At 41.3% G+C, this 115,226-nt stretch overlaps 3 protein-coding genes and 3 non-coding genes across 8 annotated transcripts in view; 5 read left to right on the top strand and 1 right to left on the bottom strand.

Annotated features, from left to right (window-relative positions):
- Positions 1-7,232, top strand: part of SPDYA (speedy/RINGO cell cycle regulator family member A) — a 34,088-nt gene extending 26,856 nt beyond the window's left edge. For 2 of the 3 annotated variants that reach the window (XM_077774179.1, XM_077774181.1), the window contains exons 6-7: positions 120-414; positions 7,144-7,232. In XM_077774179.1, the coding sequence (XP_077630305.1) occupies positions 120-414; positions 7,144-7,232 (384 nt within the window). Of the gene's footprint in view, positions 1-119; positions 415-3,179; positions 3,245-7,143 lie in introns of all 3 variants that reach the window. The other variant, XM_077774180.1, reaches the window with a different exon arrangement.
- TRMT61B (tRNA methyltransferase 61B) lies at positions 7,111-23,444 on the bottom strand. Its single transcript, XM_077774178.1, has 7 exons — positions 22,694-23,444; positions 18,026-18,128; positions 14,899-15,089; positions 9,577-9,668; positions 8,658-8,884; positions 7,621-7,698; positions 7,111-7,536 (listed from the first exon to the last, which is right to left on the bottom strand). The coding sequence occupies exons 1-7, from the start codon at positions 23,405-23,407 to the stop codon at positions 7,493-7,495; spliced, it is 1,449 nt and encodes a 482-aa protein (XP_077630304.1). The 5' UTR covers positions 23,408-23,444; the 3' UTR covers positions 7,111-7,492.
- Positions 23,445-33,022: 9,578 nt separating this feature from the next.
- Positions 33,023-78,903, top strand: WDR43 (WD repeat domain 43). The gene is made up of 18 exons (XM_077774133.1): positions 33,023-33,267; positions 40,017-40,154; positions 45,325-45,446; positions 50,308-50,428; positions 51,444-51,583; positions 57,766-57,868; positions 58,619-58,683; positions 61,145-61,316; positions 62,695-62,781; positions 63,621-63,752; positions 65,804-65,935; positions 70,021-70,107; positions 70,704-70,735; positions 71,739-71,802; positions 74,146-74,259; positions 74,739-74,808; positions 77,123-77,172; positions 77,272-78,903. The coding sequence occupies exons 1-18, from the start codon at positions 33,043-33,045 to the stop codon at positions 77,461-77,463; spliced, it is 2,046 nt and encodes a 681-aa protein (XP_077630259.1). The 5' UTR covers positions 33,023-33,042; the 3' UTR covers positions 77,464-78,903.
- LOC144239985 (small nucleolar RNA SNORD53/SNORD92) lies at positions 50,806-50,890 on the top strand. Its single transcript, XR_013337537.1, has one exon. It is a non-coding gene; the product is annotated as a small nucleolar RNA SNORD53/SNORD92 (small nucleolar RNA).
- LOC144239984 (small nucleolar RNA SNORD53/SNORD92) lies at positions 63,221-63,300 on the top strand. Its single transcript, XR_013337536.1, has one exon. It is a non-coding gene; the product is annotated as a small nucleolar RNA SNORD53/SNORD92 (small nucleolar RNA).
- LOC144239983 (small nucleolar RNA SNORD53/SNORD92) lies at positions 64,049-64,124 on the top strand. The gene has a single exon (XR_013337535.1). It is a non-coding gene; the product is annotated as a small nucleolar RNA SNORD53/SNORD92 (small nucleolar RNA).
- Positions 78,904-115,226: the final 36,323 nt, after the last annotated feature.

Below are 115,226 nucleotides of genomic sequence, written 5' to 3'. Positions count from 1 at the left end.
TCAAGTAAATTAGATTTTTAGATCTAGTTATAGAGATAGCTGTGAGTTTTAATTTTTGTACTTAATTTTACCAAATTTTCAAATCTATTAAAATTCTAAAAGGAAACTTTCCACCGTAGGTTATGGCTATTGCCCCAACCCATTATATATGGCAACGGGAACGCTCTGTGCTTCACAGTGGAGCTGTTAGAAACTACAACAGAGATGAAGTTCAACTGCCCCGAGGACCTAGTGCCACCCCAGTAGATTGTTCACTCTGTGGTAAAAAAGGAAGATATGTTAGACTGGGATTGTCTTCATCATCTTCATCCAGTGATACAGTGGAGGTGATGGAGAAACATTCTCAGGAATCACACAACTCATTCTCAATGGACATGGTAGTCAATCTTTCTGAAGCTTATAGCTATTCTCAAGGTATGATTTAGTAATATGTCAGAATTAGATTTATGCAAGTTATTAAGAAATCTCGTTTATTGACCTGTAGTCAATTCTTGTAGGCAGGGTACATAATAACTTATGTACCACATTATGAGTTAAATTAGCATTGAAAGTTTTCTCCTTTTCAGTTACTATTTGTCTTGTGTCAGTATCTATTTTTGTGATAGGTCACCTAAGCTAAAAGATTTTTAATGTGACTTATGTTAAATTGAAACCTAACACGCCACAAGTCTCGAGTATTTTAAAGTATTAAGTATTTGAAGATCGTGAAGCATTTTCTCTGAAATGTTTTATTCAAAAGGAATTTCAAGAAGAAAATAAATTTACCTGTAATCTCACCAGCTTTATCAGTGATTAACTACTGGTTTTCTTCTATACACTTTAAAATTGAGATATAATTGACATAAAATGCTGTATTAACTTTAGGTGTACAATATAATGATTTGATATATTGCAAAATGATTACAATAGGTTAACATTCATCACCACATATAATTTTTTTGTGATGGGAACTTTTTAAGATATACTCTCTTAGCAATTTTCAAACATGCAACACAGTATTGTGAACTACAGTCACCCTGTCGTTCATTGTATTCCAGGATTTATTTATCTTATAACTGGAAGTTTGTTTCTTTTGACCACCTTCACCAGTTTTGCCCACCCTGCATCCCTGCTTCTGGCAAACACCAATCTGTTCTCTGTATCTAGTTCTTTTTTGGTTTAGTTTTCTTTTTAGATTCCACATGTGAGATCACACAGTACTTTATTTTTCTGTATAAAGTATTTCACTTAGCGTAATGCCCTCAAGGTCATCCATGTTGTCACAGAGGGCAGGATTTCCTTATTTTTTATGGCTGAATGATATTCCATTGTGTGTATGTGTGCATGTGTATGTGTATATCACTGTGGTTTTGTTGTGGGTTTTTTTTACATACAACATAAATGCTTGATTAATAACCACAAATCTCATCATGCTTTTGATTTGCATTTCCCTGACAATTGCTGATGTTGAACACCTTTTTGTGTACCTCTTGGCTATTTGTATGTCTTCTTTGGAAAAATGTCAATTCATTTCCTTTGTCCATTTTTTAATTGGATATCTTTCTAGTGAGTTGTAGGAGTTCTTTATATATTTTGGATATGAACCCTTTATTAGATACATAATTTGCAAATATTTCTCCCATTCTGCAAGGTTGCCTTCTCATTTTGTTGGTTTTCTTTGCTGTACGGAAGCTTTCTACTTTTATATAATCCCACTGTTTATATTTGCTTTGTTACCTTTGCTTTTGGTGTCAAATCCAAAAACCATTGGCAAGATGAATATCCTCCCATTGTGTTCTAGTTTTACGGTTTCAGGCATTATATTCAAGTCTTTAACCTATTTTGAGTTGATTTGTGTGTATGGTATAAGATAGTGGTCTTCATTTCTTTTGCACGTGACTGTCCAGCTTTTCCAACACCATTTACTGAAGAGACTTCCCACTTCTTGGCACTTCTTGTCATAAATTAATTGACCATATATTTGTGGGTTTATTTTTGGGTTCTCTATGCCATTCCATTTCTCTATTTGTCAGTTTTATGTGAAAATCATAGTTTTGATTACTATAGCTTTGTAATACTATACACTTTTCTACTATTTAAAAAAAAAATAGAAACATACTCTATCTAGGCCTGCTTTTCTTTACTTACCATAAAGCATTTCCAGATGTCATTAGTCTTTGAAAACCTGATTTTTAATCATGACATGATATAAGTATCATAATCTATTTGCACATTTCATTTTTGTTAGTACTTAAAAGGCTTTGCATGAAGATATCTTAATTAGAAAATAATCATATGAACTGGAAATACTTTCAGTCACCCACACCATAATTTTCATTCAAATTATGTTTATAAAGGTAGAGTATTTCCCAATTTGAACTGAGCCAGAGGGGCGCCTGACCCAGTCGGTTAGGCATCCCACTTCTGCTCAGGTCATGATCTCGGAGTCCGTGAGATCGAGCCCCTCGTCAGGCTCTGTGCTGACAGCTCAGAGCCTGGAGCCCATTTCAGATTCTGTGTCTCCCTTTCTCTCTGCCCACCCCAGGTCGTGCTCTGTCTCTCTCTCAAAAATAAAATAAACATTTAAAAAATTTAAAGAAAAGAAACCGAGCCAGAATAATATTCTACTAGTGGTGATCCTTTTTACTTTTTATAAAGCCTTTCTTCTAGGTATTCATCCATCTAAGATAGGACTGACAGATTTTTTATGGTTCTTCCAAAATTCTATAATGAAACCTCCATTATTTCAGAATATCACATATTTATTTTTGCTTTATCCTTATGAGATTAACAGTGGCTACTGAAGTTTTAGTAACAGAGAAACTAAACTCTTAAGACTCTTCGGGGCAGAGACCACACCTCAATCATTGTTTCATTCCCTGGCCGTAGTAAATCTCTAAACAAATTTGACAGTATAGTCTCTTCCCTTGCAACACCTCCAAGCATAATTTTTATTAGTTCACTCACATCTTAAGGTAAGTTGAACCTACCATAGGCTAAGTTATAAAATAAATTGCCTTTTATTTTATAGAAGCATCCCTTCTATCCCAGCAACTTTTACCTACACTTTTTGATTCTTGTAATAGGTAAGATTTACTAGATGTTTAAAATGTTCCAGGCAATATGTTAAACATTTTACATTGATAATTACAATGTTCACAGCCAACCCTATGATAAATACTATTATCTCTACTTTGCAGATAAGGAAACTGAGACTTAGAGAGGTTAAATCATTTGTCCAAAGTGGAGCGACATTTGAACCCAGGTCTGTCTGACTCTAGACTACAGCCTGAATTCTTAACTAATATGCTCTACTGCCCCCTTTGATGAAATCTTACCTTTGGTGGTGAAAATAAGCTGCCACAGAAGTCTTTTTGCAAACTAAAGACAAAGGAAGTGGTGGAACATTAAGAACCAGTCCCTAATGAAAGGTTGTATGGAGTGAATTGGGAGAGAATTTCAACCACAATTTGAACAGATATTTATAGAAAGCAGAACATAAGCAGTTATGGTTTACTGAGACTAGTCCCTGTAGATATCAAGAGTAGTAACACTCTATGGGGCACCTGGCTGACTCAGTCGGTTGAGGGTCCGACTTTGGCTCAGGTCATGATCTCACAGTTCGTGGGTTGGAGCCCTGTGTTGGGCTGTGTGCTGAGAGCCTGGAGCCTGCTTTGGATTCTGTGTCTTCCTCTCTCTGCCCCTCCCCCACTTATGCTGTGTCTCTCTCTCAAATAAACATTAAAAAAGAGTAGTAACACTCTATATTTTAGGCTTTGATATCTCAACAGGAAATCACAGTGCAACCAGGGAGGATGGGGCTCTGCNATTCCAACAGCTATTGAAATTGAGAGAACCGTTTGTGATTGGTGGAAATGCTAGAACTCATTGTTTTTTTTTAAAAAAAAAAAAAAAAAAAAAAAAAAGCACGACTTTGACAGATGGTGGGTGAAAAGTGGAGCACCTGACTTAAAGGAGATGGAACTATGCTTCCATCCTTTCCCTGAAGGAAAAGTCCTGAAGCCCTGGTTTAGGATATATACAGATCCTATACAGGAAGGAACAAGTATTTACTCCTTACTGTTTTATTCAGAATATTAAAGTTAAATGTAAAAGCTTTTGTTTCAGGATGACAGGGGGGTAGGCAATGCAAAGAAATTATTAATCAGACATACACTTGACCAGGAAACATATACATTCATTTTCCCTCAATAGGTTTAACTGGGAGTAAGCTAAGTAGTGGGTGTGGGGGCATTCAAGGGTAACAATGTTAGCAGTGGGCAGTCTCTTACTGGCTCAGCAGCTGCTGATTTTTAGTGATGAAAAAACAAACTCAGAAAAGTCACAGTTGTAAGGTAAAACAACAGCAACAACAAAAACAGCAACGTGGGACCGAGTTCTATCTGAATATATGACCTATTTTTATACTGACACTGTTTACCTTATGCATTTTTAAGCCTTGTGACACCCAGGTTAATCTCTCTGAAATATGAATATGCAGAGTACTCCTCAGACTTTAGAGTGAAGCCAGAGGAAAAAAGCAATATACCAAACCTTATTCCTGGATCACAGAGACACCCATGGGACACTACAACTGTTATATAATCTAAAACCAAGTGATTTTTCATCCAGAAAAAATCCTTATTTAGTTTAGTCACTACAACTGTTCTAGTCATACTGGTTTAAAATCCTAATACCTAATGAAGGCATAATCAGGGTTTACAAATTAATGATGTAATAGGGCAATGTTAATTATATGATCAACATTTAGGAGTACAAAAGACTATAGGGTGAGAGACTTGTTCAAGGCTTTTGCAAGGAAGTAATTTATGAACTGAGCACCAAGTCCTGTTTTGCCCAGCAAAGTAAGGGAAAGGGCTTCTGAATAGCAGATAAAAGTTTGAAAATATATAGCTTCACTCTCTCTATAGCCAACGATTCACCAGCTTATTAGGTTATTCCTTCACAATATTTTTAAAATCTACCCCTTTTTCTTACCTCATAGTTGTATATTACAACCACTTACCTCAAAACGTATATCATGTGTTACTGTGAAGTTTCTGATTCAATTGCTTTTTCCTTCCTTCAAATACTCATAGGCACTACTAACAGACTAACTTAAAAAAAATCTCCTTTCACGAGACCAGAAAACCCTCAGGAGTTCCCTACTGCCTCTGAAGTACAGAATTCAAACTCACACGTCTCTCACAGTCCAAGAGCTATATGCCTAAATTTTCCACTGAACAACCAAGTCAAGAGATAAAAACAATAGGTGATCAAATGTAGGCTTACATCAGCACATTTTTATTGACCATTAGTGGGTGGAAAAGATGGGATCTCTGGAAGATAGTAGGAAGAAAAATGAGACAGTCACAAATCTGTAGAAGTTTACAGTATGATAGATGACAGCCAGACATGAATTTAAGAAAGGTTAACTTTAGAAGAAGTTAACACATCTGTAGGCACGCCTGGCTGGCTCAATCAATGGAGCATGAAACTCCAGATCTCAGAGTTGTGAGTTCGAGCCCCACAATGGGTAAAGAGCTTACTTTAAAGATAAAAATAAATAAATAAAAAAGAAGAACACATCTGTCCCATAAGATTGTAAACATGCTTAATGTTCAATGGAGACATGGAAAAAGGGCTGAAGCTAGACTTTAGCCACACAAATAAAAGCTTATTTGCTTATGTAGTTTGGTTTTCAATTCAGCTTAATATCAGAATGGACACCGTTAAAGACGTCTTATTCAGTTCAACATCTATATTTGAATTGAGTGCAATGTACTGAACAGAAACGAGTTATTCTACATGAAATAGGAATAGAGGCACAACTTTTCTTTGCTCTTAAGCCAGCCCCTTCTCCAAGTAGTACAATGAGAACTTGCATTTAAAACAATACATGAAGAATTTCACTACTGGTTAAACAGAAGGGCAGAAGAAAAAGTTCTATCTATTCTATGATAGAACTTAATAATGTACTTCAGAGCTCATATATATCTGGAAGTGTTATGAAAACTATAAAGCCATTATTAGTATATGAGTATTTAGGTAGTTACCATAAAGAAATATCACATCAGAAGACTAATCTGCTTATATGATTCAGTCAGTTCCCCAAATGCAACAAGTGATTTTTTTCAAAACACAGATCTAATCATGTTACCCACCCACTAAATCTTTCAATGAGACCCTATTTTTCTTAGGATAGCCAAGCTTCTTAAGAGGTCTATAAGATCCTGCATGGCCTGACCCCTACTTATTTTTCGGGTCTCTTTTCACCCAACTCCAGCATCACGGGCCTTTTTTATTCTCATTTTCCCTGCTATAGTTAACTTGTACTTACCATTCAGATCTCAGCTCAATTGTCACTTGCATAGGTAATTACTTGGCTAGAGCAAAACCTCTATTATAGTACTCTGTACTTCTTTGGAGCATAGAACAATTTTCTATTTGCGTGATTATTTAATGTCTAGTTAAACATAGACATAACTCAGAAAAGTCACAGTTGTAAGGTAAAACAACAGCAACAACAAAAACAGCAACATGGGACCGAGTTCTATCTGAATATATGACCTATTTTCAGGTCTAGACATAACATGTCTAGTTATAGTCTAAAAAGGCAGAAATGTTAAAATCTTCTAAATAATGAAAAATATGTAAGATGCTACTTTATTATTTTAAATAGCTCTAGCCTAAGGGATAAATCCAGGAATAGCAGCATTTATCCTCCCAGGCACTACCCTTTAAAAACTATAAAACATCTATATCTAAACAATAACCTAATGACTCTAAGTTTTTGTTTATCTATAGGATATAGATAAAGATAAGCTACATATATTAAATGAAAAAATATTATAAAGTTCTTAAAACAATGTAGGGTACCAGTAAATGCTAAATAACTGGTGCCTATGACTAATAAACCCCTAATTAATCCTGATGTTCTTTCAACAAGTTAAAATGTTTCTGAGAAGGATAGAAGAGTCAAGAATTGTTACATCTTTTGTTATAATTTTTAAGATGATATATCATTTTTATGTTTTCCTCCTATTATTTACTATAACACAGATTTCCTTGTTACTTTTTAAGATGCAGACAAGCCATTAAAATATGTACTTAAAATACACAAATACATAATTTTATCTTAAAATGCATATTTTATTTTGGTAGCCAATGACCATCAATCAAACAAAGAAAAGAAAACTAATTTTATGAAGAAAGACAAATCTATGGAGTGGTTTACAGGAAGTGAAGAATGAAATGGCTCAACTAAACCAACTTGGAATCATTAACTACACAATGTCAAACTACAAGACAAGTATCAAAATGGGACATTTAAACAGTTTTGAAATGTTACACATCTTCCTTTAGCTTTTGCTATCTTTTGAAATGATATGTAAAAGTTATACAAATCATAGTAATAGCTAAACTTTTCAATCTATGAAAGTAGTGTTTTGCAATATAAAGTTCTATTTTGATACTTTTCCATCTTCAAATCAGTTGCTGTCATCTGAGGAACTCAGTTAAGTTGTCGTTTAAACTTCCTCAACTTGACAAGAAATGCTAATTTAAGGAGAGAAAAAAAGTAAGGTCATTACAATAATTAGAAGAAAACACCATTTAATACGACCTGAAAACATCACTCACCTGTATGACCAGTTTGCCAGTGTATAGGTCTGGCGATATAAGGGAATGATCCATATGGAAAATCTGAATGTGATTCTTCTGTTGTAGAACAAAATATATATTATAAGCTACATAAAATATAATTTGTTCACAAGACTATTAAAATACAAATTAGTGTCCCTTTAAGTTTTTTCTCTCAGACATTTTTTTTCAGCATTTGTTTTGGAGCTACTCTGCCAGTTATCTTACAAAAACAATTTGAAAAGGATTAAATGATAATCTTATATATGGTTTTATAACCAAATGGATAAACCTATATATCATCATCAATCAATGGATATTTGAAAACTTGTTCAAGGCCTAAATAATGGTACATACAACAAGGACCTAAATTTAGTTCTTTAAGGAATTCTAGTAGTGTCCAGAAGTTGCTATTTGGAATATTAGCAATTTGAATATAGCTCCTATTCTTTCCCTTCAATAATAATCACTGATCTAAATTAAAAACATCCTTTAGTATATTTAAAGTATTTCAGGGGCGTCTGCGTGGCTTAGTCGGTTAAGCATCCGACTTTTGCTTAGGTCATGATCTCACTGTTCGTGGGTTGGAGCCCCACGTCGGGCTCTGTGCTGACTGCCAGCTCAAAGCCTGGAGCGAATTTCAGAGTCTGTGACTCCCTCTCTCTCTGACCCTCCCCTGCTCACGCTGTCCCTCTCTCTCTCCTAGAAATAAATAAAAAATATTTAAAAAAAAAACAAAAACAAAAACAAAAACAAAAAAGTATTTTATAAGCCAACCTCCTCGATACAAGTAAAATATGAATATTATAAGAAGTTTAGTTCTCCAAAGTTATCAAGAATTTTATATAAAAGGCAAGAAAAGTCATTATTCTGTCCCTTAGAGATTTAAATTTAACAGAAGAAATATTACATTTCATCTTCTCTAGGGATAAAAAACAAATCCCTGAGAAATAGTTCTATGATTACTGGTCCATACACTCAGGAGCCTATTCTCGATTTATTATTGCAAACACATATGAAATAAAATTGAAGCTTACCTTGATCATCCTCTTGAAACATCTCATCTTCAATGCTAATTTTCTTTTGAGAATGTAATTGTAAATCTGTGTTGATTTTAGGTTCTACTTTTTGAGCTAAAGTTCCATTTTTCTGTTTTGCAAGGCAAACCAACCAATCTCTGACAATAACTTCACTTATTTTTTCACATGAGAGAGCAAGTTCACAGATGCGAATTCCATCTAAAAGTTCAATAACCTGTGTGATGCTTTTAGAAAAGTGGAAAAAAATGTACTTTAAATTTCTACTACAATAATAACTTTATACTTATTTTAAGTTCACTATATCTCTTAACCCAAAATCAAATGCTATAGTTAAATCAAGGGGGAAAAATAGGTATGTAAATTAGAGCACACAATAAGCAATTTCATAGACTACTAAGTAAAAAAATGCAGAGACCATGATTTAACATTATTGTTTACAATACACTTTTAAAACTTTTCTTCTAAATTGTCAGAAGAAATACACATCTTATATTGCCACTTAGGTAAAGGATGATTTAAACAGCAATATAAATTAATTGGGAAATGTGTCATTTTGTAACAGTTTTATGAGATGACCTATATACCTAATCCTAATTCAGTTACAAAATGAACATTTTAACCAAATACTTAAAGACAAAATAAAAGTGTGTTTAAAATCATATTACAGGGGCACCTGGGTGCTTCAGCTGGTTAAGCACCCAACTTCAGCGCAGGTCATGACCTCGTGGTTCACAAGTTTGAGCCCTGCATTGGGCTCTGTGCTGACAACATGGAGCCTGGAGCCTGCGTCAGAGTCTGTGTCTCCCTCTCTCTCTGCCCTCCCCTACTTATGCTCTGTCTCTCTCTCTCTCAAAAATAAATACATATTTAAAAAATTTTTTTAGATCACATTACAAAGAATAGCCACATTACTCACTTTGCTAGATATACAGCACATATACCGCCCTGTTTAAGATTTGGGTATAAAACAGGCAAAGCAACTTGAGGATTCAACATATCCAAAGCAACCTGTTGAGGGGAAAGCAAATCAGACTGAGTTTTGTTTAAACAAAGCACAGCTTTTCTTTCCTTACTGTGGTAAAATGATACACTTTGGAAAGTGATTACCCATTTAAAGTTTTCATTTTTTTAAATATAGTACTATTAACTATCATTTTGCTGCCCCCACCAAAAGCATATTTACTATTACACAATTTGTCATAGTACTTGACTACATGAAAACCATGGCATGTCTTGCACTTGGCAATACTGATAATACAGGAATCTTTCTTGAGCTATATTTCATATACACATACATATACAAATACATACTTTATAAAGTTTCATTCAATACTTTAATTCAGCTTTTGGCAATAGAAATTCACATGATCTCAAATATGTATTTTTATGTTCAACAGGAAAGTTATAAGTATCAATTTTAGAGATTCTAAAATGTAAGAATCATGTCCCTCATATCTTTATTTTTCATTCAATTGAAGAATCCAAGGCTATAACTCACAACAGATGTCAAATGAATACAATGAATAAAAGAAATTTTTTAAAAATTCACTTAAAAATAAATGTGCTCAAAATAGAAAATAAAGTGGCTTTCACTGATGGATAACTCTGGATGCTAAGAGTAGTTGGTACAACAACATATTTACTAAATTAGACATTATTCCATTATTTGTTTTTTTTAATGGTATTAATGGTTCATCATTCATTATTCATTCACCAAATATTTATTGAGTACCTTCCATGTGCCAAGCATTTTGCTAAGTAGTATTAAGGATATAATAGGAGCTTATAGTCTACTTTGTTTCAAGGGAACATATATGCTAATAAAGCAATAGATATTAAACAAAAATCCAATAAATATGTAAATCAGAGGAGGATAAGTGACATGAAGAACTAGAGAATTATAATGCAGAATAAGAGGAAGAGAGAGTACAAGGAAAGGAAATGCTATTTTATACATAGGCTGGTCAGTGAAGAGACCTGAAGAAAATGACTAAGCTTAAAGCTTACCCTGTGGAAATTTAGGGAGGAAGTATGCTCCAGATGGAAAGAACAGCAAATATAAATGCTCTGAGGCTATAGGATACTTGGTGAATCTGAGAAGGGCACTGTCGCTGCAGTGGAGACAAAAGGGAGAAATGGTAAAAGATGAATTCTAAGTGCACAAATCAGTGGCATTAAGTCCATTCTGATTTACTAAATCTATACATAGAAAAGACTGGGAGATGGCAAGGAAGGATGAGGATGACTTGCAATAGTGAACAGCATTATATGTGATGAGAAGTAGTATACATTTTGAAAAGGTAGAGCCAATGAGAATTAGGATTGGTTGTGGGATGTGAGACAAAGAGGAATCAGGATGAATCCAGTGTTTTCAGCCTAAGTCATTGAAAGAACAGAGATATCATTTTCTAATGAGGAAAATGATGAAGACTATGGGAGGAGCAGGCTTGGCAGAAATAAGAATTCAGGTATGGACAGGAGTTTGAAATCCCTATTGGATTCCAAGGAAAGATCCTAATGACTGAATACAAGGGTCAACATGATAACATCAAATGGGCTTCTTTGGCTGTAGTTTGTCTATGTTATTGACAAGGACCAAAAATCGGATAACCAAGAAACCTGCCAATCCTCTTGAATATTCACTTTAATCTCAGTTAACATTTCCAAGCAGTCACGCAAACCAGAAACTTGGTGGAATTACCATTTTCTTTGCCTTGCACTCTCTTTTGAGAATCTGTGGGGTTTGCTGCTTCTGTTTGGATTGAAATTATCAAGCCCCACAAATCTACCTCTGAAGTATTTATCAAAGCCATCCTAGTGCCAATGCCTTAGATCAGGACCTCACTGTGTCTTGCTGAAACATTACAGTAGCTTTCTACATAGACTCACAGCTTCCATCCTTCCACCACAATTACTCTAAAATGGAAGAGAACACTTTTAAAAAAATTTTTAATGTTTTATTTCTAAGAGAGAGAGAGAGAGAGACAGCGCGAGCAGGGGAGGGTCAGAGAGGGAATCACAGAATCTGAAGACAGGCTCCAGGCTCTGAGCTGTCAGCACAAAGCCTGACACGGGGCTCGAACCCACAAACCGTGAGATCATGACCTGAGCCGAAGTCGTAGACGCTTAACTGAGCCACCCAGGTGCCCCTAAAATGGAAGAGAACACTTATCTTGATGAGTACTAATACATGGGATTGCTGAATCACTATATTGTACACCTGAAACAAATCAATGTATGTTAACTGCACTGGAATTTAAAAAAAAAAAAAAAAGAATTACTCTAAAATAGGAATCTCAACATTCTGCTCCCCAACTTAAGAACTCATCAGTAGTGGGGCACCTGGGTGGCTCAGTTAATTAAGTGTCTGATTCAATTTTAGCTCAGGTCATGATCTCATGGTTCCTGAGCCCCACATCAGGCTCTGTGCTGACAGCTCAGAGCCTGCTCGGGATTCTCTCTCCTTTTCCGTCTCTTTCTGGCCCTCCACTCCCCTCCCCCAAGATAAACTTAAAAAAAGAAAAGAACTCATCAGTTGTTCCCATTGTCTATAAGATAATCTCCATATGCCCTAGCTTGATATATATATAGGTGTACTTCATTATCTAGCCCCTGATGACTACATTTGCAGCTTCATCTCATGATACCTAATTTCTACAGTTATGGTGTTCCACATTTTTGAGTCTTTCCAGTAATTCTATGTCTGTCTGCTAGACTGGAAGCTCCTTTAAATGTATACCTTATTTTGTCTTAGCATTGTACATTGCACAAAGCAGGTCTTTAATAAATGTTTGTTGTATCAAGAAACAGTGGTTCAATAATTCAGAGAAAGATGATAATCCCCCAGTTAGATGAGTAAGGTATATTCCAGTGAAGAAGGTGACCTTTGATCTAAACTTTTTTTTTTTTTTTGATCTAAACTTTGAAGGAAAAGTAGAATTTAAACAGGCGAGGAAAAGGAGAAAAATAATAATGATGAAAATAGAAGCTAATATTTCTTTAATGCTTACTATACACAACGCACTGTTCTATGCACTTTCTATGAAGTATCTTATTTAATCCTCAACAATTCTAAGAAATATGAAATACTGTTATCATTCCTGTTTAATATGTGAGGGTACTGAGAGTTAGAAAGATTTAAGTAACTAACCCAAGGTCATCTTGGCTGTTATGGGAGCCCAAGAGTGAACCAGGCTGAGTGGACTCCAAAACTTAGTTCCCTCTTCCCCATTCCCTTTCTCTCCTCAGAGAATATCATTGTCCTGAAGTTGGTAATGTTCCCAAATAATTTTATACTTTTACAACATATGTATATAGCTACAAACAATACATAGTACTGTTTTACGTAGTTTTAAATTTTACATATACACATATATACATGTTTTTTGTAATGCTTTTTTCACTAATCATCACGTCTTTGATATTTACTGATGTAGATATAGTACATTTATTTCACTATGTTAAATAATACTATTTTTAGTGCATTCCTCTTCTGGTGGTTAGTTAGGCTTTTAAAAATTTGTCAAAAATAATTTTATTCGCTATTTTTTCTCCTTTTGTTCTCTTGGTGATTTTACACCTTTTTTGTCCAGTTTAGCATCGTTCTGGATGGCAGGAGTATGGTTTCTCCTATATTCCTCACACTGATAATTTCTGGCACTATGCTCAAGAGTCCGCTGAATAAATCTAGTAAGGAATATTCTTTCTTTTAGATCAAGGATGGTTCAGCAGGTTTCTACAAAGCTTCAATGATATCACTAAAATCCTTTGTTGTGTCTCAATGATCACCAAGCAAACTTCTGATGACCAATTAACCTCCCAGATATCTGTGNTGTGAAACACTTGGAGAAAAAATTTTTTTTTTTTTTTTTTTTTTTTGGTGGGGGGGCTTACTGAGCTGTAATATGCAAACCAAACAAGGATACAGAAAAAAAGCTGTGTGGGGCACCTGGGTGGCTCTGTTGGTTAAGTGTCTGACTACAGCTCAGGTCATGATCTCACAGTTCATGAGTTTGAGCCCCACATTGGGCTCTGTGCTGACAGCTCGGCCTAGAGTCTGTGTCTCCCTCTCTCTCTGCTCCTTCCCCACTTGTGCTCTGTCTCTCTCAAAAACATAAATAAAAAACATTAAAAAAAGCATGTGTCCAGGATCTGTGTCACCAAAACTATAGACCTTAAGAATGTTAGAGATAGGAACCAGTCCTGATAAAAATCTCCTCGTTTTTCACCCAGTTCCCTCATAAATGCCCTAAAGTAATCCCACTTTCCAAAAGCCGATTAAGAAAAGCAAAGAAGACTCCTTACCTAGACCTCAGTCTGTAGTGTCAAGCTACGAAATGATAATGGAATCATCAAGGATAAGCTAACTTATTAGAATTCTGAGGGGCGCCTGGGTGGCTCAGTTGGTTGAGTATCTGACTTCGGCTCAGGTCATGATCTCATAGTTTGTGAGTTTAAGCCCTGAGTTGGGCTCTTTGCTGACAGTTGAAAGCCTGGAGCCTGCCTCAGATTCTAGGTCCCCCTCTCACTCTGCCCCTCCCCCTGCTTTCTCTCTCTCAAAAATAAACATTAAAAAATTTTTAATAAATGAAGAATTCTGAAACTCTGAGGCCAACTAATACCTCCATGTGCCATATCTCTACCATCACTGGTCACAGCCTAAAATACCACTCTGTCATCAACTATCCTTTTATCTTCATAATCTTCTGCTGCTTCTCCTCTAACTGAACCTCCCACTGCTCCTCCTCCTTACAAATCCATCCACTCCACTTCCTGGCACTGTGTTCATAATAAATGCCTCTGTCCTCAACATCTGTATTGAGCACTTGTCTACATCCTGACATTAACTGTCTAAAGATTCCTCTTCGCTGTTCTCTCACAAATGGGGGCTATTTATTCCCCTAAAATCTCACAACATGAAGTCAGGCACTAAGACCAATATGCTTCCAATGCTGCTTCCAAATTATTCCTTTATCCTGGAAGTGAAGTTCATGATATTCATCTACTCCTTTTCGTATTTAGTTTGGTTATTACCCTACATTTATTAACAACCTTGACACCTGATTCAGTATGTCTCTCTGCTCTAAATCCTACCATGATATTAAAGGACAACATTCCTCCTACAGATAGAAATGGGCAAATAATGAAGGAAGAGCCTTCCATCTAAAAGCAGTGTGATGCTGGGTTTCTTTGTAGTCAGTACTAGGTAACATCATAGCACCCACTTGAGAAAACTTACCGCATCAAATGTTAAAGTCTTTATGTCTTCAGTTGCTCCTGAAATATCCTTATGAATAAAATTCACATTGTCTGGCCACTCTTCTACATGACTTATTTTCCATGAATCACACCAGTTTTTATAATTCTTCTTAGCCAATTCATGGTGGTCTTTTCGTATTTCAAAACTTAGGACTCGTCCTTGTGATCCCACTTGATTAAAAAAAATAACTTATGATTTTTCATTGTATTTCTCAGTTCATAAAAGGTTATAAAAATTACTTTGCAGGGGCGCCTGAGTGGCTCAGTCGGTTGAGCGTCCGACTTCGGCTCGGGTCATGATTTCACGGTTTGTGGGTTCGAGCCCCGCATCGGGCTCTGTGCTGACGGCTAGCTCAAAGCCTGGAGCCTGTTTCAGATTCTGTGTCTCCCTCTCTCTCTGACACTCCCCTGCTCACACTGTCTCTCTCTCTCTTTCTCAGAAATAAATAAAAACATTGAAAAATTTTTTTCATTATTTTGCAAAGGTATTACACTGATGTGAAAAAAAATAACACAAACAGTGCATGGTGTAATATGAGTAATACAAAACTCTATCGCACCCCAGGTCCTTAATCAATCTTCCTTTTCAGTTACCAGTTATTTACTCTTTGCAAAATAGTTGGTACCTATACCAGTGTGCAAAGTGTCTCTCCCTGTTTTTAACACACCTTAAAACATACATGTATTATACATACTGTCCCATACTAACCTTCTTACTTACCAATGATATTTCAGTGATTAATGATCTACTACATTCTTTTTAAGTGCTACTATGCTCCACTGTATGGCTATGCCACGGTTTATTTAACTAGTCACCTACTGATGAACATTTCGCTTGTTTCGAGTCCTACACTGTAACAAACAATATTGCAGTGAAAATTATTTTCCCTAAATCTTTGTATCCATGAGATGACAAAGTCCTAAAAATGAAAATGCTAGCTCAAGAGGTATGTGAATTTTTTTATTTTGAAAAATTATTACCAAATTATCCTCCAGAAAAATGATACCAATTTATATTCTACTAACAATGTAGTAGAGTGCTTATTTCTCCATACTTTCTCCAACAGAGAGTTTTCAAACTTTTCATATGTGTCAATCTAAAAACTGAATATAGTTTATCATTGAAGTTGTAATTTACATTTCTTTTGTTATGGATGAAGTTAGGCCTTTTATTTATTTATTTTTTAGTACAAGTTTTTTTTTTAATGTTTATTTTTAAGAGAAAGAGATTTCAAGAGTGAGCAGGGGAGGGGCAGAGAGACAGCGAGACAGAATCCCAAGCAGGCTCCACACTGTCAGCACAGAGCCCAATGCAGGGCTCAAACTCACAAACTTTGAGATCAAGACCTGAACCAAAACTAAGAGTTGGACGCGTAACCCATTGAGCCACCCAGGTGCCCCAACCTTTCATATATTAAAAGATATTTGTATTTTTTGTGTGTGTCTGAAAAACTTTTAAATTGTTTACCATAGTAATAGTGGAGTTTCTGCAGAAGACTAATATGTATTTTAATTAATGGAAATTAATTTTCTACCCACCTCTGTTTAAGGTGATTTGATATCATTTGGAAGCAGCCCCAGATCAGTCTGTAGTTTATGAATGAAAAGTTTAAATTAAAAAAATTATTTTAATGTTTATTTTTGAGAGAGAGAGAGAGAGAAAATGCATGGGGGAGGAGCAGAGAGAGGAAGGGACACACAGGATCTAGTCTCTGAGCTGTCAGCACAGAGCCTAAAGCAAGGCTTGAATCCACAAACTGTGAGATCATGACCTGAGCTGAAGTTGGACACTCAACAGTCTGAGCCACCCAGGCACCCCTCTAATGAAAAGTTTAAATTCAAGGATGTCTTTTGAAATGTAACTCCAGCTGCAATGCATCATGTTCTCAAAGGCTAAAATCTAATGTTATCAATAGCATAAGCTAAACATTTGGGAAAGAAAATTATGGAGAAAAAAATCCATCCCCAAGGTAAATAGCAATAATTTGATCACTCACAATTTGGGATTATTCATGTCATGACACTCTTCTGGTACTATAGATGTTAGAAATATGGGCATTCCTCTCTCACAAATTTTTTATAAATTCACTCTATCAACTGCCTTTAGGAATCAGTCACTGTGAAGAAATTACTGCTTTTAACTATGTACCAAAAAGAATCCAATAAAAGATTTGAGGAGGCCAGAATGAATTTCCTGACCTAGGTTAAACTGGATTATGTTTGTATGTGATGGCATTAGGTCAAAGAACAAAAGGTTTAATTCAGTATATTTCTATCTGGATTTTTTATAAAATCTACCCATATACACCTTCAACAGCTCTAACAAAGTTTATTAGTTAAAAAAGAATGCACTAAGAAAGAATAATGCGAATGTTTTAGAAACATATCTACCTGGGTCACCTGGGTGGCTCAGTCAGTTAAGTGTCTGACTATGTCTCAGGTCATGATTTTGTGGTTTGTGGTTTCAAGCCCCGCACAGGGCTCTGTGCTGACAGCTCAGAGCCTGGAGCCTGGTCTCCCTCTCTTTCTGCCCCTACCCTGCTCGTACTCTGTCTCAATCTCAAAAACAAATAAAACATTTTTAAAATTTAATAAAAAATAAAATCAAAAATCAAAACAGGCAAAACTAATCAATGATGATAAAAGGCAGGTGGTTACTTTCGGGGAGGGGTGATTATGACCAAGAGGAGACATGAGGAAGTTTCTGTGATGCAGCAACATTCCCTGTCTCCATCTAGGTGGTAAGTACTTGATGTGGTCACTATATTAAAAATGGTTTGAGGTCTACACACTTATGATCTGTGTACTATGGCTACCTTATGTCCTAATAAAAAGTTTAGTTTAAAAAAAGAAGTCTTAAAACACATGGAGGGAGCAAGAGAAAGCACAGAAAATGGAGAGAGGGTCAGAGAGAGAGTGACTAGAATAAACATACAAAGTGGAAAGAAAAATAGTTGCTTGCATTTAGTTTCAAGGAGAATGCTCTATATCACAAAGTTATGTGAATATTTTCTAAAACATCTTTATCTATTTAACTTTCTGTTATTAGGAAAGATCGTATGTTTTCTTTGCCCATCTAAACCCAGCTCATTTATCCCAACTCTCACCTGCTTTGGATAAAAATAAGCTCATTCCACCAGAGCCCGAGCCAGCTTCCAAAACAGTATCACCTGGGTGGATATCCATCATCAACAGTATCATATTCATATCCTGTGATTGAAACACAGTATAGGTGACTCAGTGACCAATAAATATGTACTAAGCACGGACTCTTATCAAACACTGTGTTGGACTTGGAGAAGAAAGGTGTGGAAAAAAAGGACTAAACTCTGGTCCAGCCTACCAAGAGCTTATATTTTACTTGATAAAATAAGAGATTCAAGAATCAGTTAGCAAATAAAGCAGCATTTTAGCATAACACCAAAGTTACAGACATTAAGTAACAATAGGAGTTCAAAGAACAGAGAAATCAGCAGAAGGCCCTTGCTTAAAGATGTAGAGAATTTAAGGAAACAATCATGAAGTAGGACCAGAATTAAAACAAAACAGAGGTAGAATAAACAGTTTACCCATCTCAGAAAATGAGCTAAGGAGAGAACCAAATGCCAAGCTAAAGCATTTGAACTTTACCTGGTCAGTCAGTAATTGGGGCATGTAACGGAGGTAATAGAAATGCCATTTTAGGGGCGCCTGGGTGGCTCAGTTGGTTAAGCGTTCGACTTCAGCTCAGGTCATGATCTCACGGTTTGTGGGTTGGAGCCCCGCGTCGGGCTCTGTGCTGACAGACAGGTCAGAGCCTGAGCCTGCTTCAGATTCTGTATCTCCCTCTCTCTCCTCCCCTCCCCTGCTCATACTGTCTCTCTCTCTCTCAGAAATAAAAAAAATATTTTAAAACAAGAAAGAAATGGCATTTTATGAAGATTAATCTGATAGGGGAATTCACGATATACCAAAGAAAAATCAGAAGTGGAAGACCAGTTAGGAATTTATTACATAATCTCTGCATGAAATGAACTTCTCACTGAGCGTTAGGATACCAGTAATAGACAGGTGGACCCATTTCATGAACACTAGAATTGAAGAGTTGTTAACAGGAATATCATGGATGATAGTAATAAGGGCTTTATTGAAACTTTACCGTGTGCCAGGTTTAAAAATGCAAAGTGCTTTTTTTAATCTTGTTTGATCAGGATGATAATATGAGGGAAGTATCATCATCCCCATTACAAATACAAATCAAAGAGGTTAAATAATTTCCCCACAGGTTCATAGCAGCACTCTCAACAATAGCCAAAACATGGAAAGAGCCTAAGTGTCCATCAACGGACGAATGATCAAGATGTGGTTTATCTATACAATGGAATACTCCACGGCAATGAGAAAGAATGAAATCTGGCCACGTGTAGCAACATGGATGGACCTTGAGGGTGTTATGCTGAGCGAAATAAGTCAGGCAGAGAAGGACAAGTGCCTTCTCCCCACAAGTGCCCTCCTCCATGCCCATCACCCCCCTTTCCCTCTCCCCCATACCCATCAGTCCTCAGTTTGTTCTCAGCATTCAAGAGTCTCTCATGGTTTGCCTCCCTCCCTTTCCCCCACTATTTTTCCCCTTCTTCTCCCCTACAGTCCTCCGTTAAGTTCCTCCTAATCCTCCTATACGTGCAAACATATGGTATCTGTCCTTCTCTGCCTGACTTATTTCGCTCAGCATAACACCCTCAAGGTCCATCCATGTTGCTACACATGGCCAGATTTCATTGTTTCTCATTGCCATGGAGTATTCCATCATATAGATAAACCACATCTTCTTGATCCATTCGTCTGTGGATGGACACTTAGGCTCTTTCCATGTTTTGGCTATTGTTGAGAGTGCTGCTATGAACATTGGGGTACATCAAAATGTATTTTCTGAAATGTAGGACTAAAGCTAAGACCAAATGATTCACAGACACATAATTTCTAAGACATTTAGTCCAAAAGTTTCATTCACGAATGCTGAATCTTTCAGACATACATATCCTCTTTACCGCCAGGCACCCGGTGGGGAGGGAGCACAACTTCACACAGAAGTGGCAGGCAGCTCCGGTAGTTTCATGTCCTGCAGAAGGCAGTTCTATTTCCTTGGATCATTCACAAAGATAAAGAACCCACCAGTATAAAATAAAAAACTTGAGCACACTTCAGCTTTTGCTTCTTGCCATTCAGGTTACATGGTCTCAATGAGATGAGTTTTCTAGATTGGATTTCACTACATACATCTAGCAATTTCAGTTCAAAATTTGGGTGGAACATTAGCATTTAGTCATATCCCTGCCTTGTTCCAAAAGTGATTTAAAGCGATTGGGAGAGTCCTCCAAACTTATGAGCTATCATTTACTATCAAGTTTTCTGTACATTTTAGAACTTCAAGTAACGACAACGCTTTCAGACTTTTTTCTCAACATGAATTCCAATCTTTTTCCTGATTAATTCAGTAATATAAATCTAATCCTCAGACTAAAGTTTTAATCAGTGGACTGCACTTTACGGTTCATTAAGTTGCAATGATTTCTACTCCTCATTTTTCTTCTATAAGTGTAACAATCATGCGTATTAGCATAAATGATTAACTTAAAAATCTGGGGAGTGTTTCCATCTATCTTTCTACTGCAAACCTAGTGTTCCATACTGACCAATGTGAAATGCTGACATTTCATAAGTATCCATTAGGAAGCTTATTAAATTTATTCCCACAGACCTACTTTTACTATTAAGGCAAAACTATGTAATTCTAACACGGAGACCAGCTTTCAAGTCAATTGAGGTACTCCCTTAATAAGCATTTCAAAGGTGTAAAGGTTGAGGTCAAATTTCCTGCAGCCCCACTTGGGAAATAAAGAAGTCTACACCTAGCAAATCTAGTATTTAAATTCCTCCTTAGGGGGACGCCTGGGAGGCTTAGTTGGTTAAGCCTCCAACTTCAGCTCAGTCAGCTCAGGTCATGATTTCACAGTTCGTGAGTTCGAGCCCCAATATGGGCTCTGTGCTGACAGCTCAGAGCCTGGAGCCTGCCTCAGATTCTGTGTCTCCCTCTCTTTCTGCCCCTCACCCACTCACACTCTGTGTCTCTCTAAAATAAGTAACATTACATTCCTTCTTAGGATGGAACACTGTAACTTTATCAGTGACAAATAGAAAGGGAAAAAGTACGCTAAAGATTTACCTTTATACCTTTATAAAATAAAAGTACACTCTCACAGTTTTGTCTCATGGGGAGGAAAAAGATGTGGGGAAGCGAGATGAAATTACACAAGTCTTTTTATGGCTAGGTTGGAACAGTCAAAAGGGCAAAGAAAAAGTAAGGAAAAAAAAACAGTTTCCATCAAGAGTTTATGATACCCCACTGGCCTAAAGCTTCTAAAAGGTTTTCTTAGTCCCTAGGTAGACTTTTTAAAACATAAATTGGATTCCTACTTAGAACATTCCAATGGTCCTCAAAACACATAGACTAACCACCTCTCCTACCGCTCTCTCCCGCCCCTAACTCACTCACGGGATCTCTGCATTACTCTTCCCTTTGCCAGAACATGGGGCACCTAGATTTTTGCCTAGCTGGCTTTTCCCTAATTAGGTTTCTTATCAAATGTATCTCCTTTGAAACCTTTTCTAACTATCTGACCTAAAGTATTCTCCTCCCCCAGGGTCACCCAGCATGTCAATGTTATTCTACTTGTCTCTGTTAATCCACTTGTCTTCGTGGCACTTTGCACTCTCTGCAATTCTATTCTTTCATTTACTTGTGAGGTGTCACCCACTCTAGGACTTAAGGTCTAGGTTGAGAGCAAGGACCATGGCTCATCACCATACTTCCTCTACAACAGTGCCCTGAACATACAAGATAGGCATTTGCTGAATAAATGATGAATGACTTGTCACTTGGGGACAGGAGTTGTTACAATTACAAAGGAATCCTCTACTCAAGGACTATGACTGTGATTAAGAACTGAAATAAACCACTAGCAATAGATGATTATTATAAGCCTGTAGCAAGGAACCTGAGGAAGTTAATTTATTTACAAAGAATATCTTTCATGTCTAGTGCTTAATGTTACCTGTTTTAATACAAAACATTTTCCCTAAAGAGAAAAGCATAGTAATGTCTATTATTGATAAAATATACCCCTAGTAGCATGCCTTATTAAATGATTAAAATATCTCCATAATGCTACTAAGAGTTGAACATTCTCTTGAGTCCTGAACTTGCAAACTTAATGGTTATGGGAAACAAGTATAAGCACTTATTAGTGCCTAGTTAGTCCCCATTACTCTGTACAGTAAGTCAATACTCTTTTCACTTTGCAGATGAAGAGAACTGACACTCCCAGTTAAAAGGTGGCTCCTTCCTCCTAAAATTAGCAATCATAAGATATGTAAAATTCATATGCATTTGTTTCATTTTATTATTTTTTGTAAAGTCTGAAAACAATTTAAATGTTCTGAGATGTGTTTCTTAACGTTTATTTTTGAGAGAGAGAGAGAGAGAGAGAGAAGCGGAGACAGAGACAAGGCATGAGCAGGGACGGGACAGAGAGAGAGGAGAGACACACACAGAAGCCGAAGCAGGCTCTAGGCTCCGATGATAGGCTCGAACCCACGAACTGTGAGACCGCGACCTGAGCCGACTGGGCCACCCAGGCGCACCTGAGATGTGCTTTAAGTACATGAATCAGGACTGTAGTTCTGCATCAGTTTTGTTCTTTCTGGAACCAGTACGCACCTAATTCGCACCGCATTACCTTAGGATATGTGATGGCAGGCCCTCTTTTCATCAGTAATACATAGTCTTCCAATGCCGGCCTCCTCAGCATGAAGTGTTTACCGTAAGAACTCCTCAGTATCTGGCCGGGAAACTTCCCCACAATCTCGCTGAACGGGACTGTCCCCCAGGTACTGTTTAAGTGTCCGGCGTTACTCAACCTGAATAATTTTTTAAATTGTGTTTCTCTCTTCCCAGTCTCGGCTAAGATCAGCTCCCCAGCGCGAAAGGGCCCCTCTCTGGAAGCTGACCAGTAAGAGGAGCCAGGAAGCTCTTCTACCTCGGTCACGGACGGGGCCAGGGAGGGCGGCAGGGGACCCCCGGCTCCCCGGTGGGCGGGACCAGGCTGGCCTGGGTCTCCGCTCGAGTCCTCGCGCTCTTGAGGGGGTGACTCCTCTCGTGGCGTCGGCAATCTGAGGCTTTCCAGCGACGAAAGACATCTGGTCCCAGTGCCTCGGACGCGCGGAGGGAGAGATGGAGGCGACTCTGCGCCGGGGGCTTTCCTCCGTGCCGCGTCGCGCCGTCCCTCTCCATCTCGCGCGTCTCTAGGAGAGGATTCGCAACACAGTGACCGGGCTGTTTCCAAGGGCCCTCGCCCAAGGCCGCGCAGGAACGAGAAGGTCGCGAGCCCCGGCCACCTCCGCAGCCGCCGCAGCCATAGAAGGGCTGGACCTCGCCGCCCGGCTGACAGCATGGTGTCCCGCGCAGGCGCCGTCGCACACAGTGACGTAAGGCTGTGCGAGGTCCTGTCGCTGCCGGACGCACTGACGCAGCCGCCTGGAGTGTCCGCAGCTTCTTCGCAGGAAGAGCTCTGCCACTGCGCCCGCGTCCAGAGGGGCGGAGGAGGCCGAGCTGGGGCTGCCGGGTCTACCGGGTGTCGCGGAGTTAACTGTCCCAGGAGCGAGTCACACTCCCGTGCGGGGGGCCCATTTTCCTCCTCGGATGTGGACAGACTAAACAATTGACCGCTTACTAATTCCACCAACCTCACCCCGGGGACGGGAGGCTTAAAAGACGCAAAGCCTGTGAAAGCACTGTGTAAACTGAAGTCCTGCACCAGCGTCGGCTCACTAGTGATCAGGGACACTGACGTCACCTGGTCGCCCCCAAGATGTCGGAGGAAAAAGCCCAGACATGCGTTTGGCTGTCGGCATTCGAATGGGCCATCAGCTGTCCCGCGTTCCTTCCCCACACGACTGCAAAGTTTTCCCCCACCCCCCGCATACCAATCCTAGCAAGTCCCTCGGACTGGGCTCTGACCATGTGCATGCCTGCCTCAGGCCCACGGAGTCCCGAAGGGCCGATTAAAGTGATAGTATTCACTGTGTGCTTATTTAGTAGACTTGTTTTTAATAATTAAAATATAACAGTTAATTATTTGACCACCCCTAAAACTAAGTAGAATCATCTACTTAGGTCTTTAAGGGGGAAAAGGTCATTGCTAAAACAGGGTTGTAGGGTAGAGGGGTATTAGAGGCTGAATTTAATCCCCTCAAGATTCACATAGTGCGGTCCTAATCCCCAGTACCTCAGAATGTGACTATTTGGAGATAAGGTTAAAGAAATAATTAAGTTAAAATGAAGTCATTAGCTTGGCACCTAATTCAAGGTGAGTGGTGTTCTTCTAAGAAAAGGAATTAGAACATAGGCACTTAGGGAAGACCAGCTAAAGACAGGCAGCAGATGTCCATCTACAGGCGGAGGAGAGAGCCCTCAGGAGAAACCAAAGCTGCCCACAACGTGACCTGTGTGTTCCAGAACTGTGAGAAAATACATTTCTGTTGGGTAAGCCAAAAACAAAACAAAACACAAGGAAAGGAAAGAAAAAAAAGCATCGACTGGATTTTTGGATTCTTTTTTATTGGCTCTCTTTAAAAATCATTTATTCCAGGTTTTGGCACCCTACCCCAAAAGAACTAAATAAAAATAAATGTATTTAATCCTAAAACCAATACAAAACCAGGAAAAGGTTATCTTTGGAGTCCAAAGTCTACTTTGACATTAAATGTCACTAATTTGTTTATTAATTCAGCTGGCAAAAGTTTATTGAGGGTTTAACAATACCAAGCATGTTAGATATTTACTTATTTAAGTTTACAACAACACTGTGTGAGAAATAAGCATTCCTGCTTTATGCGTAAGAAAACTGACCCAGGGAGATTAAATTATTTGGGCAAGGTCCCAAAGCTGACAAGCGACATGACAGGGTTTCTGATCTAGGTCAGCCTGCTTCAGCAGTCCATGCTCTTTGTACTGTAACACCCGTTCTCAAAAACTGGTCAACACTACAATTGAATTTAGAGTTCAAGTCAAAATACGCTGAAAGGGCTATGAATTCAGTTTCAATTTGATAAAATAAGTCTTTTTATTACTTTTAAAGACATAAATTAAGACTTTCTAAACTGTGCTTTCTAAATCAGCCACCACAGACTCTATTATCAAGTTTCTCTCTTTCAGTCCTAAAAATGAATAAACTGCTCTCCCTCCAGCCCAACTGTATGTCTCACTTCTGTTCTTGACTTGTTTGTTTGATTTTTTTTTTTGTTTTGATTTGTTTCTTAAGAAAGTTTTTTGGGGGCGCCCGGGTGGCTTAGTCGGTTAAGCGTCCGACTTTCGCTCAGGTCATGATCTCGCGGTTCGTGGGTTCGAGCCCTGCGTCGGGCTCTGTGCTGACTGCCAGCTCGGAGCCTGGAGCCTGTTTCAGAGTCTGTGACTCTCTCGCTGACCCTCCCCTGCTCCTGCTGCCTCTCTCTCTCTCCTAGAAATAAATAAAAAAAAACATTAAAAAAAAAAAAGAAAGTTTTTTGTTTTGTTTGTTGAGGGAGAGAATGGGGGTGGGGGAGAGAGAGAGAGAGAGAGGGGAGAGAATGTTAAGCAGGCTCCACACTCGGTGCAGAGCCAGACACACAGCTCAAGCCCATGACCCCTGGATCATGACCTGAGTGAAAATCAAGAGTTGGACGCTCAAACAACTGACACACCGAGGCACCCACCTAAGTTTTTTTTAGAAACAGATTTTATGACCAATCTTTTTATTATTACTGCCAAGTGAGGACCGGAGTTGGAACTGTCTGAATCCTAAGCCCTACTAATGGATTTAAAATTTATTGTTCCTCCTTTATTATCTCTTAAAGATGATTAAATTATATTTGGCTGTTATTTCAGAAGGGGTAGGACTTGGAAAGAAGATATATTGACAGACTATGGGAAATAAATTTACATACCTTTGATTTCTAAGATAAACTGTAAAAAGCAAATGGCACCCCTTTTTTATTATTTGAATAAGACACTATGTAGGGGCACCTGGGTGGCTCAATCGGGTAAGCCTCTGACTTCGGCTCAGGTCATGATCTCACAGTTCGTAGGTTCGAGCCCCGTGTCAGACTCTGTGCTGACAGCTAGCTCGGAGCCTGGAGCCTGCTTCAGATTCTGAGTCCCCTCTCTCTCTGACCCTCCCCTGCTCGCTCTCTCACTCTCTCTCTCAAACAAAAAAACAAAGACTGATAAATTTTTTGTTCTACACACATCTAATGAAATACATTAACATATGTTGAAAAATACAATTAATCCTTCTTTATTGATGATCTTTCAGAGCATTTAATCTCTCAAAAAGGTCACTATGTGTGCCTTTCTATTTTTGGCTATCCTTTTCCTTTTGTCTTCCCTGGGAAACTGTCAGCCTGCACTCTGAAACTATTCTCTGACAGTATGAGGCATCATCAACTCAAATTTATTAAGGCCACAAAGACACTGTCCTCTAGTGGCATTTAGTCAATTACTTTAAAGCCCAAATACCTTTCAAGAAGTACTGTGGCTGATGGCTGACATTTTAACATCTCAAGTCAAATTAGACCACTAGTTCCAATTCCATGAATGTTCTCCTCTACCTCTTTGCGTGTGCTTCTTTCCTCTCTTTCGTATAATTTTCCCTCATCCTTCAGGTATCAACCTCACCAGAATGGTGGCTTATGATAACTCCAAAACACGGGGGAAATGCCTCTCCTTTGTGCTCCTGGTAAATATCCTGTCTTTAGACCAAACCCCCATGGTGAGCGTCAGATTAAATAAAGTCACTGCTTGTTTACCACTTCCAAAGTTAGAGGATAAGATTGTGGAGAGGGCTGTGTCTAACTCATCATTATAATTCCATTGCCTGTCATAGTGCCTGGAACACAATGTGCCCTCAATAAATATTTGTTGAATAAACAAAAAAAAAAAGTAGGAAATGAGAAAACCAGCAGCCCTGATACCTAGATGCCTATACTAAATAATTCAGCATGTAAATATGGTCCAAATATATTTAATAGTTGTGTGTTTTATTCTGTATCTCTATGTGTACTTCGCGTTTACTAGAGCTGCTGAAGTTCGTGATTTTTTAAACTGATTTTCAGTAAAACATAAACTATCTAAATCTGAGAATATAACTGCTTTTCTGTTGCTTTTTCATTTGTTTCCGAGTTGCTGCTGAACTTGAATCTGGATTCTGTAAAACTCCTCTAGGATTTATTGTTGTGTATTAGAAATGGAAGGAGTCAATTGAAAGAGGTCAAAAGACACAAACTTCTAGATATAAAATAAATAAATCCTGAGGATATAATGTATAACATGGTGACAATAGTTAATAATATTATATTGCATATTTGAAAGTTGCTAAGAGAGTACAAGAGAGCACATCTTAAAAGTTCTTACACTGTCTTGATACTATAGCTTTAATGTAAATTTTGAAATCAGGTAGTAGGAGTATTTTTCTTTTAGATAATTGCTTCACTTTGCGTTTCCATATAAGGATTAATTTATCAATTTCTACAAAAAGTCCTGCTAAGGGGCGCCTGGGCAGCTCAGTCAGTTAAGTGTCCAACTCTTGGGTTCAGCTCAGGTCATGACCTCGTGGTTTGTGAGTTCGAGCCCTGTGTCAAGCTCTGTGCTGGCAGTGTGGAGCCTGCTTGGGTTTCTCTCTGTCTCTCCCTCTCTCTCTGCTCCTTCTGCACATACACTCTCTCTCAAAATAAATAAATAAACACTGAAATATTCCTGCTAAGATTTTTGTAGGGGTTATTGAATTTATGGAGCAAATTGAGTAGAATTACTATCTGGACAATACGGAGTTTATCAATACATGAATATGCAATGTCCTTCCATTTATTTATGTCTCCTTTAAGTTCTCTCAGCAATGTTTTATACTTTTTAGAATACAAGTCTTGAACTTCTTTTGTTAATTTCCCCCCAGATATTTTATTCTTTCTGTTGCTATTGCAAATGGAACCATCCTCAATTTAATTTTGATTGTCCATTGATAGAAATACCATTGATTTTTATATGGATCTTGTATCTTGAGACCTTGCTACATTGATTTATTAGTTTTAGAATCTTTTGAGAATTCCTTGAAATTTTCTATAAGTCATCTGTGAATAAAAATACTTCTACTCCATCCTCTCCAATTTGGATGATATTATTATTATTATTATTATTTACTTTATCACACTGGCTGGAACCTTCAGTAAAATATTGAATAGAATTGATAAGAATAGGCAGCATTAATTTGTTTTCAGTCTTAGGAAGAAAGCATCAGGGGCGCCTGGGTGGCTCAGTCGGTTAAGCGTCTGACTTCGGCTCAGGTCATGATCTCATGGTTTGTGGGTTCCAGCCCCGCGTCGGGCTCTGTGCTGACAGCCAGCTCAGAGCCTGGAGCCTGCTTCAGATTCTGTGTCTCCCTCTCTCTGACCCTCCCCTGCTCACGCTCTCTCTTTCTCTCTCAGAAATAAATAAAACATTAAAAAAAAAGGAAGAAAGCATCAGTCTTTCATAATTAAGTATGATGTGAGCTACGGGTTTTCTGTAGATTCCCTTTATCAGATTGAGGATATTCCCTTCAGTCCCTACTTTGTTAAAAGTTTTTTTTTTTTATTGTAAATGGGTGTTGGATTTTGTTAAAATCTTTTTGTTATCAAAAAATGTTTATCTTTCAAGATTATCATGTATTTTTAAACCTTTATTCTGTTAACATGGTATATTACAGTCATTGGTTTTTGAATGTTAAAGCAACTTTTCATTCCTGGGATAAATCCCATTTGATTATGGTATTTAATCTTTTTTATATATTGCTGACTTGATTTGCAAATATTCTGTTATGGATTACAGACTGATAGGATCTATCACTTTCTAGAATAAAAATAGTTAGTTAAAAGTTGAATTGTTAGTAAGTTCAATGAAGGCCTGGAATTGGGGCAGAGAGAGGATTAGAAGAGCCTAAATTATAGAAAGAGCAAAAGAGCAGGACCTCTAACAAGAATGATAAAGGCAGGAAACCAGAAGCAGGTCAGGGTTTAATGACGTTTGAGATCATCCATAGTAAGTAATGATGTTGGGGAGAGTGACAGGGACCAGATTACAGATTGTCTTGTAATCCATATGTATTAAACGGCATAAAGTTTCTTCTGTAGATGCCAGCAAGTTTGTGGAGGGGTTTATTTATTTATTTTTAATAGTTTATTGTCAAGTTGGTTTCCATATATCACCCGGTGCTCATCCCCACAAGTGCCCTTGTGGAGGGTTTTAAGTAAAGAGGTGGAATGGGCCAGGTTAATAATCTACAAAGGTCATAGTGGACAGGCATGGATAAAGGGAGTCCAATACAAGTAGTGGTGGCAGTTCCAGTGAGAGATATAAAGCTTAGATAAGAACAGAAGTGGTAGAATGGGATAGAGATGAGGAAATTGAATGGAGAATTATTTAAGAGATAAAATAGAATCTAATGATTGATCAGATATGTGTATGTGTTTGGGTAGAAGTGAGATGTGGGACTGGGTAATAAGCAGGGCTGATTTCTAAACTTTCTCCAGTGACTAACTGGATAGTTGATGGTATGGCCAGCTGAGGCAAAGGATATAAAAGAATGAGCACAATTAGGTGCGGCTGCATATGACATAACCCAAAATATAGTAGTTTAAACAGCATGGTAGTTTAATTTTCTCTTGTATAAAAGAGATCCAGAGGAGGTGGTCCAGGGCATTTATCATGCTTCAGGGGCTCTATTCCTTCTATCTTGCTGCTCTGCTATTCTTGGCATGTTGTTTTCTCCTCAAACCCCATCATGGATGCTCTAGCTTTTGGCCATCACATTTGAGTTCCAGGAATTAAGAAGAAAAGAAGCAATAAAAAATAGCATACCCTATCATTTTAAGGACATTTTTGTACTGGCCTATAGTCATATGGCCTCACAGTTTGCAAAGAAAGCTGGAAAATGTACTCTTTATTCTGGAAAGTCACATGCCCAGGTAAGGAAGTGCCCCCACATCCTGATGTTATAGAATGGGAGATAAGGAAGATCCAGGAGAGAAGACAGAGAAGCAAGAGGAAACCAGGAGGGTGTGATGTCATGGAAGATAAGCATGCTAATGATAAGTCATATCAGATGCAGATGTAAAATGGACACATACTTAGCAATGTAGAGAGTGCTGTGGCTTTACTGAGAATCTTGGTGTAGTGATGGGATGGATTGGAATGAAAATCCCATTGGAGGAGAGAAATCAGAGGAGAGAGATTAAGAAAATTAGACTACTTTTTTTTTTTTTTTTAAGGAAAGAAAAGATTGGGACAGTGCCTGTAGAGGGAAGTGAAGTAAAGGGAATTTTAGTTTTTAGGAAGAAAGAAATAACAGCATGTTTATATGTTGACGATAAGGATTAAGTTGAGAAATAAGAGTGAAGCTGGTAGAGAGAGGAAAGCCTTTTTGGAATAATGGGATCTACAATTTATGTGGAGACGTGGCCTTTGCTAGGAGCATGGACAATTTACTTGTAGTGCCAGAAGTAATGGAACACAGGTCAGTTAGAGTTTGTGGTACTGGGAGCTTGTGGAAGTTCTCTTGTGATTGCTTCTCTTTTCCCAAGAAATGGAAGCAAAGTCACTGAGAGCAAGGAGGTAGGAGGAGTTTTGAGATGGTAGGAGAAGATATGAATTAGCTTCTAGGAGAGTGGAAGTATGAATGGATTAGGGAACAATTGATAACCTGGCAGCATTGACTTCCCATATGAAGTTTCTGACCATGAATTTAAAGTGAATAAGAATCGTAATAGGTGGCTGTGACTTTTCTCTAATTACTTTCAGCTGCTTTTGGGTGAAGAGTTAGATTTTGCCAGGTTTGCAGTTTTACCATGGAAGGACTATAATGTGGGAAAGAGGCAAGGGATTTGAGGGTTGTAATGATAGAGTTTAAGATAAATTAAGGGGGTGACTGGGTGGCTAAGCCGGTTAAGCATCTGACTTCTGCTCAGGTCATGATCTCATGGTTTCTGGATTTGAGCCCCATGTTGGGCTTTGTGCTGGAAGCTTGTAGCCTGGATCCTTCTTCAGATTCTGTGTCTCTTTCTCTCTCTACCTTGCTCACACTCTGTCTCTGTCTCTTTCTCTCTCTCAAAAATAAACATTTAAAAGTTTTTTAAAAATTAAAAAAATATAAAAAGATAAATTAAGAGGGATGAGCAGCCATCAAGGAGCTAGAGGGAGCAAGCTGGAAAGATGAGTTAATGGTTAGAGAGTGATGTGGGAAATTTGAGATTATGATAGAGGTGCAGTTATTGTAATGATAAGGTCTGAGACATGACCATGGGAGTACGTAAGGTAGAAGCCAAGATCATTGAAAAGGAGGAGGTCAAGGAATGATATTTTGGGTATTGAAGGGTCATTGACATGAATTCTGTAGTCTCATTGGGTTAAATTGTTTGTACTCAAAGATGGCTTAGTTAGAAATCCAGCTCCTCCTTCGTTGCTCAGCTCTATACTTCAGCTTTCATCTCATTCTCTTGGGCTTTCATCCTATCTGCTTTGCTGGATCTTCCTTCCCTTCCTGATCTCTAAAGGTTGGCACAGTTTGGGGCTGTTTTCTTTTCCATCTGTACTTGTACCCAACATGTTCTGACTAGTCCCACAGTTTCAAAAATTATTTGTATGCTAATGCATCCAAACTTCTTTCTCTGTGATCTTTTTCTATAGCCAGCTCCTACTAAACAACTCTATTTGGAGGTATAATAGGCATATCATACTTAACTGTCCAAAACAGAACTCTTGATTTCCACTCCAGCCAAACCCATTTCCCCAATCTAGTTGATGGAATCACGATTTGGTAGTTTGTTCAGGCCTTAGCATCATCTTTCACTTGTCTTTTTCTCACCCTTTGCGATCATTTAGCAAGACCTGATGGCTCCAATTTCAGATTATATGTGGAATTTGGTCATTCTCCCCACCTTTACTGTTTTCATCTGAGTCCAACTCACCATTGTCCTTCTATATTGTGTGTCTGCTTTCATTCTTGCCCCTCTAAGGTCTCCATCCAGAGGCCAGGAGGCCTTTTAAGAAATGTAGATAAATTTGTTATTCCTAATCTGAAATGCAAATGTTACCGTGGCACTCCCTGGCTGTAAAAGCTTCAGAGTCTCCCTATATCCCTGGTGTTTTTGTCTTTCCTGCTAGGCAATAAGCTCTGTGTGGGCTGAATAGAATCTGGCATTTCTTGAATCAGAATGCATTGATTTGTTGAAATATTCTGGAGTCATTACAAATTGTCTATTATTTGATGTAGTAACATGGGATTTATCCTGACGAAATAAGCAGCTTCTACTATTACTTTTACACTATGATGTCTGAATAAATTGTGCGTGCTATGTGTGCACATGATTATAGCCTGGAAGTGGATAAGAAAAAATGAAAACATATGTCACAATCATGGAGTTATACGTGATTATTTCTTTTAAACATTTAGTTCAATCATGTTATTTATTATTTTTAAAAAATTTTTTTAAATGTTTTATTTATTTCTAGGAGAGAGAGAGACAGCAGGAGCAGGGGAGGGTCAGAGAGAGAGGGAGTCACAGACTCTTAAACAGTCTCCAGGCTCCGAGCTGGCAGTCAGCACAGAGCCCGACGCGGGGCTCGAACCCATGAACCGCGAGATCATGCCCTAAGCGAAAGTCTGACGTTTAACCGACTAAGCCACCCAGGCGCCCCTCAATCATGTTATTTAAAAAAAAAAAAACAAAACAAACTCAAACCTTTTTCTTTCTTTCTTTTTTTTTTTTTAAGGAATTGTCCTGCTCTCCAGTCTGCAGTCACGTCCCTCCACACATCCCCTCCCCCCTCCCGGTATAAGTTAGCATTGGGCCCTCCGGGCCACCGTTCACAGGCCGGGTCCGCCCAACGCTTGCTGGAGACGCGAAGAGCCACTCCCTCAGCTGTCTGCGCTCCCTCCGCCCGACTTCCTTCCTCCAGGCCCCGCCCCGCGCCGGTGCGCCTGCGCACAGGCGAACACGTGGCTGCCGCGGAGCCAGGGCAGCAATGGCGGCGGGCGGCGGTGGTGTTGCCGACCCCCTGTCCCCGGCAGGGGTTCCCTGCGCCTTCTCCCCATTGAACCAGGTCTACTTCGCTTTGGCGTCTGCCGACGGTCAGTTGCGAGTGTGGGAGACAGCCAGCAATAGGCTGCACCAAGAGTACGTGCCTTCCGCGCACCTCAGCGGTACCTGCACCTGCCTGGCCTGGGCGCCAGCGCGGCTGCAGGCCAAGGTAAAGCAGGCGGGACGGTGGGGGGCGGGCGTTCGCCCGGGCTCAGCCTCAGCGCACCCCCGGTCCGGCGGCGCGTGGCCCGGCATCCCGCGCGGCCCTGCGAGGCCCGGGGCGAGGAGGCACAGAGCGCGGCGGCGGCGCGGACTCCATCCACTTCGCCAGTCCCATGTGCGGCCTGCTCGCGGGGTAGCGAAAGAGGGCGCGGCTGGATCCGACGGGTCGTAGACTGGAGTCCTACCGACTGGCTCCCTGCGGTTTGGGTCCCGCGCCCCGCTGTCGCCGGGGCCGCCATGTTCGCGTAGGCCCCCGGTCCCCCAGGGCGGTTTCCTTCTGCCAAGTCTCTTGCATCAACATGTGCTCTTCAGTGTCCTGGCTTTTGACAGAGCCCCTCCTTGGGACTGTACATACTACTCTTCCGATTCCTCTAGCCCATCGGCTTTGCCTTAGGCAGTTGGAAGGACTAAGTCTGTTTCCTTGCTTCCGGACACCCCCCGCCCCCCCCACCTTTGGGTGCAGGCTCACCACGTGTTCTCTTTCACGTCCAGTGTGTGGGACTCTCACTCTTGAAACTCTTGACTTTCCCAGGCTTGTTTCCATTCTCAGTAGTTTGAAACTGTATGCTTTTTTATTTTTAACACCTCAGTTCTCCCCTTCATACACCCCTTTTTTAATCAAGTCTGAAGTCTGTTATAGGATGTGGAGGTAAATTGAAGTGGCCGGTTTAGTTTAATGAATGTGAATCCAGGTGAACTTTTTCTTAGATGGGACACTGACGAGTTAGGGAAGGTTTTTCCACTGTTAGGGCCCCAACTCAGGTAAGATGCCACTCACCGTTGAGTCACTAGCCTACGTCTACTCTAACTCACATGCACGTGGGTACTGCAGGAATAGAGTAGTCAAACCGAACCGTTCTAATGTGATTTGGAAGCCTCAGGTATCGTGTTTAGCTGACACTATGTGTAAAACTTCAAAAGCCAGTATTTAAGACAGATTTTTAGCTCCATCTGACTACCGTGGAGGAACTTTCTGCTAAATTTTTAGGTTGAAAGTAGGGGTATATCTAACGATGTTTTGGATGAGTATGTTTGGGTATTTTTCAGATCTTAAGGTAGCTTTTCAGAGTTAATAGATGAAGTGTCTTTTAGTTGCTTATTGAAATCTTTATAGAGCTCTTAAGGTGAACTCGGACTCTTAAAAAAATCATAGTCGTCATTGTTAAAGTTACAGCAGTCTGTTTAATTTTCAAAATTATTTCCTATATTTCTATTTTAACGGTCCTATAAAGAGATGATAGTATTGATGCTGAGGGAGAATCTGGAGCAACGATTGGATGCATGGATCCAAGCTCTACTGCTTACATATAATCTAGGTTTGGCTTCATAGTAATTCAATAGTAATTATACCTCTGGTTCCTCATTGGTAAAACCGGGGTGACAGTACCCCATCTCATAGAATGGTTATGAAGGTGAACATGTTTAATAACACATAAGCATTTAGAATAGTGTAAGTGCTGAAACCACTGGTTATTATTAATATCTCATGTTTGTATGGTTAGCGCTGGCAGGTAAAGACTAACTTTTTGCCTTGGTTGTGAAGAAAAAACTGAGGCTCTGGAAAATTAAGCAACTTGCAAAAAACCAAAAGTAGAACTAGAACTTGGGTATTTAGAGCGTAGTTCTCCATTATCTACAACAAATAGTTAATATTAGGTTGGCAAAAATTTGCTGCCCCCCCCTTTTGCTTTTCTGTTGTTTTAAGTCACATCCTATGCCTCAGGAATAAAACTTGGGCATAGTTGTAAATTTCCTGTTGAAAGTCATAGTTTTAGAGTATGTATACCACTCTGAAGTAGAACAATATCTGGATTTGGTTTCATATCCAGGACTCAACTTGAACATGGCTTTGGTCACATTGACCAGGTCACTAATTTGGAAGAATTCATTGAAAAATGAGAGTTTGGCTACTTACGAGTTTTTATAGGTTTCAGTATCCTTTTATCTGTATGCTCTTGTTTTAGCCACACAACTTTATGAAATGTGTTGAAATAAAAGTTTTTAAACTCGAATGAGAACTAAGAAAATTCAGGTGTCTTCACCAAAGCTTTAATAACCAAAGAAGAGATGGTGGCCACTAGAGTTGAGGGACTCCGGTTCCTGGTCCACTTTTCTTGCACGGTACCCCTGTATCCTGAGTTGTGGAATTGAGAACTGGGAGGAATGTAGAGACATCTAGTCCTTATCATATTGGGAATGCATCCTTCTGGAACATCAATTGTACTTGAAGATTAAAGGGGAGAAGCAGTTTTCTTGAATATGCACATATATTTTGAGATAAAATGATAAAGTCACATGATTTTTTAAAGCTAGAAAAATGGAGAGTGATTTGTAGCAGTTGCTTCAGTCTCTGCTCCCAGGACCTTGGGTTATGATCTTTGTCCCTTAAGTTTTAAGATACTCACATCATATTAAACCCTTCTATCTTATGTCTTTGAGGACTAGTGTATGAGGCTTGAAATGGATGCTGTTCTGAAGCCAGTGTTCCCAGCACCTTAACATTTTTGGTACCCAAACCTTAGGTGGGGATTATGCTATACATCTTTCAGAGTCTTCAGAGAATTCGATGACTGCTCTAGTATGTGCTCAGTAAATGTTAATTGTTGTTATTGAATGATTCAGTTTGCATAATCTTTGGGCCCATTTTATGATTTACTGCTACCATTCCTCAGTGCAAGTTATTTTGTAAGAGTATCCTGTACCCGGTTCAGTAATTGGCAGTTTGCCACCTGAAGACAAAGTTTGGTGATATTACTGCTATGAGTGGAGAAAAATGAGTTGGTGCTGGGTTGCTTGGGTAACAAGAGTTAAAGCTGTATTTCTTAAGTGTTTAGAAAAATTAGATTGCTGTTTCTTGTTCTTGGTCACATGATTCTAATACTTCACATTTATGCCACAGTAGTTTTTGGGGGGTTTTTGTAGATGTTATGTAGCTGAGAATTTCATTTGGTTGATGAAGCCTGGGGGAAGAGGACCTCTAATGATGATAAGAAAAGTGCAAGAAAACAGACTATTGGACTATAGCTGGGTGCTGTTTTTACAGCTCCTCAGGTGTATGTGTGTACACTGAGGCTGAGATGTTATGCCAAAGCCACAGAGGAAGTGGCTGAGCCACCTAGTAACTGACCCTGCTATTTTATTGCCCCCTTAAATCTCTCAAACTACTCTACTTTTCCTTCCCTAGCTGGTGTACAGCCCTGAAGAAACAGACTGTGTTGACTATTAGCTACCATAGGAAATGTATTTATGCTACTTTGCTATCTCTGCAGTTAAAATGATCTCACACGGCTTAGTGCTTGTTGAACAAAACACATGGATTTCAGCCATTAGACGGGGCAAGCACAGTAGCATTAAGAACGTTTCTAGCAAGAATCTGAGCTGAGTATTCCCATTCTCATCCCTTGGAGATGGTAGTACAGTCTGGTTGTGTTCCTGTATGATACTCTATCTTAGGGTCTCTCCGTATTTAAACTTGAAAAAAAAGGTAAAGTTTGCAGATTAGAACCTGTTGACAGGAATAGAAGTTCTGTGCATTAGAATTTAAGTGTTTTTGATATAAGGACTGCATATAATTACATGTAAAATGCACACATTTTGTTCACTGTTATCCATGAAACATAAACATTTGCCAGAGAAATGATGTTAAGATAGGCCAAGAAAAGGTATAGGAGACTAAGCAGAATGAAAGTTGAAACTTTGGCATAATTTTCAATGTTTGGAGGTCAGAATTTTTCAAAAATAGTTTTGATCCATTAGTGGGTTGTGATAGTGCTAAAAAAATGAAATAGACCATCAGAGTGTATTTTACATGGGAAAGGATAAGTTTTTTCTGGAACTTGTTTCACTGACATATATGTATTTTATGAGTGTGCGTACTGGCTGTCTGTGTAAGCTCTTCTTACCCTAGGATCTCCGTTTAAAAAGTCATTGCTTAATTGATCAAATTCAGACTTCTCATCAATAGATGTCCTTTTTTCCCTCTGTTTTCACATCTGCCCTGCCTTGATTTTATAAATCATGCACATAAACTGTTGACATTCTCACCCAGTGTTTTTATTGCCTTGTGGATCAAATGCTGATAAACTTTTTTAGACTGCTGCTGCTCTTTATTGTTTAGCTCAGTCAGACTTTCATATTGAAAAAGACTGTAAGAAATCACATATTTTGGGTCTTCACTCCTGGTATCTCTAGGAACTCCAATTTTCCAATCACAAATATGAATTAAAGTTTTAGCTTACTCTTTTCATTACTTTATATAATTATATGTATAATGAATGTGCATATGACATTGTGTTAGTCACTTTAGAGGAAGTAAAACTGAGTATGACTGAGACATCAGGGAAGAAATGGACATTTCAGATGTACAGTGTCTGTAATGCAGAGCACAGTATGATGTGGGCCTTAAGGGAAAGAAGAGATTTTTGTGGAGAGATGAGAGTTGAGATGGACCTTGAAGCATGGATAGATTTTTAACCAGGTGAAAATTGAAGTGAGCAGAAACAGACCCCTCCCAAGTTCAGGGGAAAAACAGAAACAAAATGGGAAAGCGTTAATGATTAGTGTAATGTAAAGAGGGAATTGGAAATAAGGTTGGAAAAGGCTTGGAGGCAAATTGCAGATGGCTTTTGAATGCCAGAGTTGTTTATATTGATTTCTCTGGCAAGTCATTGAAGTTTTTGATCACAGGAGCAACAGGTTCAGAAAGAAAATACTGACAAAGGTTTATCATAATCTGTAAATATTAGCTTTAAATTCTTGGTTTCAGGAATATTTGGTCCTGGGGTAATATTTAAAATAGTAGATTTCACTAAAATGCACATTGCTTATATAAACTTATCTGGTTGACTTGTTCAGACATGCTCATCCTGCTAACTTGGAAGTGAGTTTTTAAAAAGATCGTCCAACTCAGAGAAAATATGCATGAGTCAGTAGTTCTTTGAGATGTGTTACTTGTGTTATTATTTAGGTTTAGACCAGTAGTCCTCAAAATTGGGCATAGGTTCTGTGGATGCTTCTCCACTTGCCTCTGCTTGCTTCTCCCCCAAAACAGATTTTGTTGATAGGGAAATTAGGGCCTTGAATATGTTAGTGTTTAATTTCTAAAGCTTCTTTGTGCTTTTTGGTGCAAATTCACATATGCAAAAAAATGTGCATATTTGGACCAGCATATATTTCATACAGTAGAAACCTCAGTGTGGATAATTTTGAGTTGATTTGGGAAAACCAAGAGTTGGAGAAATAAGTTGTAGAATCTTTCAGAGAAGAGTTTTCTGATGAGGGGCAGAAAGTTTTCTGATGAGAGGTTAGTATACTGTCTGCAGTATACCTCACTCCCCCTGCCTGAAATAGGTGTTTGTGTTCATAACCTTGTACAGAAACCATATCTGCCTTGTGGGATCTTTCAGACTTGGCTTTAGACATTTAACTGAAGGTAGGACCTAGAACAACTCTTGTACTAAGGTTTCAATGTTTGAAGCAAATTAAATATTACTGATAAGACCATCAGACTTTTTTATACTTTGGCTTTTAAATGTAACTTATTTTTTGGGTTTATTAATGTAGACATATTTCTCAGGACTTGCAAAAAGTACTATTTTTTTTTTCTATACATAAAATGTTACTTTGCTTTTTGTTGACGTAAGTGTTCAAAAGAATAAAATTCTTCAAATATAGTATCCCCATAAGATAACTAAAAGAAAAAAAGGGAAAGTGCTTTATAAATGTACTCCTTGATATTTTTTATGTATTTGTAACATCATAGTTTACGTTGGTGGTTTTCGGGGCAAATTTTTATGTATCCTGGGCTGCTGTTTTTTGTTGTAGAGCAAAGATCTTGCATTGTTGAGAAAATGTTTTTTTCCCAGTTGTAGTGGTTTATATTAAAACAATGTTTTATATTAAGTGGCTTTCTCAGCATTTTATGCTAAAGTACAGGTAAGCTTTAATTTAAAGAACATATGGAAGAGAAGTTCTGAAATAAATTTTCAGCATTATAAATATACTTTGATGTGAAGTATTCATTGATTTTCTTTGACAGATGGGAGTATTAGTATTATTTTTGAAGTAAATCCAAGAAGTCTTGTGTCATTAGACATTAGATTGAAAGTTGTGCCTAGGATCACCAAGACTGCATGGAACTTTTAGACTAACCCTAATTCTCACACACTAGAACAACTTCTGGTATGAGCTACTCATTCGTTAATAACGATTTTTTTTGACTGGAACTGAAATAAGTGTTTGTTTATAAAACCATTAGAGTGCCCTCCTGGGAATGAAGCTGGAACACAAGGAAAGATGAGGGAAAAAGGGGAAGTGTTGGTTTCTCGGGAGTGGATCTGTAATCTCTGCTTGGACCTGTCAGGAGTGGGTTCATTTCTGAGAAGTGAAAGCAGCAGTGAGGCTATGTGGACCTTCTAGAGAATACCAAGAGCATACCAAGTTGTCTTATTTGCTCCTTTCCTTCCAGAGAGGTAGGGGGCAGGGACAGAGAATTACAAGCTCTTCTTTCTGTTGGAATAGTTTTTTCCCTAAATAGTGAGAAAGCATTTAAGAATGAATCCCCTCCCCCACATCTTTAAGTAAAGTGTCATTTGGTAGCAGTCCTATATCATTCGTGGGCTAGTGGGCATTTGTGTTTATCCATTAATGATTCTTGTTTTGAAATACAAAATTGTTTTTTCTTTTTTTTCTCCCCAGGAAAGTCCCCAGAGGAAAAAAAGGAAATCAGAAGCTATAGGAACGAGTAACCAGATTGACTTGTTGGCTCTTGGTACAGCAGTTGGTAGTATTTTATTATACAGTACAGTAAAAGGAGAATTACACAGTAAATTGATAGTAAGTATAGATATGTGTATTTGCGCGGACATATATATAAAAGATGATGGAGAAACTATTAGAGATTTATTAAAAACAAAACAGTTCAGAATAATGCAATAGGATCTGTACTGTAGGGACATTTTTCTGCCCTCACACTTAAAATTGTGAACAGTGATATTCGCTAATGGCCGTAACAGGTAACGTAAACTTCATTATATGTCAGAATACGAAGAACCGTTGACTAGTTTTAAAATAAAGGTAAAAAAGTTCGAGGTATCACAGATAGTGACTGCAGGAAAGAGCTTACCGCTTCCAGGGCCAGAGGACAAAGGAGGCAGTGGGATTATTGCTGCAACTCAGACCTTTAAGGAGCAGGTATTGCTCTCTTTGCTGCTGTCTATTGAGGAGGAGTGGCTTCATGGACTTGGGATACAGATCTCTGAGGACAGGATCTCTGAAAGGAGGGGAGGAGACTAGATTTCCAGGGGTTGGAAAAATTGCATATTGTGTTCAGCTGCTGCCAAAAGGATTGTCCTGTCCAGGGGTAAAGATTTGCTGGGCTGATGTATTCTAGGAGACAGGAAGGAACAAGTCCCTTGTTCTTCCTCCAGCCTTGTCTCCCTCTGGCTTATTGGTGGAGCCTACTGGCCATGCAGCTGGCAAAGCAAGAATGTGGTCTCTGGAGTCCCAGCCCCAGTATCACAGAGCAAAGTTAAGAGTTTGGCACTACAGGACAGTGAGTTAGCGTACTTTGTTTCAGACATCATCTATTACATTATGTTTTTGGTGTTCTCTGAACTTTCCCCTTTCTATAGGAATGCTTTCTGTATATGTGAATCAAACAGTGTTTTTTCTTTTTTTGACCTAATTTTGCTTTTCTAAAGTTTGTTTATTTTGAGAGAAAGTGTGAGAGAGTGTGTGTGAGTGGGGGAGGGGCAGAGACAGAGGGAGAGAGAATCCCAAGCAGGCTCCCTGCTGTCAGTCGAGAACCTGACTTGAGGTTCATGAACCTGAGCTGAAATCAGGAGTTGGATGCTTAACTGACTTAACCACTCTGGCGCTCTTGTTTTCTCTTTAATGTTTTTTGGTTGTTTTTGTTTTTGTTTTTTGAGAAAGAGAGAGAATCTCTTAAGCAGACTCCACGCTCAGCATAGAGTCCAACCAGGGGGTTGAACTTAATGCCCATGAGATCATGACCTGAGCTGAAATTAAAAGTTGGACACTTAACTGACTGAGCCACCTAGGCACCCTCCTTTCTCTTTTAAGTAACGTGCTCCACAGGTAATTTGGGACTACATTACATTCAAAAGAGAAAAAGAAAATTACTCTTATATCTAACACTGAGAGATGCTTAATAGATTGTGTATTTCTTTTTATGTATGTGTTTAAGAAATATAGTTGAGTTCTGCTTATTTATTTCGTATCCTGATATTTCCCATTAAATTACAATGTGAGCAGGGCACTGGGGTGGCTTAGTCAGTTAAGTGTCTGACTTCAGATCAGGTTATGGTCTTGTAGTTCCTGAGTTCGAGCCCTGCCTTGGGCTCTTTGCTGACATCTCAGAGCCTGGAGCCTGCTTCGGATTCTGTGTCTCCCTTTCTCTCTGCCCTTCCCTTGCTGTGCTCTCTCTCAAAAAAATTAATAAACATTAAAACATTTTTTAAAAATTACAACATGAGCAATTTTCATATTTGTCAAGAACTAGTTACAAACATTTTCAGTGACTGCCTAAAATCCCATTAAATTGGAAAGCCCATTGGCAATTTAGCTATTACTGACTGTTAAGGTGGCATCTAATACTTTTTTTTTAATCTGTTTACATGATTCCATTCCCAGAATTACCTGTAATTAATGAGTCAAAGGGTTTTAATGTTAAGGCTTTTTATGCATAGTATACACCTTTCTAGAAGAGTTTTTCTAATTTTACTTGTATCAGCAGTGAAAAGACTGTGCCTGTATTCCAATAGCATTATTTTCATCACTGAATATTCCTGTTAAAACAGCAGTAACATCGGGACACCTGGGTGGCTCTGTTAAGTGTCCAACTCTTGGTTTCGGCTTAGGTTATGATCTCGTGGTTTCATGAGTTCAGACCCCACATCTGGGCTCTGCACTGGCAGCATGGAACCTGCTTGGGATTCTCTCTCATCCTCTCTACCCCTCTCCCAATTGTGCTGTGTCTTTCTCTCTCAAAATAAATAAAATAAAAAAAAATTAAAAAATAATCCAGCAGTAACATGAACAAAAACCCAGCTGATTTGATAGATAAAAACATTTTGCCTGATTTTAAATCTGCATTTAAAAGTATGTTACTTATTTTCATATTAAAGATTATAAAAACATGGGGTGCCTGGGTGGCTCAGTCGGTTAAGCGTCTGACTTCAGCTCAGGTCATGATCTCACGGTTCGTGGGTTCAAGCCCTGCGATGGGCTCTGTGTTGACAGCTAGCTTGGAGCCTGGAGCCTGTTCAGATTCTGTATCTCCCTCTCTGACCCTCCCCTGCTCATGCTACCTTTCTCTCTCTGTCTTTCTCTCTCTCTCTCTCTCTCTCTCTCTCAGAAGTAAAGAAAAACATTTAAAAAAAAAGATTATGGGGGGAGGGGGGATGGGCATGGAGGAGGGCACTTGTGGGGATGAGTACCGGGTGTTATGTGGAAACTAATTTGACAATAAACTATTTGTAAAAAAAAAAAAAAAAAAGATTATAAAAACACAACCGTAAAACAAATTAAAGCAGTTAAAGCATTTAGAAGCATAATTAGTAAGAAGGGCATCTCCCTTATCTCCTGCTTCCTTTTCAAGTCAAGTGTGATCTTCATAGGCTTTTACCCTACTTTAGTTGGGAGCCCGTCCTTTGATTTGATCAGTCTTGTGAGCAGGTCCCTAGCCACCTGTGCAGTGTGATGGTTGCTTTACTCAGCTGCTGTGGTTGTGGACATAACGCTGATGGAGCCGACAACTCCTTTTTAGATCATTTTGGTATCTCATGGGATTATACATAAATCTTTTTTTCATAGTTTATTTTTCAGAGAGGGAGAGAGTGTAGGCGTGTGTAGTGGAGGGACGGGCAGAGAGAGAGGGAGAGAGAGAGAATCCCAAACAGGCCCCATGCTGTCAGTGCAGAGCCTGATGTGGGGCTCAGTCTCATAATACACGAGATCATGACCTGAGCCGAAATCAGGAGTCAGAAGTTTAACGGACCAAGTCACCCAGGAGCCTCTCTACAACTTTACCAGGGAATGGATTTATTAAAAAGTAATAAAGTAGGTCAGAGTAAGAGTTTTGGGATGATACGGTAAAGTAGAAAGGGATCAGGCTTTGGACCTAGTCTGTATCTTTTTTTTTTTTTTTTTAAATGTTTTATTTAGTTCTGAGAGAGAGACAGTGTGAGAAGGGGAGGTCAGAGAGAGAGGGAGACACAGAATCTGAAACAGGCTCCAGGCTCTGAGCTGTCTGTCAGCACAGAGCCCGACATGGGGCTCGAACCCACAAACCGTGAGATCATGACCTGAGCCGAAGTCGGACGCTTAACTGACTGAGCCACCCAGGCACCCCCAGGACCTAGTCTGTCTTGAGGTTGAATCCTTCTAGTTACATGGTCAGGGATAAGTAGTTTAACTTCTCATTTCTTAAAAGGGTATTCTATAACCTATCTTGCATGCTTTTATTAGGATTTAAATGTAATAGTATATTGTAAGTGTTTAATGCAGTGCCTGGCATGTAATTGGTATTGTGTAAATGTTTGTTGACTATGTAAGTGAATGAACAAATGTACAGTTACTAGATTGTTTTTCAAAAGGGTGTACTAGCTCCTATCAATGTATGATAGTGCCATTTTTTTCTGTGACCTTATTAGTATGGGTATTACAATGCTAAACAAATTGCTAGATGGACAGACTGAAAATGTTAGTTTGTTTTGCTTTATATCTCTTGGATTATTAAATTTGAAAACTTTATTTTCTTAAAAAAATTTTTTTAATGTTTATTTTGAGAGAGAAAGAGAGAACAGGTGGGGGATGGGCAGAGAGAAGGAGAGACAGAATCCCAAGCAGGCTCCATGTCATCAGTGCAGAGCCCAATGTGGGGCTCAAACTCATGAACTGTGAGATCATGTCCTGAGATGAGATCAAGAGTTGGACACTTAACCAGTTCTTTGTGTATGTGTCTGTGGTATAGAACTTAGTTCTTTGAGGGGCACCTGGGTGGCTTAGTCGGTTAAGNAGGGCAGAAAGAGAAGGAGAGAACCCCAAGCAGGCTCTGTGGCGTCAGTGTAGAGCCTGTGGAGCCTGACGTGGGGCTCAGTCCCATGAACTGTGAGATCATGACCTGAGCCAAATTTAAGAGTCAGTCACTTAACTGATTAGGTCACCCAAGTGCCATTGAACTTAACATTTAAAACTATTTTTCTTTTGAGGTAGGAGCAATCGATTGTAATAGAAATAGTGATTTTGAGTTTTATCCTTAGCTTACATATGTATGTGATGGTGATTCGTGTATTCGTTTAAATGATGTGAATTCAAGTAGAGTGAAAGTCGTAATTGGTTACAGTGTAGATGATTTAGCACCTTATTCTGCTGAATGAGTTTGTCCTAGAATGTGTGTAAAGTGAGTGGGAGAGTTGAACTTGCTCTTCCCTAGTTGATGTGACCATTCCTGGAGCTTCTAAGTGAACGAGCATCTTGCTATGCTGAGTATGTTTAAACTCTTGTTTGTATGGTATCTTCCTTAACACAAAGAGATATTTAGTGTTTACATGAAGAAACAATGATTTCTTTATTGAGAGATGGTTTTGATAGTTTTTTAAAAAGGGATTTTTAAGGATAGTTTTGACTAGATGTGATTTTTACCTGAAGTAAACTTTTTGCCGCTATACATGTAGTATTTTATCTTGCCGTAGTGCTGACGTTCTTGTGAAAGGCAAGTGGCGTTTAGGACTAACATCCTTTTTTGACTTAAGATGTGAAAGTATATTTTTCCAGCAGAGAAGGGAAAGTTAACATTTGATGAATTTATAGCTGATTTATCTCATTTTTGATGTTGGAAATAGATAGATGTAGGTTAGGGTGTTTTTAGTTAGGTTAACATCTGTCTTTTCTGTTAACTATTAGTAATGATTCCAGGATGTAATTATGTTCTATCAGATGAGGTTTTTTCCTTTTAATTTTTTTCTTTTTTTTTGATCCATAGAGTGGTGGACATGACAACAAGGTCAATTGCATACAGTGGCATCAAGACAATGGCTGTTTGTATAGTTGTTCAGATGATAAACATATTGTGGAGTGGAATACACAGACATGCAAAGTAAAGTGGTGAGTAACATTGATGGTTCCATGGTATTGGAGGGGTGACTTGGTTACTGTTGGAAATACAGTAGAGTTTGATAAATCAAGACTGTGTTCTTGGCTGTAGGTAAAGTCTGATATTGGACACAGGGAATGTAGATACCAATGACCAGTACAAAGTGTAGACTTTTCAAGGAACTTTAAATCAAATCAGGCATGCAAGATTTTAGTACATAAACATTAAATGATACAAGAGTAAAATAACTGCACAAGAGAAAACAAGGTAGCAAGTATTACTGGTCGCATGAGGTGAATAGTGTTTGCAAGGCCTGGTGGAAGAGAAGGGATTTCAGTTGGGCCTTCTGGGAGAGGTAAGATTTGAATAGAAGAGGGTGGGGAAAGGAAGCTGGGGAGATGGCAAGACCAAAGGTTGGGGAAAGAGAAGTGGAAGATAGGATTTATTTACTAGGGAATAATGAGTAGAGGATATGGGCCAAATTATCTTAAGAGTCTGGGCTTAGCTGTTATAGATAAAAATCTCAACCAACTCTTCTAGTTCAAGCACCTAATCCTGTGATAGGCTTTATAGTAGGTGTTCAGTAAGTGTTAAATTAGTTCAGCTTGTGCAGATGAGGACCCTAAGAAGGATAATGATGGCTGTGGCCTTACAGCTAATAAGTGGCAGGGAAGGGGTTCTTATCCTGCTGTCTTGAATTCTGGTGCAGTGCTTTTCAACTATATTAAAACTACTTTTTTGGAATTTTGGGTTCTATGTTGTAAGCAGGAGAGATCCACTGAAGGTCGTGTCTTGGGAATAAAGTCACCAAGATAATGCTTTAGGAAAAGGTGATCTGCCAGCCCTGAGCAGAGTATATGGAAAGGAGCAGGTTCAAATGCACAGAAGCAAGATTGTAGGTGGTTGTGGTAGTTCAAGTGTAGGATGTGGGAAGTAAGAATGAAGAAGATAGCAACTAAGAACATTTGGGGGCCCTGGAGGGGGGTGTTAAGTGACAGAAAGGAGTTAAATGTAACTGTCTTCCGTTTTGTGAACTTACTAGGCAAGTAGTGTGATACAATTCATAGAAATCATAGCCAGAAGAGGGAAATGGTTTTTGAGTTTTTAAACAAGTTGAATTTGAAATAATACATGAAAGGCAAGACCTAGCAGATGGGGTGTGAATAGAGATTTAGAATTTGAAGGAAGGTTTGGGATGGGTGGTGCAGATGAATAGGTCATCTGCCTAGAGGTTCCGTGTTTGTCTCCATTTACCTGTGGCAGCAGTTCCCCCCTCCCCGATGACTGTCAGAAACACCTGTGGATATTCTCATCCACTTGGCCTGGGGTGGGGGCGCACACAACTGTATTTTTAAAATGCTGCCTGGATGAAAGTTCACTATGTCAGGTGCTTCATGTAGGAACTCCTAATGTTTAAGGCTCTGTTCAGTGCATTCTACCCAGTTTTGTATTTAATGATAGCATTGTGAGGTGGGCTCTATTCTTGTTTTACAGACAAGAAATAGGTTGGGTCAGAGCCTGAGCTCTCATGCACACGACAGTCTCCTACAGTATTGTGCTCCCAGCTTCATTCTTGGCTTTCCTCTGCTGCTGTTGATGGAGTCTGTGTACCATCTTAGGGACCATGTGTTGACTTCTGCTGTGGAAGATGAGGATTTAGTTCTTGCCTTCTCCCCTTTCCCCTCTCCATTTTCCCAATATTGTTACATCACAGTTTTGTTTTGTTTTTTTTTTTAATGGTTTGTTTATTTTTGAGAGGGCAGGAGCCAGGGAGGGGCAGAGAGAGGGAGACATAGATCCGAAGCAGGCTCTAGGCTGTGAGCTGTCAGCATAGTTGACACAGTTCGGGGCTCGAACTCACAAACTGTGAGATCATGACCTGAGCTGAAGTCGGACCCTCAGTGACTGAGCCATCCAGGTGCCCCATCACAGTTTTTGATGAAGGGCTATTCATTGTTTGCATTATGAATACTTAAATGTTATTACAGATGATCCTTGTGCTCTGCTCTACTAGGTTTTTTATTATTTTTTTGGAACAAAACTCGGGTTTATAATTTCCTTGTTCATTTGCTTATAGTTTTGTATATACCTGTTGTTAGCTCGTTTGACCCTCACAGTAGCTTGTTATTTTGGACACATCAGTTATTCTGTTATATTTATTTCTTGGAGGACTTCTCAGCCACTTTTCAAGGTCTGCTGAACAGCGAGGATCCTGGGATTTTCTTACATTATCATCCTGAAAATTCTCTCGCCAGATGGAACCCCTATTCCCTAGATCCCATTTTTGTCTTTGTCGGGTTACTCTCCTCTTTTTTGTGAAACACACATATTGGTGTCTTCCTAAGAAAAGTGTGTGATGGTAAATTTACTGAGATTTTGCTTGTCCACCAGCACCTTTATTGTATCCTCACAGTTAATTTATAGCTTGACCATAGGGAATTTTAGGTTGAAAGTAGCTCTCCCTCAGGATTTTGAAGCATTGGGTCATTGGCTATTTATTTTTTCTTCATTTTTGAAGAAAATGTACCTCTTTTCTTTTTTTTTTTTTAATACTTTATTTTGAGAGACTGTGAGCAAGGCCGGGTGGCGCTCTCAAGCCAGGCTCCCTGCCCTCAGTGCAAGTCCTGGGCTGGAGAGGGGAGAGGGGCTGTATTTCACAAACCCCGAGATCAAGAGTCGATGCTTAACCAGCTGAGCCACCCAGGCACTCCTTCGTTTTTCTTGTAGCATGTGTTTGATAATTTGATCTTTTGTTTTTTTGATCTTTCTTTAGTACAGTCTGTTGTTACTTAAGATGTTGCATCTCCTGGACGGATTCTCTAGGTTTCTTTGTTTTCTCTTATTTTCCCTTGGTTATCAGGGAGATTGCCTCAGTTTTACCTTCCAAATCTTCTATTGAAATTTTACATTTTTCTGGCCATATTTTTAATTTTTGGGAGCTTTGTTTTTGTTCTCTTAATATTTCTTTTTGTTGCATCATGTTTCTTTCATGGATATAATATTCTAACTCTCTGAAGATAATAATTACAGGATTTTAAAGTATTTTTCTTTTGTTCCTTACATCATACCCCTCTTGAGGATGTGTTTTGATTTTTGTTTGATTTTAGCTTCTCTTTTATGTTAGTTAAAGGCATTCTTCAAATGACTGGAGATCTGTGGCTGCCTGTTGCTATTTGAAAATAAAACATGAAAAAGCTGATTGGAAGGCCTGTGTAGGTGGTGGCTCAATTGCTGGGCTTCATTTGTGGAATGATGGGGAAGCCTTCAAATGTCAGTATGTGTGGGTCATTACCCTGGCACCAGTCACCTTTCCTAGAGAGAAATCTTCCTCATCTAGTGCTTTTCAGGCTCTGATGTGCATGTGAATTACCTGTGCAGACAGAGCTGCTTTAGTAGGTCTAGGTGGGGCTTGGGAGTTGAAGTCTTAGCAAGTTCCCAGGTGATGCCCCTGAGGACATTACACTTTGAGTTGCTAAGCTCTTAATGGGGGCTGGGAGGGAACTTGGCAGTTGGGTGTTAGTTCTTTGCTAGCATTTTCAGTGCTGAGTGAGGTGGTAGATTCAGGGAAGCTTGTCAGGGTGGTGATCACATCTTTTTTTATATGTATATTAAGTAAATAGGTGTTGAATAATGAGTATAAAATGTTGAATCTGTGGGAATTGTTGAGAAATTGTCAAAAATGTCAGGAGCTGAAAAGGGTAAAGGAAAAAGTGTCCTGGATTATTGCTGCATTTCCTTGATCACTAGTGAAGGGCAGAGTTTTAGGTTTATTGACAATTTGTATTTCTTCTGTGAATTGCCTGTTTATATCTTCTGTGTGTTTTTATTTTGAGTTCTTTTTTCCCCCCAAACCTAATCTATATCTTGAATATAAAGAGCGGTTTATGTGTTCTTAGTACTAACCCTTTTCCTGTAGTATATGTTTTTTTACATTTTCTAGATTTTTGGTTTTAAATTTTTGACTTGTTTTATGGTACAGAAGTTTTACTTATTTAAATCAGGTTATTTTTCCCATTATGATTCCTGGTTTGTAATTGTTTTGGAAGGTCTTTCCTAAACCAGGATTATAAAAACACTCTCCTGTGTACTTTTTATACTTATTTTTAATCTGTTAGTTTTAGTTTAATCAGTCAAATTTTTGTGTGTTTAGTATAAGAGAGAAATCTACTTTTGTTTTTCCATATGAGTAGTTCGATATACTCAATGTGACTGTCAGAGCAGTGTGTTTTCTTTTACTTTATAATTAACGTCTTTTGGTAAGAGGATTGCTGCTGTTACTTCCTGATTTTTATAAGTGAATAACCAAGCCTCTTGTTTATAAAAATATTAATGTGTGCAACAAAGCACAGAGACTCATGCTGCAAATCCTATTTCAGGTATTAGAAGGGGATCATCTATACTTGATTTACTTTATTCTATCAGATGGGAGTGAACCTATGTCGATTTGAGATAGAAATAACCTTTTTGGACTATAGCTTGAGAAGTAATTTGTGTTGCTACGTAAATTAAAGGCCAAGCTGCCACACAGTGCGGGCACCGTGGTGGGGATAGGACAGACTTGGGGAGGTCCAGCCAGCCCGGTCGATTCCTGGGCATTGACAAAATCCACCTCATATACAGGATACACAGCTGCCCATTTTTCATTCTTAAATCTCTTACTCATCCACTCTGGTACCTCTTGAAAAATCTCTGGGCAGGCTGTACCTTAGTGTTATGTCCAAGGTTAGTCACCTTACACAGGCTTTTTGGGAATAATTGCATAGAACCTTAAGTGATATTTTTAATCCCCGATTTGTTTTTTGCTGTTTTTTTGCTATCAGTAAAGTTTTCTCTGCATTCATTGAGATGTTCTTGTTTCTCTTCACTTTACAGCAAATGGAAAGGTGACAATAGCAGCGTCAGTTCCCTGTGTATTAGCCCAGATGGAAAGATGTTGCTTTCAGCTGGTCGAACAATCAAACTATGGGTTTTGGAGACCAAAGAAATCTACAGAGTGAGTGAATCAAATTAGTGTAAGCCTAATAGTCATCTAGTGTAAGTATGGAGAAGGGCAGAAAGTCTGAGCCGTAGAATATTGTTTAAAAAACGAGTACAGATTTGTTATTTCAGGCATATTAAATAGTAGAATCGGTAGTTTAAGTTAGCTTCCAAATCTGGTGTGTTGATATTTAATAGGTTAGATGTGTCCATTTCACATGCATTTGAGAAATGAATAGAACAAATAAGTAGAATTTGAATTAAAAATCTTTTACTCTGCTATATGTGATATAGTAGGTTTGATTTCTACCTTAAATTTTGTGTTTAGTACATTTGCAGTATTTGACTATGGGGATACGTAGTATTTTTGAGTGTGCTGGGGGTGTACATTTGGTGCTGTGATGATGCAGTAAGATTGTGGTTTCGACTCACTGAGAGTAAAATGAGGACCTACAATTCCTTGGCTGTGTCTGAGCACCCAGGCACCCCTTTAAACACGGATAGAATTAAGTGGATCTTTAATGCAGAATGGGAAAAATAAAGATTGTGGGTAGGGCCATGGGAGTTCTAAGGGAATGGTGATTTTTCAGTATTTTCAGATGGAGTTTTAAAATTTTTTTTATTAAAAATATTTTTAATGTTTATTTTTGAGAGAGAGAGAGAGAGCGAGAGAGCACGAGCAGAGGAGAAACAGAGAGAGAGGGAGACACAGAATCTGAATTAGGTTCCCGGCTCTGAGCTGTCAGCACAGAGCCTGGCACGGGGCTCTAACCCATGAACCACAAAATCATGACCTGAGCTGAAGTTGGAGGCTTAACCGACTGAGCCACCCAGGCACCCCTCAGGTGGAGTTTTTAAAAGTACATGGAATGTAGCACAAATAATCTTGGTTACTTACAATTTAGCTGTTACCTTTAGTCTGGACTTCTGATTTCAGATATGGATCATCTGTATTGTTTATGGTCCATATGGACTCTTCACTTTTGTCACTGTTCTGTGTCCTCTCCTAAATGAGACTGAACTTTCTCTAGCACTTCACAGGACACGCGACGCCTGTTTCCTCACTCCTGTTCACTACTGTCAGACCTCCTAGTGAGAGCCAGCCCTTTGATGGGGTCACCGGCCTTTATTTCCTGTCGGGAGCAGTGCATGACCGGCTACTTAATGTCTGGTATGTAGTCCTGGGCCTGGGTGGTAGTGGTGCCTAGAAGGAATCTGTCACGGCTTATGTGGTTGATACAAATGGTCAATGTGAGACTTGCTTTATTGTATTTAAAAAAAAATTTTTGGGAACATTATATAACAGTACCACATCCTTGCTTGCTCAAATTTTTTTTTTTATGTTTTATTTATTTATGAGAGAAAGAGTGAGAGAGAGAGTGCGACAGCATGAGCAGGAGAGGTCAGAGAGAGAGGGAGATACGGAACCTGAAACAGACTCCAGGCTCTGGGCTGTCAGCACAGAGCCTGACGTGGGCTCGAACCCATGAACTGTGAGATCATGGCCTGAGCCGAAGTAGGATGCTTAACTGACTGAGCCACCCAGGCGTCCCCTTGCTTGCTTAGAGGTAGAGGGGTCTGAATATGATTGTGACTGGGCAAGTTATAAATAACCTTCTTATTTAGGTTAGGATAAATTTAGGATAATGGCTGACTTTTTTGAAAAAGAATTATTGGGTTAGTGCAGTAATGTCTATTTACTGATGTTTTACTGAGAACATTTAATTCCTTGGATATGTCTGACAATGTCCAGTAGCTTTTTTTCCCTTCCCCTTTTCTTTTTTCCCTTTTTTGTAATTTTCTTTGGAATTACTTTTTTTTTTTTTTTTTTTTTTTTTTTTTTTTTTTTNTTTTTTTTTTTTTTGTAATTTTTACTTTTATTTTAGAGAGAACGAGTGAGGGAGAGAATCTTAAGCAGGCTCCATGCTCAGTGCAGAGCCTGACATGGGCTTGATTTCATAACCCTGGGATCATGACCTGAGCTGAAAGCAAGAGTCAGATGCTTAACTGACTGAGCCACCCAGCTGCCCGTTTAAGATTTTATTTTTAAGTAGTCTCTACAACCAATATGGGGCTTGAACTTACAACCCTAAAATCAAGAGTTGCATGCTCTACTGACCAAGCTGGCCAGGTACCCCTGGAACTACTATTAAAAGTAAAAATTGATTTGGTATTAAATGGCCATCAATTAGTTTTTAAATTTAAGAAAATTAAAGAGAGTTGTTTTGGATTTTATGAGAGCTAATGGTGAAACTAACTTTTTTTAAACACCTGCTGTTCAGATAAAATAAGTGGAGATTTAAACGAAGTTTCGGGCACCTGGGTGGCTCAGTTGGTTAAGCGTCAGACTTTGGCTCAGGTCCTGATCTTACGGTTTGTGGGTTCGAGTCCCGCGTCGGGCTCTGTGTGGACAGCTAGCTCAGAGCCTGGAGCCTGCTTCAGATTCTGTGTTTCCTTCTCTCTTTGACCCTCCCCTGATCACGCTGTCTCTCTCTCTCTCCCTCTCCCTCTCTCTAAGAAATAAGTAAAACATTAAAAAAAAAAAACCAAGTAGTTTCTCATTCTAGTAATCAATTAGTTGAGCATGTTCTTGACCATATAAAGTTACTATGAATTTATACCAAATAATACTCAGATAGAAGTGGGGATCATCATTACAAGGTATGTAATTCTTGATGTAGTTGGGTTGGGAAAGGTTCATAAGGCCTAATGTGGACCTCTGTTCACCTTCAAGCCATCAAGTTCCTAAATTGATGAGCCATAGTTCCTAATTATCCATTCATAATCACAGTGTGTTGGTTTTTGAGGTGTGCCTGCTGGGATAATTCAGTTCTATAAGGTTTAACACTTACATAAGAAATTAGTAATTCCAGAAAGTTAAAATCTGCCACCAAATCATCCTGACATTACATGGATGTTTCATTCTTAAAAATGCTTCATCTGTTTGGCTCCCTAGATATAGGGGTCTCTAGCTACAAACTTTCTTCTTTTTCTTCTTTTTTAAAAATTTTAATTTTTTTTAATGTTTAATTTTGAGAGAGACAGAGTGTGAATGGGGGAGGGGCAGAGAGAGACAGAGAGAGAGAGAGAATCCAAAGCAGGTTCCAGGCTCTGAGCTATCAGCATAGAGCTCAGTGTGGGGCTTGAACCCACAAGATGTGAGATAATGACCTGAGCCGAAGTTGGATGCTCAACTGACTGAACCACCGAGGCTCCCATACAAAATTTCTTCTGTAAAGGAGAAATTGATTTCTGTTGTCTTAACATCCCTTAAATAGAATGCGTATGCCTTTGGGCTTCCTAGTAACAGAGGAATAAACTTGAAAAATTAAAAACTCATTTTAAAAGACTGCCTCCAAAGGCCATTTATGGAAAACTTTTGTGTTTTGGTAGGTAGAACAAGCCTAAGGTTCCCTGGTAGTTATCTTTGAAAGACACATTTCTGTTAGGAAATAACATTTGAAGGCTTCTTGCTGCTTGAGTGAAAATTAAGCAAAACAACAAAAACCAAAAACCACTTTTATATTACTATAAGAACAGTACTATCTCCTGTTTTGAGCTTAGATACTAGTTTCTTTTGTATAAAGTCTGATGGCAGTGATTTTGAACATGTATGGTATAAATGGCTTCAAGTTACAATTAGTATTGTTTTATGAAGAATTCATAAATGGGAATACTTAGAATAATGATCAGATAAAATTCTCAGGTTTCTTCTAGACATAAAAATATTGAGTGTTTACAGGTGGATGTGTGTTTGTGTGTGTGTATATATATATATATTTTAATGTTTATTTTTGAAGGAGAGAGTGTGCTTGCATGTGTGAACAGGGGAAGGGCAGAAAGAGAGGGAGACATAGAATCTGAAGCATCACAGAGCCTGACATGGGGCTCGAACTCACAAGAACTCACAAGCTGTGAGATTATGACCTGAGCGGAGGTCGGTTGTATGCTGAACTGACTGAGCCACCCAAGCACCTTTGTTTACTGCTGAATGTATAAAGTCTCACTGGTTGATAAAAAGAAACTGATTTTGAATTGTGTTTGCAAATCATGTTTTTTACTGTTTCTCAGTCTTTTTTTTAAAATTTGTGCCTTAGGTTTTTAAAATACCTTTATTGAGGTATAATTGATGTATAATAAACTGCACGTGTTCTTTCTCTTTTTTTTTTACCATTATCTCAATTTTTATTTTTTTCAACTTTATTGAGGTGTAGAGTTGACCTATAACATTGTGTAAGTTTAGGTTGTACAGTGTGATGATTTGTTACACATTTTTTTGGATACACGTTTTTATTACAGAGGTTATATTTTTATTACAGAGGTAATTATCAGGGTTAATTACTATCTTCATCACCTCATATAATTTCCATTTCCTTTTTTATGGCGAGAATAAAATCTGTTCTTTTAGTAACTTTGAAGTATATAATACAGTATTGTTAATTATATATAGCTGGCAGTCAGCCCAGAGCCCGACGCGGGGCTCGAACCCATGAACCGCGAGATCGTGACCTAAGCAAAAGTCGGACGCTTAACCGACTAAGCCACCCAGGTGCCCCTATCGGGATATGTTTCTTGATGAAAGTGTCTATTCATATGTTTGTCCTATTTTTTTATTAGTTTTGTTTTCTTACTGAGTTTGGAAAATTCTGTGTATATCCTGATTATACACCCATTATCAAGTATATGCTTTGCAAATATTTTCTCCTAGTATGTGCCTTGTCTTTTTGAAGCAAAGTTTTTAATTTTGATGAAGTCCAGGTCATGTTTAGAGATCTTTCCTTAATTAATCTAAGGTCACAAAGGTTTTCTCCTAAAAGATTTAGTTTTAAGGCTTGCATTTGGTTCTGTGGTCTGTTTTTAGTTAATTTGTGTATATGGTACAAGGGATGGATAGCAAATTTTTAAAAATTTTTATCTAAATTCCAGTTAGTACGCAGTGTAATATTAATTTCAGGTGTACAGTATAGTGATTTAGCACTGCCATACAATATCCAGTGTTTATCACAAGTGTACTCCTTAATCTCCATCACCTATTTAGCCCATCCCCCCCCAACCACTAGTTCTCTATAGTTAAGAGTCTGTTTCTTGGTTTTCCCCTCTTTGTTTCTTAAATATAGTATTTGTCTTTCACTGACTTATTTCACGTAGCATAATACTTTCTAGTTCAACCCATGTCACTGCAAATGGCAAGATTTCACTTTTTTTTTATGGCTGAGTAATATTCCAGTGTGTGTGTGTGGGGGGGGGGGAGAATATCACATCTTTATCCATTCATCAATGGGCTGTTTCCATTATTTGACTCTTGTAGGTATTTGGTATTGTAGAAATATCAGGATGCATGTATCCCTTTGATTAGTAGTTTTGTATTTGAATAAATACTTAGTCATGCTATTGCTAGATTATAGGACAGTTCTGTTTTTTTACATTTATTTGTTTATTTAGAGCAAGCCAGTGGGAGAGGGGCAGAGAGAGAATTCCAAGCATGCTCTGTGCTGCCAGTGAAGAGCCTGATGTGGGACTTGATCCCACAGACTGCCGGATCATACCTGGGCCAAAATCAAGAGTCAGATGCCCAGTGACTGAGCCACTCAGGCACCGCTGTTTTTAACTTTTTCATTAAATGTCTATTTAGCAGAGAGTGTGAATGGAGGAGGGGCAGAGAGAGAAGGTTACAGGGGATCTGAAGCAGGCTCTGCACTGATAGCAGTGAGCCCAGTGTGTGGCTCGCACTCACCAACTGGGTGATCGTGACCTGAGCCCAAGTTGGATGCTCAACTGACTGAGCCATCCAGGCACCCCCCTATTTTTTACTTTCTGAGAAAACTTTGTAACTGCTTGCCAGAGTGGCTGCACCAGTTTGCATTCCTGAACGGATGGAAATTTATGTTTTTGTGTTGAACAGACTATTTCCAGTGAACTGGTTTTGCATACATGTATGGATATTCACATACAATTGGTACTTCTTATTTGGAGTTGTTATATATGAAGTCCTTGAGTAAACTGAGTTAGTGATACTGAATGATGATTCCTCTGGGAAATACAAGTTTAGGTTTCTGCAAGCCTTGTTGGTCATGTTTTTGTCATCTAAGCAATATATAGCCTTGTTTTATGTGTGTTTCTGATTAAAAATACTTGATGTATATAGTTGATTAACTCCTGTCAGAACAAAGTTTATTTAACAAATATTTTTTTCCTATAAGGGCATATCACAACTATTTTTTTTTTTTGCTCTTAGGTAACATGAGACAGCACTTTAGCACTATACTTAGGGCACTCTTTATTTATCGTTATTTTTAGAGAGAGAGGGCATAAGTGAGTGAGGGACAGAGAGAAAGAGAGAGAAGTGGTGCTCACCCGAATTTGGGCTTGAACTCCGTTGAAGCGGGGTGTGAGGCTCATGTTAACCTGATGGAGGGCTTGAACTCACAAACCGTGAGATCATGACCTGAGCCAGAGTCTGGTGCTTAACTTACTGAGCCATTCAGGCACCCCCTTAAGGGACATTTTAAGCAGTGAAATCACCAACAAAAAGCATGAAAGCAAAAAAAGTGGCACTAAGAAACACTTTTTAGTGTTCTAAATAATACAAATGATAATAAATAGTACTGATAATACTTCTGTAGTGTGAGAGCTGAAGTAGGAAGTCAGAGCATAGTCTTGTTTAACATTGTGGGAAACTCATTATTTTTCACGGCTCTGAGCATTTTTCACTGTTCTGTTCAAGACCATGGAAGTTCCACAAATTCTATCAGAGGCTGACAAATTTTAGCAAGTAGGCAAATTCTCAGAGAAGGAATCCACAAATAATGAGGATCATTTGGGTTAAATGTATGCATTTAACTATTTTGGACTCTGTTTTGTTTGTCTTGCTATTGTGTGAATTCTCAGATTAATCTATAGATTTAGTATAAACCCAGTCAAAATCCCAGCAGACTCTTTTGTAGAAATTGACCATCTGATTTTAAAATTCAAAGAGAAATGCAAAGGACATAGAATAGCCAAAACAACATTGAAAAAGCAGAAAAAAGTGTCTGATTTCTGGACTTGTCAAGCTACAATAATCAAAACAGTGTGGTACTGGCATCAAGATAAACAAATAGATTAGTGGAAAAGAATAGAGAACGTTATTCATGGTTTAAATCTGCATAAGGGCATTAGTGTTTTCTCTTTTCCCTGCAACCATGTTAAATGGCAATGACACAGATGGGTCCAAGATTAATCTGTAGTCACTTTATTTAGCTTTCAAAAGATGCAAAAGCTATTGGGAATCTAATACTGTTCCTCCGTTTAGGTGCTCGTCTTTTTTTCTGTTATTAAATTTCTTATAACCTAATCATGGGTTTTGTTATCTAGGCAGGTCCGATCAGAAAACAAAGAAAAGAATGCAGTGATGTCTTTTACAGTTACAGATGAACCTGTCTATATTGACTTGACGTTGTCAGAAAATAAAGAAGAGGTAAATGGCTCAATTTTTGAGAATTTGTTTTTGGATTTCACAAATTATATTTTTAAAGTTAGTGTTTTGATGATTTAATGATTTGGGAAAGAAGGGGATGTGAGGGATGAAAGAACAAAATAAAACAAGAATCTTAGAATGTCCAGAGTAATCATTAAATAAATCACTATGGTGTACACTTATGAGCAGGGGGACCGTGCCCAGTGGTGTTTTCAGGGATCTGTTTTTTAATAGTTTTTAACTTTTATTTATTTTTGAGAGAGCATGAGAAGGGGAGGTGCAGAGAAAGAGGGAGACACAGAATGAAGCAGCTCTAGGCTGTGAGCTGTCAGTGCAGAGCCCGATACGGAGCTTGGACCCACAGTCTGCAAGATCATGACCTGAGCTGAAGTGGGATGCTTAACTGACTGAGCTACCCAGGCGCCCCTGTTTTCAGGGATCTGACTGCTCTGACACGGGGGCCTGCCAGTTTCTTTTGTCAGTGACTTTGTACTTGGTAGTGACTTTGCTCCTATAGCTTCCAGGCTGCATTCTCCTTATTACCTTTTTGGCTTAAACTTTTATTTCTATGCTTGACAACAACTCCAGTTGTTGTCTAGAAGACAGTAGTGGATTTTAAATACAAGAGTTGTGCAGCCTTGGTCTTCTAACTTTTTCTTTGGTTATTTAAAGGGGTGGGGAGGACAGTTGAAGTTTCATAAGTATATTATGAAAGCTCTTCTCCATTAATCAGTTTAATCTTTCCTTTAGCCTGTCAAGTTAGCTGTTGTTTGCAAAGATGGTCAAGTTCATCTTTTTGAACACATACTAAATGGGTAAGTAAGAAATTTCTCAAGTCAAATTTATTTTCTTTCCCCAACTTGTTTTTCTTTTCTACTCCTACCTCAGTATTCTTTGCCCTATATTACTTTTCAGTTAGATTGTTTTGAAAGCATTATTAATTCTTTATCCATATGATTATATACATTCCCAGTCAGAATTCAAGTTTTTGGAGTTGTGTCCCATTTCTTCATATTTGTGGTAGTAAAGTAGTTTTATGATACATACTTATTAAATGTTGGCAGTTCTAATGGTACATTTTGTTTGTGTTCTTAAAAGTTTATTTATATTTATTTTGAGAGAGAGAAAGTATGCATGTGTGCATGAGAGGTAGAGGGGCAGGGACAGAGGGGAGAGAGAATCCCAAGCAGGCTCTAAGCTATGAGCTTAGAGCCTGATGTGGGGCTTGATTTCATGAACTGTGAGGTCATAACCTGAGCTGAAATCAAGACTTGGAGGCTTAGCCAACTTAGCCACCTAGGTGCCCCTCTAGTGGTACATTTAAAAAAAAATTTTTTTTTAATGTTTATTTATTTTTGAGAGACAGAGAATGAGCAAGGGAGGGCCAGAGAGAGAGGGAGACACAATCCGAAGCAGGCTCCAGCTTCGAGCTGTCTGCATGGGGCCCAATGCGAGGCTCGAACCCACAAACCTTGAGGTCATGACCTGAGCTGAAGTTAGGAGCTTAACTGACTGAGCCACCCGGGCACCCTTCTAGTGATAGATTTTAAAAGAAAGGGGTTCTGTTGGAAAACTGCTTGTGAACTTGGTAAAACCTTAATTTCTAACTTTGATAATAATTTCCCTTGCCATGCATATGTGGATCAATGAAGCATGGCAATGCTATTGTTTTGGTGGATGGGGGGGTGGGGGTGTTGCTGTTAGCATGTGTAGTAATCATAGACCAAGGATCAGTAAATTATGATCTGTGGGTTAAATCCAGTATTACCATATGTGGTCCCCCCAAACTAAAATATTTAATATCTGCTCTTTATAGAAAGCTTGGCAACCTTTGCCATGCTCTGTAAACATGGTCTGAGACTCAATCATGTAAACTTCAAGGTGGTTTCAACTTTTTGTCAGTTGGTGGTATTCTTACAATCCTACTGTAGGAATTTATTTAAATATGAAATTGTTATGAAAGCATAAAACATTTTAAAACATTTAGGATGTGTAGACACTAGATTGTAAAGCTTAATTCTTCCTGCATTGAGTCCTACTCCCTAGAGGTAATTGTTAACATTTTGATGTGTAACACTTGAGACCTTTATTGATCTAGTCATACACGTATGTGGAATATATAACTAAGGGCCCAGAGATGGTGGGCTGCCGTGAGGACTTGGGCAATAGTAAGCCATTGCTTTTTATGCAGAAGATTGATGAGGTTAGACCTCATCAAGTGTCGAGTGTTTTAAGACATTGAGCTTTGAGTTATTCTGTCAGATGTGTTGAGAATAGACTACAGAGGGGTAGAAGGCCAGAAATCCTGGATAGAGATGGTTTTGGAGTCAGGATAAGCAGGAGGCGTGAGCTGGAAGGATGGTGTGGTGCACTTGTTGGGAATGAGATGTCTGCGGTGTGAGGAGTGAGAGGCCGAGACACAGCGAAGGGCAGGGCTGTTGGAGGTGGGAGGGGACGGAGCTGGGAGGACAGTGTGTCAGAAGCATCATCAGCCTCCATGGCGGATACAGAGACCGCTAAGAGAGGAATTCCTCAGGAGTAGTGTTAGACAGAATGACAGCCACTAGAATCTTGAAGAAATCATTGGATGACAGCAGGAGAGGTAGGTAGCTGGTATCTGGTAACAACACTTTCCAAGGTTTTAGGAAAAAGGGAGAAACTGCTTATCTTAATGTTCGTGAAGAGCAGGGGACACACTTAACTCCTGTCCAAGGCTTCTGACACAAAGGGTACGGAAAGCAAACAGCTATAACCTGGGAGATGTGCCCTGATGAGGCAGTCTAGAGCAAGAAGGTGAGGAAGGCCCCGGGAGAAAGAAAGCCATGATGGAATTTTGTCAATTATATTAGATGATGGAATTTTGTTGATTAGATTTTACTGATAATTTTGTTCCTGGAACTGCCTTGCAGACAAGGTCATGGTGAGGCTTTTGGGGGTTGGAAAGAACTGGAGCTGGGGCTGATTGGAACAGGGCATGTACAGAGAGTCCTCCGGGGCTGAAGCTCAAGGCGGTGAGAGAGCATCTGGGAGCTTGGGGCCCCTTGAGGGGCTTGCCAGCGTGATGGAAGGGCACGCAGGTGTCCAGGCAGATGTGGTGGCGAGGTGTTGCTAGATGAGGTCTTGACAGCAACAGCAGTGCTGTGGGGACCCTGGTGGCTCTGGTGATAGTGTGGAGGCCACAGGAGCATTACATTTCTTGACTTGATGCTTCAAAGCATTCACATGAGACATTGTTTCCAGTTTTCTAATGTTTTTTTTCTTTTTTCCCATTTCTAGATACTGCAAAAAGCCTTTGACTTCAAATTGCACAATTCAGATAGTGACACCTGGGAAAGGCAAGAAATCAACACCAAAACCCATTCCTATTCTAGCAGCTGGGTTTTGCTCAGACAAAATGTCATTGTTGCTTGTATATGGCAATTGGTTTCAGCCTACCATTGAGCGAGTGGTACGTAGATACTTCTCTGGAGTAAAGCAATATAGCATCAACATGGACATGAAAAAAAATGATTTTGGAGTGATTCATTGGTCTGCTTATTTGAATATTTAAAAAGAAGTCATGTATTTTCCTGTAACTGAAGGACCTTTCACTGGGTCCTATTATATGTATAGTTATATATGTGTAACTATATGTTATATATGTATATATATATAGTTTTACTTAACCTAGTATATCCAAGATAATTTTAATCCTTCGTATGAAAATTATTTGAGGTGTTTTATTCCCCTTCTTCCTTTACTTGGTATTGTGTCTTTGAAAATATGTGTCTGGTACATATTTTCACTTACGAGCACACCTCAGTTCGGAAGAGCCACATTTCAAGTTCTCAGTAGACCTACATCTCCAGTGGCTAACATTTTGGTCAGCACAGGTATGAATGAATTTTACCCAATTACCCAAAAGATAAATCTTAATAGAAGAGCCCTTAGTAACAGTACTCATTGAGTTTTCCAAGTGGAAATGTAATGGGTGGTACAATACTTAACTCTTTTGAAGGTTTCTTTGAAGACTTTTGGTGATTATGAAGGTGTCCAGTAGGTGATTTCTTCATCTTGCATTTATACTTCATACAGTAAGGCCCTCTGGGAGATGCTGAGTGGAATACTACATGCCCAAGCAAACTCTTGTGGAGTTTATTTTATTACTTTTTAAGACTTTAACACATGGATGTGGTTTAATAAAAACAGGAGAAAGGTGTTAAGCAGTAAACCTAATAACTCTCCTTGCTGTACCTGGACCTCCTAACCATCCTCTGCAGATGCAGCCATTGTTTCCTGTTCTGTGTCCTTCCTGATGCTGATTAATTATATGGGCACAGAGAATTACATAAAACCGTAAAGCCTTATGGGTAACATGTACTTTGCTGCATTTGATTGTCCTTCTCTTGTAATGGCATATCAGGGTTAGAGATCCACCTTAGAGCAATTTGTTCATCAGCAGTGCTGTCTTTGACTTGCTTGTGGAAGTATAGCGGGGGGGACCCTAAATAGCCCTGAGTATTCTTTACAAGGGTGGCAAACTGGAATGTTTAAAAATCTGTTATAGTTTAAAAACCTGTTGATATTTTAAAACTATACATGTGAAAAATTAGAGCAGTTCATAACCGAAGAAAGTACCCATTATGCTTAGTATCTTCACAGTTGACCCACTTTTCTCTGCTGCCATCAGTCTGAGTGGCTCAGTTTTGTGGGGAAGCTTTCTATACTTTTTTGTATTCTTATGAAAATGCACAGGTAGACATTGGCTTTTCATGTTATTCTTATTCCCAGTTGCTTTGTTTGACATTTTCCCCCTTCGTTCTCTCCCCCTAAAATTATATTCCTAGGCTTTAAGTTCCAAAGAGCCTCACATGTGTTTAGTAAGAGACATTTCAAACTGCTGGGCCCCCAAAGTAGAGACGGCTATAACAAAGGTGAGTGCATTTCATGTTAGAAGTTGAGAAAAAAGAGATTTGGGTGCACTGAATTGTTATATGATGTTTAGAGACTTTAATATCCTCCTTATGATCTTAACAAATTTGTGGGATTAAGTTTTAGGTAACAAGATTGTACAGCTTTCCTGTGCTTTTGATTTGTTGAATGAATGAGTGAATAGACAACTAAAAGTTAAAAACCTTCAGGAGTTAGCCCCTCACCCCGTGTCTGATCATTAACTAAATACCACATTTATCAATAACTTACTTTGCTGATTTCAGCATTTAAAGGAGGGATCCTGTATTTAAGGATATAAAGCCCAAAATGATGGGTCTGGAATTTAATACCATATTTATTTAAGCATTGTGATGCTTTATTTTGATAACATGGCGTGTAGATACATGTTTGGCAGTTTAATGAGAAAAGAAAAGCCAAGACCTGCTATGATGACATCCATCTATGGTTTCGCTTCTGGCTGAGTTTCAGAGATGACACCTTTCTCTTGGCTGTCTGAGCGTTCCTGGCAAAGCTGGGTCACTAGATGGGGTTGTAAAATGTACAACTTCACTGTTTCTAAGTAATCTGTAAATTGTTTTTCCTGGTTTTTATTCCTGTGCTATGAAAGCTTTAAAACTATAAACTTTCAAATTATAATTTAGAAACTTGACTAACATTCCATTAAAATTTATCTGTAATTCTTATCATATTAAGTTAATTATATTAAGATTTTCCAGTAGAAAAACCTTTTAAAAGCTGTTAGTTTTCTCATTGGGGCTAAATCTTACAAGGACTAAGGCATAATTCCCTTTGTCACCTGCTGGCTGTTCCTTTCTAACAGGTGAGAACACCAGTGATGAATTCTGAAGCAAAAGTTCTGGTACCTGGCATACCTGGGCATCATGCAGCTATCAAGCCTGCTCTTCCACAAACCGAGGAAGTAGAGACCAAAAGGAAATTAGGGGAAAATGAGGTAATACAATCACTGTGACCATTTTTGAGTTTGAACTGTAAGATGACTCATGAGACTAACAAATCTATTGGATAGAGCCAGACTTGAAACTTCTGCACCTTAACTGAGGATGCTGCTAGTTCCCTCTCTCATCCCCAGCAGCATAGGTTCCAAAATTCCAGATTGCTACCTGAGACTTCTACTTGGCCACTGTTAATGGAGAAGACAGACCCTTACTAACTAAAGAGGGTGCTGTTTGGGCCATTGCTAGCAGTCAGCTGGGTCACATAATTGATAACAGTACCTTAAGCCAGGACTTGCTGTGATGATTTCCATTGGGTTTCGCATGTTGCTGAGTTCCAGTGATGCCTTTTCTCTTGGCTGTCTGAGCAGTCCTGGCTAGTTTAGTGAGTATTGGCCTTTAAAAGTGGTCATCACCTGCCAGCTCAGAGCCTGGAGCCTCTTTCGGTCTGTGACTCCTTCTCTCTCTGACCCTCCCCTGCTCACGCTGTCTCTCTCTCTCCTAGAAATAAATAAAAAACATAAAAAAAAAAAAAAAAAGTGGTCATCACTATAACCTCTTCAAGTGCTTATAAACTTCATTTTTTCTCAGCTCCCTAGACCTTCCTGTGGTTACTGTACTTTTTTTTTTTTAATAGTATATTGTCAAGTTGGTTTACATATAACACCCAATGCTCATCCCAACAAGTGCCCTCCTCCATGCTCATCACCCCCCTTCCCCTCTCCCCCACTCCCATCAGTCCTCAGTTTGTTTTCAGCATTCAAGTCTCTCATGGTTTGCCTCCCTCCCTCTCCCCCTACTCTTTTTCCCCTTCTCCCCCATGGTCCTCCATTAGGTTCCTCCTAATCCATCTATATGTGCAAACATATGGTATTTGTCCTTCTCTGCCTGACTTATTTCACTCAGCATAACACTCTCAAGTTCCATCCATGTTGCTACACATGGCCAGATTTCATTCTTTCTCATTGCCTTGTAGTATTCCATCATATAGATAAACTACATCTTCTTGATCCATTCATCAGTTGATGGACACTTAGGTTCTTTCCATGTTTTGGCTATTGTTGAACATTGTTCACAGCAGCACTCTCAACAATGTACTTGTTTCTTTTTATGTGTCACCCTAAGTGATCTAGAATTTTAACTGTTTTATCATTAGAGAAAGATTGTTATGTTNAGTAGCTGTTCATAAAAATTATTCCTTAGTAACATGGTATCTGTATTTAAAAATAACGTGCCAACTTTTTTAGCTTGACCTAGATCCACTTCTTTAATTTCTTCCTGCCTTTTGTTTTTTTATGTTAAGATCACCTCAATAGGAAGCTTTGCCAGAGCAAATCTATTTGCCGTGGTAGTCAGAACACTTGTATTTTGATTTAGTTACTAAGAGGCTGGCAGAACATGGTTGTTAGACTTGTTTAAATAAGAGATCAGTTTTCTACAATTGAATATTTGTGTAGCAAATTGCATCATGTTTATTTACCCTTAAATTTTAGATTCTTTTATGAGGGAAACTTAGTTGTAGTAGAGCATCTCTAGAAAATAAATCATCATTTGAAATTAATAAAAAGAAAAATAGGAAAAGACATTTTAAAAATTGTTTTGGCAACATAGTTGTCTTTAGTTTTAATTTTCTTTTGATAATACCTGTTTCTTTTTTATAGATCTGAGGGTGATGATCAGGGATAGTTCGAGAAGGGAAAGTTCCTTTGCTACTAGGTCTTTTCTTGTGCTTTAATAATCAGATGCCAGATCTGTGTATTTTTTCAGTCTTTTTTAGAGCGATGTTTTTATGAATTACATTTTCAAATCATGACTTCTTGGACACTTTCAGATCACCAGGATCTGGAAGCATGGATTGCAGATAATACATTCGTCTTCATTATTGGCTTCTTGGTATAAGATTCTGTTGGAATGAGTAAGAGCCCATTTATGTTTTTCAGTGTGAACCAGTCAGTGCTTTTGCTTTTTCAGACATGGGAACAAAGTAATTCAACCAAACTACTTTAGGCCTTGTCTAGGTTAACATTAATAGGTCATTTCTGTTCTGCAGATTAGCATTGAAGAGCGCCTGGGAGCACTGGATATAGATGGAAAGAAAGAGAAGGATGACCTTCCACAGACAAATAGCTTTCCAGTTCTTCTCACACAGGGTTTAGAAAGTAATGATTTTGAAATGCTAAATGTAAGTATTAATAGCAGTTTTAAAATGAATTAAGATAGTTAATTTTTCTTAGAAAGTGACTGACCTAGCACACTCAGACTGACTAGTCATGTGATAAAGCTGTTCTGAATTTAATACTTTGTGAGTTTAGTCAAATGCATATCACCTGGTGGCACTATACAGACAGTCACCAACCTACAAAGGCATTGTATTAAATTATTTTGAACCTGGAATGCATTTTCTCATAGAAATATTGTTCTGAATTGTTATTAGGTCTTAGGCTTTAGTTCACAAAAGCCTTTATAAACATAGTGTAGCTGAATTTTAATACTCAGCATTCTAGATCACAATTTATATTTTTTTCTGTAGGAAAATGCGTTCCTGAGTTTTTACTCTGGATTCCAGAAACTTATTTCCCCCTGGCCGTGAGAGGGGGCGGTGAGGTGGAACCTTGGCAATGGGTAGGAGGTTTTGGGGAAAAATTCAAGAGGGTTGGGGGTTATCTTGTGAAGTATTTAGAGGTAAAAGTACTAGAAATTTATATAAGGGAGGCATTTATTATTTGTGTGTTTGTAAGTTGGTGACTGCTTGTATGAAGTGACTTAACTAGGTCCTCTTAATTTCCAGAATGAAGCATTGGTCTGTACAGAAAATTTAAGTATAAAAATTGGATTTCATCACTGCCTAATTAGGTTAAAGCAGTTTACATTTTCTTAAGTGCATTTGTTTTTAGTGACTCAGCAATATTGTGCCACTTAGTATTGATATACCTTTTAATATGTAGTCTGTGAATAGCATCTTTATGATTTATATTTCAATCTAAATGGGAATATCTTATATTTGTAAAGGTGATTTTGCATAATTAGAGGGGAAACCACATCCTAAAACCTAAAATTACTTGTAAAATAGTTTGTAAGTGTATGTAATTTGAAAGGTGGCTTTTAGTTTAATATAACATAGAAATCTAAGTGGAAAACAAGCTGTAGAAAACAACTGACAATGTTTTTAAAATACAGTGTAACATTTTTCATTATTGCCTCCTTAAATGTGCTTTGAAACCTTCCTCAGTAGTATAACTAAATCAGTTACCTTTTTTTTTTAAAGAAACATTTCAAAACGTTTAAAATTTATTACAGTGGACTGCCAAGGCCTCCCTGCTCAGTTTCAGAAATGATCAGCACTAGTCAGTCTGTGTGATGGTTTCACCTGTCTGCCCACGTGCCTCCCCACGTTATAGTGAAGCATATCTTTTTAGAGGCATCATTTTATCCATAAATAATCCCTTTTCAACTGACAATAACAAGTCCTTTTAAAAACAACCACAATCCGTTAACACACACAAAAAAGTAAACCGTAGTTACTTAAAATCATCAAATACCTCTGATTGTCTCCTAAACTTCTTTAGCTTTTATTTTTGCTTTCTTCAAAACAGGATCCCTGTGAAGTCCACACAGTATTGGGTAGATAGATGCCTCTTCTGTCTCTTGCAGTTAATTTTTTTAGAGAAGCTGAGTTATTTGCCTATGGAGGTTTTACATTCTGTATTTTGCCTCCTGCAAAACTCCATTTTATTGGGTTATGTAATCTAATAAATGGTATCATTTAACATGTTCTTCTATCGTATTTTGTATACACTGGTAGTTGGATCCAGAAACTTGTAGAGATGCAGGTTAGAATCTTTTTGGCACTTCAAAGGTGACAGTGTGTCCTTTTATTAGGTGTCACAGAATTGTTGGGACAAATGAAATGATGTTTAGGAAGCACTTCTTAAATTGTGAAGTATTGTACACATAAGACTTTTGCATTATTGCATTACTTAAGTAGAAGTAATTAGAAACTAGAATCCTGAAAAATTGTGTGCTGTAAAAGACTTGTAAATGTTGTAGTGAGTAGTGGGGGCTTAAAATAAGCCTTAAAAAAGTATAGAGATGTTCCCATACTGTATTACCTGGGAGATGATGCATTCACATATTCTGTACTTCTCTCTTAAAATAAAAAGCAAGACAAGTAAAAACAAATACTTGTTTCTCCTAAAAATAATCTTCCCCATTCCCAAAAGTGACCTTATGAGGATACATGAAATATAGTAGGAGGACTTTAAGAATGAAAGAGGGAGTGAGTAATGGCAGGGATACACCACATGACTAAAAGTGAGGTTAAGAATCCCTACCAAGGAGGGGCATCTGGGTGGCTCAGTCGGTTAAATGCCAACTTTGGCTCAGGTTATGATCTCACGGTTCGTCATTTCAACCCCCATGTCGGGCTCTGTGCTGACAGCTCAGAGCCTGGAGCCTGCTTTGGATCCTGTGTCTCTCTACTATAGAAAACTTGACACTAAATTTGTGGCTTTAGGAAGGTAGAAATTTGATTCAAAAGAAAAAGTCTATAGCTTAGGAGAAGAAGCCAAGTTATTGGCACCCACAGAAGATAGAGAGTTTAAGATTTTTAAAAATTTATTTAAGTAATTTTTGAAAATGCCATTTGTAGTAGTACCAAAAAGTTAGGATAAATGTATAAAAGATGATTCTCCCCCTTCATTGAAAATTACAAAAATTGAGAGAAATTAACAAAGATCTATTATATAGATATCTAAACATTTGTGGATTGAAAGGTTTAATATTGTTAAAATATGGAATTTCTTCCATATTTATCTGTGTTTTTAGTACATTCCCAATTAAAGTTCAGCAACATCTCCAAGTAAAATTGGAGGATTTAGCCTACTTGATTTCAAGGTAAAGTTAAAATAATGAAGATCGTTTGGTATTGGTGAAATAAATTAAGGAACCAAAATAGAGAGTCCAGAAAAAGACCACACACAGTTGATTTTCAGTAAAGGTACTAAGTTGAGTTAACTGAGAAAGTAAACTCTTTCAAGCAATTGGTCCTGAACCAATCAAATATCTACATGGGAAAACATGCATCTCAACTCTTACTTCACAAAAGTCGACACAAAATAGTTAAATGTGAAATCGATACCTGCAAAACTTCTAGAAGAAAACAGGATAAAATCTATACAAACGTTTGTGGATAAAGTCTTTTTAGATGGCATCCCAACAAGTGTTCTGCATCACAGGAGAAAATGGTCATTTGGACTTTGTGAAAGTTGAAATCTTTTGCTCTTAAAATGACACTGTTAAGAGAGTGGGAGAAGGCAAGCTGCAGCCTGGGAAAAACGTTTGCAGCTCCTATATCAGACAGGATTCATATCCAGATTACACAAACACCTGAATAATGAGACTCAAGACAAAAAACCATTGGTAAAGGTGTGAACAGAACTTCACAAAAGAATGGCCGGTCAGTGCATGTAAAGGTGTTCTGTGTCATTAGTCATCCCAGATGCAGACTAAAGTGACAGTGAGGTGACGCTGCATACCCAGTATAGATGGATTCAGATAGAAAAGACAGTTCCTTGTGTTGGGAGGGTGTGGTGCAGCTTGAATGTCCTGTGGTGGCGGTGGGGGTGTCAAATGGTACATCTCCTTTGGAAAACAGTTTGGCGAGTTCATAAAAGTTAAGAATTCATTTACCTTAAAACCTAGTCATTCTGCTAGGTATTTACCTGGAGAATCAAAAGTATCTTCATATGGAGACTTGTACATAAATGGTCATAGCTATTTTATTTTTTAATAGCCAGAAACTAGAGAGAACCTATCTTTTGATTGGCTTAAAATCTTACCAAAAGTTGACAATTTTAAAAGTTCTGTTGATTTCTAAGTGTGATTTTAGTATGTTTTGCTCACTCTTATGTGGATATAACTCTGATTTTATATAATGACAGTTCAACAGCTTCTCTAAAGTGGCATGATCCGTATTTAAATGTATAGAGAGGTGTTTTGTATTATATAAAAATTTGTTCATGAAGTTTAGAGTTTGTAGAGAAGAAATGTATGTATCAAATGTCCTGATTCCTAAAGCTTATACTTGCCTGATAGCCATACACATTAACAAGACGTTTTCCAAAAAGTCCCTCCAGCAGCCTTCATTCACCAAAATTCAGTTGGTAGTTTATTGTTGGGTTTTTAAAGTCATTTTTATTGATAGTTTTTCCTGTAGTGTCCTTAGCTTCTGAATATGCTTATCTTTATATTTTTTTAATTTTCTCACAGAAAGTACTTCAGACTAGGAATTTAAACCTAATTAAGAGGACTGTATTAAGGATGCCCCTGCATGCTGTTATTCCATTGTTGCAAGAGGTAACGGAGTATTCTTTTCATTTTACGGTCCTTACACTATAAATTAAAGCAAGAATCTGTTTAGAGAAATGGATTTGCAGTACGTAAAGAAGCAGAGTATTGAGAGTAGATGAAAGATCTCGTTAAACAAGATTTACCTAATTCATTTTTTGTTTAGATAAAATTTATATACCATAAAATTAATCCCTTTGATGTGTACAATTCAGTGTTTTTTAATATATTCACAGATTGTGTAGTACACACACACACACACACACACACACAGAGTTCCTGTACCAGTTAGCCACTCCTCATTCTCCCTTACCCTCAGTTTCTGGCAACCACAAATTATTTTCTCTCCCTGGATTCACCTGTTCTGAACACTCATTTATATAAATCCTAGCCTAGATTTTTATCAGGTAGTTACCCTTACTGTGGGAATGTATTCCTAGATTATATTTGTTGAACATTGAGGAATTAGGAAATTTAGGAATAGAGATATTTGATAGTCTTTTCTATATTTTCTTTGTTCTTCTGGATATTATAAATTGTGGGAATTGGTGCCAATTTGCTGCCTCTGAGGTGCTGTTGCTAATACTGTTTTTCTCCCCCCTCAGCTTACAAAAAGATTGCAGGGACATCCTAATAGGTAAGATCACTTAGGCAACTTAAATTGCTTTGATTTTATAAATATTTTAAAGGTGATTGTTAAAAACAGCAGTTTCTGACAGCATGAAATTACATAGTGCATAGCCCCAGATTCTAAAAGGGGTCAGACATTGTTCTTCCTACTTACTTTAACTTGAAGGATTCTATTCCCAAGATTTTAGTCTAGCTTTCTGCTTTCTTTTAGAAAACTCTTGTTTGGTTTTTTAAGTTTTATTATCAGGTCATATAATGAATTAGTCTTATTTAAGATTTTGTCCTAATCATATATAAAACTGCCATTTGTAGAATTCTCCTTACCTAAAACATTATAAGTATTTTATATGACTGAATTTTGTGGGTCTGTCTTGTTAATAATTTGATGATTAAGTATGTAAATAGAAAGTTGGTATGTCAAAGATCCTAAGCTTTCAGTGTAATATTTTCAGTGCTGCAGTATATAGTTTTTCTTTTTTAAGTTCTTTTTCCCCCCTCATAGACTCCAGTAGTGTTTGGAGCTCACAAAGAAAAGCCAAATAATTCATTGATTAGGCCTAGCTTATACATGTTTTTGGGTCTGTATTTGTCTGTTAATGTGGCATGGAAATCTCTTGCTATTTGTACCTAATGGTGAGTAGATGTTGGGGGTAAAATGCAAAGTCAGTTGAGTCCAGTTTACTGAGCCCATAATTACTATCAGTTAATTACAAAGTAAAGCATGGGCTTTATTCTTGAATTGTTTTGGAGGGAAGGGAATTTTGTCCCCCTCCGGTCCATGTAACTCCCTCCCCTCCCAAGAGGTAAGTATATTTCACAGATCTCTGATATACTTGGGAAGGGATGAGAAGACCGTCACAGCCAGTGGTTTGCTCAGTAGTGTCCTTTTCACAGGACGCAGTTTATGGATCTTCACTTGACCTGAGTTCTTCTAATATTACAACTCACTTGTATTTAATTTTGAATTTGTGAATATTTGTTTACTTGGATTTTCTTTTTCTTTTTTTCAGTGCTGTTTTAATGGTTCAGTGGCTAAAATGTGTGTTAACAGTCCATGCATCCTACTTATCCACAGTAAGTCTTCAGCTCTCGTTTGGCTTTGATAAGGATTATAAACTGAGGAGTTAACTCCAACTCCAGCTGCCCTTCAGCCATGAGCTGCTGCTTTTAAAGATTTTATTTTTTCCCAGGTGTGCGGTGTAATAATGTCACCGTTGTTGCCTTTTGTAAATTGGCCTCTTTTTCTTGCCCTGGATTTTAAAAATAATATATAACCTATAGAGAACTCTGAAAAAATACAGAAAGGCGAAAAGTAACATACTAACTTATTAGCCTTTAGATGTTTTTGTATGTATATGACCTGTTTTGCCAAGTTAGTTTTACATTGTGTGTATCTCTCTGTATTGTTCATACATGCATGTGGTCTCTCATTGTATGTCTCCCATGTCCTGCCTTGTCCCAGGACATTAACAGACAGCTTGTGGTAAAAATGAAATTAAATATTTAACACCTGTCATTTTGTGGGGCTGCTGTAAGTTCTTGATTATCTACGCAAATAGAAGGGAGGGAACATAAAACCTTAAAGTAACACCAGAAAAAAACAGTTTTATGTCATAATATGAATTGCGTTCTTTGCCACATCATCAAATCAGTTATATTTTAAGCTAGAAATAAAATTATCCAATTTACTTTCTTCTTTAATTTTATTATTTAGCACCATATGTTAGGTTTTCTTAAAAGGTTACAGTGGGTAGTTGAAGAAAATTCTTAATTTTACTCTTCTTTTTTAAGAATTTTAACAATTTTTTAAAATGTTTATTTTTGTCAGAGAATGTGTGTGAGTGGGGGACGGGCAGTGAGAGACAGAATCCGAAGGAGTCCCCAGGCTCCAAAACTGTCAGTGCAGAGCCCAGCGTGAAGCTAGCACTCATGAACTGTGACACCATGACCTGAGCCACAGTCGAGATGCTTGACTGACTGAACCACCCAGGCGCCCCTGTTCTTCCTTTCGTAACACAGTTTCATCCGACTCCACTTTGTCTCTTTCCCTTGTTCTGTCTCAGGCTCCTTCCTTTTCCCTTCATTAGTTTGAAATTGGGGAAACAATTGGAATAACCAGTGGTTTGTTCTTTGTGTCGGGGGAGAGTTCACCAGGAAGCTAGAATGGGGAGGAGGAGGTACACTGTTTGTTTTCCCAGCTTGCAGAATCTTGGGAGGGCAGTTGAGGGCAGTGGTGAGTGGAGTTGCTCATTGGCATCTGATGGGCAGGGACAGAGTCCCACAAACATCAAGACTTGGGACTCTGTCTGGTAAAGCGGGCAGCACTTATTTTGTGACCTCATTTACTTGTTCAAAAGTGAAAAGAGCCCTAGGAGGCCTTATAGTGAAATTCCTTCCAGAATCAATTCCTCAGGTTGAAGTGCTGGAGTAGTAGTTGTGTCATGTTCATGGTCATGACAAAACAGACCAAAGAAGCATGGTATAGAGAGGACTTGACGGCCAAGAGTTCTCTCACTGCAGGAAACAGTGCTTTTCCTTCCTTATCAGTATCTTTACCTTCTAAGTTGAGGGGCTGTCTAGTCATGGGGCTTAAGTAATGGACAAGGTACTCTGATACCCATGTTCCTGCAGCTTACCTTCTGAATGGGGACAAATAAGAGATGATGGTAATTGGAATATGATCACGTTAAACTTTGTTTATTCTTTTTGTGTCTGTTTGCCATTTAACATTTGAATGAAACTCTTATTTATGCTAAATTTTCAGTGATAGGAGAACAAGTAAAGGCTAATTAAAGGGCAGAGTGGGTTCATTTTTTGTCCCTGTGGAGGGACAGATTCTTTGCTTTAATTTGTGATTTAATTCCTTAAGCATGGTTCATAGGATTCATTAATAGGGAGTATGTTTGAAATACAGAAGGTCAGCTTCATACTTCCTTGCTCTGTTGTGCTGGTCTCTTGTCTCTGGAAGCTATGAAGAGCTTCCTTCAGCCTGCTGGGGCCTTATGGTAGAGGTAGATAATGTGATACAGTCAGAGAGTAAGTTTCAGAGGAAAGCCCTCTTTAGCCCGGAGATACATGGTAGGAATATTTTTTATTTGGCGTTTCATTTACATGATCTTCTCTAAAACCCGTGATCAACACAAAGAACAGCACTCTCCCCCTGCTTTTTCTTGAATTTCCTTGCAGTTTCTTCTGACCCTGTACCATTACTTAAAATAATTCCATTGTTTTTTGACATGAGGACATTGACGGCCTACAGAATGAGATGTTGTTAGGCTGTGTCCCAAGCAGCCACTGCCACTGGATGTGTAAGCAGATACTTGTGGTGCAGTGGCTGCATACTTGGGTGTGTCTGAGCATGATTTGTATGTTTGTTATCTGTACTTTGTCATGATGGTATGACATCATCTTTTTCAGTTGCCTGATCTGGTACCCCAGCTGGGGACACTATACCAATTAATGGAAAGCAGAGTAAAAACTTTTCAGAAACTCTCCCACCTTCATGGAAAGCTTATTCTTCTGATCACTCAAGTGAGTAAATCAAATTGTTTTGTACTAAACTTTGGATGTGATAGGAATACAGAAGAATAAGAATCATTTACCTGGACATTGAAAGCCCCGTGTTTTAGCAAGAAATTGATAAATGTTAATGCCCTGGAAATACTTGATCATAAGTAAACCTAGTTGTGTGTGTTCCAGCTTTCCTGGAGGGGTTCTCACCATCCTTTTTCGGTTGTTAATATGGTTGGGACGGTTGTGATGCTATGACCCACTTCCAGGCACAGAAAGAAATTCTGATCACCTTACAGTTTTTCAACTTTTACAGAGTAATTCTTTATCGTGTTTGGCAAATTTGCTTTTTGCTCTGTATTTGACCTGTATCATATTAAGGTCATCCATTGCAGTGGTTGAGGGCAAGTTCACTGTGAGAAAGGAGGATTGTGGTGAGGGTTGTGATACTTGAAATAATCTTATACTCTGTTTTGTAATAAAACCGTATTGTCTTTCAGGTCACAGCCTCAGAGAAATCAAAAGGAATGACTTCTCCTGAACAAAAGGCAAAATTGGTATATGAGGAAGGTAAGGTTTGGAGGCAGTATAGAGTTTAGAATTGGAACATTCATCTTTTAACATTGAATTTTGTTACCTTATTTTGAAGAACATGAATGTGAATAAGATCATGTTTGGCACATCTTCTGTGGCAAAATACTATCAAATAAGAAAAGAGAAAACACAAATAGAGTAACAAAAAAAAAGGGCAGTAGGTATGGAAGAGACGAACAGAAGGAGAACACTGTGAACAAACTTTAGGCCAGCACATTGTGACCCTAGATGATAGTAGGTAATTTCTTAGGAAACATTAATGATCAAAATTGACTTTAAAATAAGAACTAGAAAGCTTGAATAAGCCAATGGTCCTAAAATTGATTTAACCAAAGACTTTGTTCAAAGATGCCAGGCTGAGTGTTTATAGGTAACTTTAGTCAGTCTTTAGAGGAGCAAGTCATTTTCGTTATATATAAACAATTTTGGCATTTTATGAGCCAAAACCAGATAAGGATAGTTAAGAAAACAACATTTTAGACCATCTTCAAATATCCTGAGTACCACATTGATTGGTTAAGCAAAGTGCTTAACCAAAATAATATGTCATTCCAAGTAGAATTTATTTAAAGATTATAAGACACTTTAGCATCAAGGATTTAATGTAGTTACCACATTAACTGATTAACAGAACAGTATATATGAATAGATCTAGAAAAAGAATTCCATAAAATTTAGTTTTTATGTCATTACTGATAATCTAAGCAACTTACAAATTTAAAGGCATTCCCTTAATCTGTCTCCAGACAGAGTTTAGAAGTATTCCCATAAAGTCAGGAACTGGACAATAATGTACTTTTTATTGCTTCTGGATATCCTGCTTAGTACTGTATGAAAGAAGTGAATTTTAGAACATTGGACTTGGCAGTTGTTAACCATCATAGCTTAGAAAATGCAGCAGAATCTACAGTTTTACCATCATGAATGAGGTAAGGAAGTAAGCAAGTTTACTGGATTCTAAGATCAGCAAAAAGGAATCAGAATCAGTAGCATTGTAATGTTTCAGTAATGGATTGTATATCTACTAATATCTGTCTTAGTTAGAAAATTTATTGGAAAAAAGATCTCATTCACAGCAGCATTCAAAATTACGAAGTACCTAGAAGTATATCTAAAAAATGAAACCTTTATAGGGGCACCTGNCACCTTTATAGAGAAAATTATAAAACATAATTGAAGGACATAAAAGCATACCCGAATTAAATGATTAATTAATTAGGCTTTATCTGCATTTTTCCAAGTTTTATTGAGATACAGTTTACCCATGACATTGTATTTTTTTAGGTGTGCATAATGATTTGATATGTGTATATATTGCAACATGATCACCATAATACGTTTAATTAACATCCATCACCACACATCATTGTATTTCTCCCCCCAATGATGAGAACTTTTTTTTTTTAATCTTAGCAGCTTTCAAATATCACATACGGTATTGTTAACTGTGGTCACCGTGCTGTACATTATATCCACAGGACTTCCTTATAACTGGACGTTTTTACCTTTTGATTTTCACTCATTTCTCCCACCCTCCATTCCCCACATCTGGCAACCACCAGTCTCTTCTCTGTATCTGTAAGTTTGGTGTTGTTTAGATCGCACACATAAGTGAGATCATACAGTATTTATCTTTTTCTATCAGACTTACTGCACCTAGCACTGTGCCCTGAGTCCATCCATGTTGTCATAAATAGGATGATTTCCTTTTTTAAGTAGCTGAATGATATTTAATAGCGGAGTTCAGTGGCTGAATGTACCACATTTTCTTTAACCGTCCATCCAGTCCATCAGTGGACTCTTAAGTTGTTTCCATGTTGTGGCTGTTGTAAATAATGCTACAGTGAACATGGGGGTGCAGGTATTTCTTTGAGATCCAGATTTTGTCTCCTTCAACATCTACCCAGCAGCAGAATTGATGGGTCATCTGGTAGTTTTATTTTTAATTTCTTGGAGAGTCTCCGTCCTGTTTTCAGTAATGCCTGCACCAGTTTGCATGTCTACTGATAGCGCATGAGGGTTCCCTTTCCTCCGCATCCTTGGCTTAAGTTTTTAAGGATGGATTTTGTTAAGGTTTTGGTACTTTGTCCTATTCAGTTAGATGTCGGTGGAATAAAACCGTAAATGTACTTTTACCCAAATAAGAATATTACTTTAATATTACTTCTTAGATGGATCATAGCTGAATATATTTCTAAAAGTAAACTCAGGAATCTGACTGTTTAGTTTTTAGGGCTCTGCCCCCTGCTTGTTGATATAAATTTAAAGCTGGGTTTTCTCCCCCTTGCAGAATCTTCTGAAGAGGAATCAGATGATGAAATAGCAGAGAAGGATTCTGATGTGAGTGATTTGTTTCCTGTTACATAAATCTGCTTTTATATCCGTGTGTTCTGTAAAAACAAGGACTTAATGAATCTTCCCTTCATGTATTTCTGCCAGGATAACTGGGATGAAGATGAGGAAGATAAAGAAAGTGAAAAAGATGAGGATATTGATGAAGAGAATGAAGAGGAAGAGGAAGATGCTGAAGAAAAAGACGAGGAAAATGGTGAGGACAGAGATGTGGCAAGTGAGAAGGAATTAAATGGAGATTCTGATTTAGATCCTGAAAATGAAAGTGAAGAAGAATGAAGCTGGAAAAGAAGCCAATGGAACTATATAACCTCTGGCTCACCTTTACCCAGTGCTGCCGAGTTCTCCTGGGAGGGTTGTCTCTGGGACAGGTGCCAAGGACCGTTGCACATTTCCAAATTCCTCCTGGTGGTTCCCATGCCGTCTCGCTGTCCTGAGCACCCCAGACTTAGCTGTGTAAATAAGAGTGTTTCATTCAAATGTTAATAAACTTTACACAGTAAATAGACACATTTTCTGCAATGTACTGACATGAGTGTCCAATATATGGTATATTTTTATAATATAATATCCTAGTATGGTTGGTTATACCAAGAATTGACAGGAGTGAAGATGAAGACCTTTCCCACGTCGGGTTTCAAGAACTGGACTTCTGTGAAGGGGTCAGCTCTTATCTCAGGTCGGTATCTCTCGTCAAATCCAGACACGAAGCAGCACTAGTGAAAACAATTTTTAATTTGGTACATTTTCATAAAATATGAAGGGATAACTAAAGATTCATAGTAAAAACGGTTGTGATTTTAAAAATTAAATACCAGTTTCCCTAGCTTGTCTTTGAATGGTGGTGATCTGATTTGAGTCAGGTTGAGTATTTGGAGTGCTTCCCCTAAACAGCCATTTATTTTTTAAGCTGTCATGTGGAATATTTTTTTAAAACACACAAAAAATTATGGTAATTAAAAACTAAAGAATTAGCCATATTAAGGATTTTTCTTGACTGCAAGTTGCCTGTAAAGAATCATCAGTGTATAGATCTAGAAGTACCCATTACCTGCAACTTTTTAAGAAATTCAGTTATAGCTGCTTTTGAAGAGGTTTTCACTTTTATTTAAATTACTAATGGATCAAAGAACAATTGTTTATTTTTTTCTCTTTGGTTTTAGATATTAATGATAACCTTGTTGGAATTTTTTTCCAAAGAAAATATTTTTATAATTCAGTAATTTAATGTTTTCCTTCCTTTTCATTACCCACTCTTGGCAGTGTTAGGGTATCTGTTTACCTTTAAAACAATAAATCTGACTCAAGATTTTTTTATGTATGTATAAATAAGTATTTTGGTGTGCAACAGAAGCCTTTTCAAATTATCAGTACATTTTTTTTTTTTTTTTAAAGAATGAGCCAGTATTTGTTTAGTGCTCTCTAGGGAACATGCAGATGGAAACGCAACTCTGAGGGAGGGCCGGGGGAGATGGGTTTATTTTTACCACCTGTGAATATGTAAAACACAAAACCATGATCTCTGAGGGACTTCTTAACATCAGTGGCGGAACAGAGATTTCTGTGCTCAACTAAATGGCGCTGGAGCCGTGAGGCACCTTGGGAAGCACGTTTGAGCTAGCTACTGGTGTGATGTACAGTTATATTTGTCTATAAATGGAACTGTTTATGGCAATTTAATACCATTCTCTTTGTAAAGTGAATAAATATTCATCTTTACCCAGTGCTTGTCTTGTGGTATATGTAGAGGAACAGAGCCACCCGTTTGGGCTTCTGTGAAGGTTTCAAGAAGGTGATCCTCCTTCACTAGCATTAATAGGTCAACTCTCTCAGGCTTTGTTGGGACATCTATTATTTGTAACAAAGTGAAAGAACCAGGAACTTNCCGTGGTTTCCCTGCCTCTGACTCCTGAAAGAAGTAAAGGACCACAGTGTGTAGTGATTGCTTACTATTTTTTGGGTTAGACAAATCTGGGGCTTAATTAGGCTTGTTTCAAAGACCTTTCTAGTCTCAGGGTATTTTTCACCATGTCATTCCACTCCTAATCCCGGCAAACAGTGTTTTGTGTGTATCTCTTTTCGGAGATTAATTTTTCCTCCCAGACTTTTATTTTGAAAAATTAACCCTACATTCGTGATCAAGGATTAACACATTGTATTTGGTTGTGTTACTGCTCTGTTAATCCAGAGAGTTTTCCCCTGTGTGTGTGTGTTTCATGATTTTGATGTTTAAATGGTTCCACATAAATTAAGGTGTGTTGGAGAAATGTCTTACCATCTGGATTAGGCTGATTGTTTCCAGTAGTGTTTGGAGCTCACAAAGAAAAGCCAAATAATTCATTGATTAGGCCTAGATTATACATGTTTTTGGGTCTGTATTCATCTGTTAATGTGGCATGGAAATCTCTTGCTATTGTACCTGATGGTGAGTAGGTGTTGGGGGTAAAATGCAAAGTCAGTTGAGTCAGTTTACTGAGCCCTCAGATTTTGGTTTAAATGTGATTTGCAAGAATACTAAATGGGTAGTGGTTTCACTAATTTGTAATTTGTAAAAAATTCTTTGAGTATAGATGAATAATCAGCATATGTTTCGACAGAAGTAGGTGTCAAGCTTTTAGGTTTGGAACTTTTGAAGTTTTAAGTGTGGTGGGGATCAGAAATGTGATCTGTAGTAGGAACACTGGGTATATTGATTGATGTAAGGCTGTTCCCTATGGAAATTAACTCAGCATTGTACATTCATTTGACAAATATTTATTGATTGTGCCTACTCTGTGCCAGAGATTATGCAGTTGCTTGGTATACATCACTGAATTCTGTCCTGAGAAGCTGACCTACCAGAGACAGGCAAAAAAACAATGTATAAGAGCAAGTAAATTCTGTGTAGTATGTTAGATGGTAACTTATTGGAAGGACTTGGGATGGGAAAGTGTAGGTGGCAGAATTAAATACACAATTGGGGTAGGATTTGTTGAGCAAGTGAGGTTTGAACAGACTAGGAGGTGTAAGGGAGTTCGCACGTGAGTATCTGGGGAAGAGTGTTGTAGGTGAGGAAACTGCCTGATCAAAAGCCCTGTGGCCAGCACCTGCCTGTGATTGTGTTGTAGCAAGATGGTCAATGAGACAAACAGAAAGGGCGAAGTCAGGAGGGTTAGCAGAGGCAATGAGCAGTCAGGTTGCATAGGGTCTTGCAGGCCATTGTTGCAACTGGTTATGCTCTCACGGAAACAGTTGCAGTGTTTGAGCAGAGGAGTGCCTCTGGCTTCCATGTTGAGAATTTTGTATCACTCTGATGCTATGTTGGGAAGTTGAAGGACTGTATCCTAATAGGCAGAAGCCCAGAGGATCCTTTGGCAGTAATCCAACTAAGAGGTGATGGCGATTTAGACCACAGTGATAGTCATGGAGTTTGGCTGATTCTTGGAATTGTTGTAAAATTAGAGCTAATTGGATTTCCCGTGAAGTATGAGAGAGGACAAGTCATGGAAGACTCCCAAGTGATTTTTGCTAGAGCATCTGGATGATGCTCTGGGTGGAAGCAAGTTTAGAAAAGTGAATCAGGAATTGAGTTTTGGACATGTTGAGTTCTAGATACATCATTACGAATGTTAAGCGTCCGACTTCGGCTCAGGTAGTGATCTCGCGGATGGTGGGTTTGAGCCCCGCATGGGGCTCTGTGTTGACAGCTCAGAGCCTGGAGCCTGCTTCGGATTCTGTGATTCCCTCTCTGCCCCTCCCCCAGTCATGCTCTGTTTCTCTCTGTCTCTGTAATTAGTAATCTTTAAAAAAAAAAAAAAAAAGGAATACAAATACATGCCCAGTTGACTTGGGGAAAGGTGAGCTGGAAGCGGAGGTTTGGTATTGACATGTATGTGACAGTTAAGCCCCTAGGCTGGATGAACTTCCCATAGAGCGATTGTGCATCGGAAGCAACACCCATGCCTGGGGCTTCAGCATTGGAGTAAGAGAAGAGAACCCTTGAGGGACACATCCAAGAAAGCATGACCATGGAGTAGGAGGGATTGTTGTTCATTTACTCTTAATTCTTTGGAAATCTGAATTCATGACAGCCTTCAGCTGTGAGTTCTTTCAACCGTAGGTGATACTACTGGTGTGTCCTCCCAGGCCACAGTGCTTTTTATGATGCCCTTCATGTAATCATTTGTTGAGCCCTTTGAAAGCAACTCAGGTGTACAATTTTTTTTGAATGAAAGAAATACATATTTTTTAAGTTTGATTATTTTGAGAGAGTGTGAGGGAGGTGAGTGCAGAGAGAAGGAGAAAGAATTCCAAGCAGGCTCCATGCTGTCAGGACAGATTCCCCAAGGTGGTGGGGGCGGGATGGGGGTTGTCTCAAACTCATAAATTGTGAGATCATGATCTGCGCTGAAATCAAGAGTTGGATGCTTAACCAACTGAGCTACCCAGGCACCCCTCAAATTTTATTTATTTAAAACAAATGGAAAATTTTTAATGTTTACTTTTGAAAGAGACAGGGTGTGAGCAGGGGAGAGGCAGAGAGAGAGGGAGACACAGTCCAAAGCAGGCTTCAGGCTCTGAGCTGTCAGTACAGAACCTGACATGGGGCTGGAACCCACAAAGCGTGAGATCATGACCTGAGCTGGCTGACTGAGGCACCCAGGCCCTCCCCCCCCAATTTTGCTTTTTAAATATAATGTTGTGGTCTTCACTTTATGGTACCTCAGCACTGTCCCTTGTGCTGACCCACTATGTGTCCAGTTTGTATACCGGATCAGAAAATGCAGGACGAGAGTCTGTAGCCGTGTAGACAGATTAGCAGGCACAGTCGGGCAGAAGTGCAGGATAGATGGTGTTTTCTCTTTGTGCAGTGCTGGCTGACTTGCTGTGAGAAAATCAGAGTGTCCTTGGCGGCGCTTTGTGGCTAGTTTTTAATAGGAAGGTAGTTCTGAAAAGAACAAGGCAATTATAACTGCACGTGAGGAATGTCACATGAAAAACCCCAAAGTTGAAAATCACTTTACAAGTTGCCTGGCATATTCTTTGTAGGTAATGATAGCTCGAAGGGGGAGGAAATAACTATACTTAACTGGCTGCCGAAGTGAAAGGATTTCCTGGTGGAAGTAAGTAGGTATGAAAGCATTTCTTTCGTTAGACCCTGGGCCACACTGTAGTCTGTGTTTTTCCAGTTAGAAAGAGGAGATGGGGCATAGTTGCCAGTCACCAGACTGAGGCCACTTGGCAGCTCGCTAGGGGCCTTAGCTGGCCCTGTGTGGTCATGATGTTGCAAAACGGGGCCAAAGCTTCGCACGTTCAGAAACTGATTGTCTTTGTCCTTAAAGGTGATGCAATTTCATGTAGTGAAATAATTAGCAAGGCTTCTAAAAAACTTGGTATTTAAATGGTGTATTTACAGTGAGAAGTAGATCTCTCAAGTGGAGCAGAGTGTTCGTGTTTGGTGGAGACCCATCTTTCTGCACAGGAAAGCCACAGAGGAAACTGGCTTTATAATTGGAGGATTGTCTTTGAACCGGAGTGTGGAATTGAATAAGAGATGAATTGGATGGTCTTATTAGTTGCTGTTACGGGCAGTGCGTGGTCTGCATTGTGAAGGGGTTGGAATTCTAGGCTTTCCTACACGTTGCCCTGGACCCTCTCACTTCATACTGATGCTGCTTTTAATGGGACAGTCACTTTGGTTGGAATGCAGGTGTGCTGGGTCTCCTCAGGCACCCACTGAGGACAGCTGGTTAGGGTACGTTCTAATAATTCAGTGGACAGCTTCCTCCTTCCTGACCATGGGTACCATCACCATGCCGGTACACCTAAGAAATAAACTTGCTATTTTCAGCCAAACTTTGACCTTGTTAAGTACTTTCAACCTAGCAAAGTCGGCCTCCCCTTTTAAACTGTGGTAAAATATACATAAAATGGACGATTTTAACTGATTTTTTTTTGTTTTTGTTTTTGAGAGAGAAAGGGAGAGAGAGAGAGCACGAGTAGGAGAGAGGGGCAGAGGGAGAGAGAATCCCAAGCAGGCTTACACTGTCAGTGCACAGGGCTTTGTCTCAGGAGCCATGAGATCATGACCTGAGCTGAGATTAAGAGTCACTTAATGGACTGAGCTACCCAGGCACCCCCCACCCCCTTTCTTTAATGTATGTTTAAACTCTATTGTTTTAAAAGCAATGGCATCCAATGAGTAAATTTTGGAAAATGCTGAAAAGCATAAAGAAGGAAAATAAAATTATATTAACAGATAACCGTTTATACTGTTTTGGAGTATCTGCTTTAAATTTTTTTCTCTTTGCATGAGTGCACACACATTTTTCTTATGAAATTGGAATCCTGGCATCTGTTCATTTTTTCCTTTGTCACATTAATACCATTAATTACCATTTGAAATAACGCTATCTGTGGTTTTTAGTATTCCATCATGTTCTACTTTTTAACTAAATTTGTTGTAAGTAATGCTACAGTGAACATTTACCCACGTTCTATTTCTTTTTAAATGTTTCCTTCTGAAGTATTCTTAGGAGTAGCGTTAGTTAATAAAATACATGAATATTCTCTTCAGACAAGAAATTTGCTAAATCCTTTTCTGGAAAGGTATTGATTTTTCTTTAGAATATTTATTTCTTTAGAGTATTGAAAGTTCAGGTCCTTGTCTTTGCTTAAAAGGATTGTCTTATTTATCTATAAAAGCGTTTTTATTTATTAAAGATATTCATCCATTGCCAGACATGCCATAAATATTTCTGCCAATTTGCCTTTTCATTTTTGTTTGATACTATTTTCCTTTATAGTTTTTGTATTTTTAAGCTTAAAAAACCTTTCCCCTAGGAAGATATTCTTTGTATTTTGTTTTGGTTCTTTTATATCTTTATCTTTTTTTCTCCCACATTTACCTTTCTAGTAACTGGTTGTGATTTATCAGTCCATGTGAAATAAAGTTGGCTGCAACCACCATTTTTCAAAGTAGAAAAAATATTTACTGTAAAACATACCAGCGTGTTACATGTGGACGAGAGTGGTTGTTTTAGAGGGGTGTATATGTTAGGTTGCAACATAAAATGTGTTTTGTGGGTAAGACACTTGAAAGTTGCTGTTGTAATCCATTTTGGATTATTTTCAGTGTATCTGTGAGATGAGGGAGAATCTAGTTTTCCCTCCACACACCCCAGTTTTCTCCACACTGTTGGATACTATTAGCACTGGACTGAATTTGTGTCCTCCCAAATTCTTATGTTGAACCCCTAATCCCTGATGTGACGGTATTTGGAGATGTGACATTTGGGAGGAGATCAAGCCCTTAGAGTGGAGTTCTCATGGTGGGGTCCGTGCCTTTCTATAGAAGACCTGAGAGTGTAACTTCTCTCTCTGCTCTCTCCATGTGAGTGCCATCCGCCAACCAACCAGGAAGCAGCTTCTCCCCAGGAGCTAGGTCGCTGCCTTGATCTTGGGCTTCCCAGGCTTCAGAACAGTGAGAGAGAAATGTTTGCTGTCCGAGGCTCCCAGTCTGTGGTAATTGTTCAGCAGCCCGAGCGGACAAAGACACGCTTTCTCTGTCCTGTAGATGCATGCTCGTGGCAGGTTCGTTTCAGTGCCAACCTTTCTATTTAGTGTTCTCTTCTCTTGTGCCACTGCTACATTGGTGTGAACTGGTGTCACTTTATCTCGATACCTATACATGTTCCCTAAATATTTTTTTCATTCTTCCATATTGTTAAGTAAATATTCTTTGGCTGTACTAAACAAGAACATGACCGGAGGCAGCTGAAGCAAAACAAACGTATTAGAATCTCAGACTCTCCGTGCTCAGACAGAACCATCTGGGCCTCGGGAAGGGATTACAGGTGAGAGGGGGAGGAGCCGCCAGGGTCCCTTATCTGTTACCCTCTGCCGCTTCTGTCCCCAAGTTTCTGATTTAGCCACTGTGGACTCTCCGGAGAGCTGGGGATTCTCTGCCTCCCCAGATCCACGGTCCCGCCTTCTCCATCTGCTCCATGGCCTAGGAGGCTGGGTTTTATAAACTGCATCAGCCAGGCCCCTGGGCTGGCCGCTGGTTGGGACCAGCCAGCAGGCAAGGGACTGGCGGCCGGGAGGATGGGAGGCAGGGAGGGCGTTGTTTGTTGGCCTGGGGCTGGCGAGCTCTCTGGCTGGCTGTGGGGTGGCAGGGGCTTAGCTTGGCTGGAGTCCAGAAACAACCCCACTTTGCTCTTCCGTGGCTGCAGTTTAAAGTTCGCTTTGCTTTCTTGCCCATTTTTCTCAATGCCTCCCCCTCCCCAGCCAATTTCCCCTAACCCTGCCCACACCTTTACAAAATGCATCAAACACCGTGTTACCTGTTTTCCTCCTGGGAGCCTGAGCCAGTCTAAATGGCCTGTTCCTGGGAGAGAGTGGTTTCGTTGTGGTTCAGGTATCGTCACATCCCGTCACCCATGCCTGGGCAGTGTCACATCACAGTGGTGAAGGGGGCAATCTCCTGCCCAAAGCCAGGTTGATTGCGAACTGAGCCGTTGTCTACCTCACAGAGACTTTAAGCATTTAAAAACACATTAAAAATGTTTAAGCTGTGGTAAAATACACATAATATAAAATTCACCATCTCAATGGCATTACTTACATTCACAACCATCACCACCATCGTCTCCAGAACCTTGTCATTCTCTCAAATTGACACTACGCTCTAAACACTGGCTCTTGGGGCACCTGGGTGGCTCGGGTAAGTGTTCAACTTCGGCTCAGGTCATGATCTCACGGTTTATGGGTTCGAGCCCCACGTCGGGCTCTGTGCTGACAGCTCAGAGCCTGGAGCCTGTTTCGGATTCTGTATCTCCCTCTCTCTCTGACCCTCCCCTGCTCACACTGTCTCTCTGTCTCCAGAAAAACAAACAAACACTGACTCTTCTTCTCCCCTTCACCATAGCCCTTGGCAACCACTGTTCTCCCTTCTGCCTCTGCATCTGATTACTCCAGGTACCTCATTAAAAAAAAATAAATCTTAGACAAGTAATACAGAAATACATTCTTGTAAGAACGGATGAAAACGTGTGTAAGGCTGCACTAAGTCCGCCCACCAACTCGCATCCCCTTCCTCACCACTCGCAGCGGTTAAACGTAGAGGTGAGCATGGTTATTTTAGAGTCTGGGTCCCTCTGCATCTTTTCCTGTGCCTTTGCATACATACATGTGCTCTGAGAACATAAGTCGTTTCTTCTTTTCTCATGTAAATGGTATACTGTATATAGCTTTTTGCAACTAGAACTCACTTTTTATTACCCAGCATATGTTGGAAGACTTTCCAAGTTTGTAAGAACTTTCTCATTCCTTTAAACTACCTCAGAACCAATTGGCGTGGCTTGGGGTAGACCAATAGCTTAAGAGAATTGATTCCATTGTGGAATGTTATTAAAATTTATTTTTCCCATTTGATAGGGATATCAGATGATTTTTTTTTTTTTTTAATTGGGAAATGGTGCCTCTTGCGTCTCCCTCCTCAGGCTGGGGTAATTGCATTGGAAGAAATGATCTAATTGCCTCTTTGGGAGTGATTGTGGCTGAACATTCCAGTTTGGGCAAAGTAAGTAAGATTCCTGCACGTCATATTCATCAGGCTCTTACCTCAGGACGGAATGATTTTGTGTGTTTACTTAGGACTCCAGAAGGATAGGGGAGGCACTGGGATTCTGCATAGGAGGGAATCTTTTCATCAGGAAGGGTTTTTTAGGTTTTTAGTTTTTTTGCCTCTCTTTTTTCACAGCTGGGTGCTCAGTGCTTTGCACACAGTTGATTGCATTTGACACAGCATTGCAATGTCCCTGGGATTGTGGCTTTATGATACTTATAACTTAGGAGTGGGGATGAGGGGAGACAGAGTTGAACAACTAGTTAGAAAGCAAGGTAGAATGAAGTAAATGTCATTTATTTTTACAAGACAGGTGCCGTGGAAGCCATGAGAAAGGGGAGACCAATCTACTCCCAACCAGGGATCAGAATGTAAAAGAACAAAAGTGAGGAGCAAATAGAGGCCTAAGAGGTACGTTCGAGAAACTTATAACATGAACACCTTAAACCTGAGATCCTTGACCAGTGAAGTGCGGAAGACCATCTAGGTTCAGGAAACCAAAATGAGTTTTGATGAACGGGGAAGAAAGAGCCTATGGCAAAATGTTCTCAGGTAGACCCAGATGGTTCTCTCTCCCTCACTGGACATTCAGTGTCCAGTTTAGAGCGCACATGCATGTTGCTTTTTGCTCTTGCTTGAATTTTCTCTGGGCGTTGAATTTTCTCCCATCCTCCCCAGGTTGCCCTGGTTACTTTCTCAGGCTGCAAGGACAGCATCCATATAAAAACAACCACTAGGTGCCATCCTTGCTTTGTGCAAGTTTGTGCTTTTGGGCGTCTTGAAGAAAAGCTGCTAGTTCTGACCTCTTCACGGGGCTGTGTCTTCTGCACACCCTACCTTCTGGGGTTGCCCCAGAGAAACTGTGAGGTGCTCCCAACTCTGTTTTCTGCTGTCCAGGTCCTAAAACAGAGCCTGAGTGTCTCAAGCCCAGCAACACGCATTGTGAGAGGGACCCAGAGGTGAACCCCTATTCAGAGGAGGTTGAGTGTCCGGGTGGTTGGCCCATTCAGACAGAGTGGGCTGCTGGACTGTCTGTGCCCTTCCCAGACCTGCTTGCCACCACCACCCCTTCCCCCCATTGGAGGCCAAGCACCTACCTGATGAAATGCCTAGCTGCCAGGAGTCGTCCGGCACAGGAAGCTTGAATGGATGTTCCCCTTTCTGCATTTCCTTCAGAAGTAAATAATAATAAAGCCCGAATCAGAGAAAAATCACACATACCATCCATCAACTGTATCAGGTTCCTCTGTAGAACCTTGTCCGTGGAAACCATGATTTTATGCTATGGCAATAATAGGAGGGCCATAGAATTTTTTTTCCACTTCTTTTCCCAGCTTATAACAATTTCAAATATACAGAAAAGTTAGAAGAATAGTGTAATTATCTGTATGCATACCACTTACATTAAACCATTGTTAATATTTCATTTCACTTCATCTATGTTTGTGTACATGTTTATTTTTGCTCATCTTTTAGAAAGTGCATTGGAGATGTCATAAAACTTACTTCTAAATACTTCATTGTGAAGTTCCTAAAAATTGTGACCTCCAACATAATCACAGTACCAATATTATGCTAAAAAAATCAAATAGCAATTTCCTAATGTTATCTGATGTCCAGTTCATATTTAATTTTCCAACTGTCCCCCAAATGTATGTATGTATGTATTTATTTATTTATTTATTTAATGTTTTATTTAGTTTTTAAGAGAGAGAGACAGAGAGAGAGCGTGAGCAGGGGAGGATCAGAGAGAGAGACACAGAATCAGAAACAGTCTCCAGTCTCTGAGCTGGCTGTCAGCACACAGCCCGGCGCAGGGCTTGAACCCATGAACTGTGAGATCATGACCTGAGCCAAAGTCAGACACCCAACAGACTGAGCCACTCAGGTGCCCCTGTATTTTATTTTTTATAGCTGTCATTTTCAAGCCAGGATCTAGTCAAGGTTCACTCATTGGATCTGGTTATGTCTTCTTTAGTCACTTGTGCTCTAAAACAGTCTTTTCTACTTTCCTTCCTTAGTTTTTTCTATGCCGTTAACACATTGAAGAGACCAAGCCAGTTGTCTTATAGAATGAGCCACATGCTGGATGTGATTGTTTCCCTGTTGTGGATATGACTCATTCTATCCCCTGTGTTTTCTATAATTGGGATGTTACATGTCAGTAGTATACAATAGAATTTTCTGTGATGATGGAAACGTTCTCTGAGATGTCCAATATGGTAGTCGCCACCCACATGTGGTCACTGAGCACTTAGAACGTAGGCAGCATGGCTGCATAACCAAATTTTAAATTTTATTTAATTTTCATTCATTAATATACACTGAAATAGCTGCATGTGGCTAGTGGCTGTGGTACGGAACAGCACAGCTCTTACAGCTTAATTAGATTTGGGTTTAATGGTTTTGATAAGATATTAAAGATGACACTGTATACTTCATATTGTAACACCTCAGGCGGCGAGATAATGACACATTGTCCCACTATTTGTGATGCTAGTTAAAAAAAAATCTTTATTGAGGTATAATTTACAATCAATAACAGCATACTTTTAAGTATATAGGTCAATGTGTTTCAACAAATCTTTTTTTTGATGTTTATTTATTTTTGAGAGAGAGAGACAGAGAGAGAGAGGGAGAGTCAGAGAGAGAGGGAGACACAGAATCTGAAGCAGGCTCCAGGTTCTGAGCTGTCAGCACAGAGTCTAACTTGGGGCTTGAGCTCACAAACTGTGAGATCATGACCAGAGCTGAAGTTAGACACTTATCTGACTGAGCTACCCAGGTGCCCCTCAACAAATCTTTATACTTGTATTAACCATGGCATGATCCAGACACAGGAAATTTCGATCAACCCTAGTTTCGCTGGTGCATCTTCCTACTTAATCCCAAATGTCTCCCTCCCTCTAAGTCTGAGGCAACCACTGATATGTCCTCTGTCACCATGGGATAGACACCTTTCTTTTTTGTTCTTTTTTTTGTTCTTTCTTTTTTTATTCTTCTTTGTTCCAAGTTTCCAATGAAGGATACTCAACATAATGTTATTGAGATTCATTGATGTTGTTGCGTGGATCTATAGCTTGTTCTTTTTTTTTTTTTTAAATGTTTTATTTATTTCTAGGAGAGAGAGAGAGAGAGACAGCGTGAGCAGGGGAGGGTCAGAGAGAGAGGGAGTCACAGACTGAAACAGGCTCCAGGCTCTGAGCTGGCAGTCAGCACAGAGTCCAAGGCGGGGCTCGAACCCAAGAACCGCGAGATCATGACCTAAGCAAAAGTCGGACGCTTAACTGACTAAGCCACCCAGGCACCCCTATAGCTTCTTCTTTTTATTGTCAAGTGATGTTCTATTGCATGGGTATGCCATAATTTGTTGATTCCTTCTGTTAATGGAGATTTAAAATTGTTTCCGGTTTAGCATTTATTTTTTATTAAAAATTTTTTTTAAATGTTTAATTTTGAGAGAGAAAGAGTGAGCAGGGGAGGGGCAGAGAGAGAGGGAGATACAGAATCAGAAACGGGCTCCAAGCTCTGAGCTGTCAGCACAGAGCCTGATCCAGGGCTCAAACTCACAAACTGTGAGATCATGACCTGAGCCGAAGTCAGATGCTTAACCAACTGAGCCACCCAGGCGCCCTCCAGTGTAGCATTTAAAGACAAACTTTCTCTTTGCTGCAACCCACAGACTTTGATAGGCTGTATTTTCATTTTTATTCAGTACAAAACATTCTCTCATTTCTCTTTTCTGAGCTCTCCTTCGACTCATGGATTATTTAGAAGTGTGATTTCTTTCATTTCCAAATATGTGGGGATTTCCTGAAGATCTTTCTATTATTACTTTCTAATTTAATTCTGCTATGGTAAGAGAACATCCTCTGTATGACTTACTTCTTTACACCTACTGAGGCTTATTTTATGGCCCAGTACATAATCTAGCTCAGTGAATGTTTCTCATGCACTAGAAAAGAATGGGTGTCTGCTATTGTCTGGTAAAATGTTCTGTGAATATTAGGTCAAGTTGTTTGATGGTGTTGTCCAGGTTTCCCACTTTTTGTGTCTACTTATCCTATCCATTATTGAAAGAGGTCTACTGAAGTATTCAACTATAAATGTGAGTTTGTCTGTTTTTCCTTGAGTTCTGCCAGTTTGTACTTCCTGTATGTTAAGCTTTGTTGCTGGGCACACCCACATTTAGGATTGCTGTGTCTTCTTGATGAATTGGCCTCTTTGTCATTGCAGAATATCCCTCTTTATACCTGGTAGTAGCTCTTGTTCTAAGGTCTGCGTTGTCTAATATTAATGTAGCTGCTCCGCTTTCCTTATACATATTGTTTGCATGATATAAATCTCTTTCCATCTTTTTACTTTTTGCCTATCTGTGTTTTGAATTTTAAAGTGTATGTCTTGTAAGCAGCATATAGTAGGGTCTTGTTTTTGCCCAGTCTGACTCTCTCTTCCTTGAACGTTTAGACCATGTCCATTTATTGTAGTTATTAGTATGATTGGGATTAAGTGTACTATTAGTTTCATGTATTTCTCCTCTGGCCTTTGTTCCCTCTTTCCCCTTCTTTTTTAAAAATAAACACTTGGAGGCTTCTTTTTTATTTTTTAATGTTTATTTATTTTCGAGAGAGAGACAGAAAAAGAGAGAGAGAGATTGAGTGCACGCACAAGTGGGGAAGGGGCAGAGAGAGAGAGGGAGACACAGAATCCAAAGCAGGCTCCAGTCTCTGAGCGGTCAGTGGAGAGGCCAATGTGGGGCTCGAACCCACGAACTGTGAGATCATGAATTGAGATGAAGTCAGATGCTTAACTGACTGAGCCACTCACACACCCTTTGCCTTCTTTTTGTGACTTTTGAATGAATACCTTTAAAAATTCCACTGTAGGGGCACCTGGGTGCTCAGTTGGTTAAAAGGGTCTGACTCTTGATTTAGGCTCAGGTCATGATCTCATGGTGGGTTGTGAAATCCAGACCCGCTTTGGGCGTGGTGTTGGGCATGGAGGTTGCTTAAGATTCTCTCTGTCCCCTTCTTTCTCTCCCCCACCTTCGCTCACACACACTCTCTCTCTCTCTCAAAATAATTCCATTTTATCCTCACCATTGTCTTATTTGCTCTACTTTTTTGTTTTATTGATGGCTCTAGGTTTCCATATGCATCACAATATGCATGACCCTATGGGTCCCTAGTGAACTCCCTGAGTTATCAACAGGGACTCTCCACTCTGGCTAGTTGGAATGCTAGTTAAATGCCGTTTGAGTTCTGGGGACTGCTCCGCTCACTGTTTCTCCATAGCTCTTTGTCTGACCTCCTGGAATTTCCCTCTACCCATGAGCATCTTGGTATTCAGGAAGACTCAAGGGCACACCCAGGCAGAGTTTTCTGGAGCCATTTTTTCCATCCACCTCCCTCTCCACCAGAGCTCTGTCTCGTAACTTCCAGCTGCCTCCGCTCCTCTGAACCCCATCTCTGTCTCCTCCACACAGCCAGATTGGGGACCCCTTCCCTGCTCTGTGGTCTGGAATGTGCCTCCAAGCAGAAAGCCAGAACTCCTTCAGGCCTCACTGTATCTGTTTCCTTTCCCTCAGGAATCACAGTGCTGCCTGTTGTCCAGTGTCTGAAAATAATGGTTTCTGTATTCTGTCTGTTTCTCTAATTGTCTATCACGGGAGGGTAAATCCGGTCTATGTTATTCCATCATGTCAGAAGGAGACGTTTCATTTAACTTGTGATTATTGATCTTTTTTATGGCTACATAGCCTTTATTACAGTAATTTAAAAATGCATATAAATAATCTATGTTCATAGTAGAAAACCTTGAAACACCAATTGAAAGAAAAATCATCCATAATCCCCTCCATCATGAAGTAAGCAGAAATAATGTTTTAGCATATATCCTTCCAGACTTTTCTATGAGCATGCATATCTATAAATATAAAACTAAGACCATAGTATCCCCACCATGACTATGGTTTATAACAGCTGCCTACTCCCAAAGAACGCAGGAGAAATGGCGTCCATTTTTCCTCTGCATTATGCCAGCTCGTGGGTTTCTCAGGAGAGCCTACTGCATTTCAGAGACATTTACAAGACTCTGGACTTGACAACTTTCATGTGTACAAGTAAATGATATTTGCTTTTTGTTTCTTAAAGTCTGCCAGTTTGCAAATGTAAACCTTTATGAGAGGAATATTTTTTTTTTAATGTTTTATTTATTTCTGAGAGAGACAGTGTAAGCAGGGGAGGGTCAGAGAGAGGGAGACACAGAATCTGAAACAGGCTCCAAGCTCTAAGCTAGCTGTCAGCACAGAGCCTGATGTGGGGCTCGAACCCACAAACCGTGAGATCATGACCTGAGCCAAAGTCAGATGTTTAACCAACTGAGCTACCCAGGCGCCCCACGAGAGGAAGATTTTTATTTAATGAGAGAGAGAATGAAAGAGAGAGATGCAGTAGGTTTGACGTTGCATTCTTAGACCCCCAAGGACATTTGAGACTTGTCCTCAAATGTACTGTTTGAGGGGGCAGAGACAGAATACATTTTTATGGATTGTCAGAGTTCAAGAAATTTGCCCAAGTCTGGACTGTTTATTAATTTGGATCTTTTAAAGTTGAGAAAGAAAAAAGAAACCCAAATAGGCCACTCTGCTTCAAAACTGTACACGTTAAAACTCTGTGATTCTTATCTTAGGGTCTGCACAGGCCCTATCAGGTGGCCAGTGGCTGGCCTGGCGTGCCTTTCCCTATGAAGAAATCGAGTATGACAAAAGCGTTGGAGCAGAGTGCTGAGGGTCCAGACTCTAGCACTTCCCCTGTGAGCTTTGGCAAGCCCTTACCTTCCCCGAGTGCCAAGGTCCTCATTCACAAAATCAGAGTATGGAGCATCTCGGAAGGCGGCTGTAAAGATGCAACAAAATAAAGTCTCTGGTGTATCCAGGGGCCAGCAGCACACAAAGGTTCAATAAGAAGCCTCAGAGATGTTACAAAATGAGCTGAAGGCCACAGAGGCAGCAGAACATCAAGTACAAAACCGCTTCTTCCAACCCTCGGTATACTCATCCCCTCTATCTTCATCTGTTCTCCAGTTAGGGCCTCTCTTTTTAAACAGTTTAAATTGTTAACGTTTCTCCCGTAACACAGCAAATTCTCCACGTGATCACCTTGGCTTCTATACTCAGAGATGTGCTGTGCTGTTACAGGCATTCTCTTTTTGGCTCTCTCTGTCCTCTCTGAAGCTGTCTCCCCCACGCCCCACCCCACCGCGTCCGCCCTCTTTCTGTGTGCCTCTTTGGTGAGAGGAGGCCATCTTCGTCCTTTACACCTTTGCCCTCCTGTTCCGACCTGCACACATCCTAAGGATGTGTTTCTGGGGAAGCACTCCCCTGTTACCCGCAGGCCGCTTCTGTCAAGGTCATAGCATTTCAGAGGGTCCCCCGAGCAGGCTCACCCTGCCGCTGGGATGGGGAAGCCATCTCTCCACAGTCGTGTGAGCTCTGAGAAAACCAGCAAGAGAGAAATACAGGCTATTTGCTCTTTGGTCTCACTAGGACAATGTGCCATTCCTGTTTGCAGCAATAATGACAAATGTCCAACTGTGTTTTATGGTGACGTTTTATGGCACACAGGCTACTGTGTGCACCGAGAGGTTTCTGGAAGATTCTAGCTGGGCTTTAGGAGTTTTGCAAGGTTTGCATTGCACTGCATGCCACTTCTAGGGGCTGAGAGTTGCCATGCAGCCTTCAGTTCGGCTTTTAGCCCCATTGAAAGGTGAGTGTATTGGGTCTGGAATTGCCTGGCAGGATGTGGGGCACAGTAGTGGGTGCCGCAGATGACTCAGAGGCAGGGGGTCTTGAGCGAGGGTGGCCACCTTTCCCACCTGCAGAAGTTGGAGGCCACAGCCTTTCTGTGTGCGGTGAGGCAGGACATGCTCACACTGGTGGGGCAAATGAGGATTCTAGAAGACTAGAGTCCTAAGGGCACCTGGGTTGTTAATGCTAGTGGGTTCTTTTTGTAACCGTGTTGGTATATAAAAACAAACTAGTGGCACCTGGACGGTTGAGCATCTGACTTCAGCTCAGGTCATGATCTCGTGGTTCATGAGTTCGAGCCCCGTGTCAGGCTCTGTGCTGACCTCAGAGCCTGGAGCCTGCTTCGGATTCTGTGTCTCCCTCTCTCTCTGACCCTCCCCTGCTCATGCTGTCTCTCTCTCTCTCCTAGAAATAAAAAAAAAAAAAAAGAATAAACATTAAAGAATTTTTTAAAAAATTTCAAAAACAAAAAATGGAAAGCATAAAAAACAAAAGTTTTAGAACCAGATAGACCTCTTTTGAATTCAGACTCTTGGGCTTCCTGACTATGATGTCTTTGACACATGGTTTTCTTACCTCTTTTGCAGAATTAGAGACAAGCTGTTATGTAAGAACCAGTGTAACTTCTCTGACACATAGTAGGTGATTACTGAATGCTAATTTCCTTTCTTTTTCTCTTCCCTAAATTTGGATTAGCTTTGACATGATTCTTATCATAGTGCTGGGACGTAAGCAGGGAAAATATTTTTATTCCTGTTTTAGAGATGAGAAAATGGGGTACAGAGACATTCACTGATCTGCATCGGGCCACAGGGACAAGCTGGGTCTCCGAAGTCCTGACAGTATGGGAAAACTGCTAGGAAACTAGATAAGCTGGTTTTTGATCCTGGCCCTACTGCTGCTGGCTGGCTGATGCGGCTGTGCCTCAGTTTCTTTGTTTGAAAAGTGGAGGTAGTTAGAGTATGTACCCCCAAGGATTGTTGTGGGGATAAATGAGCAAAATGCTTAGACTGGCAACTAAGCGTGGCTCTGATTATTAAATACCCCAGGACCAGGCCTACCCTGGGAGGGTGTCCTTTAGAATTCTGGTTTCCTGCATATTAATGAGGGGTAGAGGGAGTTAGTCAGCATCCTTCTACGTCACACTGCTTCTCTGTGAGGGCGTGTGTACTGTGAGCGCCGAGTGCCCATGTGAGTACCACGTTAGGACCCAGGGAGGGCTCTCTGCTGGCAGCCACTCCAGCAGCAGGTGCGTCTCTGCATGTCTGTGGTTCAGGGTGAGCTTGCTCTTTATTTTCAATTGGCAACTGACAAGCACCCCAAATTGATTCATATCCATGGTAACTGTCACCCGGGGGAACAGTGAGAAACAAGAGTCTTTTCTTTCCATCCTCGTCAAACAGAGCTGGTACCCAGAGACTCATCAGGCCTGCTGAGTCTCTTTGGAGAGATTGTGGGTGTCTCCTCCCCCTCATCTCTCCCTCCTGGGGAGCCCTGGTCTCCAGCAGGCCTGGAAACTGTAGAGCCAGCCCAGGACTTCTCCCCTTTGAAAATGCCCCTGAAGCCTTGTGCCTCAGGTAATGGGTGGGCGGCTTGGGGAAGTGTTTGTCTGTCGTAGCCTGGAGGAGGCCGAAATTACTCAGAAAAGCTTGCATTTGTGGTAGTTGATCATTTTTAGAGAGAAGATGGGTGGTGGTGGTGGTTAGGGAGATCCTCGATCAACTGTATGATGGTGGGAAGACACTCTCTATCTCTCCTTTATCTCTTCTCTGTGGTATTTTTTTCTCTAAAGGGGTTTTTCTCCTCTTCTGCTTCTGATGACTTTTCTGGAGGGAAGTAATGGTGTCTTGGTACCAGCCGGCGAGGGAGATACACATCTTGACTTATCTGAACAACTTTCTTGAGATCTGATTTGTCTTGATGATTCCAAGAGGTAAAATATGATTTGCACTGAATTATAAGTGTGTTATTCAGTTGGGCTCAAGTTCTGGGCTAGTTGCCCTGCAAACTGAACTTTGAGACAGATCAGAACATTGCTTTGTAACATGTGGTTCCTCAAAACTCTGGTCCTAGGACAGATTTCATGAGCCAATCTATGATCCATGGTCATATAGATCTAGAAGTTGCTTCATATGGATGTATGGTCATATGTATTTGGAAGTCACTTCATTCTCTACCCTTTATTAGAGCATTACAACACATAAACCTATTAAAGGTCCTGAGACATGGTCTAGTTAAAAACTAGCTCTGCATTATTTGAGTTCACGTTTCCCGAACTACATTTACTGGAATTTTTATTTTTTATTTTTTTTGTGGAGGATAGCTGGGCTGACATTCCCTATAGAGTCCAGATTCATTGTACATTCCAGAATGTAGCTGGAATGAAATAGAATTCACCTGAAATGCAGGGGACTGCATCTCCCATTTCCCCACGTTCCAGAACCATGGAGCTCTACTTGTTCTTACTGGGGTTGGGGAATAGAAGGCTGGGTGGGGGGAGGCTGGACCCCTAGTAAGCATCCTGGAAGGATGCTATCTGGCTGCTGTCTCCTCACGCATCCCTAAGGACAGAGAGTTCACTGCTTCCTGTGGAAGCCATTTGTTAGCGTGTCAGGAAGCACAGCGTCCTGCATGCATGTAAGTAGTGTCTTGTCCTGTGGAGCTGAGCAGCCGAGCCCAGCTCACTGTGGTTTGCTATCTCTTAAGTGGCTCAATGGAGCCCTCACATTCCCCTCTGAGTCCATCTTTTCTCTGTCTTCACAGCTCCTTATGAGATGTCATGGCCTCACGGTCACGTTCTCGTTCCTCTGGATGGGTTGTGGTTTGCTGATACCCTGCCCACAGTGCGGTAAGGAGAAGCAGATCTGAACGCAGACTGAACGTTCCCTTTCAGTCTCTAGAGCAGCGCCTGCTGCCAGTCCCTGGTGTAGAAGGGTCAAGCTCTCACCTGCCTGCCTTTCTCCTAGGGCAGTAACTCTTATGTGTAGGTTCTTTGATTGGACTGTCCATGCCACACAGGTCCACACCAAAGGTATAATTTGCATTCACATGAGCTGAATTAGGGGCCACCCTAGTGGGGAGGATTTGTCAAGACTTTCCATTTCAGTCATTCTGTTCTCAGCACAAGGGTCTTTGGATAGAAAATCCCAGCACACAAATTGCCTTGTGATTTAGGGAACTGTCACCTTCAAGTAACAGAAAACTCTCCTCAAAATGTCTTAAATAATAAAGGAATTTTACGAACACACTAGTTGGCATTTGGTAATAAGTCTTGCAGTTTGCTTGACCCAGTGTCTCAAAGTGCCTCAAACATACCTCTTGACTTTGTCCCTTGATCATGTCCAATTGTGTGAGCTGTGTGTGAAGGTTTTCAAGCATTTGGAACATTCCATTTCATTCTATGTGCCTGCCCTGCTCCAGGGAGAATGGCCCATTACATTTACCCATATTTTCACTCTTTCCTTGTTCTTTCTTCATTCCCGATGTCTCCAGCTTCCTTCTTTTGTTATTTCCATTTTGTTTGAAGAACTTCCTTTAGCCATTCTTTTCGGGTAGTTCTGATGGTGGTGATTCTCTTCATTTCTTTTGTTTAAGGATATCTTGATTTCAGTTTCGTTCCTGAAGGATAATTTTTGCTGGGTATAGAATTATGGGTTAACAGGTTTTTTTTCTTTCAAAAAAATTTTTTTTCTCTTTGTCTTTAGTTTTCTGAACTTTGATTGTGATATTTCCTGAGTAGATTTCTTTAGGTTTATTCCATTTGGAGTTTGCTCAATTCTTGAATCTGTAGATTAAAGTCTTTTACTATATTTGGGGAACTTTCAGACATTTTTCTTTGAATACTTTTTAGCTCCACACTCTTTAGCCCCCATACTCACTCCAGTAGAACAAAGGTTAGAGCTTTGGTTATAGTCGCACAAGTCCCAGAGGCTCTATTCCTTTCTTTTCAGTTTGTTTTCTCTCTGTTATTCATAGTGGGTACTTTCTATTGTTCTCTCTTCAAGTTTATGGATTCTGCCCTCTGTCATAGTTATATTCACATTGAGTTGTTTATCTCAGTTCTATTTTTCAGTTCTAAAATTTCCAATTGTTTCTTCTTTATATCTTCTATTTCCTTGCCGAGACTTTCTACTTTTCTATGTGTTTCAAGCATGTTCATCAAAACATTTTATGATGGCTGCTCTAAAATCCTTGTTAGGTAATCTTAACAATCTGTATCATTTTGGTGTTGCATCACTGGTTGTCTTTTCTCATCTAAGTTGATAGTTTCCTTGTTCTTGGTATGATGAGTAATTATCAAATGTATCTTGAACATTTGAGTGTTATGTGGTGAAACTGGAGATCCTATTCTGGCTCCTTTTCTATAGGGAGTCACGCTATCTAGGTGTAGCCCACAGATCCGGGTGGGGATGGATGTGCAGTCTCCCACTGGGTCCCGCTGGAACCATCCCAGCACAAGCAGAGCACTGCCCCACACTGTCATGCCTTGCCTCACTGCCAGTGGGGAGGGGAGGGAAGTTCCATTCCCTACTGCACCCTGTTGAGTGGAGCCTTAAAAAGAAAAACAAAAATGCAGAAATGTACACACATCCTAAGAATGGGATCATAAGCTGGATGAACTTTCACAAAGAGGAAATGTGGGGACATTTTAAGAATTTTCTTATCTCTTTGCATGTTGTTATAAAAATGTATCCAACTCTTTTTCTCTGTTAGCCCCCAGAATTATTTGCTTACTTATTGATTCTTTCTCTCCTACCCTTTATCTCTCTCTTTAAATTTTTTTTAAATGTCTATTTATTTATTCTGAGAGAGAGAGAGAGACAGATAGACATAGAGAAACTCTCAAGCTGGAGAGTGTGGAGTGTGGAGCCTGACATTGGGCTCAGTCCCATGAACCACAAGATCATGACCTAAGCTGAAATCAAGAGTTGGATGCTTAACTGACTGAGCCACCCAGGCACCCCATCTCTCTTTCTTTACATTCATTCTTTCATTTCATTTATTTATTCATTTATTCACATATTAATTTTCCTTCCTCCCATCCCTTCTCCCTCCTGTCCATCCATCCATTCATCCATCCATCCATCCATCCATCCATTACTGAAGGAACAAGTATCCTCGCTCATGTTCTTTCCTGTGGCTGTGGGGCAGTGAGCTTCTCTCCCCTAACACTCTGTGTTCTCTCCTTCTGTGGGGGGAAGGCAGGAGGGGGCATGCCTCATGTGGGGTAAAGGGCTGGCTTATCTTGGGAGAAGTTCCTGAGGAGCTGGGCCAGAAGCAGCATAATCAGAAAGCTTCAGTCCATGCCCTGTTACTATAACTGATTTCCTTTGACACCCTCTGGTTCTCAGTTTCCCTCATCTGTAATATGAAGGGTTTGGCTTGGTCCTCTCTTTGACCCTGTGGCTTAGGTTGCCTATATTATATTGGAGTGTCCCAGGAACTTCCCAGGGAATGAGACAGGCCACAGTGGGATGCCAGTCGAGTGGGACCTGTTCTGTGCCCTTGGCAGTGTCTGAGCACCTGCACCCAGCCTGCACTGAAGTCACCATCTCCCAGGCTCTCATTGGTTGGGCTCTGAGGGGCAGGCTGGGGTAAGAAGAAACACGAGTGATATTCTGGGAGGATGAGTCAGCCCAAGTGTCAGTCTAGAAAAGGGCCAGCTTGCCGCCGTTGTTCTACTTCTCCATGTGGAAGTGTGTGGTATGTGGAAGGGAGGGAGAACTTGAGCCTTTCTCCTCAGCCTGGGGTGGGACCCAGGATACAGGGCATCTGAGTGCCTGAGGATACAGGGCCTCTGGCCTCCAGCCTCCACGATGGCCTGGACATCATCTAGTGCCTGATCCCCTTGTTTCACAATGAAATAAGCTCACGGAGGATGGGGACTTGCCAGAAGTCACACAGTAAAGTTGATGACAGGGTCAGGGCTGGGACCAAGCCCCTTGTCTCCTTGTCTGGAATCCTTGGTCCAGTCACGTGCTAATCATCAGGACTTGCTTTATCCTGAGAGGTGTGGACACAAGGCTCAGCCTGGGCTCCACCCCAACAGGGTCTCCACCAGGAGGGCCTTGCCCCACCTGCTTCCTGTGAGCTAACTTCTCTTTGTGGCTAGGATGGTGCTGTTTTCTTAAAAAAAATTTTTAATGTTTATTTGTTTCTGAGAGAGAGACAAAGTACAAGCAGGGGAGGGGCAGAGAGAGACAGAGAGAGAGACAGAAACTGAAGCAGGCTCCAGGCTCTGAGCTGTCAGCACAGAGACTGATGTGGGGCTCGAGAGATCATGACCTGAGCCAAGGTTGATGCAACCAGCTGAGCCACCCAGGCGCCCCAGTGCTGGTTTTTGATGGGGCAGTACCGTCCAAGGGGTCGCCCCAGAGTCCCCTTCCCCTCTTCCATACATTGTATGGTGCTCAAAATCTGGTCTGTAGCCTGGAGAGAATGTTCCCAACGTCTGCTCTGGGGAAAAGCAGTGAATGTTGCAGGGAAAGGGAGTTCCATGCCACTAACTGTCCCGTCTTCCACATCGCCAGGGTTCATATCACTTCCGTCACATGACTGAGGGTCTCCTGCTCACTCACTGGGGCTAGGGGCTAGGGAGCTCACGGCCTAGGGTGCACGTGCAGCTGGCTGGGAGCAGGGGTGGGTGGACAATCGCAGCTGTGTGCTGAGTGGAGTTGCGACAGTACCGTGCAGGGGCTGGAGAAGCAGGGCAGATCCTGGGGGGCCAGGGAGGGCTCCTCACAGGGGCGTGGGACTCTGCCAGGGGCAGTATGTGTAGGGGTAGGGGTGGGAGGAGGTTTGAGGGAGGCTTTTTCTCAGTTATGTATTTAGATGTTTATTTGCATATTTATTTAAACAAAATTTTTTTAACGTTTATTTATTTTTGAGACAGAGAAAGAGCACAAGCTGGGGAGGGGCAGAGAGAGAGGGAGACACAGAATCTAAAATAGGCTCCAGGCTCTGAGCTGCCAACACAGAGCCCGACGCAGGACTCGAACCCACAGACCACGAGATCATGACCTGAGCCGAAGTCGGACACTCAACTGACTGAGCCATCCAGGTGCCCCTATTTGCATATTTAACCAGACGTCCAGATATTTTGCAGTGGGAAGTGTGTTCAGAGTATCTGGTCTTTTACATTGCTGGCAATAGAAGCAATTTCATTTGTTAAGGGCCAACAGGACCTTCAGTGACATTTTCATTGAGGCAATAGGGTCAAAATGTCATCATCCGTTCACCAAATCATGTGTTGAAAGTTTTAGTGTATCGAGTTTTGAGATCTTGAGCTGGTAGCTGGGTAGACGAGGGCTGTCCTCTGTCGCTGTGGAGGGGACTGCTTATCTGCTCCGTCAAAAGCCCTTCTCCCGGCTTGTGAATCTGCAGTCTGTCAGACCATTTAATTAACTCATTTCAGATATTTATCCAGTGCCTTCTGGGGCGGGCCAAGCCTCGTGCCCCGTGTCAAGTGTGGAGAGACAATCACTCATGGCCCTTGTGTTTGGGGATTCTCCCATCTGTATGGGTGGGGGATATCAGCTCTTCGGAGAGTCAATGAGATGACAGGGAACATAGGGAACGACAGGGAACAGCCTTCTCAAATTGGGTGATCAGAGGGCTTCACGCAGGTGTGGGCAGGATGCCGAGAAACAGCAGGAAGCCCTGGGACTGACTGGTCACACTGGGCACCTGGACCACCCCTGGGCTTGAAGGGAGCCATTATAGGACCGCGGAAACTAGCGGGCTGCCTGTCAGGAGCCGTGACCTTCTGGTGAGGGCCACAGCCAGCCCAGCACGACTGCGAGGGGATAGGACCCTGGCCTCCTCCTCTGTCTTCCACTGGCCACACCCAAGGGAGCCAGAAGGCATGGGGCCTGGAGGTGGGCACAGAGCAGAGTGAAGGGGGAGAGAGGAGCCTGGGGAGGTTGGGGGGAAGATTTCCTGCACTCAGACTTGCTGGCAGGAGGGGAAGCTTCCCCCAGGGAGGGTGCTGGAGCTCTCTAGCAGTTTCCTGGGCCTGTTGTAAAAAGTCCCCCACACTGAGTGGCCGAGAATGATGGTAATTTATTGGCTCATCCTACTGGAGCCCAGAAGTCCAAAATCAAGCTGTTGGCAGGGCTAGGCCCGTCTGAAGATGCTAGGGAAGGATGTTCTAGGCCTTGCTCTTGGCTTCTGGTAGTTGCTTGGCGGTGGAAGCCTAACTCCAAACTTCCCACAGAATGCTCCGTGTGTGTGTGTGTGTGTGTGTGTGTGTGTGTGCCCGTGTGCACATGTGTATATATACATGTGTGTGGGTGTGTGGATAGGTGTGTATGTGTATATGCACGTGTGTTTGTGTGTGGGTGTGTATGCACACACGTATGTGTGTGTCCATGCATGTGTGTGTATACACGTGTGTGTGTGTGCACATGTGTGGGCGTGTGTGTGGGCATGTGTGCTATGCAGGGGGAGCTATTAAGCAGAACCCAGAGGACTGACAGAGTGTGTTTGGGGTCTTTCAGGTGGCTTAGCTGACGTTGAGATCTGGTGTCTCCTCCCTCACCCCTTTCCCCTGGGCCCCGCAGGCTCCCACCCCTGGAATTCCTCTGCCCGTGCCTGGACACCCTTCCATCAGGAGGGCGGGGCTTGGCGCTTGAACAATTTGGAGGCTTCATTAAAAAAGAACACAAAATTAGATCTGAAAGTATTGATTTAGGATGATTAAAGACATCAAGCCAAATTGCTGGGGCAGGGTATTCAAGCCGCTTTCTTCTGGGATCTCTTCCAACAAGTGACCAGAGAGCTTCTAGAAGACGGCCTGCCACCATGCCTCCCCTCGCCCATCGGGGCAACTCTGCCGGCTCCTAGGGCCCTGGGCTTGGGGTTCAGCAGCTCCAGCAGCTCCCGCCCCTGCTGGCGCCTGGCCAGCTCCTTACCCTTCAGGCTTCAGGTTAACGCCACACCTCACCACACCCCCAGACTCACTCCCATCACGTGGTCATAGTGACGGTGAGTGTGTGACTCACTGAGTGCCTGCTCCCTGCCAGCCAGAGCCCGAGTGCTTTCTGAGAGTCAGACACACCAGGAGGGCAGAGCTGTGCTCCTCCCTGCTTGGCACGTGGGGAAGCTGGGGCTCCGAGAGCTTGCTCCTTTTCCCAAGTGATGCGGTGGCTGGGATCAGATCCAGGCTGCCTCCAGGGCTGAGCCAAATGTGCCTCCTGTAGCGTAGGTAATGTAGGAATCCAGTGGGGGTCTCTCTCTGTGACTCAGCTCCTAAGGGCAAACTGTAGTCTCCCCTATTTCCAGCGTCTGGCAGAGAGGGGGGTGTGAAACAGTCCTCAGGAGATACTTTATGCTGGACAGTCCAGCGGGGTCAGGGTAGAGAGCAAGAGGCACAGGAAGAGACGCGGCGGAAGGAAGACAGGACGGGGGCCAGGTTGGAGGAGCTCGTTAGATGCGGTGCCAGGTGTGGCCTTGCCCCAAGGACTCTGGGAGCCGCGAGCGGTGTCCAGCTGGGGAGTGACCATCGGATCTGTATTTTGGAGGGTCTGACTCTCAGGCCGTGATGTGAGGATGGGTTTGTGGGGAGGCGCCCACACGCCCCCTCCCAGCAGAGCTCGGGGACATGGGGGCCAGCCTGTCCCCCCCCCGCCCTGTCTGGCATTGCCACTGATGGTTCACTCTATGAAACTTGGGCCAGGGCTTACCTTGCTGGGCCTCAGTTTCCCCATCTGTAAACTCGGGTTTCTTCACACGTACCGTGAAGGGGGAATCCAGTGCAAAGCGCCTGGGAGCCCCTCCTGCCGCTGGTCCTGGTTTGGAGGAAGAGCCTCCTTCCTGGGGCCTCTGCTAAAGGGAGCTCGGAGCTCAGCTCACCGTGCCAGCTTGCCCCCCGAGGGGCCGTGGAGGGGAGCAGCCTCCCCATGGAACCCAGTGGGCCTGCCCTGGGGACTCTCCTCTGCGCTTACAGGCTGGCCCTCATGGGCCCTTCGTGGAACGTGGCTAATGAAAGCTGCTCCTTCCAGGGCCTCAGGAGAGGCCCCATGGGTCTGCCCTCACTGGTGTCTCAGAGAAGGGGAAAGAACCCAGGAAAGTGCTGGAAAGTCCGGGAGAGGGTTCCATCAGTAGGCCCTGGGCACGTGTGATTCAGTGGGCCGGGCCTCTGGACGTGCAAACAGCCTCCCGCCAGCCCTTCCTGCTCTGTTTCTGTGCACCTGCCTGTTTTCCTGTAAAGACCATTGGAGATCTGCCTAGAAAACTTCGCAGTGTCTTGGGTGAGTTGCTCTTTGCCAGGCTGCATGAAGTCAGTGAGGCCTCTGGCTCCCTCTCCCCTCACCCCGCGCCCCTTGGATAGTGAGGGTTAGAAGCCGGTAGGGTGAGGGGTGGGAGCAAGTCTCATTCGAGGTAGGGCAATGGGAGCCTGGTGTTTCCGTCCAAGGGCAAGGGCCCAGTGCAGAAGCACACATGGGCTACTCAGGTTCACATTTTCCAAAAGCCGGGGCAGCGGAATCTGGCTGGAGAGGAGGCCACGGGCTTGCTGGTGTGCGTGTGTTTCTGAAGAAAGGCGCTAACTCAGGTGGGGGACTTCTGATGGGCTGGACATAAGCGCAGCCTGTTACGCAAGCTGTGTAATTCGTGCAGCTACCCTGTCAAGTCAATGTTGTTACCCCCATTTTACAGATGAGGAAACAGAAGCTGAGGGAGGTTCAGGGCTGGCCAGAGGTCTCACAGCCAGAAGAGGCAGGATCAGGGATTCAAAGCCAGCTCTGCCTCTTGCCAAGGCCTGGATGCTCACACCACCTGCCCTTCTGCGCCCAAGAACAGCTTGCGAGCTAAACCAGAATGGGGCCCACGGGCCGCTGCAGCAAAACCAGCCAGCGCCTCCCGGCCCCAAGCTGCCAGGCATTCCCCTGCTGCGGTCACTACACGGCAGGGCCTTGCTCTCCCCCCGCCCCACTCCCCCCCACGGCAGCCCCACAGGACAGGCTGGCATTTGGGAGGGCCCAGTGCCCGGCTGGGCCCCAGGGGGAATGAGGCCAAGGGGAAATGTCCCCTGGCTCCCTCTCTCCCTCTTGCAGGAGCTGTGGGCTCCTTCAGAGCAGCGGTTGCTATGCAGCCTTGTTTATTCGAGGAGAGCGTGGCAGAGGCCGGCAGCAGCGCACCAGCAGCAGGGCCAGGGGCCTGTCCTCCGGCCTGGGGCTGGCCAGGCGTGGGGCCGCCTCATCCTTGCCCCCTTGGGGCCCCNCGGGGGAGGGGGGTGGGGGCGGGCCAGCCTGCCTGGAGTGCTTGGAGGGGTGTTGAGGACCTGACCTGGAGCCAGGACAAAGGGCACTGGTGGACAGAGGCTGTGGGGCTGTGGGGGCGGTCCCTTCCTCTCTGGAGCCTGCTGCTCTCTGAGCCTATGAGCCAAGAAACGGGGCTGCCCTTTCCTGCCGGCCATGGCTCCTGGAAGAGCTCCCATTTGGGGGTAAGCCTACTCCCGGGGGTGCTGAGAGTGATGCTGCCAGAGGGGGAAGGAAGGCTCTGTGTTAGAGGCCACCTCTCCAGGACAGAGGCCCACACCAGCTGGGGACCTCGAAGAGCACTAGAAGGGACTGTACGGCCTGTGCTCTGTAGGTGCATTGCTAAGGGGGTCCCAGAGCACGGGGGCACCCAGCCCCACCAGGGAGGGTGTGTAGGGCTGTAACTGGGCTGATCTTTTTTGTTTTTTAAAGTTTATTTATTCTGAGAGAGAGAGAGAATCCCACGCAGGCTCTGCACTGACAGTGCCGGGCTTGATCTCGTGAACCCTGAGATCATGACCTGACCCAAAATCAAGAATCAGAGGCTTGGGGCACCTGGGTGGCTCACTTGGTTAAGCATCGGACTCTTGATTTTGGCTCAGGTCATGATCCCAGGGTTGTGGGACACAGCTCTCCTTGGGCTCCACACTGAGTGTGGAGCCTGCTTGGGATTCTCTCTCTTCCTCTGCCCCTCTCCCTTGCTTGTGCTCTCTCTCTGTAAAATTAAAAAAGAAAAAAGATGTCTCTCAAGGTCGCCTGTTGTCCCCAGGGCCACCTCACAGGTGCCTAACTTTGTTCACCAGCATGGATGCTTGAAAGTTTATTACTTGTTTTATACTCAACCACTTGTCAACCGAAAAATGTATAAAACTCATGAACTGTTTAAGGTAGAATTATAGGGGCGTTTGGGTGGCTCAGTCATTTGAGTGTCCAACACTTGATTACGACTCAGGTCATGATCTCATGGTCATGGGATTGAGCCTCACATTGGGGTTTGTGCTGAGTTTGGAGCCTGCTTAGTATTCTCTCTCTCTCCCTCTCTCTGTCTCTCTGTCTCTCTCTGCTCCTCCCCTACTCATGCTCACCCTCTCTCTCTCTCTCTCTCTCTCAAAAAAAAATATTTTTTTAAAGTACAATTTGTGAATGTGTAGCCACTACTGCCCAGGTCAAGAAATAGATGCCCACTGGGCAGCCTCCAGAAGCTTCCCCCACAGGCCCCTTCGTTAGGAAGCTGCCTCCCTTCCCCTAGGGTTAACTACACTCCTCACTCCTCTGGCTTTTCTATAGAGTTTTGCCATCTTTGTGTGCATGTCTAAGGTGTTTCATTTGGTCTTCCTTTGAACTCCATAGAAACAGAATGGCACCCTATGGAATCTTCCATGCCTGGCTTTTCTCACTAAACATGACACCGTGGAGCCACCCAGGGCATTGAGGGGAGCAGTAGTTTGTTCGTTTTCATTGCCATGGAATATTCCATGGCATGAATACCCATCACTTTTTTCTCTAGTTTCCTTTTGGGCATTGGGATTATTTCCACATTTGGGCCATGGACAAGTCAGAGCTGCTATGAATGTTCTCATACTTCTTTCCTGGCTCACACATGCGAGGTTTTCTCTAGGCGAGGTGCCGAGGAGCTCTTTTGCTGGGCATTGGGCTTGCACATCTTTAGTAGCTAAACCAGGCCGCTTCCCCCACACCCCTTGTGGCCACGCCCATGTCCCCCTCACCCACTGTGCGTTGGAGCCCCGGCCTCTCTGGGTCTCACCAATACTTGGTGTCATTCAGAGTTGTGTTGATGATCTTGGCCGACTGGCGGATGCATTTTGACTAACTTGCATTTCCCTGATCAGCAGGAATTGGGACCTGCCTTGCCTGTTTTTTCTCCCTGCCTTCCTCTCTTTGGGAGAGGCCCCTTTCCCCTGGTCCCATTGCTCAGGCTCCTGGTTGTGATCAGATTCCCGACCTCCATTTTTCTCCCTGTGCTCCAGGCCCGTCTGTCCCTGGACCCTAGACCGGGCTCCAAGGCAGCTGTCTGGAGGTCTGAGATTTCCACCATGTCTGTGCTTCCAAACCTCTGGTGTTTGGCCCAACTGGGACCCCTTCTTGGGCCTTGTCTTTCCCTCCAGTAAAATAAGGACAGAAGAACATGGCCCTCCACAGAAGCCATTTCAGTTTCCCAGGTAAAACCTGGCACACGTCCCAGAGAGGCCTATGTAAAGTTCGAGCTCTTGGTCAGGCTGAGTTGGCTTTCTCCCGGGGCCGGGGCCGTTGGGAAAGGACAGAGCTAGTGGTCTGAAGCCTGCTGAGCTTCTTATAAGGAGACCTTTGTCAAGAGCCACTTCCTGGAATGTGAGGGGCGCCTGGGNTCTCTCCTAAAAAAAAAAAAAAAATTAAAAAAAAAAAAAAAAAAGAGGCACTTCCTGGAATGTGACAGGCATTTAGACTCTAGGCACGGCCAACACAAGTTTGCCAAGATGAGATGCTGATTGGAGGAGGTGTTTCTTTCTTCTCAGCCCTTTCTGGGCCTCTTGTACCTGTAAGTGCTCACAGGCTGCAGTTTGATGACTGGAGCTCCAGTACTGGGTGGGGCCCCTGAGCCAGGAAACCTTGCAGAGAGCCTTCCCGGGGGTGGACCAGGCCACTTTGCATAGGGCTCCAGCACCAGGATCAGGCTCTTGGATGACTCGCACCTTGATGGTGGAAATGTCAGGGTGGGTGGGCAGAAGGTTCCGAATCTCAGCTGTGTGATTTTGGGCAGGATTGACACAGCGGCCCCCAGCCCCACCAGGAAACACAGTTCTCCTCAGGAACCCCTTGTCCTGGCCTCAACCAGGCACTGCAGTCTGAGGCACTACACCGACCGTTTTGGGGATGCTTTGGTGGGAGGGTGGAGGAGGATGCTGTGGACCTTGTCAGTGGGTGGCCAGTGTGATGCTTCCAGGGATATGGCCCAGTGGTAGGCTCCAGCCCCTGGTGGGTGTGTCATACAGCCAGGCCCCACATTAACCCCTTGTTTACCAGCCAAGAGACCAGCTGACCTTTGAGGTCACTTACAGCTCACAATTCAGCGACAGAAGCAGATAGACAAAGGTACCTCTTGTCCGCACAATGTGAAGCTTCATTGAATTACTAACACGTGTTCTGATCTGTAATTTATATTTGCATCACAATGATACACAAAAGTGGGGCAGGCTCAGAAGATTTTGAATTTTGTAAATTTATGGATACATTACACACCCTTCTCACCAGGTCCACCACTTGCTCATAAGTGCCTTTGTGTGCATTAGAAAAAGACATCTCTTCATCAAGACACTTTACTTCTGTTCATCAGAGAAGGGCAATAAATGTGCAGATTTGTAGTGACTGCAGTGTAAATGCCGTCTCCTTAATTATGATGCCTTGTGCAGTGCCCAACCTGAACAACCACACAGGGCAGCTCTGCTTGTCACCAACCTATTGTCTTCCACACATAGCTTAAATAAAACTTTTTCTCACCCAGAGGTTTTCCCATGTCTGCTAGACCAATGATTCGTATCAGAATTCCAGGGAGGTGGGGGCTGTTTTGAAAGTCACATCCCTAGATATAAATGTTGCTCTCCCCTTCCACTCATTGTATCCCCTCACCCCCAACACACACAGTGAACTGTGTTGCAAATGGAAGGCGACATTCCTTGGCGGCATTGGGAATAAAAACGGCTGAGAAATTCTCTTGACCATGAGACCATACTGTCCCAGAAAGTCATTAAGACGCGGGCACTAACTGCCTCTGTAACAGACTCTGTCTGTTCTGGTGAGAAGGAATCTCTTGGAGCATTCCCCAGCAAGGTGATACTTGAGCTGCTCTTCTGCCCCAGCCTGTCCACAGAAAACTTACGGATGAAAGACATCTACCAGGTGGCACCTCCATTTTGCCTCTCAGCCTCAGGCAGGCCACTGTAGCTTCGTGCCCCAGAAACTTCCAGACAGGACATCTTCCCTCCCCTTGTACATCATAACACACACACACACACACACACACACACACACACACACACACACACTAGAATAGTTATTAAACAATAATGTCAATAGCCACTGTGCGTTGAATGCTTGCTTAGGGGCTGGACAGTATGAAATGCTTTCCATATTTCATTGAATACTCTCAGTAACCTTGTGAGACAGGCATTGCTATTTCCCTTTCGCAGTGAAGCGGAAGCTCGGACGGGTTTAGGAATGCGTTGTGTAAAGTCCTGCAGCTAGCAGGGGATGGACTTTAACGCAGGGCTGTGACTCCCGAGTGCATGCTGTGAAGTACCACGTTCTTCTGTCTCTGAGCAGAGAGCATCGGCCCTGAGGCCTTCACTTACCTCAACCCAACTACCTAAGCTCTCTGAGCCTCAGTTTTCTTATGTGTAAAGCAAGGACAATGCCGTCTGCCTTGTTGCTCTATTTCAAAAGTTAAATGGCATGACATTGGGCAGCCCCCAGCCCAGCGCCTGGCGCCTAACAACATGGAGCTAAGAAAGGCCAGCCTCCTTCCCTTGTTTCTTCTCAGTAAGACTGTCCTTGAACTTGTGCTGTCATTTTGATTTTTTGATTCGTGCCTGCTGCCTACGGTTATGGAGCTCCTACTATGTGCCAGGTGCTGTGTGCAGCACTTTGTCTGCATTTCTTTACATTCCTCTGGGCCTGCCGGCTGATGCACCTGCTGCTGTCCGGAGACCGAGGGGTGCTGGAGTGCTGACCTCCCCCCAACACCTGATCCCATTACGGCAGGGAAGGGAGGCGGCATCTGCAGCCAGTGGGTGTAGCTTCAGAGCTGAGCAAGGGGCCCAGGAAGAGGGCACTTATGGCGGGTGGGGGGCACGTCATCTGTGAACTGCCTTCCTGCTGGCCCATGTGCCTGTCTCATCTGGAGGCAGGAGCCTAAGTGGGGGCCCTTGGGTGCCCCTCCCAGCGTGTCTGGTGGGTGCCAGCATCGGTCTCCGGGTTTCGGTGCAGGTGGCTCCTGGGACCCCAGGAATCGGGTATTGTCATTCCGCTTCTCAAAAAGTCTTCAGAGTTCCCTTTGCAGAGCAAACCCCGACTCTGACAGAGCGCCGCAGGGGTCCCCACATCGGCCCTCATCTGCCTTCTGGGCCTCGGGCCCTCTCTCCAAATCCCACACTCACGGTCCCTTCCTCTGTGCTTCGNAGGATGCTGCTTCCTGGAGAGGGTCTCCAGGAGCCTAGTCAGACAGCTGGTCTCCCGGGTGCCCATCTCTGCCCAGGACCCACCCCTGGCATCGAGGTGGGTGCGGCTTCACAGCACAGCATCCCCTGGGAGAACTCAGGAGGGCCTGGCGGGGCTGGTGGGAACGCTGCCTCTACAGTCACATGTGTCTCCTCCACCTGAGGGGCACACGTGTCACCTGGGTCTGTCTTGTAGGGACAGAGGCCTGGCCCATCATAATTTTATTAAAAAAAGTTTTTTAATGTTTATTTTTTTTGAGAGAGACAGAGCATGAACAGGGGAGGGGCAGAGAGAGAGGGAGACACAGAATCTGAAGCAGCCTCCAGGCTCCGAGCTGTCAGCACAGAGCCTGTTGTGGGGCTCGAATTCATGAATCATGAGATCATGACCTGAGCTGAAGTCGGACGCTGAACCGACAGCCACCCACGGCCCCATCATAACTTTAAAGACGGCTTGTGGGTGGGGGAAGGGGAAGCAAGAGTTCACACCTGATGTTGCTGACTATCTACCAGCAATGGTGCTGATTTACTTTTGCACATGACTTCACTTAATCCTGACAGTTTTGGGTAGGACAGTTTTTCAGATGAAGAAACCAAAGCTCAGAGGAACTAAGGAACTTTTCCAAGTTAGTATGAGAAGGGCGAGGGCGGGGTTCCAACCCGGCTGTGTGTTCCCTCAAAGCCAAAGATCTAGGTGTCCCAAACTGGGTGTTCAGGGGCATACTAGGGTCGGGGGGGGTGCTGGACGGGGTGCCTGTCTGAGGCTCCTCTGCAGAGAGAAAATGTTTCAGTGGGGAACATTTTGGGGTTCAAAACCTAGGTTTGTTCGCTCTGCCGTCTCTCCCCTACCCCCCTTCTCTCCCCACCTTGACATACACCACCACTGTTCCCACCCAGCACGTCTGAGGAGGGGAGAACTCTGACTTATGGGAACCCATGTCTCTCAGAGGTCTCTAAAAGGAGGAGTGGGTAGTGTCATGGCCACACAGAGGAAGCTGCACGTGCGGCAGCCCCTGGGAGCGTGGATCGGTGGGGTTGCACCTCAAGATCGGGGGTCCCTCCCCTCCCCAGCCTCCCTGCTCTGACGCCTCCTCAGAGCCTCTCCTTTGCCCTCCTAAGTAAGTGCTGTCCTTCTGGGGACCCCCAGCTCCCTTGGGAGCCAAGCGGACGTGGAATGGGGCATTGGCTCCTGTGGGCTGTGCAGAGCACAGGGGTGACTGGGACTTTGTCCCTGGGGCTGACATTCTTTACTGGGCCAGCCCTTACTTTGTTTCCTCTCCACTTGAAACCCGAGTCCCTTCTGCCACCTTTCTTCATTCCTGTGGTGCCAGTCACCATGGAACCTCTATAGCCATAGCTTTAGTGGAAAGAGCGGACAACGGTCAGTTACCTTGGGCCACTCCATTCCCTGAGCTGGGAAACTGAGGCTGAGGGTGGAGGAGTCAGCCATCTTGGGCAATCCAGAGCCTCAGGGAGTGAGGACAGAATCCTGGTCCCCAGAGCCCACTGGCTATTAGCCCTTTAGGTCAGGGGTTGGCTGTTCCAATAAGGAATAGTCATTCTCGGTGCCCAGAACAGAGCAGTGCCAGGTGCAAATGTGGGCTCAGTGAATTGTGTCTTGGTCAGGTGCCAAGTACGGTCCATGCTACACCCAAAGGCTTTGTGTACATTAAGCTGGAGTTTCTGATCTTGGGTTTTATAGTTTGCGCGTGGATTTTCAAGTTCCCACCAGGTCATGGGTCTACATGATTTTCCTGGAGAGGGGCCACCCATGGTCCTCACATAAGACATAAGACATGGCTCTTTGTCCAGAGGCAGCTGTGGCCACCTCCCCCTGGGCAGGAGATCCTCATATAGACCCTGAGGGCCTAAGAGGTCCCACGTGTAGACACAGGCAGGGGCAGGCCTGAGGGGGAGTCTGCCTGCAGGGGTGACGTGGATACAGGTTTCCTTTCTGGACTGCCGGTGTCCCCCAGGGCACGGAGTAGTGTCGGCTGTCTTGGCCAGTGGCCATTCTGCCTGCTGAGGAGGTGGTGGCAAGTGGGGAGGGGACTGTCNTGAGATCATGACCTGAGCCGAAGTCGGACGCTGAACCGACTGAGCCACCCAGGCGCCCCTGGAGGGGACTGTCTTGATCAGAAGGTCCTTAGCAGTAGAGGTGGCCCCTGAAATTTTCTCGTCTGTACTCTCAGGCAGCTCCAAATCTTTAGCCTCTTAGTGAGTGATCCCTTTGGGGAAACTGAGGCAGCAATAATCACTTTGACAGTGTAAGGTGAGAAACAGGGCTGAGATCCCATCAGACAGTGTGAATCTGGGGGCACCAGGGTGGCTCAGTCGGTTGAGCTTCTGACTCTTGATTTCAGTTCAGGTCATGATCTCACAGTTCATGTTCGAGCCTCACATCAGGCTCTGCATTGACAGTGAGGAGGCTGCTTGAGATTCTCTCTCTCTGTCTCTCTCTGCCCTTCCCCTGCTTGCATGTGCTCTCCTCTCTCTCTCAAAATCAATAACCTTAAAAAAAAAAAAAAAAAAGAAAGTGAATCTGAACTGTAGCCCAGTGGTTCTCAATCCTGTTTCAACCTTAAAATCACTCAGGAGTTAAGAAAAAGATACCAGTCAGATCCCTGAGGGCTGCTCCCTAGAAAACTAATTCAGCAGGAGCCGGAGGAATCTGTCATTTTATCAGTTCCCAGGCAATTCTGATTTGCAGCTAAGGTCAAGAACAAGGGTTGCAGCTAAAAACCACTTTTCTGCATAAATTCACCTCTGGTGTGGTGAGATATGGCAGCAGGAGTCTGTGGGGCCTGCGGCTTGCACTGTCCCCAGCACCCGGGCTCTAGCTTATTTGCTCTAATTCGGTTGTGGATGGTCTGTCCCCGTCTGGAACATTCCTGCCGGGCTTTGCTGCCAATCTCTTGAGTGTGTCTTTTTGCCAGCTGGCTGGGGAGAGAGGCGGGGCATGGAGACTGATGTCCACCACGTGCTCAGAAGTGTTGCATCTCACGGACGTTCCCAGCTACGTGCCACATCCTTGTGGCCAAAGGCTTATCTTAGCAGTCAGCAGACAGGGAGTTGCGAGGACATTCCTCCTCAGAGCTCGAGGACATAAGCAGGGAGACCAGGAGAGGCTGGGCTGGCACCTCTGTTTGGGCCAGAAGCGTTCCTAGGAGCTGCTGTGTCCCTGGGGCCTGGGCGGGGCCGGTGGCAGGCTGGCTTCCAGAGGGAAGGCTGGTTTTCTCACTTCCTGAGTTGGGATTTGCTGCTCAGCAAAAGGAAGCTGGCACTGCCTCTTGCCCTGTCCCCAGATGGTATCTCGAGGGAGCTACTCCAGAGTGGAGATGGGGACACGTGGCCTTTACCCCTGATTTTATCACTGATCAGCCCTGGCCATCTACCTTCCTGCCTGTTGGTCACCTTTTGCTCAGCAAAGACTGTAAACTTGTGTGAAGTGGCAGAGTCTGTGGTGAGACCCTTGTCTCCTGGGAAGAGAATGAAGTTAGGTCAAGAGCAAGAGTGTACGACTCACCCAGAGTTTGAGGGAGATTGAGAAGAGGCCTGAAGTGGTCAAGCAGTTGGCCACAGGACAGTGAAACGAGTCTGACAGAAGTTTGGCTTGGTCAGTGAGGTGAGAATGAGGGCCAAGAACTTCATGCAGATGGAGACTGGCACATCCTGAGAGAACACTAGAGGGCCGATTTTTGGGGAGACCCCACCAGCTATCTGAGGGATAAGCAGGGATGTAAAGCTCGACATTTGTCATGAGCTTCTAGCCCGGCTGGCGGAGACCGGAGAGAAGGAGTTTTGAAGAAAATAAAAACTAATGGAGAAAGAAAGCGTCAGACTCCGCGTTGATAAATTCCGCCTTCCCCGGAGACCCTCAGGTATCCCTGTCAAAGCCACAAGCGAATCCAGGTTCGTGGGTTTTGGTGACACTCTTCATAATCAACTTTGCTCACAGTCATGGAACTTGGAATGTTATGAACGTCTGAGAGAGTCAGAATGCCAGACAAGAGGTGTCCTTTGGTCCAGCAGCAGATTTCTTCAGTATAAGAGCATTTCAGTTCCTCATGGGCTTCCTGCAAAGTGATTTAATTTTCTTCCTGCAAATTTCTTATTTGGGGGCACCTGGGCGGCTCAGTGGATTAAGTGTGGGACTCTTG

Source organism: Crocuta crocuta, unplaced genomic scaffold, assembly GCF_008692635.1.
Source record: "Crocuta crocuta isolate KB4526 unplaced genomic scaffold, BGI_CrCroc_1.0 scaffold246, whole genome shotgun sequence".
NCBI lineage: Eukaryota > Metazoa > Chordata > Mammalia > Carnivora > Hyaenidae > Crocuta > Crocuta crocuta.
This window is presented reverse-complemented; position numbering and strand designations above follow the sequence as displayed.

What these genes read in the sequence shown, in the direction of transcription:
- TRMT61B (XM_077774178.1), bottom strand. Translation starts at nt 23,407, where the DNA reads ATGCTGTCAGCCGGGCGGCGAGGTCCAGCCCTTCTATGGCTGCGGCGG. An exon ending in CTGCCATCACATATCCTAAG is followed by an intron (nt 18,129 to 22,693) that starts GTAATGCGGTGC and finishes TTTCAATCACAG; the next exon opens with GATATGAATATGATACTGTT. An exon ending in TGTGCTGTATATCTAGCAAA is followed by an intron (nt 8,885 to 9,576) that starts GTGAGTAATGTG and finishes CTTTTCTAAAAG; the next exon opens with CATCACACAGGTTATTGAAC.
- WDR43 (XM_077774133.1), top strand. Translation starts at nt 33,043, where the DNA reads ATGGCGGCGGGCGGCGGTGGTGTTGCCGACCCCCTGTCCCCGGCAGGG. An exon ending in CAGCGCGGCTGCAGGCCAAG is followed by an intron (nt 33,268 to 40,016) that starts GTAAAGCAGGCG and finishes TTTTCTCCCCAG; the next exon opens with GAAAGTCCCCAGAGGAAAAA. An exon ending in TAGCAGAGAAGGATTCTGAT is followed by an intron (nt 77,173 to 77,271) that starts GTGAGTGATTTG and finishes TATTTCTGCCAG; the next exon opens with GATAACTGGGATGAAGATGA.